The sequence below is a fragment of the Myxocyprinus asiaticus genome, chromosome 3, assembly GCF_019703515.2.
Source record: "Myxocyprinus asiaticus isolate MX2 ecotype Aquarium Trade chromosome 3, UBuf_Myxa_2, whole genome shotgun sequence".
Lineage (NCBI taxonomy): Eukaryota > Metazoa > Chordata > Actinopteri > Cypriniformes > Catostomidae > Myxocyprinus > Myxocyprinus asiaticus.
Genome location: NC_059346.1, coordinates 56286842 through 56431020, shown reverse-complemented (window position 1 = coordinate 56431020; position 144179 = coordinate 56286842). Strand labels below are relative to the sequence as shown.

The 144179-nt window shown below is 37.6% G+C and overlaps 2 protein-coding genes across 2 annotated transcripts; both read right to left on the bottom strand.

Annotated features, from left to right (window-relative positions):
* Positions 1 to 82894: 82894 nt before the first annotated feature.
* LOC127421049 (ribosomal protein S6 kinase alpha-4-like) lies at positions 82895 to 123432 on the bottom strand. Its single transcript, XM_051663768.1, has 18 exons — positions 122529 to 123432; positions 119091 to 119162; positions 116984 to 117051; positions 116411 to 116561; positions 116180 to 116295; positions 115313 to 115420; positions 115131 to 115211; positions 111935 to 112038; positions 111591 to 111741; positions 111241 to 111402; positions 106711 to 106836; positions 106477 to 106610; positions 105620 to 105713; positions 100681 to 100851; positions 91686 to 91883; positions 91002 to 91161; positions 89910 to 90073; positions 82895 to 87158 (listed from the first exon to the last, which is right to left on the bottom strand). The coding sequence occupies exons 1-18, from the start codon at positions 122614 to 122616 to the stop codon at positions 86946 to 86948; spliced, it is 2361 nt and encodes a 786-aa protein (XP_051519728.1). The 5' UTR covers positions 122617 to 123432; the 3' UTR covers positions 82895 to 86945.
* A 2938-nt stretch (positions 123433 to 126370) lies between these two features.
* On the bottom strand, positions 126371 to 134164 carry rom1a (retinal outer segment membrane protein 1a). The gene is made up of 4 exons (XM_051663782.1): positions 133655 to 134164; positions 131539 to 131969; positions 130141 to 130387; positions 126371 to 127745 (listed from the first exon to the last, which is right to left on the bottom strand). Exons 1-4 carry the CDS (start codon positions 133802 to 133804, stop codon positions 127518 to 127520), a joined length of 1056 nt encoding a protein of 351 aa, XP_051519742.1. The 5' UTR covers positions 133805 to 134164; the 3' UTR covers positions 126371 to 127517.
* Between the last annotated feature and the right edge of the window lie 10015 nt (positions 134165 to 144179).

Sequence of the window (144179 nt, the reverse complement as noted above, 5' to 3'; positions counted from 1 at the left end):
GAGCAATATATTGGTTTTACCGATTAACTGCACGGATAGCAGTTTTTTGGAACTATTGGTTATTAGTAAAAATTAATGCCGACAACATACGGAGACCCTAGAGAAAAGGACTATTTTTATATAATACAGGATTACTGAAATACTGGACAATTGACAAGCGATTGCTGATTATCTACTACTGATGAATTACTGCTCATACAGTATTTATTAGCCAATATGACAATGTTTACTTCATAGTGTTTATCTTAATACATTTTAGATGATTGTCAGAGTGTATGTTTTGTTTCCCTAATGTGTTTGTGTGAGCACAGATATTTAAAAATAAGATTTTCTGGTGTACTTCGGGCTTGTTCATAGTTAAATGTCCCGTGGTATAGTTTCTGGTTATTATTGGGATTTTGGATGCACAAACTGAATCTGGGATTTTATTCATTTTGGAGTCTTCTCTGTTTCTGTCCATCACAGTAAGCAAAAAAAATGTAACATTTAATTTATCGATTTTAAAAACTATCGACCGATTAATCAGTTATCAGTCTTTTCCACCAGCTTAGTTATAGGTATCGGCACTTAGTTATCCACTATCGGTCGACCTCTACTCTTTTTTCTTTTTTTTTTGGTGGCCTGACACAACATTGGCTCAGCCAATGATGTGAGTTTGGGGCGGGACTATGTGTTTGTACAACCAATGGTAGACAGGGAGAGTTTCAACAGATTTAAAAAAATAATAATAATTATGCTAGTGGTGCAAAAATTACCGACTTCAGCCCACCAGTTCACTAAAAATACATTTTGAACACCCTAGTAACCACATAACAACTCTCCACAACAACCTAGTATTGAGTTTTGCATAGGCAAGCACCACACATATTCTTCAGAAAATGTAAAAGTTGATTTCAAATTCAACCACACACCCTCTTTTCAATTATCTGCCATCAAATGAAAAGTCAGCTGACCCGATTTCAGAAAACCCAAACGAGCCAAATGATTCGCAGACAGAGACCATTTCTATTTCTAGTTAAAGATTTATAGGCTAGTTTTCTGATTGGCTAAATGAGGGTGGGCTACCAATTTTGTTAGGTTTAGGGTTTGGGTAGAGTTAATAAAATATGCATTCCTTTTCACTGTATTACATCCTTTACAGCTAAAAACAACTCGCTTCAAATTTCGGTAAGCACAGGCCAAGTTTAGCTAAAATAAAGTCAACTTAATGTTTCCAAATTCACTGTGAGAAGTCTGGTCACTTTTTTAAGTGATATCTTCAGTATCTTGTAGTAGGGACAGTTTATGCATGGTAGGCATTAAACCACCTACAGCACATTTAAATAAAAAGTTTACAGACAGATCTGGGATGCAAACATAGCTACACACCAAAACAGCTGACATGACAGTTGGAAAAGCTTTTCCTAAAAGGCCAAGATTAGCTGGAAGAGGCACATAGGTATTTGGCGAAGTCCCATTGCCAACCTGTGCACCAGAACAATTCTAATGACTCAAAGACTCTTCCTAATTCAATACATAGGTGAAGCAGAACTGTTTAACCTCTAAAGACAGACAGGCTTTCCTTGAAAACACAGAGACAGTCAGTAAACAGGAACAGTAGGAGAGATTAGTGGAGCACCCTCTCCGCCAGTCGCTATCGCACATACACGCTGCCCTGAGAGGCTAATTAAGATGAGTTTAGTTTGCATAAGCAAACCCAACACAACAGCCCCCTACAGCGATCTCTCTCATCTATCTCTGTCTGGTTCCCCCATTGATCTCTCTCAATTCTCTATCTTCTCTCTGTTTGTCTCACTCAATGCATGTTACTTGCTATTTTCTCGACTCTCTCTATCTTGTCCAAAACTCTATCAATGTTATTGTTGTGTAAATTGCCTACTTTAAAAATGCATACCAATAACACTGAAAATGCAGCAAGCCAAAATTGCAGCAGTTAGCATAACTACTAGAATATAAACGTTAGCTTAACTGGAAGAGCATAGTGCTACCAATGGCAATGTTGTGCGTTCAAATCTAGTAACACACACTCAAGCAAATGTACACCGATGAGCCAAAATATTATGACCACATGCTTAATATGCTGTTGGTCCTCCGCGTGCCACCAAAACAGCACCGAACCACCAAGGCATGGACTCTACAAGACCACTGAATATGTTCTGCAGTATCTGGCACCAAGTTTGTGGTTTGTCCCTCCTCGCACTACTGTCGGTAGGTACTCTCCTGTTGACCGGGAGCACCACACAAGCCTTGCCGTTTCAGAGATGCGCTGACCCAGTCGCTCAGATCTTCACTCCTGCCCATTTCTCCTGCATTCAATATGTTGACTACGAGAACTGATTGTTCACTTACCATCTAATCTACCCAGACCTTGACATGTGGCATGGCATTGTTAGGAGATGATCAACGTTATTCGCTTCACCTGTGAGTGGTCATAATGTTTTGGCTCATCGATGGTCTATAATGTAGGCCTATATATTGAATGCACAGCTTTGGATAAAAGTGAACAAATATATGAATAAATATAATATACACCATGTTGTAAAGCACTGAATTTTAAGGGAGCAAACAGATGCAGAACCAACAAGGTTACGACATGACCTCATTACGTTTGGTCACAAGACGTGCAAGAACAAATGAGGTTTGATGTTATTGACATAGCTGCAATATTGGATTTCAGTGCTGTTTATGTCTTTTATTAATTATTTAATTTGATTTGATTTGAGGGTTATAATTACTTAAATTACGGTCTGTTCATCATTTAAAGTGATCGTATGTCTTCAGAAGACTTGGAGGTATTTAATGCATTATATTAATATATTTAATATATTACATTTATAGTAACGTATATATTTTAAAAATGTATATTTTATACATTTGAAATCTGTAAATCTTAAAAAAAAAAAAAAAAAAAAATACAAATCTGATCTGATCTGTGTTTTGTTTTTGTAATATCTGACTTTTTTAGCACTGAAGTACCAGCTTTACAGGTCAAGTACAGAGGTTGCACTACAAATATCAGAGGAAGGGGTTGTAAAATTTTAGTCATGGTCTATTTTATCCATCCTATTAGTTTACATTTCCCTGATAAGTAGTATATTTCAAAGTCAACATTTTTTTTGTTTTATTTATTTTTTTGCAACTTACGTTATAGATGTTTCTGGTTCAGAGCACGTCTGGTGACATTTTGCCTACACACAAACAGTGCGTGGCTGCGCGTGCAGAAAGTAAGAAGGCAGGCAAGAGAGAGAGAGAGATTTTTTTAAAGACTGCACACTTAGTCTGATGCTCTCTGTCAGAATAATCTCGTAAGGATACGTAAACACGAAAACGTGTGCAGAGTATCAAATACTGAGAATGTATGAGAATCCTAACTGCACATCAGTATGAAGAAAGCCAAATCCTGGACATTTATAGCCAATTTTTAAATCCCGGCTGGATGCTTTTTTCAGGTCCAAAAAAGAGGACATGTCTGGGAAAAAGAGGACGTATGGTCACCCTACTGAACCAATACAATTATTTAGTAATTATTATTTAATTCAAATTCCAATTGATAAATTGAAAGGGATTTTTCCCAGCTCAGATATACTCTGGTATCTATTACACTTAATGAAGTTTAGATCAACAGTTTAGATCCACTTTATATATATATATATATATATATATATTATTGAAGGCAAACATTCGACAACTAGTCTTAACCTTAGATGGAACACAAACAGACTGTTTACTCCCCATTCCGTCTGATGCAGATTGCACACAAAAATGGAAAGTGCTTGACAAAATCGTAAGGTGCAATTAGATTGCCTGACTGCTATGCAACTTCCGGTGGTCATTTGCACAGGTTTTTATCAGTCCACTGGGGAAAAAAAGTCATATTTACAAGGTGTCAGGTAGTATTGGGTAAGCAACTCAACAAATGTAGCTAGCTAAAAACTACTCTACAAAAAAAAAAAAAAAATGTCGCTTAGCTAAACTGAAAGCTATCCTTTGGGGATTGTAGCCAGTTGCGATACAAGGCAAAATTGGCCTTTTTATATATATAAAAAAAAAATATGACATTAAATATAGTTATTTTTTTATTATTATATTATATTAAATGACATTAAATATAATATATTTATTTGTAAACAAAGTACATTTCTAAAATAGCTACAAAAGAGGTATATTGTCAAATGCTGTGATGTATATTTGTGTTATTAAAAAATCTTGAAACCAAGAGACAAGATAATGTAAGATCATCTACTTCCAACCTACAAACATTACATAGGCCTACTGTCAAAAACAGCATCACCAAACAGAGTAAATTAAAGTATTGTAGGCTAATAAAATATATTACATGTAGCCTACTCTAGATTTGTACTTTTCCTGAATGAAATACTAAAACTTACAAGAAAAAAAAAATGCTTTTAAAATTTTCGATAAACTTAGATTTAGGATTTGTTCTTGTGTAAATAAAATGCTGCATCAGAATAGCCTTAAACTTTGCCTTTGTCATGATACTCATCATGAGTCTACACTCAAAATAGCTCTTTTGCTGAACTTGGTTCAATCGTGGACAGTGTTTCCACAAGTTTGAAATTAGTTTTCTTTACTTAGAATTACTGTGTATTCACAACCTAGTTGAATTGTTTAAACCCAACAAGATTAGGTGTGTCAATGTAACTCAAATAAATCTCTTTCATTTCTTGATGTATTAACTAGTGAAATTGAATGTTAGCATGCTAAATACATGTTGTTTTGAAACACTAGATAGTGTAGTTTAATAACTATATAATGGTTAGCACAGTATTTGCTCAATGAAGCGAGCAATCAATATCATGTGTGACATATACCTGCCCTCATCGTTAGCTCAAGCTTCACTCTTCACCATAATGGTAACCCCCAAAACTCAAACATAACATAAAACTCTTCTAAAGCTCAACATGATAAAACATTAAACACTAACAAGTATCCCACTTTATATTTATCATGCACAAAAACACATAAAATGACACATTTACTCTCCCCATCGAGTCCCATGCAAAGCATACTGTGAAATGGAAACACCATGCCCAGTTTCATCATGGCTACATAAATACCAGAAAAAAATATTCATGTTGGCCCAACTCAAATGGATTAAGTAAACTTCCATTTTACAAATTTAAATGGATATAACACAATAAAATCAAGTTGTGACAAAATGTTCAAGAATTGTGTTGCTTTAATTTTAATAAGCTGCAAAAATCTTTTTTTTAGTGTATAGAACTCTTTGGGATGGTAATTGTTTCTCAGGATGACATCTGTAAAATACATTTTGCATAGGTCTTCTGTAGGGCTGTCAAATTAAAATTAGAAATTAGAATATTCTTCGAATTGAAGAAAAAAATTCACATTCGAATGCTAAAACTGTGCATTCGAATTTTGAATGTGTGCCAAGCACTGACGATGACTTCAGATCGATTGCATTCTTGTGCTAAAAAAGGCAAGGCACAGTGCAACAAATACAGTTTAACAGAAAGCAGGTGTGTCAAAATGCTTTTTAAAGTTCTTTTTAAATAGACAGCATCTAAAAAACAGCGCTTCTGCACGAGACGCTGAATAAACAAAAACAAAGCGAAACTAAGACGTTCATCTAGCACAGTTTACATAGAAAAACAAATGGATGGTTGTAAAAGCGTTCGGTGTGAACAGCCCCTTACAGTGGGTGGAGGTACTTGGCCATTGAGGCTTGCTCTCTTGTAAGTGTTTCTAAGATTAAGTAATGAGTTTTTTAAATGCTTTGTCAGGAAAGATGTTCAACTTGGAATTGAGTGTCTCGAGATCCGCGTGTTCAGTTCCAGTCTGTTGTGTTCTGTCTGATTGAACAGCCCCTGGCCTGGGCTCATAGTCTGAGCCGCTTCACCACTTCGAGTCCAAAACAACTTTAAGATTATTTCCTGCTTTTAAACTCAGAGATGTAGATTTGGATGGGATAATCTCACAATCTTGGTGTTTGTCAAAAACAGTAGGGCTTTAGTTGCTTTACAAGCTGGTCAGATGGGCTATGTTCGGAGTAGCATACTACCATAATACTCTTAGTATTTCTGCTGATACAGTAGTATGCATACTATGCACAGTATTTATTTGATCTGCTTGATCCATTATTTTATATAATAATAATCCATTTTTACATATAATGCAATTAAAATGCCAAATAATTTTTTTTTTCAAGATGATAAAACTGATGAGGTCATATGATAACAGTGTAGCATACTACTGTTTGAAACAATGATTTTTGAAAAATGTGTTCTGTTTTACACTTAATATAGTAGACAGTATACACTATATACTGTGCAGTATTTAGTTATTATTAAGCTAGTATTCCTTTCTGAAAATGGCCAGAATCTTGACCAGTATAAGCTGGAAAGTGGACCAGACATTATGCCAATGGTCAAATGTCTAGGTCTGCAAAACTACCAGATAAAAAAACACATACTGTAGGTCTGTGAGACATAAAGCTTTTAGGGGCTTCGCAGTCATTATAATTCAGGAGGAGGGGGGGCATACCGACATCATGAGTGTGTTTGTATGCTGAAGAAATGGGCAACTGAGCCTATTGGAGTCATCGCCTCTGGCAGTGTTGGGGCTTCAGTCATGGTGATTTGTTTTTGCAGTCTTTAAACTAATGTCATCTTCAAGGATGCTCTCTGCCGGCCAAGTCTGCACATTCATCTGACTTTGCCTATTGAATATATGACAAATGGTGAAGGCAGGCAAATACTGATACTTTTATCTCACTCTTAGAATGTTAGCAAGGTGAAATATTGCCTCTTTTACACAACATGCATTGCGATATTGAATGTTGTAAATTGTAATGGAGTCTTTGTTAGCCCTGATGCCTCTGAGCTAAGACCCAAATGCAAGTGCATTCTCCCACAAAAGCATCTGGTTATCTATTCATTCAAACAAAGAAATAAAAATAAAAGACGGTCGGGTATTTGTGTTGTAGACAAACAAGGAAAAGGCTAGCAGAGCCTTCCTTTTATTTCATAGTCCTTGTCCTCCTTTTGTCCCCGGTGCATTTAGTCTTCCTTTTTTTTTTTTTTACAGCTGATAGATAGATAGATAGATAGATAGATAGATAGATAGATAGATAGATAGATAGATAGATAGATAGATAGATTGATAGATAGATAGATAGATAGATAGATAGATAGATAGATAGATGAGAGGATAAGAGTGAGGATGAGCAGAGAGGAAAACAGAGATGGACTCTAGGCCTGATGAAGTCTTTTCCCCAGGGTTGGGGGGATGTGGAGAGAGTTTGCGTGCCTCAGTAAGCACGAATGGGAGTGAAGCTGGTAAGCGGGGCAGGATTCAGCTTATGCTGACAAAAGTAAATTCACGCTGTTCTGGTATGGTGAGAGGGACAAGATTTGTAAATATCACTAGTAGGCAGAGTTATGTCTTTGTGTGGTATGAGAGTATGTTACACACAAATGCACATTTACACATATTCAAACATTAGCACATTAAAAAATATAGATTTACAAATGTTGCACATTAAAGACGCTATGTCATTTCTGTGCCACTAGCAGCAACAAATTGCATTGCAAAGATAAGTAGATGGGTAACACTTTACAATAATGTTCTCTTTTACATTTTTCAGTGCAACTGCTTAATGGGGACTTTAAGATATTAAAGACATTACAGACACTACAGTATAATTTTCTGTAAAGCTACTTTGAAATTATGTATATTGTGAAAAGGGCTATACAAATAAAAATGACTTGACTTGAGTGTAAGGGTTTATAAAGGGGTTCATTAATGACTAACAAGTAATTTACAAATGCATTATAAATAATTGATATGCAGTTATTACAACATGAAAAAGGGCAACTTTCATGCAATACTTTACAAATAGTGAGCATTTTAGCTTACATAATATAAATGCTTAATAAATACACTTATTCATACTTATATTAATTAAAAACATAAAAGCCCTAATATATTTTTGGTTACAAAATAGAGCATTTTAACTTACATTTTTATAAATGCTTAATAAATAGCCTACACTTATTCATACTTATATTAATCAAAAACATAAAATGCCCTTATTCATGATTTATTTCACTAAAATAAATTAGTAAGCATTTTAACTTACATGTTATAAAATAAATTAGTAAGCATTTTAACTTACATGTTATAAATGCTTAATAAATACACTTATTCATACTGTAGAAATAAGGTACTATAAATGTACATGGTATGGATTAAAGTGCCTGTGTACCTTCAATAATATGTAGGACATTTATGTGTGTTAGGAATTAAATTAAACTGTCCGCATGTCTACGCCATTATATGTAAGGGAAATTTTGGTTAATGATTTAGCCACGTTCAACCACCATTATAAGAAATGTAGGGCTTTACTGGTTGTTTAGATCAGTGTTACTGTCAGAAATAATTAATAATTATTTCTGTAGTTATTAATTAATATTTAAATTAATTAATTGGATCTAACTCATTAAAACCTCATATGGGGCTCCAGTAAATGTAGTGTGCTATGTTTAGGAGCAAGTTTGGTTATTAGCAATAATTAATCATTATCAAAGATAATTACTAATTATTAAAATCAATAGAACATTGATGAGAATCAATGTTAGCTTTTTTAATCCTTTAAAATCAACAATTATCAAAGATAATTGTTAATTGTTAACACTGATGAAACATTAATTAAAATTAACACTAGCTTATTGATCATTCAAATTCAATCATCAAAGATAATTATCAATTATCAAAAATCAATAGAATATTAATAAGGATTAACATTGATGGGGCACCACCCTGGAATTAGGGACTAATAACCAAATAATAAAACAGTCTCAATATTAGATTGTTTTCTTAGGAAAATCGACATCTGAAGAATATCGATTTTCGGGAAAAAAACAATGAATGAAGGTTTGAATCCAAGCACTGACATCCCGTCAGCATGACACAGGCATATGCAAAACAAACCAGAACACTTCTCTTTGTAATATAAACAAAGTTTATTTATGCAGCAATATCAATTAATAATTAATACAATGCAGTCAATAAACTTCCGACTTACAACTACAAACTAAACAGTGATATGATTAGATATGGAAATAAAATAATCCTATAACACATAAGGTGTGTGTGTGTGTGTGTGTGTGTGTGTGTGTGTGTGTGTGTGATTAGTAAGAGAGAGAGAGAGAAGTGACAGCCCTAAAGCTGATTTCGCGATCGTGGGAGAGAAAGCAGCTGTTTAGTTCATCGCTCAGAGACGCGGTGGACGGCTCGTAAACAGTCCCGTGTTATTTGACTCTTTAATGGATGAACTCAGTTGCGGTCTCACCCGCGATGGCGAAATTGCACAACAATCCAATTTGGTTGGACCACAATACAGCAAAACAAAATAGTGATAATTAATACCCTGAGTATTAATAATGAGCGGTCTTGGCGACCCGTAAACTGTACAAGCAAAAACCTTGAAACACAAGAATAACACACTATAATATTCTATCTCTGCCCAGACGTAAACCTCTTACTTGAATCGCATGAGGACACAGGTAGAATGGGTTTTCCTCCGTCCTCTAACTCTGACCCGGTTCCTTGAGGCTCGGGTGATGACGGGAGGCCGTTTCCTCGCTCTGTCGGCGGGCGGTATGGCTGTTGATTGTCGGCGGACGGTACGGCTGTTGATTCTCGGCGGGCTGGCGGAGAACTCAGAAATGTCGACTTGATTGAAGATGGAAGAGAAATCTTTAATCTCTTCACTTCTGTAGGCAAACGGATGAAGATGCGAATTGCTCGGCGGTCTCCTTCGGATCCGTTAGAGTGTTCGGTTGAACACAGAGTAATCTCAACTCGTCCAGCGAGATGGAGATTGTATGGCTACAGTTTCAAGTCGGACGTTACTTCCTTGTGCCACGAGGTTGCACCTGAGAGCAGCAAAAAAGCTACGTCTATATTCGGTGAACAAAGTCGCTGGAAGGGAATTCTGGAAGCATTTCAGAGGTATTTCAACTCCTGATGATGTCATGTTTGAGGGACATTCTGTTGTGTGCCTCATCCAATAGGAGTTGAGAGTTTGATCCTTTAGTGAGCAAGACTTCATGGATTTGTAGTCTGTTTTGGACTCCCTTTGTTTGATTTTGGTGCGATTTTTATCAGTAAAATTTACGACATGGAATGTGTGGGGGCTGAGTTAGGTTTTACGACTTGTGTTAGGCCTGCCTTTGTCTTCTATCTGAATACATGAGGCCCAACAGAAAGATAAATGACAAATGATCAGATCATAAATCTGAATAAAATTCTCCACCATTAATATGTAATACAACGGGCTCGTTGTATCCGCTCACAATTTATATATAAGGAATTAGCTTACAGTAATACTATTCTCATGGCTATTGAAAATAATATCACAAATATGTTTAAATATGGTTCGAGCTTTGGAGCGCAGATCTTTTTAAAAAATCAAGTGACGAGATTATCAAAATATACCACAGTCAAATTTTCTTTGAATACAAACAAGACTTTATTGCTAATCTAAACACATAGACAAACATGACAAACAGGTTGGTGAGTAAATTGTAACAGAAGGTGAATAAAATGATATGTGCAGAGAAATTTATCTTTATGGAGTTCACTGACAATGCCTTGAGAACCAGCGATACTTCAGAATAAATATCTCGTTTTTCAATTGGGTTACTCAAATTATATTAAAGAGACACCAGCACTTTCAGTGAAAGTTGGAGATTTACTTGCATTTCTTTGCATTGCTCTGGCTCTTTGGCTCTTTTTAAGAAGTACTGGTTGTTCCATCAATGTTTTGGACCTCTGTTAAGATCATGGACGTCGGATAGTTCTTTGCCTGTTGCATCAATGGATGGGTGATGGAATGACCGGGCGGGGCTTTGAAGCAAGGCCTCCAGCAATGAAGACTCACTACTCCCCGTCACATGTGTGAGTCATAGCGCAGAGAAGAGAAAAGCTTCCTTGGAACTTTGCATTCCAAGCCTTCCTGGACTCTACATTGTGCGGATCCTGGGAATATGGGCTAAGAGCCCAGAGGGAAGAGTGTGAAGAGAGGAGAAGAGAGCAAGTGAGTAAGAAGTAAGAGATAAAAGAGTGGCGCTTCCTTGGTGGGGAGGCTTTATACTGTTGAGGTTGGCCACATCCCAGAGGTGTCTTGAGCCAATCAGAAATGTCTTCTGCGGGTCACATGGTAATTTATGTCCCTCCTTATGAAGGTGATGAATGAGCCTTTGTCTGTGAAGACTCCTGTTTCCTGGTTTAATCATACATTTTATATATCTCGGATACAACTGAATATATCAAAAAGTAATTAACATAAACATTCCTGAAAAGCAGAAAGAATCTCAATGATAGTAAACATGATGTGCTTTATCATGAATGGTTACCATGCTAGAAATATGACATGAATAAAACAAGATTAAAGATTATAATCATCAATTCGTCAGTTAGCAAAGTGATTACAGGTCATAACATCATTTTCAGAATTATCTAGCAAGGCTAAGTATTGTGTACATTGTGGTACAAAAAGGTAGATTCTGTGCATTTTAGATGGTTAAGTCAGCAAAGTACTGTGTCTTTGTGTGAAATGTTCATGGATTAAGATGAGATGTCTTAGAATTAGAATTGTGTTGTCCATTGCAAACATGAGGGTCTCATAAGGGAGTCTGCTTTAGCTATGTGTCTTAGTAATTAGTTTTTAGCATGTGACACAGGAAATGTCTAATTTTTAAGTGTTTGTGTGTTACTAAATGAATGAAACAAAGGGACTTCTTTTAGATTTCTGGCATGGGGGTCTCTTCAGAAGAGTAGTCTTTAAGTCATGTGATAACCATTAACGTTCAGGGGATTCCTGATTTACAACCTGGACGAGGAGGAATTTTGGTGTGTCCACAGAACTCTCTTTGTTCTCAAGACGGTTGACACTCAACAGAGCAGCTTTTAATGGACTCTTTTCAGGCCTTTGTGTCTTAGTTGATAACTTGGAAGGAAAATATCAGTTTACATCCTGGATTCGAATCATTTTGCGTAGAAATTGTTAATTCTTCTGCCCATAAGATACTACAATAGATATATTAATTAAAAACATAAAAGCCCTAATGTATTTTTGGTTACAAAATAGTGAGCATGGTACCTTATGTGTTAGAAATGGTTAATAAATACAACTAATCATACTTATATTGGTCATAAACATAAAATGCCCTAATTCGTGATTTATTTCACAAAATAGTGAGCATTTTACCTTACATATTATAAATGCTTAATAGCCTATACTTATTCATACTTATATTAATCAAAAACATAAAATGCCCTAATTCATGACTTTTGTCACAATACAGCAATAATAAACTATGATAGTGAGATTAAAAGGAGTGAGATTTTTTTTTTTTTTATTTTTATTTTTTTGCTACTGTCCATTTGTGTTTATATTGATTATTATAATGTCTTCACTCACTTGTGTTGTCATGTTCATGTCACGCTGATATGAAAGGAATGGTGCTACTACAAGTGGTGTCTCAACTTATTTAGTTTTAGTTATCTAAAGCCCTCTGTAAAAACACTTTTCAGGTCTTCATGCTCATTCACAGCATATATCAAATACTGTAATCACTGAACCAAACTTAACTTTATGTACAGGTTTCTAATGTTGGCAACTACTTAATGCATGCGTGTGTTTACTTTACATTAAGGTATATTTTCAATTACTAATGCTGAATAAGTGTTATAAATCATTTATAATGTGAGGTAAAATGGCTCATTATTTGGCAACTATTGATTACTCACAGAGTAATCTCTGCATATCAATTATTTATCATGCATTTGTAAATGAGTTATTGGTCATTAATGAACCCCTTACAAACCCTTAAAGGAGCAATATGACATCAAGCGTTTAAAATGGGTACAGCAGTCCAAATTCAAAATATTGAAGAGAGTTGTCTCCCTCGCCCTCTCCTCCCCAGACTCAAAGCTCACATGGATTGCCAGGTTGAGGACACGCAACAGGAACGAGCAAACTGACAATGGCAAGTGACGAGCCGTACACTGTAAGTTGATCAGCTAATGTGTATGTATGCAATGTTTTTATTGTTTGCATATTATAAACCAGCTCATGTGGATTTTTTATAACTCTAAATGGTAACTAGATATATTCTATTGCTGGCTTCCATTGCTGCAGCACGCTGTGTTTGCCCGCTAACTTGTTTCAAATCTGGCAACCCGAAGTGTCGAAATACTATTGGGAAATTGGCAGTGGGTGGGATCACACAGGCCAAAACACAAACAGAAATTCTGGCCCGGAACAGACATTTCAAAGTAGAGTATGGCTGTAGCATTGTTTTCGGAGAAGCCAGTATTTCAACTTAGCATGTTTCCTAAATCTCTGATAACATATTTATGATCATTTTATGCTTTAGAACAGTAAATTTATTACATATTGCACCTTTAACAAAGGAAATATTAATGTAAACTAGTAAATGTTTACATTTTCAGAAGAAAGTGAGAACTTGCCTGTTCAATACTCACTACGACATGTCCAAGTAACATCATATCTCTCCTAAACAAGACACACAATTTTAGGTATCATTAATTTACATGGCACAGATGGAACAAGTTTCACATCAAAGTTTGGTACTTAATATTAGGGGTTTGTTAAACACTTTTTTGAAAGGGTCACTGAAGCTACAATGTTTTCACTGTTTATGAAGTCAGCTGATGAATTGCTTACATATCGTCTCTGCAAATTACACTAGGATAGTAGAAAGTATTTTAATATTCAATATTAAAGTAATTTTGAAAAAATTACACACATCAGCTTTCATCACACACATAGACACCCACTCGTGTACGATTTAAAGTTTAATTTTATGCAAACTTATTACAATGCAGTGCAGTAAATTACACTCACACATACACAAGTATGCAAGCGTGTGCGCACACACACACACACACACACACACACACACACACACAGCAGAATCTTAATTGCTGTGATCCTTTGATTAAAATTAGTGCAGGTAAATGCCCCGGGGACCCGACTGGCTTTCTGAACAAAGAATTAAATTAATCAACCAGCTGACTATATTACATTATTTTCTTATTTCACACAAAGGTATCCTCAAAGAGCCTTTCAATTTCTCCTGACATTATTTAGCCTCTCTCACTTGATCATTTCCCTATACATTTTGCTCTTAAGTTTTATTTTTGGCCTTTTTGCCATTGTGGAGAGAGGACAGGAAATGAACTTGCCTCACATGCATGAACACCATAACTCAAAGACATGTTTAAGTACACAGATTTTAATCAATTTGAATAAATTCAATCTGATTACAGATTCCTGATCTATCCCAAACTCTGAAATTCAGTGAAAATATCTGTTCTTTTTGCACATTATTACTTTTATACACCAAGAACACCCATATCCTTATAAATGCTCATTGCTTTTGCTTTATATATGTTCATCAGTTTCTGTGTCATGTCTTCTGCATCATTTTGGTATTCATAAAAGCACTGCACTGTTTAAAGTTACAGTGACACATTACAATAAGAATCTATACATTAGTAAATGTATTAGGTATTATGAACTAACAAAGATCAGTAATTATTTTAACCATTTATATCTTCGTTAATGTTGATATATAAATATACAGTACTATTGTACATTGTTAGTTCATAAAGCATTACCTAATCCAAATGTACAGTGCATCCGGAAAGTATTCACAGCACTTCACTTTTTCCACATTTTGTTATGTTACAGCCTTATTCCAAAATGGATTAAATTCATTATTTTCCTCAAAATTCTACAAACAATACCCCATAATGACAATGTGAAAGTAGTTTGTTTGAAATCTTTGCAAATTTATTACAAATAAAAAATGAAAAAATCACATGTACATAAGTATTCACAGCCTTTGCCATAACACACAAAATTGAGCTCAGGTGCATCCTGTTTCCACTGATCATCCTTGAGATGTTTCAACAACTTGATTGGAGTCCATCTGTGGTAAATTCAGTTGATTGGACACGATTTGGAAAGGCACACACCTGTCTATATAAGGTCCCACAGTTAACAGTGCATGTCAGAGCACAAACCAAGCCATGAAGTCCAAGGAATTGTCTGTAGACCTCCGAGACAGGATTGTACCGAGGCACAGATATGGGGAAGGGTACAGAAAAATTTCTGCAGCATTGAAGGTCCCAATGAGCACAGTGGCCTCCATCATCCGTAAATGGAAGAAGTTTGGAACCACCAGGACTCTTCCTAGAGCTGGCCGCCTGGCCAAACTGAGCAATTGGGGGAGAAGGGCCTTAGTCAGGGAGGTGACCAAGAACCCGATGGTCACTCTGACAGAGCTCCAGCATTTCTCTGTGGAGAGAGGAGAACCTTCCAGAAGAACAACCATCTTTGCAGCACTCCACCAATCAGGTCTGTATGGTAGAGTGGCCAGACGGAAGCCACTCCTCAGCAAAAGGCACATGACAGCCCACCTGGAGTTTACCAAAAGGCGCCTGAAGGACTCTCAGACCAAGAGAAACAAAGATTGAACTCTTTGGCCTGAATGGCAAGCATCCTGTCTGGAGGAAACCAGGCACCGCTCATCGCCTGGCCAATACCATCCCTACAGTGAAGGATGGTGGTGGCAGCATCATGCTGTGGGGATGTTTTTCAGCGGCAGGAACTGGGAGACTAGTCAGGATTGAGGGAAAGATGAATGCAGCAATGTACAGAGACATCCTTGATGAAAACCTGCTCCAGAGCGCTCTGGACCTCAGACTGGGGCGAAGGTTCATCTTCCAACAGGACAACGACCCTAAGCACACAGCCAAGATAACAAAGGAGTGGCTCCGGGACAACTCTGTGAATGTCCTTGAGTGGCCCAGCCAGAGCCCAGCCTTGAACCCGATTGAACATCTCTGGAGAGATCTGAAAATGGCTGTGCACCGACGCTCCCCATCCAACCTGATGGAGCTTGAGAGGTCCTGCAAAGAAGAATGGGAGAAACTGCCCAAAAATAGGTGTGCCGAGCTTGTAGCATCATACACAGAAAGAATTGAGGCTGTAATTGGTGCCAAAGGTGCTTCAACAAAGTATTGAGCAAAGGCTGTGAATACTTATGTACATGTGATTTTTTTTGTTTTTTATTTTTAATACATTTGCAAAGACTTCAAACAAACTTCTTTCACGTTGTCATTATGAGGTATTGTTTGTAGAATTTTGAGGAAAATAATGAATTTAATCCATTTTGGAATAAGGCTGTAACATAACAAAATGTGGAAAAAGTGAAGCGCTGTGAATACTTTCCGGATGCACTGTATTCTCTAATGTAAAAAATGTATTAGTATATATAACAACATTAACCAAAATGTGCTGTAAAAGTATTGTTCACTGTAAATTTATGTTAACTATTGCATTAACTAATGTTAAAAAAAACTTATTGTAAAGTGTTATCAAAGGTGCTTATTTTTTTCTGCAAAGTAATACACTGCACTTTGCACGTACACAAGATGTATTTAAATCTGATTGTGAAAGTAGTAACATACAAAGATTTACATGGAACTTATTCTTCTATTCAAAGGATTATTGAATATCTAAACTATATATTTTAATTGGATTGAAATTTCATTGGATCAGTATCAATCAGATCTCTCTTTTTTCCTCAGTTGAGGTGTTTATATGAAGTATTTTCATGAGCACAAACATGAAAATACATGGAGCATGGATCCCCATATTAAGCATTATATTATCAACACAGTGTGGTGTTTGCAGAATTAAATAATTGTATTTTATATTTTCATTGTTCTTAAGACAAATCAAATAATTAAAATAGTGTCTGGAAAAACAAACATGATATTATTTCTGAGTAGTCTTTCATTAGAAAGCAGAATGGAACATTAATAATATCAAATTTGGTAGATGTGTTTAAAAAATTGCAACGATATACTGTACACTGATGAGCCAAAACATTATGACCACCTACCTAATATGCTGTTGGTCCTCCGCATGCTGCCAAAACAGCACCAACCTACCAAGGCATGGACTCTACAAGACCCCTGAATGTGTCCTGCGGTATCTGGCACTAAGACATTAGCAGCAGATCCTTCAAGTCCTATAAGTTGCGAGGTGGAGCTGCTGTGGATAGGACTTGTTGGTCCAGCACATCTCACAGATGCTCAATCGGATTGAGATCTGGGGAATTTGGAGGCCAGGGCAACACCTTGAACTCTTCATCATGTTCCACAAACCATTCCTGAACAATTTTTGGAGTATGGCAGGGCATATTATCCTGCTGAAAGAGGCCACTGCCATCAGGGAATACCATTGTCATGAAGGGGTGTACCAGGTTTGCAACGATGTTTAGGTAGGTGGCATGTGTCAAACTGACATCAACATGAATAGCCGGACCCAGGGTTTCCCAGCAAAACAGAGCACACTCCATCCACCGTCTTGTTGTATTCCCACCTTCCTTTCTTCCCCCTTGCCATCACTTCCCGAGGTAAACTGCGCACACATACATGGCCGTCCATGTTATGTAAAATAAAACGAGACTCATCGGACCAGGTGACCTTGTTCCACTGCTCCAAGGTCCAGTTCTGACGCTCGACTTTCTGTCGTTTTGGACCAGACGGGATGGCCTTCGTTGCCCTCTCGCATCGATGGGCCTTGGGCGCCCAACACCCTGTCGCCGGTTTGTGGTTTGTCCCTCTTCAGGCCACTGTCAGTAGGTACTCACCACTGCTGTTCGGGAGCACCCCACAAGCCTTGCCGTTTCAGAGATGCTCTGACCCAGTCGTTTGGCCATAACAATTTGGCCCTTGTCAAAGTCACTCAGGTCTTTACTCCTGCCTATTTCTCCTGCATTCAACTCGTTGACTACAAGAACTGATGGTTTGCTTACCATCTAATCTACCCAGACCTTGACATGTGGCCTTGTTAGAAAATGATCAACATTACTTGCTTCACCTGTGAGTGGTCATAATGTTTTGGCTCATCAGTGAATGTATTAATTACTATTACTATTTAATTATCTACTTTTTTTATTATCTTAAGTTTACACTTTAATTTTCACAGCCTTTAAAATACATATATATTTTTTCTCTTCAATTTTCCCTGGACCCCCTAGCACCGAGTCCCCTGGGGGTCCCTGGACCCCAATTTGAACACCCCTACACTAGGACACAGCACCAAACCCTTTATGCATTATTTTCCTTTTATCCACCTCATCTTTTTCTTTGTTTGATTCTTAATTTCTAAATCTCTCTCTCTCTCTCTCGCTCTCTCTCTCTCTCTCTCTCTCTCTCTCTCTGTCTCTCTCTTCCCCACCAAAGTGCTGATGTATGGTTTGGGCGACAGGTAAAACAAACACAGGCCCAATCAATGCTGCAAACAGGCAGTAAATAAGCATGAATGTCGGCACCATTGGAAAGAGAGATGAAGGACAGAGGAGGGAAGGGAGAGGAGGAGTTCATTGCTTCATTTCCCGCCCTAATATCCCATTTACCTGTCAGTGCAGCCCATAAAATGGCCCGACTTGGTGTGGTGTGGCTCTGTTGCAATGAACCGAAACCAGTTTAATGTGTTCCTTACAAAGGCGTATGGTCAAAAAGACTTGGAACATTACTTGATATTGAAATTATTTAGATTACTCTGATTTCTCTGGAGTTAATGTTGTGTTCCAGTATGGCTGATCACCACCAGCATATGTTGAGTTAAGGATGCTAGTCCCTGCATGGTATGAAAGTGTGCCAGTGTTCCCACCATATCACTTAAGACTTCCCTGGTCAACCAGCTACATTTTGAAGGTGTACAGCACGGCTATACTGTTTATCATCTGTGGACCACCCATGTATATTGTTCACAAAAATGACAAGTAGTAACTGGAAATGTACTTTTCTGAATCTGATCATCTGACTTCTATGCAATTTCAAAGAGTCAGGGTGCACAGGTTTTTACCAAACTGTCTGGAAAGTCATGTTTACAGTCTGACCTCATTAAGTTTAGTGAGTGTAGCGACATTTTAGCTAAATTACATTTTAGCAAAATGTGGCAACATTTTAGCAAAAAGTGTTCCCTTAAACTTATTACACCAGTCCACTGTGTGGCGTTGAGAGCGAGTTAAAGGTGAAGTATGTAACTTTTTTTTATTTCAAAATACAAAATAGTTTCCCAGTTTATTGTTCATTGACAACTATAATTAAGCCATTTGTGGGTTTACCTTCCCCAAAAATATAAACTCTGAGCCTTCCAGGCACTATCAAAACATGGATGTTTATATTTTATATATCAGCTCCACCCATCTCTTTCTTGCTTAACCTATAGCGTGAGTTTGGGGTATTGCCACTTTTAGTAAGCTGTTCAGCTGGGAGAATATGAACAACCCTGGTAGACGTTTACAGGAGAAAAGAAATTTAGCTTCATCTTCAGATGCTAAAGTCAAAATTCAAAGACTTGCTAAAAGACACAGAGAACAGAGTAAAACCAGACTGAACATTGGTATAGCATTTACAAGGTGAAGGACACACACACACACAACACTAGCACCAATGATGAGATCACTCTGGCAAACGGGAGTAGCAATAATGAGATCACCGCACAAATGCTAATATAATTATACAGCGCAATCCGGTGATGTTATCGGATGACCCGATTCCTCTGCCATGCTTTCGGTCCGGTGTGTATATGTTATAGTGATCTTGTTCATTACAACGTTAAAAGTTTATCACCTTTTATTTAGTATGGCCTATTTGTTCACAGGGAATCAGAGAATGTGAAAGGGCGTGAAGGGATATTGTTGGCAAATGTTGTTTGACAATATAAGTTATTTTTGTAATTCCATTTGGTGCCACTAGTAGTGCAGAATTTACACACTTTACCTTTAAGTTCTCTTCCAAACAGTTTTGGAAGAGTTAGTTTTTTAAGGTTAATGCTTTATCAAGTGTTAAATCAGCAAAACAGATCTCCCTACCCTAAACCTTAAACCTAAACCTAACCGATAGTGTCATAAAAAGCAAATGTGACATGAAAAACGTAAATCAACCACATAATTTTGTCGTGTTTCTAGGTCTAGGGCCAGACAGGGGCAAAATTTTAGACCGGGAGTCTCTCACTCATCCAAGTACAACATAAATATAAACCCACAGCATAAACCCACAACAACAAATTTTAAAACCACAGACAACCTACTTTAATGTTTCTCAAAAAAGCCTAATTTACATTATTTTTAAGAATAATTAAACAAATGTTGGGTAAGTAATACCATTCTTCCTCTTGTATATATTTTATTGTTCCTAACTTTTGCATTTATCCCAGCTCCCTCCCATCTGACCATTACCATTAATTAATTATGGACTTAATTTAATTGATCAGCATAGAAAGCATAACAAACATATTATTCTGTATATAATGTATTTAATTTATCCTTTATATTTATAGCTGAAGTGTGTAATTTTTGTGCCATTACTGCCACCGAATGCCTAAATAAATAATAATAATAAATCTGCACAGATAATTTTAATTAGCCTACAGGTCTGCTTCTTATTCAGTCTCCAGCAGCATTAAATCTGTATTAAAGCATCATATAATAATAATTCAAGTAAGATTTGGAAACAACCGAGAAATTAACTTTTTACTTCTAATATATTTCCTTGTATCTGTCCATCATTCATGTTACCATTATAGCCGTGATTGAGGGAACAATGAAACTGTTAGTACAGTGGCCCAGAGGTGCACAACATAATGAAATTTACAAAGCAAACAAAAGTTCACAACACAAAGAAATCAAGCCACAGCACAAAGAAATCAAGCCACGGCACAAAGAAATCAAAATACAACACAAAGAAATCAAGCTATACAACACAAAGAAATCAAGCCAGAACACAAAGCAATCAAGCCATAACATAAAGAAATTCAGCCACAACACAACAGAAATGCTCCCGGCCAATAGTATGAAGGCAAATCAATAGCAAAACTCGAGAGCTTGCATTTTTGGATTTGAGAACTTGTACAATAAATATTTGTACACGTGAGTTGAAATTTACACACAGCACCGATGTGAAAACTTGTAAAATAAAAATGTGAAGTTGTATGTTGCAATCTGCACTCACAGACAATAATTCAAAGCTTGTGTTTTGAATTCACAATTGCAGACAAGTTAGGGTGCCCAGATTCCTGCTTGTGGGAAATGGGACAGCCCCCTACCAGCAAAAATGAAATTGATGTATCCTTACCTAGCCGCAGATCAATGCGAAGTAGAGGGTGCATCTGCATGTAACTGTTGTCACCTTGTACTTTTCACTGGCAGCAATTTTTCTCAGTGTGCGCTTGTCTTTCAAGAGTTTATCTTAAAATGCAGAGCAGTCCAGTCCAAAATTAAGACGTACGAAAAGCATTGCCTTCATGACTGTTACACTGTGTTGAGATTTTTCCAGTGTCCATGCTGCATTCATTAATGAGAACACACGCTCCACAGATGCAGATGTCCCAGGCAGGCATAAAACAAACTCCACGACCTTGGCTAAGACTCTGAAGTTGATGGTCATGCTCTCCAGCTCACGAAAAATGTCTATCCATCTCTCAGACATGGCCGTCTTGTTCATGTTGTACTCAGTGATGCGACGAGTGACAATGTTTTTCATGCAAGCCCACTCATCAAAGAGCATGGTTTCGTCAATCAAACTGAGAGCAGGGATTCTGGAATAGAAGTGTTCGAGGCTGCTCTGAATGTCTTTCCACTCTGGAATGTCTATCAGTAGGGCCCATTCAAGTTTGTCTGTGTTCTCCAATGAGCGGTTCCAATTTTGGAGGTAATCCACCGATGCTGAATAAACATTTCTCACTGCACAAAAGAAATCATCCGCTCATATGTCACCAGCTTCAACCAGGGCATCCAACTGCTTTTTAATGTCAGAAGGTATGAATGATTCCTCCAGCCTGGCCTGCAAGACTTTTCTCAGGTCATGAATGTGCAAAGCCACTTCTGTGGCTGATATGTGGTCTTGCTCTACTATCTCCAGTGCACGGTTAAAAGTGGCTTTTAACAAATGTAGTTTGCTTAAGTGTGAAGCCAATCCAAAGTTTAGTGTAAGGATCACTGAAAATGTCTCTTAGAAATTTTGGGCATTTTTCTTGAGAAAGAAAGTATGCATGCAAGCCATTGAAAATGTGTAGTATTCTTTCAAGACCTGGATCAGGAGGGAGAAAACATGTGTTGGCATGCTGCAGTAATTTCTGATAGTCCAGCTGCACAAAAGCGAGTATGTTGCATATGACAGCTTCAGATTTAGTGCAGGCAGAAGAAAATTTCGGATCATACAATTTCTTGATCAATTTCGCAGTGCAGTTAGCCAACCGAAAACTATGACCATGCGCAACAGAATGATAAGCAAAAAATCCTTCATTTGCGTGCATCTTGTCAGATTCGAAACTTTGCTTCACAAAAAAATCACTAATACTTGGTGTGGCACACTTGCTTTTAGCAGCATCCACATGCTTTTTTGTATGAACATGCTGCGCGATGTCGGTGTGGCCTCCATGGGCGATGGAAAAGCGAGCTCCACAAACCTCACATCTCACTATACTTTTTTAGAAATGTAAACTCTTTTTGAAGATTAACCCTCTGGGGTCGAAGTATGTGCCGGCGCGTCCTGCTGGATTTTTTCCTCATAACAGCGGAAACAACTTAAATACTCTGTCATTTTTGGGCATACAGATAAGTGTAAGACATCATTAGAGACTATAAAGTGTCTACTTTTATTTGTGTACACTCACAATAACAACAAAACCTTGTGCTTTTGTAAAATAAAGAAAATAAACAGGGTGCGCTTTCAGCCGTCTCTGTCTCCGCGAGCATCTTTCTGAAACCCGTCACAAAAATGGACTGAAACTCTGCAAATATTTATCAGACAAACATGAAACATATGTCTAAAGAAAGCTTAAAATGTCTGCTTTTAAATCAAATAAAATTTAAAACAAATATTCTCCTGCAATGTAATCTGTATGAAACAAAGCAATGTTCAGTTTCTCCTGGCTCAGCTAATTATCCCTAATGTGATCACACCCACCAGCAGAGTGCGCTATTCATACGGTAATGTGCTGAGACGATCAATGCAAATGGTAAACGCCCCCAACAGTGCCTTAAAAAGCATCAAGTTCATTCACCTTTCTGCACGTTTGGAAGATGGCATGCTACACAGGTGAGGAAGCACCTAGATAGTGATGAAGAGTTCACATTTTCCTTAGAATCAGAGTGGAAATCCGACGATGAACGTTTGAGGAGTGACTTGATCCAGCCGAGGATACAATTTTGGATGAGTAAGTCATTTAGTTTTACTTACATATTAGTTGACATGCTATTTTATATAAACATGTACATATTTTACTAATTGGACTATTTCCAGACTTGCCAGCCAGGATTCAGAGTATTGAAATTTTAAATATGTCCTAATAGGCAAGTTTTAGTTACATTTAAATGTTGTATCAGCTAAAGCAGCTATTTAAATTGCAAAAATCTTACCGATCTAAAAACTTTTAAATGGTAGTGTAGGTCTAAAGTTTTTAAGTAAAGTTTTTATTTAAAGAAAATGTATAGTCAGATTACTTCTTTTAACTTGATTTTGTGAATAAGCTACAAACAATACATTCAATCATTAAGTCTCCTCACATTCATTATCTCTCAGGGGAGGGGTCTTTGTCTCCTCAGGTGTGAATCACATCAATATTCATGATCATCCACGCCTCCTCGCATATGGCCTTTCTAACACTAAAAGTGTCTTACAAAAGTTAAATGACTATATTGTTTTGTATGAATGAGTGATCAGGATGGCTTTCACATCATTTTTGTATCAAAAACTCTAGGCTACAAGATCCAGTTCTCAAAAGTCTTGTGAACAAATGTTTAGTATGTGATATATAGCCTTATTTCAGTGACTTAAAAATTGTGTTTTTTCAAAAACCATGCATAAATGTTATTTTCTCAAAAAAACAAACATTTACATACATGTTGTTCACATATTATTGTAGCCCAGTTTATGCTGAATACAGTGTTATCAGACTTTAGCCATTAATATGTTTTAAGCAACTGAAAAAAGCACAAATGTCAAGGCATGTCAAAACCTCCAGGGCCCAAAACACCCTCAGACCCCAGAGGGTTAAATGTACATGCACGCTTCCTTTACATTTTTCCAGCCGCAATTTAATCTGTATGCTCTTTCAAACTGACTCTTCAATCATTTCACTAACTGGATGTCTATTGATAGGGGATTGTGATTGGATAGTTTAATCCAGTCATGTACTTCAAATAACATGGTGTGATTTTATTGGTTTTACAAGCCATATACTTGGCTACCTTTGATTAAAATACTCAAGTGACTGAGAAAGCCGCAGAGGCGATAGAGAAATTTTAGGAGAGGGGAAAAAACACGATTTTTTCAGAATAAGTCGGGACACTAGAAAAGTGCTTAAATACAGGACTGTCCCGTGAAAAATGGCCACCCTAAGACTAGTTAAAAATGTGAAAAATGACATTAACATAAATACAACTACAGACACAAACTTGTATTACATATTAACAGTGTTGGCTAAGTTACTCTAAAAAGTAATTAATTACTAAATACTAATTACATCTTCTACCATGTCATTGGATTACTATACTAATTACTCTGTCTGAAAAGTAATTGCATTACTTATTACTGATTACTTTCTAAATGTAACGTCGGCTGCCTACAGGTAGACAAAGAGACGATGACCATGAAGTAAAGAACCCAAGTGCAAATTTATTCCAACAGTGTAATCCATAAACCCTAACTACAAACGTAAATAAAACATAAACATGAACTTGGCTTGACATAAACTTGACTTGACATAAACTTGAACTAGCAACCAAAGTTACAACAACAATACCTGACAATGGACAATGGAAAACATGAGGGTTAAATACATGAACATGGGAGCACACATGACAAGGATAACAAATAAACACAAAGAACTCTAAACAATACAACAAGACAATCAACCAATGAAAACAAGGCACTTGAACAGGGAGGGAAACATGAAATCACATGACAAGGGAACCACATGACATGAAACAGGAACTAGATTTTCAAAATAAAAGACATGAAAAATATGAACCAACAGAATACACATGACATACCCCCCCCCCCAGGGAGCTGGGAGGGGGGTCTTGAAGCATGGCTAGGCAAGACATGGCATGGGGCGTGGCCTGGCAGAGTCAATGGAAAGTGGGGCCCTGAGAAGCTCGAGGGGCGGAGCCGTGGAAGGCAGGGCCATGAGAGACCTGAGGGGCAACACCAGGGAACTTGGTGCCTGGAGAGTAGCAGATGGCTTGTAGGACCATGGTGGAGCCAGAGGTTTGGAGAACCAAGGTAGCGCCCAAGGCTCGGAGGACCGAAGTGGAGCTGGGGGATCGGAGGACAGAGGCGGAGCCGGTGGGACTTAGGACCAAGGCGGAGCCATAGGGAAGGAGGTCCCTGGTGGAGCCACAGGCTCGGATTGACAAAGCGTAGCTGTGGGATAGGAGAGCTCAGGCGGAGCCAGGTGACTGACTGACCAAGGCAGAACTGGAGGGACGAGGGACCCCGGAGAAGCCAATTGGCCAAGGACCACGGTGGAGCCAAAGGGACATAGAGCCAAGGTGAAAGTGAGGAATCGGAGAACCAAGGTGGAGTCCAGGGCTCGGAAGGTCTAGGCGAATTCGGAGGGTTGGAAGTTCCCCTTGTCTGATCATGAGAAAGAGTCCATAGGGTGGGTACAAGGGCAGGAACCATCTCCAGGTCCAATACCTCAGCTGTGGCTATGATATGGTGTGGAGTAGACTCAGGCGTGGCATGGAGCAGACTCAGGCGTGGCTGTGAAATGGCATGGAGCAGGCTCAGGCATGGCTGTGACATGGCATGGAGCAGGCTCAGGCGTGGCTGTGACATGGCATGGAGCAGGCTGAGCATTGCTGTGACATGGCATGGAGCAGGCTGAGGCATTGCTGTGACATGGCATGAAGCAGGCTGAGGCGTTGCTGTGACATGGCATGGAGCAGGCTGAAGCATTGCTGTGATTAAACCCTGAGGATCTGGGGCAAAAGATGGTGCTAGCTCAGTGACCATGAAGAGGAACTCTGGCTCGGTGGCCATGACGTGGAACTCTGGCTTGGCATCCGCCTCCCCCACAGTGAACGTGGAACCAATAATCTGCAGGGTGAGGTCAATATATTGAGCCAGGCTGTGGATACTCTGAACACCTGGCATCAGCAAAGAGATAGACTCAGTCAGTCCAAAATGAAAAATGTCTTTGAGGGCAACCTCATTAAAGTCCACCTGGCATGCCAGAGCGCAAAAGTCCTCCACGTAATCCTCCAGGGGACGATTCCCCTGATGTAGGCATAGGAGTTGGATTGCTGGGTTCATTTTTGTCGGTCAGGTATTCTGTAATGTCAGCTGGCTACAGGTAGACAAAGAGACGATGACCATGAAGTAAAGAACCCAAGTGCAAATTTATTCCAACAGTGTAATCCATAAACCCTAACTACAAACATAAATAAAACATAAACATGAACTTGACTTGACTTGACTGGACATGAACTTGACTTGTAACCTCCATTCCCTGATGGAGGGAACGAGACGTTGGTGTCGATGTAGTGACACTAGGGGTCACCCTTGGGAGCCCGAGACACCTCTGGTCTTTGATAAAAGGCCAATGAAAATTGGCGAGTGGTATTTGCATGCCACTCCCCCGAACATACGGGTATAAAAGGAGCTGGTATGCAACCACTCATTCAGGTTTTACGCTGAGGAGCCGATATAAGGTCCGGCCATTTCAGCGGGTAGTTCAGCGTTGTGACAGGAGGGACCAACGTCTCGTTCCCTCCATCAGGGAACGGAGGTTACACCAGTAACCATGACGTTCCCTATCTGTCACTCACTCGACGTTGGTGTCGATGTAGTGACACTAGGGGTCCCTATACAAAACGCCACAAGGCTGAACTGTGTTACGTGAACTGGTGGTGTGTGGTGGGCAGACTTGCTGTGTGCCTCATAGCCAGCACACCAGGTCGACATGTAACCTCCCCCAACGCAGTTATGAGTGTCGAACGGCCCCTTTTGGGGACAAGTCGACTACCCAAAGATAGAGGCGGGCTTAACCCAGTTGTGGCCTCTTTTCCCCTTCTCTTTTTCCACTCCCTAAAAAAGAAGGGGGATTATACAACTGGGCCGCCAGGTCTAGTCGGGGGGCGTCCCTCCCAAGGGGAGGACACCGCTGAGACCACACCTCGCCCCAGAGAGGGGGGGATATTTAAGTGGAAAAATACGTCACATGGTCTTTCCAACCATGTGGAGAGCCTTCAAGGTAGATCCTGCCCAATGGGGGAGGAGGTACTACAACATGGAGACTGGGGCAGAGGGGCTCTGCCCAAGGAAGATGCAGTTTGCCAGCAGGGAAACGAATTAGCGGAAGATATAGATAGCATGGGGTTAGCCTTACAGGGAACCGCCACATGCAGAGCACCTACCCCAGAACCGGGCTCTTAGTCAGCGTGTGTATTGGGCCGGCAGTGAGTCTCTCCGAAGACTCGACTGCCACAGGGCTCGAAGGAAGTCAACCAGGAACAAGTTTTGTGAACACTACTGGGAATTAACAGCGCACGTCTTCAGCTCAAAAGGAGGTGGAAGGCGCTATGTGCAAGCGATACACCCGGCCAGCTATCCCGGGCTTATCCGCTTAAGTTGCGTGCCACTACCTGGGACGAAACCGGTTCAGAGCACCGAACCTTGGCGACGAGCAGACGGGGTGCGGGGTCTTGAGCCGCGCCGGGGTAGGATGTGCCGGATTGCTTCCATCTGCTGCTTTACCGTCGAGAACTGCTGGGCAAAGTCCTCAACGGTGTCACCGAATAGGCCCGCCTGGGAAATGGGGGCAGCAAGGAACCGTGTCTTGTCGGCCTCGCCCATCTCGACCAGGTTGAGCCACAGGTGGCGCTCCTGGACCACTAGTGTGGCCATCGTCCGCCCGAGAAACCGCGCCGTGACCTTCGTCGCCCGGAGGGGAATGGGAGGTCCGAGCGTGGTGGGGAATGGGAGGTCCGCGGGGGGATACCCGGCGGAGGCGATCCCATTGAGGTCCCCAAATCACCCCCAGTGCCAGCCGCGCTGACCTCATACCCGTAGGTAGGAGGACCAAGGCGGGGAGCCGCTGGGGTGGCTTGCTTCCTTACGAAAGCAAGCCGCGACCGCAACGTTGCCATGGTCATGTTCTCGCAGTGAGAACATGAACCATTCATAAACGCTGCCTCCGTGTGGGTCGCGCCCAGACACAAAAGACAGAGATCATGACCATCCGAAGTTGAGAGAAAACGACCGTAACCAGGAATAACACACGAACGGAAAGGCATCTTTAGAAAGACGCGTCTTTAAAAAGACGTTCCGTGTGTGCGCTGTTTTAGAGAAATATACTCTTTTAGAGGGGAAAAACGCTCTTTTAGAAAATATACTCTCTAGTTTTTCTGCCGAAGCGCCCAGGGGCGTTCTCTGCAGTGCACCAGTGCAGAGGAGGGAGAAGCCGCTGAAATGCGCCGTCATATCCAGCAGAGGTGAATGAACAGTGTTATTCAGCTCAATGAGCATGACCGTTCGGCTCCGAAGAGAAAATCTGAATGAGTGGTTGCATACCAGCTCCTTTTATACCTGTATGTTAGGGGGAGTGGCATGCAAATACCACTCGCCAATTTTCATTGGCCTTTTATCAAAGACCAGAGGTGTCTCGGGCTCCCAAGAGTGACCCCTAGTGTCACTACATCGACACCAACGTCGAGTGAGTGACAGATAGGGAACATGAGGGTTAAATACATGAACATGGGAGAACACATGACAAGGATAACCAATAAACACAAAGAACTCTAAACAAGATAACAAGACAATCAACCAATGAAAACAAGACACATGAACATGGAGGGAAACATGAAATCACATGACAAGGGAACCACATGACATGAAACAGGAACTAGATTTTCAAAATAAAAGACATGAAAAACATGAACCAACAGAATACACGACACTAAAATCCTTATCAACCTCGACCAGATGAAAAATACAAGGATAGACATGAAACTGTTCTTTTAATTCTTTCAAACACTAAAAAAATTAAAATAAAATAAATTATTTATGAACTGGCCAAAGGGGGCAGTGTTAAATTAAAAAACATATAGTTAAACAATTGACGTTAAATTTAGATTTTAAATTCAGTATAGTTTTATATAGAATTGTTCTATAGTCTCTAAAGTATTTAACACAATTACATCAGAAGTAACTGTAGTTAAATCAATGAAAAATTAAGAGTAATTCCTTACTTTACTTTTTTCAAAGAAAAAGTAATTTAATTACAGTAATAAATTACTTAGTAATGCATTACACCCAACACTGCATATTAACTTTTGAACTTTAATTCATTTTCACAGTATAACCACAAATCGGCACTTACAACCTCTCAAATCTGGCACTGCAACTTTAAATCTTTACGCCTTGACTTTTGCAACTACTTTTTCGAAAAACCTGTAGCAAAACTCACTTGTGCACTTGTAAAATACTGATGTGAGAGAGCAAGACCAGTGTTTGGCAGGGGAGGGGGCAATGAAGCCATTTTATTGGTTGATGCTTAGCCAATGAAATTAGATTTTGGAATGCGATAATCTCATGCCACCTTATTGTTAAGGCAAAGCAGAGACGGTCATCGCAATGGAGGGATATAATAATTTGAGAGTATGTTTTTTTAATAATTAATTAAATAGTATTAAAATAAGTTTTGTAAAACTCCCACGCTTATCAATACATTTTCCTTCACTGATATACTAATTTATATTATTGATGAAGTCAATTTCCACTCGAAAATATAAAGTTTTACCAGGTATCCAAGTATTGTGCAGTTAGTTGTCCATTAGTGTGATGTCTAAATAACTAACATTCATTATTCTTTTAGCTGAAGCAAGTTTGCTGATGATGATCAATATTTAAGGGAAAATGTACATTCATTATCTTAAAATAAACCTCATTCAGTGTGATAATAAAAGACCACTTCACACTGGGCTCTGATCACCCTGACATGGTTTATTTTTTAAGATAATGACCGGCTGACTGTACATTTTCCCTTAATTATTGATCATCATTAGCGGACTTGTTTCAGCTAAAAGAATAATTAATGTTGGTTATTTAGACATCGCACTAATGGACAACTACCTGTACAATACTTGGATACCTGGTAAAACTTTACATTGTCTAGTGGAAAGTGGATATCATCAATGATGTACATTACTATATAAGTGAAGGAAAACGTATTGATAAGTGTGGGAGTTTTACAAAACTTTTTTAATACTATTTAATTAATTATAAAAAAAAATTACCCTCGGATTGTTAGATCCCTCTATCGCTCTGCTTTGCCAATACAAAAAAATATTTTATTTCTTTCTTATAATGAAAGTGCAATAAAGGAGTATCAATGCAGACTTGCATATTTATAGCAAAATAATTTACATCACTTGTAAACTTGCATCACTTGTACACAAGATTTGTGCAAGATTTTAAAATGCACTTCTTTGATCTTATTAGTCATGCAATATTTATAAGGTAACAACCATGCTTCCCTCCAATTTATGTTATTAATGATAGAGTTCCAGAAGAATTTTCCTATTGGGGAAATAGAATTTTGTGAGTGTAGTAGTTGATGAATAAATTTTTTATTACAGGTTTTACTCAGTAAAGAATCTCCTTCACTTTACCATTACAAACATCTCATTTCATTGGCTAGGCATCAACCAATAAAATGACTTTATTGCCCCCTCATCCTCCCCCGCTAAACACTGTTCTTGCTCTCTTGCATCAGGATTTACAAGTGGACAGGTTTTTAAAATTTAGTTGCAAAAGTCAAGGCACGAAGATTTAAAGTTGCAGTGCCAGATTTGAGAGGTTGTAAGCGCCGATTTGTGGTTGTACTGCGTAAATGAATTAAAGTACAAAAGTTAGTGTGTAATACAAGATTGTGTCTGTAGTTGTATTTATGTGAATGTCATTTTACACATTTATGACTACTTGTCTGCAATTGTGAATTCAGAACACAAGCTTTGAATTATTGTCTGTGAGTGCAGACTGCAACATTCAACTTCAAATTTTTATTTTACAAGTTTTCACATCAGTGCTGTGAGAGTACATTTCAACTTATGAGTACAAAATATTTATTGTACAAGTTCTCAAATCCAATTACGCAATCTCTCGAGTTTTGCTATTGATTTACCTTCATACATAGGGAGCAACGACAGCCTGGTGAATAATGTTTAGATTTTTAAAACTTTATTGGCAGTATTACATGCTTAACTGAGAAGGATATGACACGATAAGACTTTCCCGGTAAAGCAGATTTCTGTTTTGATTATTTTATGATTTAAATTTTACTAAATAAATTTTTCCAAAGACATTCATGCATTGTGAAGCTGAGTACTGTAATTAATATGGTGTGGCCTCCAGGCAACATAACAAAATTTGGCTTGCTGTTCCAATATTAAACACCTGATTCATGAGTCCTTTCTTAATCTTTGTGTTGTGGCTAATTTGTGTTGTGGCTTAATTTATTTGTGTTGTAGCTTAATATCTTTGTGTTGGAAACTTTAGTTTGTTCCAGTTGTGCACCTCTGGTACAGTGTCTCTGAAATCCAGTTTTCACTGGGAATTCTCAGATCCTGTTTTCCCAATGACCAATCCGTGTCTGACGCAATCCTCTGCTTCGCAAGAACAATGCTTTATCAGTTGAGCTACCGCACAATTTGATTACATTTACAAGCTTTTTCAAGTGTAATGCAAACATTATCACCTTACAATTCATACTATAGTAAAAGTGTTTTGATGTCCTAAGATAGCATTGTGTGAGGCACAGAGTGAAAAGTAATAACTGATCATTTAACTGATAATCTGCTGTTTTATTCATGATCTGTGTGAAAGTGAATAAAAGTAATTGTTGTAGCACCTCTATTGTTCATTTACAACAAAACTGCTGCAATACGTACAACGAGCCTCGTAAAAATTATTTCGCAAAAATGTAGGTAGAGTAACATGATTCTATGAGACCAGGTTGCATGTTAACAAGGTACGGGTACTGACACCCTGATAGCACATGTACATCACCCAGACATCTATTTGATGTGTGTTTACTTCTGGAAGACGTATTGTTTGCTCATCTGCAATACGTCTATAAGATGTATGCCAATAAGTATGTCTCGGATGTCAATTACATATTCAGCAGATGTCTTTGGGGCATTTATGATTTAGAATGTTTGTAAATCTGATCTTTTTAAGATGTTTAGCATATGTTAATTAGATTGTGATGCTTTCCAGATGAAAATATCTTAAACAGACATCTCGGAGATGTACGTGTGCTATCTGGGCAGGCGCTTTTGAGGAAAAACGAATCACTGGATTTGCCAAAGTTTGCCAGGTAAGTAGCATTAAATCTCTGAAAGATAGCCAGAGTTTTGTTTGAAGCACTTGAAACTGTGGTTGGTCATTTTTCTGTCATGACGGTCTCTTTCTGTGGGCGGTTCTAGGCCAGAATGCAAAGTGGACTAGACTTTATGCTGAAAGTCAAAATTCTGTCTAGCTTTAACAGAACCAAGTCAGCACTAACCAGCATAAACCGGCATGGAAATACTGGTGCAATATGGTCTTCTTATCAGGGTTTATTGGATGAGATTTTCAAAATATGGCAGATTACTGATATTGGATATTGCTACATGTTATAGATCTGTATTCAAACAGCGTTCACTCAGAAACTTGTGTTGATTCCCTCAGGTATTTCAGTTGGCTGTGAGGATATTTTTTTTGCTAGATACCAGATCAGTGAGTGGGGATCGCTGACAGCACACTCTCATAATTCTGAAGCACTCTCTTTCATTTGTGCTTTCTCTCTCAGCAGGTCCCTTATGACAGCTGCCTTTGTTGCTGGGGGAGGAGAAACAGGCGTCACACAGGGACAGTGTTGTCAAGGAGGGGCTGATGTTGAGTCACAGCACACATCCCATGGGACTCACACACACACAAGAACACACTCAAAAAGGGTTTTACAGCCTTATGCCACAGAAGAGCGATATATGTTCCTATGATGCCACATGAGAACCTTATTAAGCTGCAAAAAATGTCCATGCTGGTCCAGGATGGTGTATGCTGGTTATTGCTGGTCTGGTCTGGTGCACATAACTATGCTGTTTACCAGCAAAACTGAGCTACTAAAGCGGTTAGCCAAGTAAGTTTCGCTGGATTTGCTTGTCCAGAAGGCTGTTGGGAACACCATCAATGATGGAGACCAGCATCCAAAACCCAACATTATGTTTGCTGGTCCTTTAGCAGGGCTATGGTTCTTTAAAAAATTATCTGGTGCTTCAAAGAACCCATGAGAACCTCACTTTTCCTCTGTTGATGGATTATGCCAATGATGAACCAATGCATTGATATGAAGAACCTATAATGTTACATTAAATGAATATTCTGGGTTCAATACAAGTTAATTTAATCAACAACATGAGTGGCATAATGTTGATTACTATGAAAATTAGGGATGTCCTGATAACATTATTTTGAGAATGAGTACAAGTACCGATACTTCAGTTTTGTTAGTCGCCGATACCAAGTCCGATATCTGTTTTTTTCTGAGCTCCATATCAACAGTTTTATTTCAATTTTACTATCAAAATGGTGTTTAAACAGTGGCAAATTCTCAGGGCCAGCAAAGCCTTCTCTGCTGGCCTAACATGCCAAATAAATAAATATTTTTTCATTCTCAATCACCTTTTTGCCTATGTATTTTTAATCGCTCTCCACTCTTAATTAATCTACAAACAAATAGAGAAAAACGAAAAGTTTATCCAGTCAGAATTTATTCCTTGATGCTTACAAGCAAAGTGTGACAGCTGTTTCACAAATCGCATGCCCGAAGCAGCACGTGAGTCTGAGCTCCACCCCATCAGGCCTTCAGAATTTTTTCAGAATCACCCAACAGTGCAAATGAATGGGCAACTAAAGTCAGATTGTCAGATTCATCAGCCAATCAGATTGATTTATTTGTTCTTGGTGGGTGTGATCTTTAGGATATGTTCCGGTCAAGGCCTTCTAGCTGACCTTGAGTGATGCAATCACGCTTTAAGTGATGTACGTAATTTGAAAGTGAAGAGCGTGAGATCTTGCTGACGAGTCGGCTGTCATCACTGCTGGTATTGCCATTGAGAAAGAGATCCTTATGGATTTAAAAACACAAGATGTTCTGCATGACCATGTGATTGTTTAATTTATTAAACAGGAAAGGAGGACTGATTTTCACTTCAAGTAAATTGGTAAGTGCTTTTTGCATTGTTATAGCAACATCAGGAGTTTTCTAAGTGTAAATTAGGCTTCTTGAGCATTCAGTGTCGGATCAAGTTTTGAGAAGTAGTGGTGCATTCCATTCAACTCGGAAAGTCGGATTTTACAACTTCCTACTAGGAAAAGTGCAATGTGCAAAGTGCATCTTGAAGTCAGAATTACAACTTGTAGGCTCGTACAGAAATTCTCAACTTCGATTTCGCCGAGATGCAGGGGCATGATGTCACACAAACATGTCGACACTCAGGGAGATACACAAAGTAAGTGATAAACCCTCTATATTACATTATTAAGTAATATCGATAAATTAGTTTGTTTTTACATTACATGATATTAAAGCTTGTTTAACAAACGCCTGCAGAAACAGGTGTATAAAACATAATAATCTCTTTTGATAATCGTACACCTGTAGCACAAATGCTAGCACTGCCGCATTGTTTATCAGTTGGGTTGCTAGGAGACATCTCTAATGAGAGTCAAACCCCTGCTAAGCTAACGGGAGTGTTGCAGTTTTGTTTCCTTAAACGTAATCTTCTGAATATCGGGGAATGGAATGCATTTATGGTCGGAGATATCAAGTAGGAATATCCCACATCCAACTTGAATGGAATGCAGCATAACCGTGTACCCTGACGAAACTAAATGTATTGCAAGCAACATTTAAATTGCAAATATTATTAGATAGATTTTTCCAGGTATTATAGACTTCCTTGGTAGATTCATATGAAAAATTATGATTCTTGAATGTCTGTTCGGGAGACGTTCATTTCACAAAACAGTCATGCTGCAGTTAAAATTAGGCTTGCTTGAGCATTAAGTGTCGTTTCAAGTTCTGGCTTTCGTGTGTGGATGTGTTTTTAAAATGTCAATTGGTATTACTAGTTAGATGTGACATAATGTATGATGCCCAAAGGCATAGGGTGTCTTATTCATTGTGAAACTGTGTTTTCTTAATGGCATGAATCACACTGAAGGCCTAGACTTAAAATGCACCACCTGCCACTGTGTTTAAATGAATAAAATTCATAAAAACTTCAATCAAATGAAAACATAACAATTACTTTTCAACATAATATTGTATTATGTTTATTAAATGAAGTGCTTTTATACAGAACCTCAAAGTACAGTCCAAAATACAGCATTGGAGTTATTTTTTTGTCAAATAAAGTGCTGCATAACTTTACAGCATTACATTACAGGATTACAGATGTGAGATTTTGCTTAAATATAATACAATTACTACAAATACAATTACTTATTATTATTATTATAAGTAGTAATACAGTGCATATTACATAACTTTACAGTACTGATATATTTCTGTCATACATTTTTCATTTAAATTGAGCTTTTATTTTGAAGTGTTTCTGTATGATGACGGTAGCTTTTCAGTCCAGAAAAGCCAGTCGCTACATGACTCAGTGATTATTAAAGGCTGCTATTTAATTAAAAAACTATGTACTCTGTAGTGCCTCACGCTACAAAGTGAATTTGCGCTCTGTTCAATGTCATCTGCTACAAACAGAGCCTACGATGCTCATGGTGGTGTTTTCCGTGTATGAGCCAAAGAGGAGCTTTAAAAGTATAAATGTAGCCGGTGTTGGTACAACACTGTCTCCACACATTCACAAGTGCTCACATTTGATGCATGCCGCACATGTCAACTATATATAGTATTTATCTCATTAAACTGTAGCTTTTGCGATTAAATAATCTCAGAAGCCTGGTGGGACACCAGCACACCAGAATCCCTGCAAATAATAATAATAATTTTCTTAATCAGTATTTTTATCTTATTTTTCTGTAAAAATATCTAACCACCCTAAATGGGATTTTCTTGCTTTGAGCATACACTTCACAAAGTTTTGTGAGATTTGTGCTTAAAACAAGTTTATTGCCACTGGGGTAAGAAAAAATAACTTAATTCAAGTCATATATTCTCTAAAAACCAAGTCTCAAAAGTCTTTAAAAAGTCTTCATATCTAATGGAATATTGCTTAGATGTTTAGATATTTTTACTGGAAAACAAGACACAAATACTGATTAAGAAAATTATTTTATGCAGTACATGGGCACCAGCAGGCAAAACACAACATATGCTGATGGCCAGTTACAGAATGCTGGTCTCTCAGTAGGATCCTGACTGAGATATGAAAGAGCAGCATTTCAGCAATGGCATTTATTCTTCTGGGGATGGATTTTAGAAAAGAGAAACAAGTATGGAGGGGGTGATTTAGATTCCTTGCATAGGCTGTCTAAAGCCAAGCCTTAATCAGAAACTGAAGCTCCAGAAGCTGGTGTGAATTTTATCTCCAACACTCCTCCAGAGACCTGTGAAATTACCAATCACACAAACCTTCTTTAAGAATCCCAATCAGAGTGCTCATTTTCCACTCTGCTGGCTCATACCGCTGTCCTCTTCTCTGTCTGCTGATCACAGAGCAGAGGTGGAGCCCCATGAAGGAGTTGCCATAGATACATATGGTTGCAGGTGGATGGGATATGTTAGCTTAAATACATATGCTTTTTCCTGTGTGTGTGAGGGAGAGATATAGAGCAGAGTGACTCACTACATATTTATGGTTCCCTGCTAAGAGTGTGGTGACTGCACAGTGTAAACACAAGAGCCCACCATTAATAGAGCGCCACCTTATTTCCACTGCCACATTGATTTGATTCCTCACAGTAGATATCTTCATATTACTTCAGAAATAGCTTGAAATCAGCTTGGTATATTGAAAAGTATCAACAAATGATTTATTGGTTTACATTACTTTAACCATCCCAGCATGTTTTAAAAAGAACATTTTACACAACAACATACAAACATAAATGAAAACAATATCTTGGTAACACGTTATGCTCCCTTTGTTAAGGGAGTATAAATGGGTTTATTAATGACTAATAATTATTTTACAAATGCCTTATAAATCATTGACATGCAGTTATAACAACATGCATAATAGGATGACTTTAATGCAATACCTGCCAAATGGTGAGCCATTTTATCTAATATGTTATAAATGCCTAATAACACTTATTCACCATTAGTAACCTATGAAAATGTGCCTTAATTTAAAGTGGACACATTTGAAGCATTTATTAAGGAGTTGCCGACATTAGAAAACTATACATAAACGTTCAGTATGGTTTAAAGGTAACAAGGCTTAATTATGTTATATATGCATATGAATAAGCATAAAGACCTGAAAAGTGTTTGTTTTTGTTTTTTTCTTCAGAGGACTAGGTTACTAGAACTTGGTAAAACTGTTCTTTTGACATCAACGTGAAAAAGAAAGTGACAACACAAGTGAGTTAAGACATAGACATTAGTATTAGTATTTTATGTTTATTTTTTATGAATAAGAGCATTTATTACACCTTTATAACATGTAAGTTAAAATGCTCACTATTTGGCAAGCATTAGATTATAGTTGCCATTTTAATGCATATTGCTACAGTATAACTGCATATAAATGATTTATAATACATTTGTAAATTATTTATTAGTAATTAATGAACCCCTATTATAAACCCTTATCAAAGGGAACATTAATAAAAAGTGTTACCAGTATCGTAAACCAAATGGTATTTATTTAAAAGAAAAATAGCACATTTTTCAATCAAAAGTGTGTGTGTGTGTGTGTGTGTGTGTGTGTGTGTGTGTGTGTGTGGAATTGTGAGACAAAATACTGTATTGTTCTGTAAAGACTTTGTATAGCATCATCATGGCTGATAAGCAGTCTTGAAAACTGTAATAAAGTACAGTAATTGTCATTTCTTTTTAATTGTAATTTTATGAGTAAATGTATTTTTTACTCATAACAGTTGTAATAACATGGTGTGTTTGTGAGAATGTGTGTGTGTGTGGTGGTGGTTGTGTGTATTTGAGCACATTTATGGAGACCGCATAAAAAAAATAAATAAAAAAAAAACACATCCAAACATTAATTTGTATCCTTTCATTATTATTTGAGTAGTTTTAATGAACAGAACCATCCAAATATCTAATATTTATATCAGATAATTATGTTGTTTTGCAAATTACAGATTTTTTTTTTTTTTATAAAGACCATCATGACTTAATAGGTGATATCTTACATTTAGATGTTCAATATGTGCTTGTGAATATTAAACGTTATAAGTTTAAAGATGCGGTTAGCTGCCAGGGCACTAATCTTATGTTTTTTTCCCATCCAGCCTCTGTAAAATGATTTCCCCTGCCTACTGGAACAAACTCAGACCAATGGAATCAGTTAAAACATGTCAAGTACCATTGTGGCAACTGTTTAAAATACACTCACTGAGCACTTTAATAGAAACACCTGTGCACCTATTTATTTATGAGATTATCAGCCAATCATGTGGCAGCAGTGCAATGCATAAAATCATTCAGATACGGGTCATGAGCTACAGTTAATGTCACATCAACCATCAGAATGGGAAAAAATGTGATCTCAGTGATTTCGACCGTGGCATGATTGTTGGAACAAGACGTGCTGGTTTGAGTATTTCTGTAACTGCTGATCTCCTAGGATTTTCACACACAACAGTCTCTAGAGTTTACTCAGAATGATGCCAAAAACAAAAAGCATCTAGTAAGCGGCAGTTCTGCAGACCGAAACGCCTTGTTGATGAGACAGGTCAACGGAGAATACTCAAACCAGCCCGTCTGGCACCTGCAATAATGCCACGATCGAAATTACTGAGATCACATTTTTTTTCCCCATTCTGATGGTTGATGTGAACATTAACTGAAGCTCCTGACCCATATCTGCATGATTTTATGCAATGCACTGCTGCCACACGATTGGATAATTAGATAATCGCGTGAATAATTAGGTGTACAGAAGTTCCTATTAAAGTGGTCGGTGAATGTATGTCACAATACAGCAAAAAACATCCAGTGAGCGGCAGTTCTGCGGACAGAAACACCTTACTGATGAGAGAGGTCAACGGAGAATGGCCAGACTGGTTTGAGCTGACAGAAAGGCTATGGTAACTCAGATAACCCCTCTGTACAATTGTAGTGAGCAGAATAGCATTTCAGAATGCACAACACGTCAAAGCTTGAGACAGTTGGGCTACAACAGCAGAAGACCACGTCAGGCACTTTATTAGGACCATAGTGTTCCAAATAAAGTGCTCAGTGAGTGTAGTTTGTAGTGATTGAATTTTGAATCTTAAAAAATTATGACACTCCAACCTTTTCTGGCCCACTTGACCTGATGGCCCACTTTAGCTGACATCACCCTATGTCTGTTTATCTCTTTACAATTCTGTTCTGTAATGCTATTAAAAGTGGGCTCAATGAGATACTCAATTTGGCTGATCTGTATTCTACACTGTTTCTGCTTGTAGAGAAGCATTCAGCTCAATTTGCCGCAATGCCAAACACTCAGAGAGCTGCTGCAAGCTTTCACTCAACTGACCCAAGTTAAATGATAGGCCTCCATTACAACTCACTCACTCTAACACTCTCTCTTTGGCTTCTCTCATGCTCTCTCTTTCTCTATTACACACTCATACCTACTTTATATTGCTTTCTAATTCTATGATTGGCCTGCACACAGCTTCACTGCTGTTTGATAGACGGTTGATATTTGAACATGCTGAAGTCCAGTTCATGTTTGTTCCTAACCACTGATAACCAAGTGTCTCTTTCTGTCTATTAACCTCTTAGACAAGCACTGCTCTCCGATCATAATGGCTGAAGCTGCCTGATGATGAGATTTTCTATTAATGTTATAGAATTCAAACATTAATCAATGAATGAAGCTTTTAGTCAGAATGATAGTCAGATTCGATTCTAATCCATTTAGGTTTTTATAGTCTGAACAGGACAAAAACGCATCACTCATGGGTGTTTTCAAATCCGATTAAAATCATATTTTTGTTAATAATACCCTACGTCTCGGTCTGAATGGTCAGACTGGATTTCATGTGATTTTTTTCCATAATTCGTTGTGCGCGATGGATTGTTACATCAGGTTTTGCGACACGACATGATATTGCGTTCCAAATGACATAAATGGTGTCTTCACAGGGCACTTCAAAGGGGAAACAATTTAAGATGAGTCAATAAAAAATTACTTAAAAAGTGAGTTCAAAATTAATCTTTTATTACACCTATCAGCCCTCCGAAACTGTTGCAGTGAAAGGTAAAGTCTTTGAGGGGAATAGGGCATAGGGACGATCACTTCTGTATGGAACACACCCATATGTCATATATCCTCGTGCGACCCCGCGTACACATGCGTGTACGTTTAATTTTGGCTTCGCTATATGCAACACATAATTTAAATACATTTAATTCAACTGAATACTGTTCACAACACTTAAGACTGTCATTTAAAGGTTAGCTTCTGCCGCACAGAGTCACTTGACACAAAAGCAGGTTGTCGATTTCTGTGAAGTGCTTATAGGGACTAAGTGCTAAGGTGGGGTTAACCACACCGATTGAGAGCCACCACAACCAGATAAGGTATTGAATGTCTCACGTGAACACGGGACACTTGAGAATTTTGAGCAGTTCAATACGAAACGGGGGTCCCCTTCATGCGTTTCGCCATCTAACCAAAATTCTGTTTTGATCACTTATTACTTGCATTAGAAAAGTCAGTCTTGAGATTTTTTAAAAATCTGATTTTCCCAACAGTGTGAACAAAGTCATAGTAATATGCCTACATAGACATACATAGAAAGACATATACACACATTCATATTTATACATACAAACATTTTCTAAATAGGCCAACTAAAGTAATGAAAGTAATAGTATCTACTGTGTCTATTCTCTAATCTATTTTTGTATAGCGGTTTTGGCTTTTAATATTTATCCATAAACATTGGTGGTATTTGTAGGGTTGCCAAGGCTACTTTGTGATTAAAATACATAGTAGATATACTGCAAGTGCAAATGCAAATTTCGCAAATTGGAAGCTTTAATTTGTGACAACTTCGCTGCCATGCAAGTGCCCATAGCACAGAATTATTATGGTTTATTTATGTACAATTTATCTCAAATACTTCATCTAAACAGACCTACTTCACCTTCCAATCATTACTCAGGGAATGTGTATGTGATTAGGCAGCACTTCACAGAGTATAAAAGAAAAATGAGAAAAGAATGCAAGAATATGGTAGTACATGTACATTAAAGAGCATCAGAACATGACAGAGATTTACACAAAAAAAGCTTACATAATGAGTAAGAATTATACAGATGGGCAATGATAATGATCACATTGTTTTCATGTACTAACTTTTTAATATGATCTCCAGGTATAAGATCTTTTTAAAAAATGTTCAAATATAGGAAAATGTCCACCCCAGTGTCTGATTACATAAAATAACTAGTTAAATCATTGTAAACGTGGATTTATATCCTTTGAGTGCGATGATAGAGGAAGCGTTCCCTGGTGACCAAATCCAATCATGAGATTTGAATGCAATGTAATTAAAAAACATGTTAAAAAAAAATTATAGAGAAATGTCACAGTGTCTACAACTACATTATATTTAAAATACAAATGGGAGATTAACATTCTGCAATAGTGAAACATTGACATTAAATGCAAGATTGGATTTAAAAGTCTTCAGACTTGAGTGGAGCACATTAATCCACATTAATGGGAGTAACCTACCTTCGTGCAGCTCCTAATGAACCTTGAACACTTCACCCTAATTTTCACCTTCCTCAGACACTGTTGTACATTAAAATGAAAGATAACACACATAGTGAAGTGCTGTGTTGAGCCAAAGAAACAATTTAAACTGTTTATGTTTATTGTCAAGTGCATCTAAAAAAAAGTCCATTGACAGAACTATAGGCGGAGGTTTGATTACACTACCATTCGGAGCCGGATATGACAACACGCGGACTGTGATAAAGGTCTGTTAAATTTAAATGGGTCACATATGTTTTGTGTTCTGCACCACTATTTTGAGGGAAGCCTGGCTGATGTGCGCAAATGATCCACTCTGCGCTATCCTATCTCTGGAGCACACATATCAATTGCGCAACTGGTTCTGTGATGGCTCGTGCCACACTCGAGAAAAACAGGGTTCAATCACATATAATGCACCTATAGTTCTAGCAGGAAGACTCCGGATCTTATGCTTTCATTCAATCAGGCAACTCTCCAGTCACATTCCAGCCTCTGCTTAATAAGCTCACACAGCTGCCTTTTATCGCTCGTAATGCTTCGTTGTTTTCACTCGCGCATGTGAGTGTTACAAACAATCATGTCACATGCTATACCTAGCTTTTTCAAGCAACAATCACTTCATGTTAGTTTATACATCATGGTCTACTCACCGTGATGCTAGCGCTCCTCAGCTCAGCTGGTCTCCATCAGGAAAATACACTAAGCTCTCAGTTTATTATTCTTTTGGGGGAACAATCGTCAATGCACATAGCTGATGGTGTTGGGGTTCTAGGCTTTCTGCTGTCCATGTTCTAAATTCTTCATTCATCATATCCCTTATACTGCATCAATACCGCTTTTCAAGCAGTAATATTTCATTTTAATAGAGTGTTCTGTTCTCACCGATCATGTTAGGTGATGCAACCTGTTCGGGTTCATATTTCTCATCTGTTACCAGTGTTTGCATGCCAAGCACACTTCCATTGGGGAATCAGGCTCCAATATTCATGCACATCATTATGCATAAGTATTTCAATGTAACACTGTCTGATTACATACGTTAAGCTGATGCTTCTCGTGTTCTGTTGGCTCTCTTATCACACGTTAAATCACAAAGTGTTTTCTTGACTTCATGTCCACATCCGCTGTTCTCTTAAAGGGTAAGTATCATCTGTTGCTGTGTGCCCTCTGACACTTTTGTATTTCATTACTTTACCTACAAGATTAAACTAACTGATCTTGTTTTAAGAATTAAAGAATTTAAAGAAAACAATACAAAAATTATTATCAAGAATACGATTTTTGCCCTAATATCAAAGGTCTTACTAGAAAAAAATAAATTATGATCCAAAGTGAATTTTCTTGATAAGAAAATATGATCGTGTCTGGTAAAATGTGCATGTAAAATGGCTAGAAATAGCATTTTAGCTTAGCGTAAAGCTGACAATTTACACAAGGTTTATTTCTATTTCTTCTGCTCCAAACTTACTTCAAACTTCTCTGTCTGCTCGTATGAATGTAACACATCATAAGAATGATGTGAAAATAAATGTTTACCATCTGAAAGGACTAAATATTAAATGAAACAAATGACAATAAAATGCAAAGTATTCTCTTCAGTAATCAAAATACTTTTTGAATGTAACTGTATTCTAATTACCAATGATTTAAATTGTAACTGTAGTGGAATACAGTTACTTATATTTTGTATTTTAAATATGTAATCCCATTACATGTATTCTGTTACTTCCCAACACTGATTATGGGACACAGTTTTCCAGCATCTGCAAAGAGCATCAAAAACTAGCACGGGTGCAATAACATGCAGAATTTTCACAAAGTTTAATTGCATAAGTTAAATTTAAATGTAAATATGTATATTTACGTTTAGCAGGGAAATATATTTACAGCGTAAATTATGGTTACTCCAGGGTTGCTTGTGCATTAGCATTAGATGCTGGAAATGTCCCACCTCTTACTGAAATGGAAAATATGATTGTTTAGCAAATTTCCAATTGCATCTGAAATGAATGTTCTGATTGGTGGATCAGCTTAATTGGACTGTCTGTCTGCGCCATCAGTTGCACTCCCGCTTCCCGCAGCTCCGTGCGCATGTAGAGAGAATTTCTGTACAATTTTAAAAATAATAATAATTTAAAAAAAAAAACACAATTCACTCAACGGTGCTGCGGCATCACTTTATTAGATTGAAAAGTTCCGGGTCAAAAGCCTACTCGTTGTACTGGCGGCCATATATATCATCACTTATTTTAGGTGGGCATATGCCTACATATGCCCTAGACTACATTACTGATCTGCTCCTATTAATGCTCTACTTTGTTAGCTTAACAATATTATATTTTATCTTAAAGGAATATTCCAGGTTCAAGTTAAACTCAATAAACAGCATTTGTGGCCTAATGTTGATTACAACAAACATTTATTTCAACTCTTCCCTGCTTTTCTTTAAAAAAAAACAAAAAAAAAAAAACAACTTAAAATAGAAGTGAATGGGGTCAATTTCTGGAGGGTTAAAAGACAGAAATGTGAAGCTTATAATTTTATAAAAGCACTTACATTAATTCTTCTGTTAAAACGCATGTATTATTTGAGCTGTAAAGTTGTTAATATCAGCATTTTTACAGTCAATTTAGGGCTTTAGGGTTTGTTGACATCACATCGTCATGGCAACAAAGTTGTAAAATTGGCTATAACTTTACACAGAAAAGGTTAGTAAGTAATTCTGTCCCACTAAAATCATGTTAACATGCATACTGTTTATGTCTTGTGGCTATAATTTTGAAAAAGTGAGTGTTTTAACATTCAAAATTTGGCCCCCATTTACTTCCATTGTAAATGCCTCACTGTCACCTTGATTTTGCTTTTTTAAAGAAAAGGAGGGGCAAGTATAAAATACATTTTTGTGGTAATCAATATTATGCCAGAAATGCTGTCGATTGAGCTTAACTTGAATTGAACCCGGAATATTCCTTTTAAGTTACCAATGCAATTTGGTCATTTTGCTCCGTTCACTATATATATATGCTTGTGGTCGGGGCAGTAATATTTAGTAGCAGGTAAGTATTTGCATTACTTTATTGGGATAAAATCTGTGCTGGATTAACACTTCTTTTGAAGTAGATACCGAATATTCAGTTGACTGAAGCTTCATGTCATGGATTATGAACTATGTATTGTTGGTATGACAAAGGCTTCAACAGAAGCCTCAATATTTGTCTTTTGATCTGCATCTTATGCCATTCGCCAGTCCCTTGACCTTTTTGCTATCTAAGATTCAAATAGTAAGAACATTTCAAATAGTAAGATAACCATTTGAAGGCATTTCCCATTCCTTAACTTTCATTAATAACTGATATGCTTGACCTTATTGTTTACTTTTCATAATATATGGCATTACAGTTTACATGTCATTTTCCGTTTAATTTTCTTGTGCATCTATGTTCACCCTTTTTGCAAGGGCCATACGCAATGCAAATCATGAAGCCTTTTGTCTATGCTTCGCTGCAACCATGGTGCTCCTGCTATTGGCTCAATCCATCTCCTAAGTAGCACATGAACGATGTCACCCTTATCATAGGGTTCAAAGCAAGTGATGTTTGTCCTTTTGCAGGGGTATTGCACAAACTTAGCCTGCCCTTTTCACAATGTCTCAATCACAAAGCAAGGGCTCAATCACATGCATTGTTTACCCATCAGAGCATTGAGAATTGGGCATTCCAAATCTCTATATTTGTATTCATTTCAATCATCCTGAGTTTTTTCTTAAATAAATTGAAGTGTAAGCATTAGTTCATGCAGGATAAACTCATTCGCAGTGAAGATATGGTATGAAGTGTGTATTAAAGCACTAAAGAACGTTCGACTTTCGCAAACTTGATGAGCAGATGCTTTTGCTGATAGGAAATAATGTCTCAATACTTCAGAAGTAACACGAAGGAAAAGTTCATGATTGTTTGTCTACTCACAAATAAATTAATTTTGCTTTAGTTAGTCCACCACAGTCAAGGTTCAGGTCTGCATGTTTGTTTATTTATTTATTAATTATTTTTTTTATTGGTATTTTTGCTTGAATCTTCAGTAAACTGTGAAAGAATGTGAATAATCGAAATTTAAAGTTAAATTAAACTCTATATCACAACTTTAATAAAGGAACAAGCAATTTTATGACCAACTTCCATTTGCAAACAGTGTAGATTTTTACTTTTGGCTAAAAGACGTTCAGGGAAGTCATGTTAACGTTTCTCTAATAAAAGCTTTGGGACAGTGACATGCTAAATCCTAGAAGACATTTTACCCTTTTAATTGCTCTGTCTATTTCTTTTTGCCCCTCTCTTACTTCATTCCCTCTCTCTCTCACCCCTCTCCATTCTCCTCTCTTGAACCTTTTCAGAAAGTTGCCCTCCTCAATCTATTCCCTTTTCTCCGGGTTGGGGGGCTGGTGCTGTATTATCAGCTCATTTAAAATTACCTTCATTTTTTAATAAACTGCACACTGCCCTGCAGATCAGATAAAGGGGAGGCCCTCTTAATGATGGCACAATGAGTGAAAGGGAAAAAGAGAAATAAAGCTAGAGAGAGAAGCTGTGAATGGGAGATAAGTCATTATTTCTTGATTTGAGATGAGTATTCCATCATCCTTTCATTCTCTGTTCTCACAGAAGTGTCACCCTTTCCCCTTTACCACCCTGACATGTTACGCACACAATGTGTTCTTTTCATTCAGCAGTCTTCTGGGATCAGCTATCTTTGTCTCTAAATAGTTCTCCTTAGAAAAAATTCGACGATTCAGAAATTTCCACTTCATTTTTCCACATAATGTGCTTGTGTTTTATAATAAAGCCATACACTTGATGACATGGTTTACTCAGTAAACTTATTACAAGGGTGTTTCAGTAAATACGGTTATATGAGTACATTCATTCATATAAAGTAAATAAAGTATTTGGAAGCGTAGGCCTCACTTTCATTTTATCATGTTTTAGATTATATCCAACCAGGTGGCGTATGCGAACAAATTGTGTTAAGTGCTTTTCTCAGAACTAGCTTCACTTTCTGAGCCATTTTTGCCCTGCTGTGCCTTTATCTTTCCTATGTTGACATATTTCCAATTGGATGGGATATATTGACAGGGATTTCCTTTTTTAATATATATATATATATATATATATATATACCGGTCAAAAGTTTTGAACACTTACTCATTCTTTATTTTATATATATATATATATATATATATATATATATTACATTTTAGAATAATAGTAGTCATTAAAACTATGGAATAACATAAATGGAACTATGGGAATTATGTTGTGACTATACAAAATCCAAAATAAATCAAAACTGTGTTATATTTTAGCATCTTCAAAGTAGTCACCCTTTGTCTAGAATTTTCAGAAATGTACTCTTGACATTTTCTCAACCAACTTCTTGAGGTATCACACTGGGATGCTTTTTAAACAGTATTGAAGGAGTTCCCATCCAAATGCTGGGCACTTATTGGCTGCTTTTCTTTATTATTTGGTCCAAGTCATCAATTTTAAAAACTTTGTTTTTTTTATTACATTTAAGATTTATAATGAAATAAATTAATATGGTGGCACAATTATATTTTTGTCTACAAAACTAATTTCAAACATTTAAGCATATGCCTTCAGATCAAAAGATTTTTAAGATCATGGGAAACATTTCCGTCAAGTGTTTCAAAACTTTTGACTGGTAGTGTGTGTGTGTGTATATATATATATATATATATATATATATATATATATATATATACACATATACACACACACACACACACTGATCGGCCACAACATTTAAACCACCTGCCTAATATTGTGTAGGTCCCCCTCGTGCCACCAAAACAGCACGGTCCAAATCACTGAGATCACATTTTTTCCCCATTCTGATGGTTGATGTGAACATGAATTGAAGCTCCTGACCTGTATCTGCATTATTTTATGCACTTCACTGCTGCCACACGATTGACTGATCAGAAAATAGCATGGATGATCATTGGTGCCAGATGGGCTTTGAGTATTTCTGTAACTGCTGATCTCCTGGGAGTCTCTAGAATTTACTAAAAATGGTGCCAATAGGCTTTAATCCATTTTCCCAGAAGAATGGATGTGTATATCTGCTATAGGTTCATTTTGTCATCTAATGCAATGACACTCATACTGTACATTTTTAAATGTAGCCAAAGTTTCCAAATACTTTCTGGGGCCACTGAATGACATAAGTGTGTGCTTCACAGGTTTTTTCTTTCTATCTCTAATGTTATGTTAGATAACTGCTAATTAATCAGGGGCTAATTAACCTCGCTCAGGTTATGAAAAATTACAGGGCTATTGTAAAGTTGTAGAGCGAAAGAAAAACTGAACCAGAGAGTTTTTGACCACAAATCTTATATCTAAGAGGTTGAGAGCAATGGGAATGTCCTAAAATGCAGAATAGTTTAGAATAAAAATAAATCCTTAAAGACGTTAAATGAAGTCAACATTAACAGGTATCTCAAAATTAACACATATATTGATTTAACTTGTAAATGCAATATCCATAATGCACATCCTAGAACACTTTATTTGAACCAAATAAGTATACTTACTTCCATTTGCATGCTTTTTTAAGTAAGGTCAGCTAATTAGATTTTACAGCATACCATTGTCATTTGTCCAACATAATCACACAGGAAATCAACATGCTGCTTCCGAATGTTTGTGTATCCTGAATCGACCGAATTCTGCCGAATTACTGACCAGTGCCATCTCCCATTAGACATTTTTGCACCAATTTGAATGTTATCATCTGTAGGTCTGATGTTACTTATAGTGCCTTGTGCAAACAACCTTCAAGATACAGGTTCTGATCCCGTGGGAACCAGGAAGAATTTGCATTCACATAAAAAATGGTAAACGCGATTCGGAGGTTGTATTTTCACTTCACAGAGGGTTAGGTTTAGGGTTGGGTTTTGGGTTAGGGGGTAGAACTAACAAAATATGCTGGTATTCCTGTTGACTGTATTACATCATTTACAACTAAAAATATAACTCACTTTTGCCATTTCTCTGTAGACAATTTACATGGAATCTGGAGCTCACACATGCCAATTCATTCAACAACACCCCTAACTTCGGTAACTGGGGAAAATGGTTCAAATTTCGGTGAACACAGACCGATTTCAGCAGCAGAACTTGCAACCTACTGTTGCCGAATTAACAGTGTGATCAGTCTGATTTGTCACTGTGGTTTCAGGCATTACTCATGAGAAAATACAGTCCATACAGATTATTATTAAATCCATTTCTGTGTGCTGTTGTGTTATAAAGACAATTTAAAAGTAACACCTGTTTAGAAATACTGTTGTCAATCCCAAACTCTGCTTGTGTGAACCTCTTTCTCTCACACTGCCCTTCCTCTCTGTCTCTTGTGCTCCCCGATGAAAGGACAGAAACAGGCTGGCACACTGACCCAAATGGAGGTGTTGTGATGTCAGGCATGGTAAATGGCACATCCAGGCACCAACTGTGAAGATGACAAATGGGAAAGCATCCAAAACAACAGTCCACTACATTAGCAGTCACCATTTAATGGGATCATGACATGAGGAATTAAATTTTCCTTGATCTTTTGACATATAGGGGTCATTGTATTATAAAAACATACCTCAAGTTTCAGAACTGAAAACTTCCTCCTTAATAGAAAAATAGTATTTATTTAAACCAAGCTACAAAGTTGGCTCATTTAGAATTTGTGGATTGTATTACATTTGCGTATTCAGAAAATTTCAGCATGGATTGTATGTTTTTTCGGCTCATATCAGCGTGGATTGCTTGTGAACCAGTCACAATATGATTCAACCTTTGCAAAGGAACTGTAATTGAAAGAAGTTAAAATTGGACTATTGGAACACAAAACCGTAAGTAAGCAATTCCATTCATGAAAGTTTGAAATGTCATGACTGTTTCATAGTTTATGCTGTGCTAGAGTGAACAGTTTGATACATTCATATTAAATGATTTGGGTGTACATTATGTGTTAACCCTGAAATGTAGTTTTATAATGTTGTGTGGAGTTTATTTTCTTTGTAATAAGTTTCAAATATGGCTGTATTGGAAGAGCTGCATGCTGTTAGCTAATCACAGCAGTGGGCGTTTAAATTGAAGTCTTAAAGGGCCAGACAGCTTAAAACTGAGCATTTCAGACAGAGGTCCAGAGACAAGGTGGAAAATTATTATATATTACTAAATTATGACTGTTTTGGTGCGAAATATCTTTACTAACATTATAAGTGGACCTCAGGGAAGAAAATAAAATTATAAAAATAATAACTTTAATACTACATGTCAGAAAAGTAAAAGATGGTGCAGAGGGAATGAAGATGAAATTCACCAATGTCCAAAGAGCTGAGTTCAACAGCATTACCTTTTTTTAGTTAAAATAAGTTGACCTTAACTACCAAATGTAGGCATTGTAAGGCATTCCTTGCATTTGTTTTTATCAAGCAATGGATAAATCATAATACATTTTTGAAATAGCTTTGTGCCATTTTAAAAGGGAGATTTTAATTTATTTTAGTTACATACCAGGATGTTTCAATAAATAAGGTAAAAACCTATCATAAACATATCTATTTAATTTAAAAGATGTGTCATCTTTCCGGGGAAATCAGTCTACAAATGACTTACTTACAGTTTGCATATTAAAGCGAGATAACAAAAATGGCCAATCATGCAATAATACGGTGAAAGAGGGAGGAGGCAAGAGAATTGAAAACAACAGGAGAAACAGATGAAGAATGGAAGGAGTGATAATTAGAATGTGGGATGAGAGCTCGGAAGGGTAGAGATGGGGAGAGAACAAAATAGCTTGACAGGGTCACATCTCTGAAATGAACCAGAAATGAAAGTGGGCGGGGGGGAAAGACAGAGATGTGAGATGAGAGGGGGGAACAGGGGATGGAACCAGTGAGGAGAGAGGTTAATGGAACTGAAGAATAGTGTGTGGGGTGGTGGGAGGAGGGGGCTTTTTTCTGCCATTACTGAATCTATGCACCCAATGCTTAAAGTGAAAGCCTATAACTGCAGAGTGTGTGTGTGTATATGTGTATTAGTCGAGAGGATTTGAAAAGTTGTGAGGCTTAGAACATCACAAAAAGTAGGCTATGTTCCCTAGTTTTTGTTTTCCCCCCCTCAGGACATCTGATTTTAGAAGAATTGTCATAGCATCTGTCATCACAGCATGACCGCCTCCAGCGAAATCAGAATACTCTCTCATGTTTACCTTAAAGTCAACATGTAATCAAAATTTACCCTATTTACTTTTAAAAGGGTCACACACTGGATGCGGCAGTAGGACGACATAGGCTATGTTCAGACTGCCACTAAAAATCCGATTTTTTTGCATATCCAGATTGTATCCAGATGAGTTTTGATAGTCTGGACAGCAAAAAAACCACATGAAATCAGATTTTTCAGAATCTGAATCAAACCACATCGGGAGGTGGTTTCAAACGCGATTTAAATCTGATTTTTTCAGATGCGTCTCAGTCTGGATGCTCTGGCTGGATTTCAAATGGTCTTTTGCATCACTCTTAACGCGACATACAACGATGACGTCAAAAATCGGTTACTGCAGCACGGAACATCACAATATTTATCAGTCTCCTCCATCGCTGAGTTTTTCTTGTGCGACGGAGGATTTCTACACCGCGACTGGACAGGGCGCTTATTTGGAGAGCGAGATGATGCACCTCCATTTTTCCCGCATCTGTTTTGAAAGCATCGTCACGTGGGTACGCCTATGTCGTTACCAAAGCAACCCATGCAGATAGGTTGGTTATGTCTGAATGCGCAAATCTGATTTGATCACTTGCAATTAATAGTGCGGACAGTCTGCCTGAAAAGATCTGATTTGAGAAAAAATACGATTTGCCTGCAGTCTGAACATAGCCATAGAGCATTCTAAAATTTGAAACCATTGTTTCCTATGAATGTGTGCACACTGCCACTTGACTTGGAGATAGGTTTGCCAACTTTTTGAGGTGATACTCATGATATGGCTGATACGAGTTCAATGGAAGACTTTATTGTTTTTTATTATATTGTACAATATCAGTTGATAATGCAAGTGAACCGTAACACCACAATAGTATTTCTATGAATGCACACAATAACACAGTAAACTAAAAACATAAAACAAGGATTCAATAATGATGGGAATAAAATATACTTTATTAAACATTCAAATAATATGCTTAAAAATTCAATATAACAGTTACAAGAAGTCAATTTCAGAAGTCATACATAGTAAACATGTCACAGTAACTTCACTGGACATGTGATCGGTTAACACATGAGTAATATTCAATTCATAAAAGCATGTTAAGCAATATAAGCTTAAACAACCCAACCAGACAACATATCCAAGCATTATAGCAGGTAAACAGCTTTGCCAAACAGATAACAGATAAACATCCATCCAGATTGTTGCGATGCTGTCCGGAACTGTGTGAGTGGCACTGACTGAACTGAACAGCGTAGTTTCTCCAGCTGGAACATGAGACAGCTGGTACTTCTTTACTGTGTTTACGGACATGACGTAATGATGCAAGGATGAATGTCATAAGCCAGGGATTTCATGCCAAATCCGACCTGACAGCTCAAAATACAAATAATTTTTATAGGCTTACCGTAGTGAATCTGGGTAAAGTACGGACATTGTTTTGATCTCTGACTGGTTATGCACTCAATAAGTAGTGGTAATTTGTTAATTTTTAACCCCAAAAAACCTTACATAGTGCAGCTTTAATACACCAACATGCAAACTCATCAACATCACTTTGTTCATTCCTGAAGAAGAGCAAAAACTTTCGTGTGTAATGTTTGTTTGTACAGTGATCAGATTTGCTGTTTTGGACTGCCACCTAGTCAAGTACCGTATTTTCCAGAAATAAAGTCGCACCTGACTATTAATCGCACAGAGTCAAAAGCGTGTTTTTGAGAGAGAAAGATAAGTTGCATATGTATATATGGCTGAGTTTACACCACAAGGCTTAATGCACAGATCCGATCTTTTGACCGTATCCCGCCTGTTTACATTCACTGAAGACATGACTTGTTTATGATATCTGTGTTTACATTAATCTCCCACCCAAACTCGAATGAGTCCATTGCTGATCGCTTTCACTTATGAGCACCATGGTTCACTCCCGGGTTTTAAATTGCCTTTTGCTATTTCATATTTTCATAAGTAGACAAAATTGCACACGACTGCAATTAATTCAGCAAAAAAGGCGAAAGCAACTTTTTACTGCTGCCATTGTAAGCACGGCTTTAATGATTTCAACATCGGTCAGACGAGAAGTGTGCTTAAAGCCCTATATGAATGGGATTACTTTTCCGGACATATGTCCGTAAAGTAATTATTACTGTGGATGTCTGTAATATTTATCGTCAATTCGCACAGGATAAGCGATGTCTGTGAAAATCACAGAGATTGCTGTGTCTACAGCATTTACACTGCTGTCACACGTAACTGATCTATTAGAAAATGTATACTGTGCTGATTAATTATGCAGGAAATATTACACATGAGCATATACTCTATCAGTGATTATAAGAAGAAATCGATTGGAATGTCTCTTGAATTAAAAATATGGACGATCCCTTCACATTATGTAATTTTATGTTCCGAAACGCGGGGCTCAACATAATTTCCCGCACTCACTCTGCTCAAATCATAATCAAAAACTGCTCGTTTCTCTTTTACATGAGTAAATATTTATTATTTAAAGGGCTCAAGTACTGGAAAGTGCAGATTTATGGGCTTTTTTTTTAACATGTGAATTCGCACTGGATTCATATTATCAGGGGTTATTTTTACAGGTCGTTTTATAGTAGGTAAACATGTCGCAATTTTTATCACCACAGGAATGTGTGGTCCGGAAAAAGTCCTGGAAAATTACTGACATGACCCGATTTGCACGGGATTAAAATGACTTAGATGCTCAGGTAATTATTTTACTACCCCATGTCCCTATTTAAAACTAATCCCGTACAAATAGGACTAGAAGTCAGGAGTAGTGGGACCAAGTCCACACCTTTGATGACAGGGAGTGGGTAAAAAAAATTCGCCTCAGCAAGAGAAGATTTGAGATTTTGTGCGAGTGCCTACAGGCATATCTGCTTTATAAGTACATGCATAAGGATGTTAAGAAAAGCCTATGGGAATCAGATATATGTGTTTAGGCGTAGGTCAGATGTCCAGATATCGGATATGTATCTGATTTAATACCACATTTGGAAGTGGCTCAAATCGGACGTGAAAAAATTTGATCTCGCACAGATTTTTCTGTTTACACTTGTGCAACAATATCTGATCTGTGTCAGATGTGAGTAAAAAATCTGATTTTTTTGTGACAGTGTAAACACAGCCCAAGTCGCAATATGGCAGGCATTATGACCCAGGAGCAGACGCCCAACTGTCCTTCAGCCATTAAGAAGCATGTCAGACTCGCTGACCTCAGAGAAATTACCTCAGCATCTACACATCGCATCATGCAATATCTGGCCTTGTTTTAAACAGGAGAATTTGCTTTAAATAATTGTGTGTAACTTTTCTTCATATTCTGTTTGTTTCATGAAAAAAATTGACAAATAAGCCACATCTGTTGAAACTATGCTGTGCACAAATAAACAGATTTTAGTTTGTGAGTAAAACAATATGCCTGTTGTATTCTATTTATTCATTAACATTAGTGACTCTCTGTCCAAATTTGTGGATATTTCTCATATTTGCAACCCTGTTTGTTATGCATTAATTATATAGTTCACTGACTATGTTTCTTCGAGGAATGTGATGAAACGTCACTTTATGGACATGTGAGGAGCTGCATTTGACAACGGTCTAGAGTTTGTTAGAACAGTAATGTTATGGTGACAGAATATTTAAACTGGTTGCATAAAGTACCTTTTAATGGCAAAATACTCTGAATAGGCAACTTTTAAATGCCATCTCCGTCTCAGTGACTGATGTTTGATCTGTTTTGGTGTGCGTGTGTTTGACCGGCCGATGTCAGTTACGTATAAATTATTCTTTTATCAAAATGCAATAACTCGCTCCACCTCTGAAACAACTTTCCTTTTCAGTTGACGTCACCAAGGCTTGAATTCTTATCTATTTATGCATTGTTTTAGGCTACGATTGGTAATGCAGCATCTAAAACCTTGCCAAGAGTTGATGCGGTAATTTAATGCCGGTTCAGGGTAACATCATAATGATTAAGGTAAAACGGTGGATTTGAAATAGAACCGTTACCATTGGGATACATCGAGATGCTATTGAGGGTGAACCTGACCTTCAGCTTTCAAGGTGGTGTTTTCAGGAGGTGTTTTGATTGTCGTCCACAATCCATTGTGGTATGAAACAATGGACAAATTTTAACGACCCAATCAATTCCTGATAGATAAAATCAAGTCCCACTCAATATTTTTTCTCGCTAAATATTATTTTTTACTTGGAAATATTTACTTGTTTCATCCTGGCAAAATAATAAATGCATTTTAGAGAGCATTCTCTCTTTCTTAGCGGTGCATAGTAAACAGACACGCAGATCTCGCATTCAGCACGGCTTATGAAACATCGCCTTTGGAAATAAATAAAGGCATCATCGGAGGTTACACTGAGGTGGGTAGTAACGCGCAACATTTACTCCGTTACATTTACTTGAGTAACTTTTTGAAAAGAAATATACTTTTAGAGTAGGTTTAAAAGTGGGTACTTTTTACTGTCACTCAAGTAAATTTCTAATGAAATTTTTTCACTTTTACTTCTTTACAATGGGCGGCGTTCCTGTCGTTACATTACTGGATTTAATTTGAATTCATGTGTAATATATTGAGAGATTACTGAATAGGACTTTTACGACAGTGGATGTTCACCCAGTTGCGCGCGCTGCCGCTGAAACAGACTGTCACACAAGTTATCAATGCTGCAGCATCAAACTCTTCAAAGTGAAACACTTTCTTTGCTCCGTACAGTGAAAAGAAAGAATAGTTTTGTCATGCAATGCCTTTATTTAACACCAAGACAAGCTTATTTTTCAAGATTAAATCTCAGCTTCAACTTAAGGCAGCATGCTGAGGTAAGTTTTGGCTCTAATGATAACGCGGGCTTTTCTGTGTAATGTGATGGTCATTTTCAGGGTAATAATGTAACTGGGCTCTTATGACAGTTTTTAAGTGTACATTTTTTAAATCAGTGCAGCAATATATTAGTGGGCTTTGTCCCACGTCCCGCATGTCATGAGCAGTATTTACGCATTTACTGGAAACTATTACAGCTACTTCGGGCGGATTAACTGTATAAATCCATGTAAACATCCAAGTTAAGTGTAAATGCCTTTTGCTCTGCTGTTCACGTGATTGACAACTGGAGCGCGAACAGACAGCACTTCTGTGCGTGCACAGCGTGCGTGAGAGATGTACGGGTGCGAGGCGATTGTATGGCGAAGAGAGTGGCTGTGTCTGAATCATTCACTCATTCACTCATTCACTATTTCCAATATAGTGAATGGCAGTTAGTGCACTATATCTCAGCAGTGAGTGAATGAAATGAGTGAGTGAATTTGGATGCTGTCGTATAAACCGAGCAATGGGGCTGTCACAGAAACAACGTCACATATGAACTTTTAAAATACTTTGGCCTTACTTGTTATTCTTATTAAATAATATATTAATACAATAAATCTTCATTCTGTTTGTCATTTTTAATATATACTGTGTGTTAATATAAAGAGTAAACACATTTTATCAAATAAAGAGTACATTTTAAAATGTATCTGTATGTTTTGTCTCTCTATATGTTATTATGTTATTTTAATCAAGTAATGATTTGTCAAAAAGTAATTTAATACATTCAGCATAAAATAAAACATTGCAGGAGTGAAGGAAACCATAAACTCCCAGCTCGTATGTCTTCCCCATGGTGGATTGTGGGTAATTAACTGTTGCTGGGGTCGGTGCCCTACGCACTAGGCTGCGTATTCTGCATTTAGAGAGTGGCGGTACTGCTGTACAGAACTAATGATCTAAATTCAGAATCAGAATCAGCTTAATTGGCAAGTATGCTTACGCATACAAGGAATTTGTCTTGGTGACAGGAGCTTCCAGTGTACAACAATACAAAAACAATACAAAAAAAGCAGCAAGACATAGATAATAATAAAAAAATAAAAGAATAGTTATACACATACGTACATACACACACACACAGACACACACACATACATACATACACACATACACATACGTAGTGCAATCTAATGCAAATCTGTTATCTGTTATGTACAGTGCAAATACAAATATGTTATGTACAGTGCAAATGTTTTTTTTTTTTTTTCCAGAGGAATTAAAGGTTGGATGTGTTGGATAAATATAAAAAAGACTAAGCTGTGTATTGCACATAGTTATTGCTCAATGGGGCAGTTTAACTGTTCATGAGATGGATAGCCTGAGGGAAAAAACTGTTCCTGTGCCTGACGGTTCTGGTCCTCAGAGCTCTGAAATGTCGGCCAGAAGGCAACAGTTCAAAAAGGTAATGGGCAGGGTGAGTGGGGTCCAGAGTGATTTTTCCAGCCTTTTTCTTCACTCTGGAAGTGTATAGTTCTTGAAGGGGGGCAGGGGGCAACCAATAATCCTCTCAGCAGTCCGAACTGTCCATTGTAGTCTTCTGATATCTGATTTCGTAGCTGAACCAAACCAGACAGTTATTTAAGTGCAGAGGACAGACTCAATGACTGCTGAGTAGAACTGTATCAGCAGCACCTGTGGCAGGTTGAACTTCCTCAACTGGCGAAGGAAGTACAACCTCTGCTGGGCCTTTTTCACAATGGAGTCGATGTGTGTCTCCCACTTCAGGTCCTGTGAGATGGTAGTGCCCAGGAACCTGAATGACTCCACTGCTGCCACAGTGCTGTTTAGAATGGTGAGGGGGGTCAGTGTTGGGGTGTTCCTCCTAAAGTCCACAATCATCTCCACCGTTTTGAGCGTGTTCAGCTCAAGGTTGTTTTGACTGCACCAGACAGCCAGCTGTTCTACCTCCCTTCTGTAAGCAGACTCATCGTCATCTCGGATGAGGCAGATGACAGTGGTGTCATCTGCAAACTTCAGAAGCTTGACAGAGGGGTCCTTGGCGATGCAGTCATTGGTGTAGAGGGAGAAGAGTAGTGGGGAGAGCACACAACCCTGGGGGGCACCAGTGCTGATTGTACAGGTGCTGGAAGTGAGTTTCCCCTGTCTCACAAGCTGCTGCCTGTCCGTCAGAAAGCTGGTAATCCACTGACAGATAGACATGGAACAGAGAGTTGGTGTAATTTATTCTGGAGTATAGCTGGGATGATGGTGTTGAAAGCCAAACTGAAGTCCTCAAAAAGGATCCTTGCATATGTCCCTGGTCTGTCCAGATGTTGCAGGATATGACGCAATCCCATGTTGACTGCATCATCCACAGACCTGTTTGCTCGATAAGCAAATTGAAGGGGATCTAGAAAGAGTCCAGTGATGTTCTTCAGGTGGGCCAACACCAGTCTCTCAAATGATTTCATGACCACAGACGTCAGGGCGACAGGTCTGTAGTCATTAAGTCCTGTGATTTTTGGTTTCTTTGGGACAGGAATAATGATTGAGTGTTTGAAGCAGCTGCTTCACACTGCTCCAGTGATCTATTAAAGATCTGTGTGAAGATGAGGGCCAGCTGGTTAGCACAGGATTGACGACACGCTGGTGAGACGCCATCTGGACCTGAAGCTTTCCTCGTCTTTTGTTTCCAAAAGACGCAGCTCACATCATCTTCACAGATCTTAAGTGCAGGTTGAGTAGCAGGAGGGGGTTGGAGGGGGGTTACAGGAGGTGTTGGTGTTTGTGTAAAGTGAAGGTCAAAGTGGGTGTGGGGTGTGAGATTGGGCCTTTCAAATCTGCAGTAGAACACATTCAGTTCATCAGCCAGTTGTTGGTCCACCACAGGGTTGGGGGTAGGAGTTGTTTCATGCCACTCCACACTGATGCAGGGTCGTTAGCTGAAAACTTGTTTTTCAGCTTCTCAGAGTATCTTCTTTTAGCCACTCTGATTTCCTTGTTCAGTGTGTTCCTGGCCTGATTGTACAAGACTTTATCCCCACCCCTGTAAGCATCCTCTTTGGCCTGACGAAGCTGCCTGAGCTCTGCTGTAAACCACGGTTTGTCGTTGTTGAACTTTAAATAAATCCTAGTAGGAAAGCACATATCCTCACAGAAACTGATATATGATGTAACAGTATCTGTGAGCTCGTCCAGGTCTGTGGCTGCAGCCTCAAAAACACTCCAATCTGTGCAATCGAAGCAGGCTTGTAGTCCCCACTCTGCTTCATTGGTCCATCTCTTTACAGTCCTCACTACTGGCTTGGTTGATTATAATTTCTGCCTGTAGGTTGGAAGAAGATGAACCAGACAGTGATCAGAGAGTCCCAAAGCTGCTCTAGGGACAGAGCAATATACATCCTTTATTGTTGTGTAGCAATGATCCTGTATGATTTCTGTCTTTGGTGGGGCATGTAATGTGCTGTTTGTATTTGGGCAGTTCACATGTGATATTTTCTTTGTTATAATCCCCAAGAATAATAATAACTTAGTCCGGGTATTGTTGTTCCGTGTCTGTGATTTGATCAGCCAGCTGTTGCAGCGCTGCATTCAAACGCGTTTGGCGCGATATACACACTCACCAGAATAACGAGGAAAACTCCCGCGTCAAGTAGAAAGGCTCACAGTTAATAAAGAGCGCTTCCAAATTAGGACAGCACATCCTCTTTAACATTCTTACATCTGTACACCAACATTCATTGATGTAAAAGCATGTTCCACTGTCTCTGGTTTCCCCGTTAACTCCACGATGCGATCCGCTCTGAACAGCTGAAACCTGGCAGATGTAATGCGCTGTCCGGAATGGCTTCACTCAGCCAGGTTTCTGTGAAGCACAAGGCAGCAGACTTTGAAAAGTCCTTGTTTGTACGGGTGAGGAGTAGTTCATCCGTTTTGTTAGGGAGTGGAGATTCCTTAGATGAATGCTTGGCAGGGCTGTTCGAAAGCCGCGCCGATGGAGTTTGACCAGCGCACTGGCTTGTCTCCCTCGCCTGTGACTCCTAGCGTGTTTAAACAACACAGCCGCGCCTCTGACTAAAATGTCCAGAAAAACATCTGAATATTCAAAAACCGGGAAAAGACTGTCTGGTATAAGCTGTCAAATGTTCAGCAGTTCATCTCTGGTAAAACTGACTGGAAAAAGATTACTAAACACAGGACAAACAAACAAAAGCAACAAAACAATAGGAGTGCTCCACACCGAGGCGGCCATCCGCAGCGCCATCATGATGTGTATTCTTTCGACACTGAAAAGAATCCATGCAGGACTTTAAAAGCTATGAAATAACGAAAGTAGGCATTAATAAAGCATGATCTTGCTTTGGTTTATATTTCAGCATTATATATAATGTCCTAGTGGAACATTTTCACGTTTTCACCGTAATAATTACTAGAAAGGTTTCCAAACCTCTCTTCTTACTGACAAATTCATCCAGATCTGACAAGAGCCCTTAAAGGGATAGTTCACCCCAAAATTAAAATTCTCATTATTTACTCACCCTCATGCCACCCCAGATGTGTATGACTTTCTTTCATCTGCTGAACTAATATGAAGATTTCTTTGAAGAATTTCTCAGCTCTGTAGGTCCACACAATGCAAGTGAATGGGTGACAACATTTTAAAGCTAAACAAAATCACATAAGGCAGCATAAAAGTAATCCATAAGACTCCAGTGGTTAAATCAGTATCTTCAGAAGTGATGTGATAGGTGTGGATGAGAAACAGAGAAACAGATTATTTGGTGATTCACCAAAATGACAAATATTGATCTGTTTCTCACCCACACCTATTATATTACTTCTGAAGATATGGATTTAACTACTGGAGTCTTATGGATTACTTTTATGCTGCCTTTATGTGCTTTTTGGAGCATCAAAATTTTGGCCTACAGAGCTAAAATATTCTTCTAAAAATCTTAATTTGTGTTCTGCAGAAGAAAGGAAGTCATACACATCTGGGATGGCATGAGGGTGAGTAAATGATGAACGCAAAAAAAAAACATTCACTGAAAGTAAACAGTGACTCAGGCTAACATTCTGTCTAATATCTCCGTATTGTGTGCATGGAAGAAAGAAAGTCATACGGATTTGGAACAACATGATGGCGAATGATGACAGAATTCCATTAATAATATTAACAATTCTTTAATACATGTTAAATGTGTATTATGTAATGGAATATAGGGGAGTTAACATCTATTATGTCATTTGTGAAAGTAACAAGTTACTCATTACTTGAGTATTCTTTTAATTGTATACTTTCTTACTCTTACTCAAGTAATTATTTATGTTAGTACTTTTACTTCTACTTGAGTAATTTTTTTTTAAAGTAGTTTCTGTCTACTCTACCCACCTCTGCAGGTACATATGAATGGAGGTTTATATGGAGACAAGAAAAGACTGCATCGTCACGATCTCAATAAAGAAAGAAGATATTATTACCGTCTCTTTAATACAACACACAGCAACAAGTAAATGATTTACTTACTCTTTTACTATAAATACTGATGTTAGAAAGTTATCCGACATTGGCACATAAGTCTGCTGTACATCCTGTGGTTGTGTGATAGTTTATAAGCCCATATCACAAAATTCTGGTATTATAACCTTCTAGTTATTTACACTGCAGTCAGTGCCAGCGGAATTTTGTCACATTTGCCGGAAATGCAGCCGCTGCTTACTTCCACATTGCAAAATAAGGTGGATAGAGGATGGAGGCTGAGTAGACAGGGTTAATGATCACTGGCTACAGGCATTCATTGCTTACTCTCTGTTGATTGGATTGACACTTCGTTTAATTTGGTTCACCAATCACTAATGTGTTTCAAGCACAATTTTCTATTCATTCTCTTTTAATTAGTTTTAATTACAACAGAACAGACATCTATCTCTGTTTGTCTTGTGGAGGACATCTACATACACCATGAGTCAACTTAAAATAAACAGGATGAAATTGTTGCTCATACATGCTGATCTCACTGAATAATGAGCATTAGAAAGTCTAATGTTTTGACTTTATAATCAGTTTATGCTTTCCGAATGTTGAAACTGCCCGCCCCCCCCACCCCCCCAGTGGCCGAAGCTGGAACTACAGTTGCAAAGTCTGCGCAAACACAAGAATTTTAAAGGTATGAGACGTGAAAGCCACAGTGTGTCCGAATTTTTTTTAGCAACATTTGAATAGAAATTACATTAATAGATTCCTCATTTGATCATGTTTGACCACTCGGTTATACTTTTGCAAGGGTAACCGAATTCTCTTCAAAAAACATAAAAATCTATTACCCACAGCCACAGGCCCGTTTTTTTGTGTTACAATTTTAATGAGAAATAAAAAATTAGAAGGCAAGGCAAAGAAAATCAATTGCACAGTTGAGACTGGGCTTAAATAAATGAACACAATGTTTCGTTCCCTCCATCAGGGAAAGGAGGTTACGAAAGTAACCAAGAGCTTGTAGAGGTGAAATGGATCGGCGGAGGAATTCAGTTCAGTGAACACAACCGCTCGGCTCCAAAGAGAAAATCTGAATGAGTGGTTGCATGCTGACAGATGAGGTAGCATAATTAAAATTACACAGTTCTGATTGTTTTACTACAAACTTTGAGACTAAACTAAAACTACTTATCAGCTAACTTAGCATACTGATACACACATACAGCTAAATACTACCGAACTATACCAGACAGTTTACTGTTGCACTGCACTGTTATGTTGCACTATTGTATGTTTTGTATGTCATATGTTGTACTACAATCAAGAAACCAGCGTATTTGCTTAAATTTATCCTGTATACCTGACTTTTACTATAAAGAGAAGATCGTTGAAATTATTTGAAAGTTACAAAGCAAGGTAGCTTGCAATTCGTCATCGTTAGCAGGCAAGATCAAGTTAGCTAAAATTACACAGCTCAATCCTTATGGCACTGTATTTCACATGCTTTGCAGTTATGTAAGCTTACCTGTCCAATAAGAAGTACGCCAATTCAGGGTCGGTTTTGATCCCCAATACTGAACGAAGGTCCCTCCAGGAATCAGATGCCCTGCCGATGTTCACTCTAGTTTTCGCTCGACTACGATCATGTTCCCGCTTAGCCAGATGGGATTCAGTAGAAGGCTCTCAGGAGCGCGCGTAAACGTCACATCCTTTGGATTTTTCCGGCAAAACCGACCCGCTCCCTTCGCATGAAAATCAGTCTACAGGCTTTAATAGTCAACCTAGGAAGTCCGGGAAGGGCTCATTTTTTAAGTTGCGTTACAAGCCGTTCACACATTGGCCAAAAAAAAAGGCGAATTTTACATGAAAATTGACACATATTGCACCTTTAATAATTAAATAATAATTGTATTTAGAACCCTTGTGAGAAGCTGAAGGTGACTGTGGCAAGTAACACAAAACTCCATAAGATGTTGGTTAATGGACAAAAATAACCTTGGGAGAAACCAGGCTCACTGTGGGGGCCAGTTCCCCTCTGGCTAAACAACATGAATATAATGCCAATATTAGTTGTTTGTGTGCAGTGCAAGTCATGGTTTAAAATTAGTAAACTAAGTAAGTGTTAAGGACTAGTGTTTAAAAAAAAAGATTTTTTATGAACTGTAAGATTAATGACTAATGTCTTTGAAGTCCATCCTGGATTAACTGCAAAAGTTCACATAGATGCATTGTCCTTTGTTAGTTGGCTGATGAAGGCTTTTGTTGCCAATTAAATGATAGTCTATGTATTCCATTTCAAGAGTGTAGTCCATCATTAGACCAAGGTGATGCAGGCAGAGATCAATGAGGTGCATCGCAGTTCAACCGGCAGGTCATTTTGGTGAGGTTCAGGCAGTGGTATATGAAGTATCCGGAGTTGGCATCAGTTCATCCTCTGAAGTCCATTGTAAAAAACTGAAGTGATGTCTGGCTAGCACCAGCTGTAGTTTGTCGTCATCACTCAGAGACACATATCAGTGGAGTCCGACACCAAGCAGGAATGGAGCTGGATCTGGCCGGCTCTGGTAACCTTGGGATATAAATCCTGATGTTGAGACATGGAAACAAATTGAAAAATATTATCATAGATGCCATTCAATTTTATGCAGAGTTATAGATCATGAAAGATGTTTCTGGTTCCGCCAGACCCAACTAAAGCAGCCTAATTGTGATTTGATGGATAAATTAGATGTATGCCTATCTAAATAGATGAGTCTTTAGTCTAGACTTAAACTGAGTGAGTGTGTCCCGAACAGTGTTAGGGTGACTATTTAGTTTAGGAGCCAAATAGGAAAATGATCTAACTCCTTTTGTGGATTTTGATATTCTAGGAACTAATAACAAGCAAGAATTTCGTGATCGTAATGAAAGTGATAGAATATATCAAGTTCACTTAAGGCCTGTGGAGCTAGACCATTCAAAGCTTTGTATGTAGTTAACAGAATTTTAAAATTAATATGAAATTTAACAGGTAGCCAATGTAACGATGATAACATGGGGCTAATATGATCATATTTCTTGGTTCTAGTCAGCACTCTGGCAGCTGCATTTTGAACCAATTGAAGTTTATTTATTGAACTTGCTGGACATCCTCCCAGTAATGCATTACAATAATCTAGTCTTTAGTTCATGAACACATGAATTAGTTTTTTGGCATCAGCAACAGAGAGCATGTGTCATAATTTAGCAATATTTCTGAGGTGGAAAAATGCTGTTCTACAAACATTGGAAATGTGATTTTCAAAGGACAAATTGATATCAAATATAACACCTAAGTTTCGCTGTAGAAGACGACGTAACAGTACATCCATCGAGAGTCAAATTATATTTTAGCAGCTTATTTTTTAGAGGTTTTTCGTCCAATAATTAGTACCTCTGTTTTGTTGGAATTGAGTAGAAGGAAATTTCTGGCCATGCAATCTTTGATTTCATTGATACACTGCTAATTTGAAGAATTGTGAATTTTTGTTGGGTTTATAAAGTTTATAAAGTTAGGTATTATCAGCATAACAGTGGAAACTTATTCCATGATTCCTGATAATATCTCCCAGGGGAAGCATACAGTTGAAGTCATAAGTTTACATACACCTTAGCCAAATACATTTAAACTCAGTTTTTCACAGTTCTCGACATTTACTCGTAGAAAACATTCCCTGTCTTAGGTCAGTTAGGATCACTACTTTATTTTAAGAATGTGAAATATCAGAACAGTAGTAGAGAGAAAGATTTCTTTCAGCTTTAATTTCTTTCATCACATTCCCAGTGGGTCAGAAGTTTACATACAATTTGTTAGTATTTGGTAGCATTGCCTTTAAATTGTTTAACTTGGGTCAAACATTTTGGATAGCCTTCCACAAGCTTCTCACAATAAGTTGCTGGAATTCTGGCCCATTCCTCCAGACAGAATTGGTGTAACTGAGTCAGGTTTGTAGGCCTCCTTGCTCGCACACGCTTTTTCAGTTCTGCCCACAAATGTTCTATCAGACTGAGGTCAGGGCTTTGTGATGGCCACTCCAGTACCTTGACTTTCTTGTCCTTCAGCCATTTTACCACAACTTTGGAGGCATGCTTGTGGTCATTGCCCATTTGGAAGACCCATTTGCGACTGAGCTTTAACTTCATGGCTGATGTCTTGAGATGTTGCTTCAATATATCCACATAAATTTCCTTCCTCATGATGCCATCTATTTTGTGAAGTGCACCATCCCTCCTGCAGCAAAACACCCCCACAACATGATGCTGCCACCCCCATGCTTCACGGTTGGGATGGTGTTCTTCGGTTTGCAAGCCTCACCCTTTTTCCTCCAAACATGACGATGGTCATTATGGCCAAACAGTTAAATTTTTGCTTCATCAGACCAGAGGATATTTCTCCATAAAGAAAGATCTTTGTCCCCATGTGCACTTGCAAACTGTAGTCTGGCTTTTTTATGGCGGTTTTGGAGCAGTGGCTTCTTCCTTGCTGAGCAGCCTTTCAGGTTATGTTGATATAGGATTAGTTTTACTGTGGATATAGATACTTGTCTACCTGTTTTCTCCAGCATCTTCACAAGGTCCTTTGCTCTTGTTCTGGGATAGATTTTCACTTTTCGCACCAAAACGAAAAGGTTGATTTCTTTTGATTTTCCCATGATGTCAAGCAAAGAGGCACTGAGTTTGAAAGTAGGCCTTAAAATACATCCACAGGTACACCTCCAATTCAGAACACCACCTATCAGAAGCTAATTGGCTAATTGTCTAAAGGCTTGAATTTTCCAAGCTGCATAAAGGCACAGTTAACTTAGTGTATGTAAACTTCTGACCCACTGGAATTGTGATATAGTCAATTAAATGTGAAACAATCTCTCTGTAAACAATTGTTGGAAAAATTACTTATGTCATGCACAAAGTAGATGTCCTAAACGACTTGCCAAAACTATAGTTTGCTAATATGAAATTTGTGGAGTGGTTAAAGAATTTGTTTTAATAACAAATGTTATTAAGTGTATGTAAACTTCTGACTTCAACTGTGTATAACGAGAAAAGAAGAGGCCCTAAAACTGATACCTGTGGCACTCCATACTTAAATAAAACAAGAGAATGTTGTGATGTACCAATGTCGTTGGCAGCACTAAGATCTAAAAGCACTAGAAGAGAAATGCAGCCGCGATCAGATGATAACAGCAAGTCATTTGTATCTCTGATAAGTGCAGTCTCTGTACTGTGATGGGACCTAAATCCTATTGAAATTGTTCATATATACCATTTCTCTGTAGAAATAAACATAGTTGGGAGGACACTACCTTATCTAGTATTTTCACAATTAAAAGGTTGATTTGAAATCGGTCTGTAATTAGCCAATTCTCCAGGATCAAGCTGTGGCTTCTTAATCAGCGGTTTGATAACTGCCATTTTAAAGTTTCTTGGGACATGCCCTAAGGATAGCGAGGAGTTAATAATATTAAGAAGAAGTTCTGAGATTACAGAGAATACCTCTTTTAAGAGCTTAGTTGGTATTGGATCTAACATACATGTTGTGGCTTTTGATTTTTTTATACGTTTTTTTAGCTCTTTATGACCTATGACAGCGAAGGATTGAAGTTGCTCGTGAGGAAAATTATGAGACTGTTTTCTGATGTGCTGTGACAGTTGACTGCATAATTTCAATTTTATTTCTAATTATTTCAATTTTATCAGTTAAGAAATTACTATTGTGCTGCGACGGAATATCTGGTTCAGTTGATGCTTTATTCCTAACCAATTTAGCCATATTACTGGATAAACACCTAGGATTGTTGTGGTTATTTTCTATGATTTTGCTATAATATGCTGACCTGGCAGCTTTTAGTGCCTGTCTGTAGCTACAGACACTATCCCTCCATACACAGTGAAATACCTCTAATTTTGTATTCTTCCACTTGCACTCCATTTTCCGAGCTGCTCTCTTGAGAACATGAGTGTGATCATTGTACCATGTTGAGGGGCTTTTTACTTAAATTTTCTTTAATTGAAGGGGGTGACATTATCAAGAGTGCTAGAGATGACTGTATTTATATTTTCTGTTATTACATCAAGTTCTTCTAGACTTTTTGGCTTATTGAGTGTGAGACAATTCTGGAAGATTATTAGTGAAGCTATCTTTAGTGGTCCAAAGAATAGTTCTACCTGAATGACAGCGTGGTGTAGACTGAGTGACATTTGCTGATCGCAGCAAACAAGAGACAAGGTAATGTCTCCATAAGACAGAATAAAATCTAGTGTATGATTATGGAGATGAGTAGGTCCTGTCACATATTGTCTGACTCCAAGAGAGTTGAGAAAATCAATAAATGCTAATCCCAATGTGTCATTTTCATTATCTATGTGAATGTTGAAGTCACTCACAGTTAAAGCTCTATCTACAGTAACTACTAGGTCTGATAAAAAATTAGCAAATTCACCAAGGAAATCTAAGTTTGGCCTGGGTGATCTATATACTGTAGCAAGGGCAAAAGATGACAGAGATTTTTTATATATATTTGACGGTGTCACATTAAGCATTATTAGTTCAAAAGACTATCCTCTGAGTAACACCAAAAACTTCACTGTAAATTGTAGCAACACCTCCTCCTCGACCCTTCAGATGAGGCTCATGTTTATAACAATAACCTGGGGGAGTAGATTCATTTAAACTAACACATTAATCCGGTTTAAGTCAGGTTTCAGTCAAACAGAGCACATCCAAACTATGATCTGTAATAATTTAATTTACAATTAGTTCTTTTGTTGAAAGAGATCTAACGTTTAGTAGCCCTACATTTATATGATGTTTATCTTCATTATTTTTTTTTTTTATTATTTTTTTTCAAGTTTGTTCTTAATAAAAAAAAAAAATTCTAAATGATTTAGTGAGAGTTTTGTCTTTGGTAGTTCGGGCAACAGACACACCGAGACATCTAACAGGTCACCCACCTGTTGCGGGTAGATGAGCAAAATTACTTGCACATGAAATACCTACATTTGAACGAGGAGCTCACGAACTGGATTGAGCCTCATCGCATTTGGAGTGTGGCAGGTGCTATTTCACATCCTGGGCACACATAAAAAATAATGAACGTTCATAAAATCACTCATAGAAAATACTCTTAACAGCTAAGATCAATAGTTATTGGGAAACGAGGCCCAGAACTCTATGAATGTGCGTGTCTTGGAGAAGCGCTTTCATTGCACTCGTGAATCGCAGAGCTAATTGTGCACACATATCAAATCAGATGTGCATCGGCGGCTTTTCTTTCATCTGTTCTTCAAATTATAATCACATTTCGTCAAATGCGCATCTTTGTGTCTAATGTCTTGTAATATATCACTCGCAGGCCGACTGTGGCTGGTACATCAGCAAAATACTCTGCATGAAAAATCCACATTTGTCGGATGTTTATTTCAAACCTTGTCACCAGGAGTAGGCTGTACAACAAATTCAGGAAAAAGGAAATCAAAACAGTGTCATTGACTTCAAGCTTTGCAATTGCACCCATACTTTCTGCAGGAAAATTATCTCTAGAATGTTTTAAACGATCATGTGTTGGTGAATGGTGAGACACCCAGATGAGCCACTTTTGGCTCGTGAGCCATAGGTTCCTGACTCCTACTCTGACTCATTAAACTTCTTGGTCAGCCTGACTAATTCCTTACATTTATCACATATGAATCCCTCACTGCTGCTGGAAGAAGCTATAGTAAACATGTGGCATGCAATGCAGGAAGCAATAATATGAGCAGATGCCATGACTTACCGCAATTGTTTGTTGTTGTTGTTATGGTTGTTCTTGAGCGGCGAGGATTTGAGATCGATGTGGTTCGATGTGAATCCTGATCAGCAGATGTTTCAGATTGGTGCAATAATCCATGTAAAACACAGTGGAGAAAACGAATCCACGCAGTAGAGATGCGAGATGTAGACAAGCGGAGAAAAAAGAAAAGAAAACGGGTGCAAGTGGTAAAATATACGCAGTTAAATCAGTAGAAAAGCAGAAAAACACGAAATGCATGGTAAAATGGCAGAGGATAAAATGATGAACGTATAAGAATAATAATAAGCAATGCTAAGCAGGCTAGCAAGCTACAAACACTCCGGCAGCGTGCCAGCAGCAACCGGAACAGGAACAGGAAGCGTGCCAGTCAAGGGCAGGAACAGGAAGTGTGTGTGTGTGTGTGTGTGTTATCTGAGTTAGATGTCTCAGATGCACTCCCAGATGTTGCCTATTGCAATATTAAGTATCTTGTGTAAATGTCAGTGAGTCCAGTAAGTGAGCCAGAGAAGAGAAACGTAGGGGGAGTGTGTGAGTGAGTGAGTGGGAGATAGAGGCAGGTAAAACAAATGTTCGAGAATGGAATTCTAATATACTGCTGACTGCATACTGTGCAGTACATACTTTATATTGTCATCTATTTTTAAAAGTAGTAGTATATTGCATGTGAAATAGTATACAATATGCAATAACAACTCATTTTCAAACAGTGCCCAATTATCACTGCATTTTTTTCTTCTTAATTGTTTTGCATTTTAACAACATTTTGTGTATGTTCAAGTAATGAGAAAGAGATTTAAAATGATCACGAAACAGCATTCACAACCAATTCTTTGGATAAGAATTGAAAAATATAGGGCTTGGTGATGTCCAGTATTTGGGAAGCTACTTTGAAACTGTTGCTTCCCAAGCAACAAGCTACTAACTTTAAGCAGTTAAACTACAATCAAGCTACTCTTTTTAAAAAGTAGTTAGCTACACTACATGCTACTTACAAAAAGTAGCTAACTACACTAAAGCTATTTAAAGTAGAAAGTATTTTATATGTATTCAAATTAGATGATATGAGAGATGACCTCAAAGTAGTATCAAACGAGCAAGAGTGCTGTATGGCCCTATATCAGAACAGCTGAGATTCGGCCACAGGTAATCGCAAAAGGGAGCGAGAGAGAGAGAGAGAGAGAGAGAGATTGAGCGTGTGCGATAAACCTGTGTCTGTCGTGACTCCCAAGTAGAGATGAACAGTAAATCTACTGCTGTGCTGTGAAAAAGAAGCTGGGGATTAAGAAGCTAGTAGTAGTAGTAATCTGAGTGATCATGGAGTGATAGACAATGCTGAGGACTTCAAAGAAACCACTCGCTGACTGGCAGCACTGACTCAAATGAACGTCATCAACTCAGCTGGTTCACAGCACATAAAAATGGTCTTTGTGCTGTTGTATATGCCCATTTGTGTTTCTAATCCCGACATTTAAGGTACTACACTATAATTATTCAGTTCAGTTTTCTTTGGAGTTCCCTCAGGGGATGCAGTCAAGAGTTAACATGCATGCAGCTCATTTCAGTGGTTGATTTCATCGTCTAAGCCTTGAATATATATATGTCAATAAGTGCTGTACTTGTGTTAAATAGTGATTCTATATGCATATAAGAGGTTGTTAGATTATTATTGTATCTTTGTTGTAAGTACACTCGATTTGTGTTTTGCTAATGTGCTATGTGCCAGCGCTATATCGAACATGTTAATTTCACTTCTATTTGATACCAATGTATATCTCATGTAACTTCTTGATACATATATTGCTTGAAACAATGTTAAAAAAGAACATGTTTGAACTATGTTCAAAGCAAACTGTACTATTCAAATGAATATGTTGTAAAAGTGAATGTAATATTCATTCATATTTTCTTGTCTTGTTTGTAGTTTTACAAAATTCAAGAAAGAATTCAGAACTGAAAACTGAGAAGAACAATTACCAGTAAAGTTACTAAACTTTCTCAGACGGCTTTCTGGAGTTCTTTTCTGAAGTTGTACGCTATCTATTAAGCTTTTGCTCAAGCTACGCAATTGGTTAGAACAGAATAGTCGTTGTCGCCACCTTCTGGCTAAAATCTTTAATGTTACTGTCAAAAATGAAAAGACACTGGGCGTTTTCCAAACAGCATTTTTGCACCCTTGAAGGGCACTTCGGGAAGGGGATGTCACTCGAAGAGTCGTTACAAACAAAAGTAAGAAAGTTAATTTTTTCACAAAGGGCCCTGTTACAAGACTTTTAGTGAAGGGTACATTCAAACTGCAATGCTATGCTCTCTTTAGAGAGCCCACATCAAGAGCTTTGTCCTTTGTAGTGAGTAGGACATAGGGATGATCACTTTCAATTGGAATTCGCCCACTCAACTATAGCTGCTTTTAACACACCTGGGCTATACTTACACTTAATTTAGAATGCCACAAACACAAATGGAGTGATACAAACAGTAAAGCATCTGAGTGCTGCTGTTCTGAGAAACAGAAGCTGTTCTTGGAACGCCTCTCGTCCAATCAGATTTGGGACTGGAATTAACTGTTGTATAGTACCTTATATATTTAATTATGGTGGCAATAAAAAAATTAGGCTGACAACATTGAACATTTAAATGTATACTAATACACTTAATAAGGAATTATAAACTTAAAAAGGAATGAAATATTGATCTATTTCTGACCGACACTTTCCATATCACTTCAGAAGACATGGATTAAACCACTGGAGTCTTATGGATTACTTTTATGCTGCCTTTATGTGCTTTTGAAGCTTCAAAGTTTTGGTACCCATTCACTTGCATTGTATGGACCTACAGAGCTAAAATATTCTACAAAACATCTTTGTTTGTGTTCAGCAGAAGAAAGAAATTCATACACATCTGGGATGGCAAAAGGGTGAGTAAATGATGAGAGAAGTTTTATATTTGGGTGAACTATCCCAAAGGCTGTGCAGTGGCTCAAGTGCATCAGCTAAAATAGGTGTGTGAACTAGTTCATTTACACTTACTCACTTAAATTAACAGAACAAACGTTTATTAAGAAAAGTAATTAAACAGGGTCAAAAAGGGCTACTGTGCATTGTATACATACTGTGTACTGAAAAAATAGTGTAGTATGGTGGTATGCCGTTTTAACATACCCCATGTGAGACAGAAACTAAAGGGAAAGGAGAAGGGTAGAAATTTCTAAATACCACCCTGTTCAACATGTCCCTGAGCATGGTAGCTGGTTAATGCAGTATTCAACAAGCCTTCTTTCTCAGTATATAGACATTGGCGCTGTCTATTAGCCTATCTATTCACATTTTTTTTGGAGGTTGTTTGGTGAAGTAAAACCTCACTTACCTGTTGCATCGTTTAAGATGCTCAGTTTATGTTCTTTCCATGATGACTACAGCACACACGAGAACTTTCATCTGTATGTTGGTTTCTAATCCATATCTCCATATCTCTCGCTAACAGACTGAGGCTAAGCGTGTATGTAACAGGGTAGTCCGGGGCTAGTTGTCACAAATAGATATTGTCACCAATGCTATATTTCATAACTACTATATAAGGTTTTGGGTCAGAAATCCAATTACACAACTGTGTGTTTTCTCTAGACATGATTTTGTATGTCAGTTTCAAACACCTTGTTAAAACCATCTATACCTAGAAATATATATGAATTCTGTTTTTCCAGCATGCTGTGGACACATTTAAACACTTCTATCTTGAAGATATTCAAGACAAACAATTGCAGATCTTGTGAATCTCTTACCACATCCTTTTTTCAACAATTTTAGTGGTGCTTGCTATAGAGAACAGCAGTCTGGTTCCAGAAGAATAAATCCCATTATTTTTTTCCATAGGCCAGTTGATTTTTAACAATAACTTATAAGCCTTTTAAGATAGACCTACTATGAGCTCTGAGATTGTTAATCAATAGTATATGCTTTTGTTGAAGCCATCAATCTGTTATTTCAACTTTAAATTAATAGTTTTATATTTCTCAATTTGTTTCTTTTTTATTTGATTGCGTCATTTGCAATGTTTCATGGGACTGAAGTTCATTCCGTCATGAAAGACATTAGGTACACAACACATAAGTTGTCTTTTTGTCTGATTTTCAAATACTACTTTTAGCTTCAAATCAAAGTTTGTACTGGCATGATTCACCCAAGAGCTGGTTGGGCAGGTACCTGTTGCTGTCTACACTCGGCAAAAAATAGCTCTTTGGCTGAACTTGATTCAATCGTGGACAGTAATTAACTTAAAATTACTATGTAATCTCAACACAAACACTTTGTGTAGAATGAAACTAGTTGAATTGGGTAAACCCAACAAAATTAGATGTGTCAATATAACTCAAATAAATCTATTTTATTAATTTATGTACTAACTGGTGAAATTGAATGTTAGCATGCTAAATGCATGCTGGTTGGAAGCACTACAGAGTGTAGTTTAGTAACTATTCTATGGTTAACACAGTATTTGCTCAACAAAACAAGCAATTTCATATGTGACATCTACCTGTCCTCATCGTAAACTCAAGCTCTTCACTCTTCACCAAAATAGTAACCCCTAAAACTCAAACATAAGAGAAACTCATCTAAATCCCAACATAACATATTCATCTTGCACAAAAACACATTAAAAAAAATACTTAATTTTAACATTTAATCTCCCTATCAAGTCACATGAAAAAGCATGCTGGGAAAGGGAAATCCCCTGGCCAGTTTCATCACTGCTACATTAACACCCCAAAAAGTATTCATGTTGTCCCAATTTAAATGGATTAAGTAAACTTCCGTTTTACAAATTTAAATGGATAGAACGCAATGAAATCAAGTTGTGACAAAATGTTCTAGAAGTGTGTTGCTTTAGTTAATTTTAATGAAGTAAATTGAACAAGCAACAAAATCCTTTTTTGAGTGTATTATTACTGTTGTTGAAACATAGAACAAATCCCTAATCTTAAGTAAAAAACTTCAGTGTGAAACTTGCTCTTTATCGTGTGTTAAAGACATGAACGGTACCTCAAATCATGTGGCTTGTTGAGGACAGGTGTGCTAGCACTTTTCTAAGTGACCTGACTTATGATTTTCTCCTAGATGATCAAATGTGCAAAGATTTCTATAGATTTACTTTGGAGGCACCTAGAGTATTTTAAGGGACCAAAATATCAGAGACTTGGGCCAGTAAGCAACCACCTAGTAAACAACCAGAACACCCTAGCAACTGCATAAATACACTAAAAACCACTCAGAACACCTCACCAACCACTTAGCAATGAACTGGAAACCAGCAACAACACCCTAGCATTGTGGTGTCAAGTTTTGCACAGGCAAGCACAGCTCACAATTGTTTTAGAAAATGTAAAAATCTTGTTCTACTATCATTTTAATGTAGATTATACCTTATGTTGGAGTAAGAGGTAAAGGCTTTGGTGAAAACATTTTATAGGTAGACAATCGATCAGGTCTTCAGTCGGTATTCATCCATGTTGCCTCAGTGTTTTACCTGAAAACATCTACCTGTAAGCATTAGACAGCCTTATACCTCCCTCAGGGCTTTAGCTTGAGAAAGAGATTGCTAAAATTGTGATGCGTTACTGTAAGCGACAATCATGCACTCAAACTCTGCGTGCTGGGTAGTCCATATAGTGCTGTCCTCATATTTGGCTTTTTAATAATGGAACGCTTTTTTGGAAAGGCGAGATGAAAAATTCATGCAGAAATCTGAAGATATGGCATGAAATTAAGCTCAACGCTCTTACTGACACCGGTGAGGTCACACTCACTCTCCTAAAGCTCAATAATTCAGCAGCACCGGTGAGGGAATATACTACTAGACCTAAAAGTGTAAGACACTTTAACTTACTACGGGTCAAACTACAGAAACATAGCAAGCTGGCTCATTCATTCTGTTTTGGCACTGATGTGAAGATATTTGTGTTTGTGTGGCAGGGAGTGGGGACAGTTTGCCTGCAATCACAGTTGGACAGTTTATTTGTAGTGTAAACTCTGCAATCCAATGAAAATATAAGGCTAGTTGTCACACTTTTTACACACAGTGAATATTTATTTTAATTTTTTTGTATAGGCATCTACCTTTGAAATGAAACGTGTCCTCGATTGTTGCCCAGCAAAGAAAATAGGGTTCATTTAACACGCATTGACCTTTGGTGACAACATGTCCTGTAACAGCAGGGCATACATGCCATCACACTTTAGGGTAATTTGTTATTAAACAGCCTATCATAATCTTTTCAGCAAAATATAATCAGTAAAACAAATATGAAATGCAAAACAATTCATGAAACATAAAACATTTTAAAGGTAACATACAAAAACATCAAACCATTATTCTGGCCAACAAATATTGCAATTAATCAATTGAATTTTGTATTTTATTTCTAACATTTAAAACGCATGCGACAACTTGCCTCGACCTGAAATCTATAAAAAAAAAATGCTTGTCCTGAGAACACAGTTCAACCGTTCTGTGACTTGACCCTGTCCTGAATGTATGCTAGCATGGTTTTATTGTGCTAATTTGTTTACCATACAGATTAAGCATATGATGATATTGGAATTTTAGTTTGAAGGAAAGAATAAAAAAAGGTTTTGGCTCAAAACCTTACAGTTACTGAGATTTAGCAAAGCCTCCCTGTTTGACAATGCAAAGATCCTTAGAATCAGCTCTTTTCATTAGTGGCCCATTTTTGTCCAATTGAGATGTTTACATACTTTTCATTAATAACAGATTATCAGGGGCGGATTAACCACCAGGCCGATTGGGCCGTTGCCCAGGGGCCTGTAAACCCAAAGGGCCCCAAGCTCTAAATCAATTATTTATTTAATTATTTTGAGATATCTATTATAAATCCACGTAAATGTCAGCCTTATGTGAAATCCCATTTGTTTGGCCGAATGTCTGCTGGACTACATCAGGGCGAGCACAGACACTCGAATGCGCGTAAAGGAATCTGCGTCTCACAGGTGCAGCGCGTTTATTTGAAGGACTACAGAGAAATGCGTCTTATTTACAAAACGCTTCCAAACCACTGATATATAATATAGTATATATCAGTGTTCCAAACACAAAGATAAGGTGCAGTTTACCCTGAATGTGTACAAAGCTGATGGTTTCAATTCATATAAGCGACAGAATTCGTGCAACAGTATAGAAGACTTTAAAATGTTAAAGTCCTGCATGCATTTAATGTGAACCGCGAGAGTTCACGATTGGTTTTCTGTTATTTGTCACGAGTCGGGACTCGGGAATAATGAACGTTTATTGCCATGGATGCGTCAAACACAATCTCAGATTAGCAGGGAATAATGTGCACAGTGAGCTATGAGCCTAAATAGCACAATACATAGATTTTCAAATGATAAAATCACATTAAAGTCGAACAAAAATAATCTCTGTCACTGCCTGCATCATAGGCCTATTCTTAATTAATGGAAGACGATTAATTCTGCCCGGGCAGGTTCACTTTCCAAGAGGCAGCGAATGCTACGGTTTATAAACCTCTTCGGGATGCTTTGATTTGAAATGATTTAGCAAAACTTGTGCATTATTGTTTGCACACCAGAGCCATTGGCTTACCATTTATTAAGCGCTGAAACTCTGCCAGGTGAAAAACAATCTGGAATCATGCGTAACATTCACATTAGGTCCTCTTTGCAACCTGAACATCATCAGAATGTCAATTTGTGACACCAGCACTGAAAAAGCTTGATGCAGCGTAACAAATGGTGAACAGAACACAAGTGTCTCGAGATGCATTAATAAATACTGAAGTTCTTTTAAACTTTTAAACTGACCCAAAACTTGTAGGTTTATCGGGTACCATTGGACTCAGATCGGGCTGAAAACCTCAAAACAAGTGCAGAATAACCGAATATTGATTTTGGTATTTGAATACCGTGCACACATCCCTATTAATAACGCATGATTTTGTATCGGTTCATAATTAAAAAGTACATATAATTGCCCGTGTTAGACATTACTCCAAACGTTTCTTCCATCAATTCAACAAAAAAAAAAAAAAAAAAAAATCCAACCAAATCTGGCAAGCGTCCTGTAGCGCATAAAGGTGAACGTAGTCACGTGACACGTCATGAGGGGGCCTCCATGGTGGACCGGCCCATGGGCCTCTCAATTCTTAATCCGTCATTGCAGATTATGAACAGATTATTAGGCTGCATGTAAATTTAGCTAATGTGGTTGTATGCCTGTCTCGATGTACTGTAAGACTCCTCTCTGAAACAATAAGTGGTTGTGTTCGAAGTCGACAATAGGACCTTGGGTCACAGCCAGAAGAGGACAATTATAATTGATGGAATCTGTTTGATTTACTATTTCATTCATATCCATTTGTGTCATGCTCGATATATCACAATTTCCTATGCAAATGATCCGCTTACACATCGCTTTGATTAATGGCACGTTGACAGCCGCATTAGGGCCGTTTTCTTCCACTGCTCTCAGTGTACAGAAGCCCAGTGAGAGGCAGCAATAGTTGCAATGACATCTGCTGCGCTGTCTGGGTACTGCAGGAGCGAAATAAGGTGTTGCCTCTGGAGCATTTTGTCATGTCACAGCTGAAAATGTGAGAATTATCTTAAGAAGACCTTTTATGAAAACCTAAGTAAATGAAATAAATAATCGATAATAAATTCCACCCTTTGACCATCAACATTGGCGGTGTGCTCTCTCCCCTTCTATTTTGTCTGTGTTTACTGTATGTTAGTGTTTGACAGCTTCACATACAAATATAAAAACAGTAAAAAAAAATGACAAATTGATATTAAAATATAGTTTATTTTATTATCATGTTGATTATTATAATTAAATATAAATATAGTACATTGTGCCAATGAACACGCTTACCCACCTTAAAATCATTGTAATGCATGGGATTGAGTGGCTTGTTGCTTTTCTAAACTATGCCTAACATTTCAAACAACTGAAAATACTTTATTGGAAAAAGATCAAAGAAGCATATAAAACATTGTGACAGGACAGATTTGAAATAATCGTCAAATAGAAACTTTCATTTGTCTCGTTTCTGACAACAATGTAGCATATTACGGGATTGAAATGTATGGAGCAAATACGTGCTGCAGTGTTGTGTACATTACTTCTGAAATGTAATCCGGTAATGATTACAAATTGCACGACTAAAATTGTAATCGGTAATGTAATATTTTCAATGACACGTTTTAGGTAATCTAATCAGATTACTGTGGGATTACTTATTGCATGTTTTGATAAATCGAATCATTAATTTTAAATGTATTATGTACTACCAAATATATTAAGTCAACAATCCTTTCATTAAACATTAGTACGCAGGAACATAAACAGCAATATGCTCTTTGTCAATCACTGAGTAAAACAAAAGGTACTTTAAAGAGTCATAAAAAACTAACACTTATGTTTACCAGTATGGAAGATAATAAAAACATTCATGCTTTTAATTTTAAGAAATTTATTTTTAAGACATTAGGATAGGGATTATATATATATATATATATATATATATATTTATTTATAATTTTTTTTTATTTATTTTTTTTTAAGAAATTATGATAGGGATGGGATTAGATGTTTTTATCCGACTTTGAAGTCAATAATGAGTGAACGTATCTGTACAAGAAAACGAGGCTGTGAGGATAGACTTACAGTTTCAAAAGCATATTTCCCAACAAAATTCATCAGAAAAACAGGAGTTGTGAAAATTAGATTTGATCTAGGACTTTTATACAGCTTTATACCGTTCATTCCATTGAAGAGTTACACTAGTTATTGCCCTTGGTTGATTTGTAATGTAATCAAAAATGGAATTATGTTGTATGATGATACACATTTTAAAATGTAATCTTATTACAATTACTCAATTTTTGGAATCTGATTACATAATCCAGACTACATGTAATCCATTAATATCCACTAGTGTGCTACTTAAAAGTAAATTTTCAATTTACTTAATTCAAATGAACTAAAGCAACACAATTCTAGAACATTTTGTAGCAACTTAATTTCTTTACATTCTATCCCTTTAAATTTGTGAAATGGAAGTTTACTTTATCCATTTGAGTTGGGACTACATGAATACTTTTTGTGGTGTTAATGGAGCATTGATGAAACTGGGCAGGGGATTTCCCTTTCCCAGCATGCTTTCCATGGGACACGATAGGGAGAGTACATGTTAAAATTAAGTTTGTTTTTTATGTGTTTTTGTGCAAGATGAATATAAACGGGGATAATTGTTAGTTTTTAATGTTGTGTTATGTTGAGATTTATAAGAGTTTCGGTTATGTTGGAGTTTTGGGGGTTACCACTATGGTGAAGAGTGGAGCTTGAGCTAACAATGGCAGATAAATGTTGCACATGACACTGATTGCGTGCTTCAGTGAGCAATTGCTGTGAAAACTATAGCACAGTTGCTAAACTACACTCTGTTGTGCTTCCAACCAACATGTATTTAACATTCTAACATTAACTTTCACTAGCTAGTACATAAAGAAATAAAAGAGATTTATTTGAGTTATATTGACACATCTAAGATTTTTTGGGGGTTACCCAATTCAACTAGGTTATTTTTACACAAAGTGTTTGTGTTGAGATTACATAGTAATTTTAATTTGGAAAAAAAAAAAAAAACTTGTTGAACCACTGTCCACAATTGAATCAAGTTCAGCCAAAGAGCTATTTTATATAGCAATGACCTACACATCTCAAAGCTTTGAGTTATTTTAAAATTCATCCAGTCATAACAGCTGGCCTCCGATTTCCCATTATCATCAACAACCTCTAAAATTCTATAACAGATTCATTTAAGTCCTTTGGCACCAATAACTGTAGCTCTCTAAATGGTCCATCACCACAGATTTATCCAGCCTGGTCTCATGAAATTTACATGAGCATTGCAAAGTTTTTGCAAAACTGAAATTATGTGCTTCAAAACACATTTGGCTGCACTTTTCAAGTGAAATGTCCAGCAGGGGCCGCCAAGACCGAGTGAAATGAGGTTGTAATCAGACGAGGTTTTTAAGTAATATAGTGAAAAATAAGTGTTTATAAATTCATAATTAGCCAATGAAGTCATGATTTGAGTGAAATTAATAAAACACACAGTGGTTGTAGCGCCTCTAGTGTTAATTTCACCTGGAAACTGCAGGGAATTGTACCTGGAGACACGTACATTTACATTTATGCATTTGGCAGACGCTTTTATCCAAAGTGACTTACAGTGCCCTTATTACAGGGGCAATCCCCCTGGAGCAACCTGGAGTTAAGTGCCTTGCTCAAGGACACAATGGTGGTGGCTGTGGGGATTGAACCAACCTTTTGCTTACCAGTTCAGTGCTTTAGTCCACTATGCCACCACCACTCCGTATAACAAGTTTTGCCAAAATGTATATAAAGTCATGTTTACACTATGAGACCAGGTTGGATTTATCAGGTGTTAAGGACCAAGGGGTCAAAGTTTGGCTTGTTAGCATGATCCTGCTGTCATTTTTCCAGCAGTCCGTGCAGACTAATGATGAAATTTGCATCACACATACGGTGTGCGTTCTGATCAGCAACACGGACGACCGAAGTATACTTTGGCCTTTACACTGACACCTACTTGTGTGGATGCAGCATCATGCAAATGCAATAGTTTTCAGTTGTCATGTGTCAGCAAAGCAACTGACATTTAGATGAATGGGAATGCCATCCTATAGCTCTCTCCAGGTATTATAAATCTCCTTGGTTAGGATGGCATTGAGGCACAAGCCTCTTTGGAGCCCTCAAAGCTGTGATAAAGCATTCAGAATGCTGTATTAGTGCTGAAAAGGTGACTGGAACAAATAACATCTCTCATTTCTTCATTTATTTCACATTGTGCCAACAGTCATTGGCATACATTCCAGCACTGTCCATCTATCTCCATCTATTTTACATTTAAAGTGCCTTGCTTCAGGAAGTTATGCCACTGCGGTTCTGAAGGCCCCTGGCAATTAGATAGTGGATTTCTCAAGGCCCCTGGCAATTAAAGGCCCCTGGAAACTGGCCCCATTGGCCTGGGCTATAATCCATCCTTGGTCAGTACACTGGACACTGGTACAGTTGTCCCCTCAGTCAAGCCCATGTATTTCCAAAGTACCGATAATAAGACTACAGCGTATAATGCTTAATATAATACAGCTGCTCACCTCAGGTAGATGTTTAAGATTATTGATGTCCAAAACCTCATATTAAAAAAACAGCCTTTTTGCTTTTAGCCTCCTCAACCGTCTTGGTGTAACATGAATTATGTTTATATGCCTTTTAAAAAAAGTATAGTGGCAGTACCATTATACTGAATGATTACCATATTCATGAAACATATTATTTACAGTACCTCAACACTTTTCACAATCTGGATCATCAGGTTTTACACAAACGTGTGGAGAATTGAGCCAGCTCGATACTAAATACCAAATGCTTTATATTGTTTTTTTTGTTTTTTTACTATTTTTCTCACACATTGTTATGCTATTAAAGCAATAGTTCACCCAAAAATGCTCATTCTCTCATCATTTACATGCCCTTATGCCGTCTCAAACTCATGACTTTCTTTCTTCTGCGGAACACAATGATTTTTTTCTCCATACAATGTGAGTCTATAAGGTCCAACATCTTTTAAGCTCCAAAAAGGACATAAATATTGTCACTCTGCACATGCGAATCATGAATGCCCCAAGGAAACTGCACTTGTCAAGATTTATAGAGAAAAATGAGTTACATTTTGGACTGTTCACCCAAAACAAATCCTCTCTTCAGAAAACATGGATTAAACCACTTGAGCCGTATGGATTACCTACTGCCTTTATGTCCTATTTGGAGCTTGAAAGTTTTGGACCCTACTGACTTGCATTGTATAGATAAAAACACATCATACATCCTTAAAAAAAATCATTATGTACCACTGAAAAAAAAAAGTAATACAAGTTTGAGACGGCATAAGAGAAAATGTTGAAAAAAAAATTATCATTTTGGGGTGAACTATTCCTTTAACGTACTTAAAAATTATATACTTTTATATATATATATATATATATATATATATATATTAAATAATAAAACTGAATAAATTAAATTAGAAAAATTCTAAATACCGAGGACGCATTTTTTCTAGTGGCCTTTAGGATCCCACTGCATATTTTAATTGATTTGAATAAATTAAGCCCCTCTGTGCACAATTAAATGCATCATAACACACACAAAAAATTTGAAATGTGGTTTAAAAAAATTCACATAATTTTCTATGTGAATGCATATTATAAAAATTGTAGTATATTGCTATATTTTATATGCTTTGGATTTAACAATGTTCTTAATGCAAAACAATGCACACCATGCCTTCTTATAACCGTGTATTTTATTTTGCTCCAAGATTCTTTTTTATCTTACAAAACTTTTTTTGGCAGAGACAACACTCAAGTTATCAAGAAAAGTTTTTAAAAAATAAAAACATCAAAACATGCAAATCAGAACCCTAACAATAACATAACATACACAGAAAGTCCAAACTGAAACTAAAACCATTAAAAAGAGACAGTGAGCTCACCCTTAGACTTAAAATCATATCTATTAAAACATTCCGAAATCAAAAATGTACATTTCTATAACTTCCACACAACATAATTTGTGATGCAGTGCACATGATCTTAATAAAGACAACTTGTTCCTACTGACAAATTCATTTGCCACATAAAAAAAAAAAAAAAAAAAGAAGTCAAACACTAAACTAAAAGAAGCAAAAATCCATAACACTGTGGAATAATCACTATTCCAAACATAAAGATATAAAGAGTAAGAAAAAGTAATAAATAAAAAGTTATTACAGTTGTTAAAGCCAAGAACACACTGACGTGACAAAACTTGTGCGACAGATGTAATTAAAAAGGATTTTACATTCACATAAACATAAAATAATAGTGTAAAATCAGTGTGTTCATTAGGTCATCCCTTAATAGCCCTAAACTCCAATTAATTTTAATCGCATGGCATAATTGTGCTGATCACATCTGAAAGATACTTTGATTACAAATGCTGAGCAAAATTACACCTCAGAGCCCCTTGGAGTAAATCATACTAAATCAAAAGACATGGACCCGAATGTGCAGAATTTGTTTCAGTCTTTCCACAAACTGTTTCCATCAATGAAAATCTGATAGAAGCATCACTTGTGCACAACAAAGTCATGTAAAGACTAGTGTCGTGTGCAAGGACTGCTAAAAACATATATTTAATCAGACAGACTATATTATCCCCCATTTAACTGATTATTTTGGCACAGAAAACTGATGAATATATTAGTTTAATAAAAACAGCGCCAAACAATCGGTTTGACCATTAAATTGTTCATACCTGCCAGCCTCACACCTCTTAAAAGGAAAGTGCAGTTTATTAAACAATGTTGAAGGTGTTTAACTGCGACCCGACACCTGCTCGCTTCTTCATAAAACCGCTCGCGTGCTCTGAATCCCAGGTGTTCATTGGTTGATTTACAAAGCGCATACAGCATAAAGACTCAATGCAAAAACGTCTGAATGCTTGTACAGTACATTAAACAACAAGTTATAAAATTCTGCAAAACTAAAGATGTGTTTCTTCTCTCACTCTTGTCACAGTGCAAGAGGGTCGCTCGCTTACAGCATGGACTGATTGTGAAAGCCCTTGAGAATCGGAGGGATTGATTGCTGTATTGTGAACCTCAGCCCTTACAGTGGGTAGTAGAGTTAAACAGGCAGTGGATGTTTGGATCGCTCAGATAAGTAGAAGAGACAAGAGTGTACAGGCGAATAAATGAATAGTAAAAAAAAAAAAAAAAAAGTTCATTCTGTCATCGGTTACACACCCTCATGTGTTCCAAACCCATATGACCTCTTTTCATTTGTAGAACAGAAACAAAGATATTCAGCGGAATACAGAGTGCACAGAGGCTGTCGAGCTCCAAAAAAGACAAACACCACACAAGTAGTTCACACAACTTGTGCTATATAGCATACACACAAAAAAATATCCATCAAATTGAATTGAGTAATCTTGAACAAAATTAAAGTAATACAACTTTTATATATTAAAGTCTATTAATTTAATTTAGTTAAATATTGCATAATTCAATATGATGGAAATTTATTGAATTTCTATGTATAAATATAAAAATTGGCTTAAATATATACATATATTTTTTAAATATAGTACAGTATAGTACAGCAGTGGACGACTAATACATCACGAGGCCAATATATATGGGCCAATATTTGGTATTTTTAAATTATCTGCATTGGCCGCTAAATTTTCCGCATTTGTCTGATAAGTTTTGGAAGCCGTGATGGCAGAGAATTGCCAGCTTGCATGTATAGGAGCCATCTTCAACATGTAACTGCAAAAAATATATTTTGTTACATGTTTTTTATTTCTATTTTTACAAAGTTAACGTTTTTGTGTGAAATTGAGTAAATATAATGCTAAACAAAAGTAAACAAAATTTTTGTTAGCAATTTTATGTATTATTTACTATTATATCATATTGTGTGATATCAGATATATCAGAACTACTTTCTAGATATCGGCATCGGCCATTAAAAAACCCCTTATCGGTCGATCAGTATAGTGTTGTATAGTAAAGTAGGGGTTGGCAATATAAGCAAAAACTAATACTGCAATTTTGTTGAATTTTTTTATCAACAACGATATATATCATTTTTATGGAAAGTGAATAAAAAACTTTAACTTAAAAATAACGCAAGTTTCCTTTTCCATTTTAAGCGATGTTAAAAATAATGGATGACCTGTCATGTCCATTACAATGAAAACTTTATTGAGAAATAAAATTATTTTAAATGATTAATTATCTATTTATCTACTCAACCAAGGAAAAAATGAGGCTTCTCTTTTTTTAGTTGAACATGCTTAGATTCTAATTGACTCTATCACACATTTTTTTTTATTTTATTTAGCCTTTCACTGGATACTGGAAACCTTTTTTACATACTATAGTTATAAATGCAGGTGATTTTGAATAATTATTGTGCTAATTTACACAGTATGATCACTATTCTCTCCATGTCTGCAGCAGAACAGATTCTGTGCGTTAACACATTTTTTAAACATTGACAGATAAACTGCTGTTGGTCATTTTGACAGATTAAAAAAAAGAAAGAAAAAAAGCCATTTAGGAGGCATGAAATAGAACTAGCACATTACTTTTCAGTGAATAACATCTTAAATTATGTCTGTTCCTCACAAAGTCATACTACTTTTATGGTGCCTTCTTGAGCTTAACAGCCAGTGGTCACTGTCTGCTTTCATTGTATGGAAAAGAGCAGCTTCAACATACTTCAAAATATCTAATTTTGTGTTTCACAGAAGAAAGTAAGTCACACAGGTTTGGAACAACATGAAGGTGAGTAGAAGATGACAGAACTTTCATGTTAGGGCAAACTATGCCTTTAAGAAGCATACGCAGCATTTCAAGTACACAGATACAAGTCTGATAAAGGTGGCGGCAAACTCGGCCGGTTCACAAGGTTCTATACCTTTTGAAATCAGTCAAGTAAGTGACAGCATATAAAGTCATCTCTATGTACTTCACACGACAACTAAAGATAAAAATACAGGGCATAAAGATCGAGACCAAAACTGTGGATAGGAGGCAGTATCCTTGTCCAAAGCCCCACATTGTAATTGGCGGATTAGTGAAGGCAAACATGTGTGGTCTGACTTCATAGGCCAGTTTTTTAAAATGCTAAATATTTAAAATACTACAACCATGCACACATTGAGAAAACTTCTGAAAGTAGTAACATGACTGTAAATAGCCTATACATGATTCACATAAAGCTTTGCTCAGTGGATCGATAAAACTTTAAGATACATTTAAATAGAAGTTCACTCTAATTCTCGCATATGGCTTTGCTCTCTTACGACTTTCTTTACCACTAATTTTTTCCTTAATATTACACCCTTCCCCGATCCCAGTTCCATGTGTTTCAATCTTAAACTCGGTTTAAATATCTTTTCAAATCCATGTGGATACCCACCATAGTTACATTCATTAAAATGTCTCAAAATGTGAGTAAACCAAAACAGCGTCCCAAAATATTGTACAAGGAATGCCATCCGAGTCTCTTTTCTAAAGTGGATCATGTCCTTGGCATCGTGTTTTTTAGAAAGCCACCATCTTTAAAAAAAACACCATTTCTCTTCTTTGATTAAATATCCAATGACAAACTGTTGATCTTGCCAGCTGCACACTTCGAGATGAAAGTTCAATCTCTTTTGTAATGTTGAATTTGTTGCCTTAATCTGCTATTTCAAGGTGAAAGTCTTTTCATGCTGCAAAATGCTTTTGCGTTACATTTTCTCACCACATCAACGCATCTTATCATTTAGAGGTGAAATGTCACAATTTGGGTTCTTCGTGGGGAGCCATAGATTGGCAATTCTGCATCTTGGAATGGGAAGCAGATGAGGAAGAGGAGGAAGATGAAGAGGAGGAGGAGCTGCGGCGGGTTTCCACGCCAGTGCTGGTCATTTTCAATTTCCGCCGTTTTGCTAGCGGAGCATTGTCGACGCTTTTAAGGAAAAAACCCTCACGCTTTCCCCTGTTAAATGCCTGTGTGTATATGTAAGATTGGAAGAAAATTGTTCAAAAACAGTAAATATCGTGACGCAAAGCATTAATATAAGTAGGGATGTCCTCATACCACACGGATGTACTCGTACTCAAAAAATGATACCATCTGACATACGAATGTCATTCCGTAAACATTCAGCGCACAAAAGAAAATCACGTTGTGTCCTAGTGTGATTATTAAACCGTAAAGGCTGTGATTTACTGATATAAATATTTAGTTCGCATGTGCTGTGCGCTTCAAATGTGAGCGCTTGTGAATGTGCCGACGCCGGCTGCTCATACCTTTTAGAGATCCATGACTCATACACAGAAAACACCATCATTAACATTGTGCACCTTGTTTGTAGCAGATGACAGAGAGCAAAGTGCTAATTCACTTTGTAGCATGAGGCACATACAGACTACATATTTATGTAATTCAATAGCAGCCTTTTGCGGTTTAATAATTACATTGGTTCACTTAAATCCTGCTTTTCTGGAGGTGAGAAGCTACCGTCAAAAACACACAGAAATGGGAAGGACTTCAAAATAAAAGCTTCCACCAAAATCAGGGTTCCCACTCTTTTCATGGCACAATTTTCCAATACATTTCCAGGACATTTTATGTACCCATCGAGTGTAATATTTAAGCAAAAAACACACGAGAAGTCATGATGTATATTTTGGTAATTGGATGGTTATTTTTTTCCGAATTCCTTAATCAACAGTTTAATTACATTTTATTATCAAAACGGTGAAAACAGAATTATTTTTATTAATTAAAACACAAAGCGCAAAGGGAACATTACCTTGATCCTGAAAATGCGTCCATGGCCATGTGCTGAAGTTCAAGCTTTTGAGATTTCGCAATAGCAAAGTAGATATTAGACATATTATACATGTTCTTTGTTGCAATGCTGTTAATAGGCATCATTTGTGGACTTTCCATTAATTATGCATTCGAACATTATTTTTCATCCCATTTACGCCAAATTCCGTGAGATGCGGTATAAGAGGGTGAATTGTTGACAATTAATTCACATGTGTAAAGGCTGCATCACCATGCTACCACCTCGGAATGTTAATTATTTTTTTAATCTGTTTTGACCATCGTCATTGTCAAAATTGTACAACTCAAATGTTTTTGTTGTTAACACAACAGCACTTTATCAATAGTTATTTAAACTATTTGATATAAAAAATGGAAGAGCAAAGCAGAGATGTCAGCAGATGTGCAGAGAATGTACCTGATAGGGCTTCGTTTATGACAATCAACCGTTGACATGCTTCACAATGCACAGCCACCAGCAGTGACAAAGCTATACAAATTTGTGTATTTGACACCTATCCCGAATCCCGATCATAACCATGTTTTTGTACATGAAACAAAAACATTGTTAGCGACAAAGTCAAACAGTTTTATTATTCTAATATATTTTCCAGGACAAACAATTATTTTCCAAGACATTTAGGATTTTTGTTTTATCATTTTCCATGACTTTTCCATGATTGGAAAACTGCATAGCAAAATTCCAGGTTTTCCAGGATGTGTGGGAACCCTGAAAATCTCAGCACAGTACAGTGCTTATAGTAAAAGCGTACGACAGAAATATCATTACTTTATAGTCATGTAATATTCACTGTAATACTACTACTAATAATAAATCACTAGTAATTGTATTATATTTAAACTATATCACACATCTGTGATGCTCTGTTATGCAACACTTTTTTTTTTTTGTTGACCAAAATAACTCCAATGTTGTATTTTGGATAGTGCTGTGAGGTTCTGTGTGAAAGCACTTCATTTGATAAAAATAATACAATATTATGGGAAAATTAATTGTTCTATTTTTCATTTGATTAAAGTTTTAATGAATTTATTTCTTTAAACACTATTTCAATGATAATATTAAATAAACTTTTGATGTGGAATTCAGAAAACAAAAAAACAGATATCGGTATTGGCGAGTACCAAAAAGGAAGTATCGGTGCTCGTACTCGTTCTCAAAAAAATGGTATCGGGACATCCCTAAATAAAATTTCCACTGATTTCTTTATTGTATTTCGTAAAACAATTTCCAGTGACTGCTGTGCCATTCTGCCATACTGCAGTATTAAGGATTTCAGATTTATTTGCCCCTAAATGTCACAGAAAAACAAAAATGAACTTGGGTTGGTCACTGAACATTTTGGTCAGGTGGTCCCTTCCAGTTTAAGTGAGCATAAACTCCAAAGTGGGGCAACATTTTCTAGGACTCATACTAAAATGTAGGAAGGCACTGCAATTTTGGTCCCTGAAATTTTTAGCCGAAAATGCCATTTTCGGTTTTCGATGCGGAGAACAGGCATTTGAAATATTTCTGGTTCAATTTGATTTATTTGAAATGCTGCCTGAAATCTTGATGATAAATGATGTGTTTTCAGGAAAGCAATTACATTTACAACTGATGAGGCTTGAACGCTCTCACTGTTTGGTATGGAAGCCGGATCCTACATTGTGATAAAAATCAATTAAATAAAAAGTAATTCTTACTTTTTATCTCACAATTGTGATTTCATACCTCACAATTGCTTAGGGTTAGGGGTTTGTTCAAATCCCCAAGCAAGAGCAAAAGCACCACAAATAATGTACTACTTAATCATAAAATATGCCATTTTTCAATTACAGCCCAGTACATGCAGTTCGGTTTGGCTAGGAATTTCACTTCTGCAGACTGCAAACAAAGAGTGTAAATGCAGATACTTGACCTTGTAGGTGGCATTGACATAGGTTCGGACGGTCGGGCCACAGGACTCCAGAACATCAGGTGTGCAGAGGGGCGTGGAGGACATGACACCCCCTCCTTGAAGCCAGGCATTCTCTTTCAGAGCAGAGAGCTTCAGCCTTCGCTCAGGGTTTACAGTTAACAAGCCTGTGGAGAGAGAGAAAAAACTTGAGATAGGAAGCTAATTTGGGGCTTCAGCCACTAAAACAGCATCTCCAGGGACCATCACATGGCTCTTTCCCTCCACCAGGCCACCGCACCCCATCCATCTCAATACAGATGATCAGATGACAGCTATAATAACAAGCACTTGTGCTGAAATTGGACTGAAATGCACTCGATAGCCCGAAGGTCCCAGATGGCTGGGTCAGGAATCACTCATCATGAGCTTTGAAGTGGTGCAAAGAAAGTATTAAAAAGTATTTCAGAGCTATTTCAGGTTGTAGTCAATACTGGAGAGACTGAGCATTCAAGGAAAGCAAATAGATTTTCCAGGTCTTGGTGCTCTAAACCCATCTGGATTTGAATTCTGTTATTATAGGCTGATAATTTCACAGAACATTACATTATCTTGTAGCAAGTGCTTTTTCTAAAGTAAATCCACTATTGAACCCTGAGCCTACATTATATCTCATTTCTATTACACACTTTTACGATGAAATCCCCCAAATGATTTTCTGAATATAGTTGGATAATATGTGGTCATAGAAACCACCATTAGAATAGGGCTGTACTCCTACTATCGCATATAGACATAATATAAAATAGTTAATTCCGGCCCTCTAATTTGATTGGACAAGCAGCATTCCAAGAATGCTGATATTTCATATAACAGAACTCTAACAATTCATTGTTTGTCTGTCAGTCTGAGCGTCGCTCAGCAACACGCAAAACTTGATGCTTCGACTTCTTTGGAAGTATTTTCAATGGCAGAGAAAAAATATACAAACTATCTAACCAAATTTTGAGCAATATCACACTTGCAATTGTGCTACTGTACTGAATATCAGTATGGCTGTGATTTATTACATTTTTCATCAGCGAAGCCAATTCTGATTTTATTCAGTTTTTATACCTCTCACTAGATCTTTGGCCTCTTCAGACACACCCCTCCAGCCTTCTCCTTCCAATGAGAAGTCTCCCTCTTTGATTTTATGCATGATGTCAGCAGCGTGTGATGATGTCATTCCTTTTTTATCACTCTGGAATGGAACTTGTCCAGAGAGCATGGTGTACTGACACAGAAAATGACATTGACACAATATCAGCATATTACATGTGGTATTCTGAACAAGTGGTCAAATAATGATAGGAATTTAATGTTTGTGATCGGGAATTAGGAAGTCTTTCAACAGTATCGGCAGTAGCAAATATCAAGAATTATGTTCTTTAAAAGTTGAAATTCCATTTTTGATATCAAGAATGTGTATTTCTGCAAGTGATGACTTTTTTATATAGTTAACATTTTTACGAGTGCAAATGTAATTACTGATATAAAAAATGAGCACTTTCACTAGTAGTAATTGCATTCCTGTCATCAATAATTAGCATTGTAACTAGTGAAAACTGAATTGTTGATATCTATAAATATTATCCTGCACGTGATTAAATGTCAAAATGGACTGCCATAATAGCAGTCCTGTCTAAAGTAGTAGTCTGACATGTGCTGCATTTCATTCATAGAAATACATATACTTATGTACACACACTTGCATTTACATATATTCATACACAGTCAGCCTCACACTCACACACTTACCAAGATGACCCCCAGGCTCCAAAGGTCACACGCCTGGTCGTATCCAGAGCTGTGGAAGAGCTCGGGCGCAGCGTACTGCAGGGTGAAACAGGGAGTCTGCAGAGGAGCACTGCCGCTACCCGCTGGAAACAACCGCGCAAAACCAAAATCAATCACCTTCAACACTGAGTCATCTGATTCATCGGCAAACAGCACATTCTGCCAGACAGGAAAAAAAAGAGAGAAAGAAAACAGATTTGTAGCATACTGCTTTGCATATTGAAGTATATCACAATGATGACTGAGCCTGTTTTTAGACTTCTGAACCAAAGAATGATATACTGTGTGTGTGTGTATATATTAATGCGCTCTTTATTTGGTCATTAACTTACCTGACAGACTCTGTCATTAGACTAGTTTTGCTATCCTCCCTGTCACCAGTCTTGCGTGTATGAGAGTGAATATAAGAATATATATATATATATATATGTGTGTGTGTGTGTGTGTGTGTGTGTGTGTGTGTGTGTGTGTGTGCGCATGTATTAATGCTGTCAATCAATTAAAATGTTTAATCACGATTAATCAAATGATTTTTTCGTAGTTAATCGCGATTGATCGCAGATTTTGAAAGTGCTGAAATTTGACTATATATATATTTCTTTTCCTGTCAAAATGCATTTATTTCCATTTTTAGGAAAGAAAAAACAATATGTAACAATAATTAACATTTTCCATACAAAGCCTTCCACAGTATAAAGACAGAAATGCATTAAAATAACATCAATTAAAGTAACATTAATCGTTTCTCAAAGTGTAACTGGGAGGTTGACTAAATGAAAGAACTAGTTCCCATATGTTGTGTATTCATTGCAATGGGCATTAAATCTCTTAAACCATCATCACCCATAATATTAATTGTGGCTATCCACTTTGCTAAAGCAATTGTGAAGCTGCATTAACATGATTCGTGCTGCTTTGAACACCATATAAAAAGCTTTTAGCGCTGACACTGTCCACTAGGGATGGGACGGTATGGTTATCTCACGATTCGATATAATCTCGATTCGATATAATAACACTTAAATGACAAACTATTAGAGCAAAATACACATTCAAATTTCTCATTAAAACAAAGTTCTTTAATACACAATATAAATGCTAAAAGTTGAAATAATAAGAGTTGCTCAAACACCCTTCTCTATAAGAAAAGATCACAAACAAATAAGACAAAAATAGTGGGGTACATTCAGGCTGATCAGATGAAGAACAAGCAATAGAACTGAACAGAAACTGTCCTGAAAAACATATATGAAAGTAAATATTACATTTTTAAATCATTTGTTTGTCATCACTATTCTAATCACACTTTAACTTTGTAAAAATAAAAAAAATGCGACATTCTATTAATTAATATTATATCATGAAATTGTATATTTAATGATGCTATGAGCTATCACTGTTTGAAACAATGTGTACAATTTACAAGTAAACAACAAGTCACTTTAAGAGTTTCAACATGCATTTCACACAGTGTTCTGGTTCAGCGAAAAATCAACAAAAATGTAGTGCATCCTAGTGCCATTGAAAAAGAGAGTTGCGACACTGCCGTAAGGCAAATTCCAATCGAAAGTGATCATCCTTATGCCCTACTCACTACGAATGACAGAGCTCTTGATGTGGGCACTCTGAAGGGAAATCTGACATTATAGTTTAAATGTAGCCTTCACTAAAAATCTTCTGAAGGGGCACTTTAAGAAAAAATTTATTTTCCTACTTTTGCTTGGAACGACCATTTAAGTGGCATCCCCTTCGCGAAGTGCCCATCGAGGGTGCAAAAATGCCGTTTGGTTAACGGCCATAGACTTCTGTTGTTATCGGAGAATGCGGAAGTGACGCGTGTTGTGGGGCAACCGACAGTTCTAAATGCTGAATAGTTCCAGCGCTGAAGCACATTCATTTCAGTGTTTCTCAAGCACACTCACTGGTAAGTTGATGAAATGACTGCATTTGTTGACATTTTAATGCATTAGCTGACCTCTCATGAATCTAGTCAATAGTGGCATTTCTAGTTAATGTTTATCGCTAGATAATAGCTAGTTAGATTCTAATTCCACATGAGCAACACTTCACTAGCTACCATAACCAGATGTCAGTTGGCCTACATTTACCTCAAATTAATTGCAGTTATTGCCGTTCATTAACATACAATGTTTATCTTCGGTGATTAGATTTATTGTTAAGGTTAGCAACACTTAGTACAAGACCGTACCGTATTAGTACACCTACTTTCAATGAATGGTAGCTAGCTCAACTAGATAAAATGGCTAGCTTGTATCTATCAAGGTTGTTCCTTGGTTAATTCAGTCATTACATACATTGTTTGTTAAACAGTGCATCAGTGATGGGTGATAAGTTCAGCTGCATAAATGTGGATGATCATAGTAAAAAGAAAGTATAAATGCTGATAGCTAATTACTTTACATATTTTTCAGTTGAAGAGCTGACATGTGAAACCATGGGAGACTGACATTGATGACCTTGCAAGCCAGTTATCTACAAATGATCCAAAAAGCAATAAGGTATGTAATTGTCAGAAACAGCTCTCTGTATCCTCCAAAATAATCATAGAGTTGAATCAAGGTAAATTATTTTTTATAGGCACTGTCATTTTATTGATCAATTTCACTCATTAATTTCAGCCTAATCACTTTCCAAGAATTGCATAAAATTGTCCCATATTTGACTGAATTTATTTAATTTCCCTCTGACCACATAGGTTAATTTCTCCAAAACAAGGCAGATTGATCTATAAAAGTTAGATGTTATGAATACTACTTCAGTTTCCAGAGAAGGGGAGCCAATTAACCCCTCCCTGCCTTTCACTAATGCTAGGGCGAGTTTTTCCCTATATTCTCATGCTAAAATCGACTGTAAATCCACATTTTAAAGCTGATATTTAACAATGGTCCCCTGGACACCTGATGAGTTTGCACCCCTGATAATGAATTGTTTCTGTGTTGTTACTTTTGTTATTATGGAGATTTCTTGCCACCAGGCACATCCGCATGGTGTTGCCTAGCAGTGGTCAAGAGTAGAGGGAACTGCTGAAATGTTGCCAGGGATTAACCCCAGATTCCTGATGGTGAGGAGCACATCCCATGTCCACAATGTCCGAACCCTTGTAATTGCAGTAAGGAGAAGTTTAGGTATTGGGCTAGCCTACAGGTGTAAGGTTGGTTTGGGATTTATACAGATTAGTCAATGTATTTGGGCAATGACACAATTTTTGGTTATTTTGGCTCTGTCCTTCAGCACATTGGATTTGAAATGAAACAATGATTAGGAGTTTAAAATGCAGACTTTCAGCTTTAGTATGAGGGTATTATTTGGTCATCAAATTCAAAGAATCTGCAACCAAGTACTAAATATGATCATTTTATTTAGGTTTATAGGAACTTGTGCAATAACCTTTGGTCCTCTGAAATGGTCAGTCTGTCAAATGGCTATAATTACTACATGGGTTCACTTGATACATATGAAAATATCCATAAATTTAAGGTGAGAGTTTGCACTTGAAGTCCATAGTTGTTATTTAATTTCAGATTCAATGTACTGGACAGAAATCATGCCAGTGTCCAAATACGTATGGACCTACACTGGCGGCCAAAAGTTTGGAATAATGTACAGATTTTGCTGTTTCGGAAGGAAATTGGTACTTTAATTCACCAAAGGAGAAGCGATCTATCTACAGAAGTCTGCAGTTGTGTGTAAGTGTGTTTATTTCATTGTTTTACTTTGTTGTGAGTGGTATTCATTGCTAGACTTTTGCTGTTTGTTTACTGTCTTGTCCAGTGTGTGTAAAAATATTGTTGTTTTTAGTGTCTATAAACAGTGCTCCACTTGTTTTAGAGTATTATTTATTGCTAAAGTGCAGCATAATTAATTTATTTGCGGTGTACAGAAGTCGCGTTTGTACACGCGCTTGTCACCTCGCGCAACCCTTAGTTTCAGTTGACCACGTGACTAGCTTTGTTGTGCTAAGTAGCATTAAGGCGTGTCCTGCTTTTTTCACTGATTGGCTTGTTAACATCGTGTATATATTTTACTTGAATGCTGATGCGGAAGCGACAGCGGAAGCGGTAGCCCTCGTTGAAAGCCATCCTTGTGTGTAGACCTACTTGTGTAAAGACCAGCGAGTCTACCTGTGCGAGTCCACCAAGCAAGGACACTGACAAGGTGCCACTCACCATAGCACTTAAGTATCGTTTAATTTTATCTTGTCTTATTTTCCTTCTATATACCAACATGTCTACATCACGAATAACACATGCCTTCAAGCACATCCCTGTTATCTGTTACAGACCGTTTACACGATATCGATGCAAGACCAAATACAACCCACACAACCTACGGCCACTTTGCACTTCAGCACCTGCTCTGTTCTAGGTGGGACTCTGGAACTGCCAGTCAGCTGTGAACAAAGCTGACTTCATTCCAGCCTTTGCCACACAGTCCACCCTCAGCATCCTGGCACTGACAGAAACATGGATACGTCCAGAGGATACAGCAACACCTGCTGCTCTCTCCAACAACTTTTCCTTCTCTCACAGCCGTCAACACACAGGGGTGGGGGAACAGGTTTGCTCATTCATAACAATTGGACTTTTTCACCACACTCTTCACTATGTAACAATACTAGTTTTGAATTCCATGCTATTACTACAATGCAACCCTCAAAATTACATGTTGTTGTCATCTATCGCCCTCCAGGTCAGCTGACAAACTTTCTTGAGGAGTTGGATGTCCTGCTGTCATCCTTGCCGGAGGATGGTAGGTCACTTGTGGTTCTTGGTGATTTCATCATACACCAAGACAAGCCCCAGGTCACAGAACTGAATACTCTTCTGGCCTCATTTGACTTGGAAAGACTACACACCACAGAAACTCACAGATCGGGCAACAAGCTGGACCTTATTTTTACACATAACTGTACCAACTCAAATATTCTTGTTACTCCTCTACATGTCTCTGATCACCACTTTGTTCAATTCAACATGACTCTCCCATCTACATTAAAACAGACTCCACCTTTGCTTTCCTTTCACCGTAACCCCCATTCTCTTTCACCCTCACGCCTTTCCACTGCTGTCTCTACCTCTCTTCCCACACTAAATGTATTTTCCACGCTTGATGTAAACACTGCCACAGACACACTAAGCTCTACTACAACCTGTCTAAACAACATCTGTCCTACCTCCTCAAGGCCAGCATGTACTACACCACCCAGCCCCTGGCTATCTGATGTCCTTCGTGAACATCGGACTGACCTCAGGGCAGCTGAGAGGAGATGGTAGAAATCTAAAGATCCAGCAGATCTAGGTAAATATCAGTCTCTGCTTGCAACGTTTTCAGATAACGTTAAATCTGCAAAAACATCCTATTACCAGAACAAGATCAACAGCATCACAGACACTCGCAACATATTTAGAACATTCAACACACTTCTCTGCCCTCCCCCTCCACCACCTGACACATCACTGACAGCAGATGTCTTCGCCATATTTTTTACTAATAAGGTTACAACCATCAGCAATACATTCTCAGCACCACCCCCTGTCAAACACCTGTCCCCTGTATGCAACTCTTCTGTCTCTATGTTCTCTCCTCTGACTGACACTGAGGTCTTTAAACGCCTCTTCTCCAACCACCCCACCACCTGTTCCCTTGACCCCATTCCTTCTCACCTTCTCCAGGCCATCTATACGTCCATCCTATCTGCACTCACATACATAATTAACACATCTCTACTTACAGGCACTTTTCCCACTACATTTAAGCAGGCTCGAGTAACCCCACTGCTGAAGAAACCCGCACTTAACCCCACACAAATAGAACACTACAGACCAGTCTCTCTCATCCCATTCATGGCAAAAACACTTGAAAGGGCAAATCTCTGCCTATCTCTCACAGAACAAGCTGCTGGATGACAATCAGTCAGGCTTCAAAAGTGGACACCGAGACTGCCCTGCTGTCTGTCGCTGAGACAGGTGAAAGCTGAATCAAGATCATCCGTCCTGATTCTGCTGAACCTTTCTGCAGCCTTTGACACAGTCAACCATCAGATCTTACTCTCTACCCTCTCCTTGCTGGGCATCACAGGAACTGTGCTTGACTGGTTTAATTCCTATATCTCAGGTAGGTCCTTCAAGGTAGCCTGGAGAGGTGAGGTATCCAAGCCACATCAGCTACTAACTGGGGTACCTCAGGGATCAGTGCTTGGGCCACTTCTCTTCTCTATATACACAACATCACTGGGACCCATCATTCAGGCACACGGTTTCTCTTACCACTGCTACACTGATGACACGCAACTCTACTTGTCTTTCCAGCCCAACGACACCACAGTGACTGATCGAATTTCAGCCTGCCTGGCAGACATCTCGGCCTGGATGAAGGAACACCACCTGCAACTCAACCCAGCCAAGACTGAACTCCTTGTCTTTCCAGCCAACCCTGCTGTTGAACACAACATCACTGTTCAGCTGGGTGCAACTACAGTAACGCCTTCCAAAACGGTCAGAAGTCTAGGGGTAACCATCAACAGCAGACTAAATTTCACAGACCACATCTCAAAGACCGCAAGATCATGTAGATTTACACTCTACAATATCAAGAAGATAAGACCCTTCCTCTCTGAATATGCCACACAACTGCTTGTCCAGTCACTTGTCATAACTAGACCGGACTACTGTAACGCTCCCATTGCAGGCCTCTATGCATGTGCAATTAGACCCCTGCAAATGATCCAGAATGCAGCAGCATGTCTGGTCTTTAATGAACCAAAAAGAGCGCATATTACACCACTCCTTGTCTCTCTCCACTGGCTGCCGGTTGATGCACGAATCAAATTCAAGGCTCTAATGCTGGCATACAGAACAGTCACTGGGTCTGCTCCAGCATACCTAAAATCATTTATGCAGAGCTACGCACCCACTAGAAACCTGCGGTCGGCTAAGGAACATCGCCTTGTTGTACCAACACAAAGAGGCACCAAAACACTTTCCCGGACTTTCAGCTTCATCATACCACAATGGTGGAATGACCTTCTCAACTCCATCTGTGAAGCTGACTCAATCTCTGTCTTCAAAAAAATGACTAAAAACACATCTTTTCCACGAGCACTTAACCAGTCTTTAATAAAAAATAAATAAATAAATGAATTCTTGTTGCACATTTCATCTGTTTTGAATACTATTGTGATGCTAGTGAAACTTTGTAGTATGGCACTTTTCATACCACTGTCTCCTTAAGATAATTCACTTTTGTTTTCCTCTTTCCAAATGAATAAATGTAAATGTAAAATGTAAATGTAAATGTAAAGTGGCATTCAACTGATCACAAAGTATAGTCAGGACATTACTGATGTAAAAAAAACAGCACTATCACTAATTGAAAAATGTCATTTTTGATCAAATCTAGACAGGCCCCATTTCCAGCAGCCATCACTCCAACACCTTATCCTTGAGTAATCATGCTAAATTGCTAATTTGGTACTAGAAAATCACTTGCCATTATATCAAACACAGTTGAAAGCTATTTGGTTCATTAAATGAAGCTAAACGTTGTCTTTGTTTTTGTTTTTGAGTTGCCACAGTATGCAATAGACTGGCATGTCTTAAGATCAATATTAGGACACAAATGGAAAAAAAGAAACAGCTTTCTCTAGAAACTCGTCAGTCAATAATTGTTTTTTGAGGAATGAAGGCTATACAATGCTTGAAATTGCCAAAAAACTGAAGATTTCATACAAATGTGTACACTACAGTCTTCAAAGACAAAGAACAACTGGCTCTAACAAGGACAGAAAGAGATGTGGTACAACTAAACAAGTGGATAAGTACATCAGAGTCTCTAGTTTGAGAAATAGATGCCTCACATGTCCTCAGCTGACAGCTTCATTGAATTCTACCCGCTCAACACCAGTTTCATGTACAATAGTAAAGAGAAGACTCAGTGGTGCAGGCCTTATGGGAAGAATTGCAAAGAAAAAGCCACTTTTGAAACAAAAAGTAAAGGTTAGAGTGGGCAAAGAAACACAGACATTGGACGACAGATAATTGGAAAAGAGTGTTATGGATCTTAACCCCATTGAGCTTTTGTGGGATCAGCTAGACTATAAGGTGCGTGAGAAGTGCCCGACAAGACAGCCACATCTATAGCAAGTGCTACAGGAAGCGTGGGGTGAAATGTCGCCTGAGTATCCGGACAAACTGACAGCTAGAATGCCAAGAATCTGAAAAGCTGTCATTGCTGCACGTGGAGGATTTTTTGATGAGAACTCTCTGAAGTAGTTCAGTAGTTCACCAAAACTCTGGTGTGAAAGCGGTCAGAGAAACTGCCATTGAAGAAGATGATGTCAACTGTAGTGTACTTGTCTACAGTCCTCCCTGCATGTGGACAGCACATTAAGATTCCACAGCACAGACACAAAATCAGCCCATGGACAGCTGAGCACAAGTGAGTGCTGAATGCATAATATCACAATATCTGCTGCATCTGAACCAGAAGTGAAACCAGGCAAACTATGAGTGATGATCGCACAGTTGACAGGAGATCTGAATGAGAGAACAAGAGACTGAGTGAGCTGAAAGGGAGCTGGCATGACCAGTTAGTGGTGCAGCAGATGTGTATATAATGCATTTGTCAGCGCATGACAGCACCCTTTTATGAGTTCATAGAGAACTGAGAATTTATTATATTCTCCATCCTTTGCATTTGCGTAGCCACATGCTATTTGATCAATTGACCATTTGAATTAAAATATGTTCATTTATCTGTTTGCTGTTCACACATCAATAAATCGTCATTTTAGGTCCTTTCTTTGTCCTTCTCTTTTTGGCAATGTGCCATGAAAAATTAGAATTTCCTCTTTATGCCAGTCTTGCCCATCTATTCATCTATCCGTTGTAATCTCAATAAATGTTTTTGACCACTGTTATTTTGTGTATCTCTGTACCTCTGGTTTGAGGTCTCGGTGTACTACTCCAGCCTCATGCATGTAGCTGACCGCAGACACCAGACTCTTCATTAGCTGACTGGCCTCCCATTCAGCAAACATCTTCTTCTTCCTGATCCGCTCCAACAGCTCACCGCCACGCAACAGCTCCATGACCAGATATGTGTGATACTGGGAGAGGGATGGAAAGGAGTAAGAATGGAAAGGAGAGGAGGAGAATTTTAAGGTTGGGAATCGAGAACTGGTTCTTGTTCAGAACAGGCTCCATTTAAAAAAAGAATAATAGCAGAACCGTGTGATTTTTGTTTCCGTTAACGTGACTTCAATCAGGCAGTGCGGTTACTGACTGGTGGTTCATATTAGAGGTAGATGGTTTTTCAAATGAATATATTGAATGTTAAAAAGAATTCTTAGTCTTTCCTTACAGAGATGGCCACAGACATAGAGGCTACAAGAGTCCAAAATTAGTCAAATCCAAGATGTGTGTGTGTTGTGCAACCAGAATCCCAATAATAACCACAAAAAAAAAAAAAAAGAAGATTTAGTTAACACAAAACTTTCAATTATAAACAAGCCTGAAATACACCAGGGACTCTTATTTTGAAATGTATGTGCTTCTAGAGTTCTGACAAACTTGCCGCAAATTTTCCACTCATTATTTTCACATGCAAATGAGCTTGCGATTCGCCATAAATGTTTGCCAGAAGTTTGCAGCTCTTAACCGGCAGTGGTGAACCAGCAGAAAACCTTTGGAGACAATGAAGAGTTTGCCGCAAAGCTCATTTGCATGTGAAAATAATTAGGGTGGTTTGCCAGAACTCTACTTTTGTAAGGGAACACACGGTAAACAAAACATGCACTCTTACAATCATCTACAATGTATTGCAATAGAAACACTATAAAGTAAACATTGCCATATGGGCTAATAAATACTGTAGCGATCTTTAGCAATTGCTTTTCAATTAACATACAGTTGTGCTCAAAAGTTTGCATACCCTTGAAGAATTGGTAATATATGTACCACTTTTAAAGAAACCATGAGTGGGCAGGCAAAACACATTTCTTTTATTTCTTATGGGATTCATATTCAACTGTAGGTTATAACAGAATGGCACAATCATAAAACAATCATGGCAACGAAGAAAAAAAAAAATGAAATGACCCCTGTTCAAAAGTCTGCATACCCTTAGTTCTTACTACTGTGTATTGCCCCCTTTAGCATCAATGACAGCGTGCAGTCTTTTGTAATAGTTGTCTATGAGGCTCCAAATTCTTGCAGGTGGTATAGCTGCCCATTCATCTTGGTAAAATGCCTCCAGGTCATGCAAAGTCTTCGGTCATCTTGCATTAACCACATGTTTGAGATCTCCCCAGAGCGGCTCGATGATATTAAGGTCAGGAGACTGTGATGGCCACACCAGAACCTTCACCTTTTTCTGCTGTAACCACTGGAGGGTCAACCTGGCCTTGTGCTTAGGGTCATTGTGGTGCTGGAAAGTCCAAGAGAGACCCATGCGCACCTTTCGTGCAGAAGAATGCAAATTGTCTGCCAGTATTTTCTGATAACATGCTGCATTCATCTTGCCATCAATTTTCACAAGATTCCCCGTGCCTTTAGAGCTCACACACCCACAAAACATCAGTGAGCCACCACCATGCTTCACAGTGGGGATGGTATTCTTTTCACTATAGGCCTTGTTGACCCCTCTCCAAACATAGCGCTTATGGTTGTGACCATAAAGCTCTATTTGGTCTCGTCACTCCAAATTACAGTGGGCCAGAAGCTGTGAGGCTTGTCAAGGTGTTGTCGGGCATATTGTATCCATGCTTTTTTGTGGCATTGGTGCATTAAAGGCTTCTTTCTGGCAACTCGACCATGCAGCTCATTTTTGTTCAAGTATTGTCGTATTGTGCTCCTTGAAACAACCACACCATCTTTTTCCAGAGCAGCCTGTATTTCTCCTGAGGTTACCTGTGGGTTTTCTTTGTAACCCGAACAATTCTTCTGGCAGTTGTGGCTGAAATCTTTCTTGGTCTACCTGACCTTGGCTTGGTATCAAGAGATCCCCGAATCTTCCACTTCTTAAAACGTGATTGAACAGTACTGACTGGCATTTTCAAAGCTTTGGATATCTTTTTATATCCTTTTCCATCTTTATAAAGTTCCATTACCTTGTTACGCAGGTCTTTTGACAGTTCTTTTCTGCTCCCCATGGCTCAGTATTGACTATTTATACACCGACACTAATTGCAATTTAAAAAGCCACAGGTGTGGGAAATTAAACTTTAATTGCCATTTAAACCTGTGTGTGTCTCCTTGTGTGTCTGTAACAAGGCCAAACATTCAAGGGTATGTAAACTTTTGATCAGGGACATTTGGGTGATTTCTGTTATCATTATGATTTAAAAAGGAGCCAAACAACTATGTGAAAATAAATGGCTTCATATGATCACTATCCTTAAATAAAAGACAGTATGATCAGTCATATTTTCAAAATCAATGCCAAAATTAAACAATTTCTGCCAGGGTATGCAAACTTTTGAGCACAACTGTATGTGTCTTTTATTTAACATTCATTAAAGAATAACTTCATGAATAAAATGTGTTATCACATTTTTGGATTGTTTAGAATTTGATTTAGTCTATACTTGTAGTCAGGATAATTTATTGGATTGAATTTATGCATCTAAAAAGTCTGTTAAAAACAAAAACACATTTGCAAATAATTGGTAAAAGTACTAACATTTTCACTAACTTGGGAGCTGAGAAAATATGTCATTCTCTGTGTAAAGTGTGTAAATGCTCAGTTAAAATATATCTGAAAATATATGGTCCCTATTTTAAATTATCTCTATACCATCAGAGTAAATGTAATCACTTTTTCAAGTTTGAGTTATTGGTTGAGTTTTCTTCACTTATTTTATTTTTTTTTATTTTTTTTTATATTAGCTACACATTCAATAATGCTTATCTCTTAAACCATACTTAACCCATTATTTCAATAGAATATCATGAAATATACAAAATAATAATGGATGAAAACAAAAATGTGCCATGTTTGGGGCCTTTTTGGGGCATACTATAGGGTATTTTTGCCCTCAAATTTTAAATATCCACTGCATTTTTGTCCTGACACTGGATAATACACAACCTGCCCACAAACAAACATGACTTATCATAGTTATTGTTTACAAGTCTTATGTGTTTTGAGAACATATTTCAACATCCAAAATAATTTAATGAACTGCTTTTGATGCAATAGTTAGAAGGTTAACAAATTCAAACATATGACATTCGTAATTTTTATCTCAGATTCTTTAGTTGATTTTAATGACTGATCTAGTTTTGTAGTCATGAGTTGTTCTGTAAACTTTCCTTGTTGTATACATTATGCTGCCCAAAAATGATAATTCTCTCATCATTTACTCACCCTTATGCCATTTAAAACTTGTATGACATTTATTTTGGGAAACACAAACATCGATATTTTTATGGAAATATGATGTGAATATTAGGGATGCACCGATACCACTTTTTCTCTTCCGATCCGATTCCGATATCAGAATACTTTTCATTCACAAAGTTATTTTTTGGAACCCATTCAACTTAAATATTATTATTATTTGTAAACAAATGATAATAATAATATATTATAATAGTGATATATAGTAATATATCTCAATCGCGCACCTTTTGTCACGGATCCACCGGTCTCTCTCTCTCTCACTTCCTCACTGCAGTCAGTGCTCACTCTCCCTTGAGTTCTGATTACACGCACCTGCATATCATTAGTGGCTAATCAAGGACTGCATATATACCATCACAATCATCTGTTCAATAAACCCTTCTACTGAGTTCATATCTCTGCCTCCGTGAGTCTCTCCATGACACCTTTAACTTTTAAACCCTCATGCTTTTATTTTGACATTCTAAACTCTCCAGGAAGTCCTGTATGTGTCTGTCTGTTGGCAAGTTCACAGTAGTTTAATTCGCTTCTTATTCAAATTCTGGTAAAAAAAAAAAAAAGTACCTCCAGTGCCATTCTAAATGCATATTATAAGTGAAACGAACTAATGAGCATCTACATCTGAGATGTTGTTTGTGAGTAGCGCTCAAATATTGCGTGTAAACAGCAGCGCCATTCAATAACGTGCTGGAGCTGTGCGTGCATTTTATATATTTACTTAAAAACACAGCCTTTTGTGATTCACAGAGCTATCGCACGTCTTCAAATGGCTTTGAACAAAATGCATGAGTCATATGAACTGCTTTAATGGTGTTTTAATGGTTCTTTTGTCATTTTTTGAGCTTGACAGTAATGAACATGACTAACACACAGTATCGGATTTGGATCGGGCTCGTCAGACGGATACCCGATTTGTTTAAAAACGTCAGTAACGAGCAGATATCGATCCAGGTATCGGATCGGTGCATCCCTAGTGAATATATCCATACAACTTTCAAGCTCCAAAAAGGACATATATGCAGCATAAAGGTAATCCATACGACTGTCAGTTCTGCACATGTGCACAAGCTTTACACATGCTCTAAGCATGCATCAAGCGCAAGGAAGTGTAATCGAGCTTTAAATCATGATCGCACCAAGAACAATGCAGATATCAAGACCCCACTGACTTGCATTGTAAGGAAAAAAACACCTCATATCTCCGTGAAAATATGTTCATTTGTGTTCCACAATGAGAATTATCATTTTTGGGTGAACTATTCATTTAATGGTTCCTGGTTCAAGACCAGTAGGTTTATGGGGCCAGTAAGGAGCCAGTTTGAAAACACATGGAACGGTTTCAGATTGGGCACCAGCTCTGAAACCATGTCCATGGAAAAGGAGTAATAAAAGAATGGAGTAAACAAGCAACAAAATATTATATTATTGCTTAAATCTGAAGTATTATAAGTGTGTTGTGTGCAAAGGCATACCTGATCAGTATAGACCTCATGGAGTGTGACAATGTTCGGGTGAGATTCACACTGTCTTAATGCTGCCACCTCTTTCTGAGTCATGGCCTCCATCCTACAACAGCAGACAGAATCATGTTAAGACTCGAGCATCGCTGGGAATCTAAACATATCTCTACAGACGTTCAACACCACAATGGCTGAAAAAGTGTGCACGGCCCATAGATGATTCATGACTATGATTATGAGTCAGACATGGTCTTGAATTCCTGTAAGTCTTGAATTTCTGTTCAGTAGTGATTTGTTAACTCAGTAATCGCTCTGAGTGTATGACTGATAACTCTTAAATTCAATTTGTGAAACCAAATTCATAAAAAAAAAAACTGGATAATAAAATGTCTTTGTTTACAAAACAGATATCTCTAGTTGAATTATTGAACTGTACTTTATGTTCATAGTAGACAACCACAACATGAAAAAAGTTGTTTATTTATTGTCTATTTATCATTTTATGGTGTCCATTCTTTCTCATCATATTCAGACTGTAGATAAAGTATGAAATTGTGTTTGCTGTGGGGCTGTACATGTCAGAGGAATATTTGTTTCACAGCCATTGAAATGCCCCAAAAAACAGTTTAAACAATATAAATTGAACAATTAAATTCTTCTTTAAGGGATGAACAAATGCAATTAAGTAAACCAAAATATTCTTACGGTTTAGTGTCATACGGCTTAGTGTCAACAAAAATCAGTGTTTGACAGCTAAAATCATTTACTAGTAGAGCAACATTTGATGTTCATTGAAGACCCCAAATTTTGAACTGCTTTGATTTTGAATGAGGCTTTTGCGGTGAACAAGTGTGACAAAGTGTTTCTACCTTCGGCTGACAATTTTTACAGCATATTCCTGCCCACTCTGCCTGTGTCTGCACTTCCTACAGACAGAGAAACTGCCCTCACCAAGTGGTGCCCCCAGCAGGCACAGCTCATAGTGCAGGAAAAACTGAGACTCCTGGAAAACACAAAAAAGGAGGACGTTTTACTCTTTTCAACGCAAATCTTCAAAGTTATTTTATTTTTTAAAGCTTCATTTTGGAGGGGCAGCGGTGTACCTTTAGCATAGCACTACGATGGACTGTAGCAGAACCGGGCCTGTCAACATTCGCGTGAGCATCCAGGACATCCCCCATTACCACGTTCTTGTTGAACAAGATAGAAGGAGCCACGAAAGAGTAGCCCTGAGAGCAAAAGAAGACACAATTAACATAGAGTAGGGTTGATACCAAATATCAACACCAATGCCAGTGAAATTTCAAGATTCTTCATGCCAGTGTCGACACCACAGCACAAACTATGCTATTGGACACACTCCATTAAAAGTTAAATATTCCTAGAAACATTAACAAATTTAAAAAAATGGCATGTAGCCTTCAAGTATTTCTCAATTAAATATTGCTTCATGTTTTTGCAAGTAATTATTCAAGTAAACAGTTATAAAATTAACAAAAGCAGTATTTAGTATTCTAGTAAACATTCAGAAATGTTAAAAAAAGGTAATCAAATGTAAAATCAAACTATGTGAATTACTGGAATAGTCTTCACGGCATGATTATTTAATAATAATAATAATAATAATAATAATAATGATAATTAACCCTTAAATGCATGGGTGTTTCGCCAAACATTATTACATACTCGAGTCTTTAGAGACCCGGCATGTATATATCTATCACAAATGGATCTACAAAATGCCCAGATAGTGCCAAATTTTTTGAAACATTTTGAAGACAATTAGAAAATAATAGAATATATTCTGATATATTTTGATGAATTATTTTTCATATATCAAAGAGATGATGTGAAATATAAAAGAATAGGATTTAATACTTCCACACTGACAATTCATGAGATGCAACTGGCTGTCAAAAACATATTGAGTACACATAATACATATGCTACCCACAAGCTACAAATATTTATTTTCTCAGGCACTTATTGAGTCTAAAGCTGCGTTCACACTGCCAGTGACATCGCGCGAGACAGCAACACGATCCTATTCATTTTCAATGAGAGCAGAGCGACTTCTGGTGACACGAGCTGCCACGGCCGTGGAGAGCGACAAGACAAGTTGAGAAAATGTAAACTTTATGCAAATGACGAGTGACATTCACGAGTGACTGCTAATGAGAGTGAAGACATCAGAGCTCACGTCATCTGTCTCCTGGCAGACTGGGGACAAGTGCATGCAAGACAGAGAAGTTTCAGCGTCGTGAAGGATTTTTACTGTTCTGTATAATTTGTCTGTAACCACATGCATGGTATAATAAAACAATAATGCGTAGAAAAGCGTGTCAGAAACGGTCTGCATTCCGAGTGAGTTTGATTCATTAATTCATGATAGACTGATTGTCTTATTAATGATTTAATACACTGAACACTGCTGCACATTTTATAAAACACTCTACACTGCAGAATGTAAAATTTAAGAGACAAGAGAACTGATTCCTTGTCAAACTGTGATGATATCTTAATTTAACCAGTATTAGGTCTCATCCGTGATCAAATTTTTAAACGTTATTGCCAGACGTGCAGTCCTCCAATAACGTTACAGCGACAAACAGTAGCCCACTAGCGACACAGATCAGAGTCTAGCGACACTAAGCCACAAAGTCTCTGGCAGTGTGAATGCAGCTTAAATTACGGAGCCCTGAAAAGGACAGGGCGGGATTTTTTTTTCTGCAATTGTTTTGCGTTCCCTCACAATAGTTTGCGTTCCCTTGCAATAGTTTTGCATCCCCTCGCAAGAGTTTGCTTTCCCTCGTAATAGTTTCGCATTCACTCGCAATAGTTTTGCTTTCCCTCGCAATAGTTCTGAGTTCCCTCCCAATAGTTTGCCGTTGGCGTTCCCTCGCAATAGTTTGTGTTCCCTCGCAATAGTTTGCCGTTCCCTAGTTTGGCGTTCCCTCGCAATAGTTTGGCGTTGGCGTTCCCTCGCAATTGTTTGCTTTCCCTCGCAATAGTTTGCATTCCCTCGCAATAGTTTTGCGTTCCCTCGCAATAGTTTGCGCTCCTCACAATAGTTTTGTGTTCCCTCGCAATAGTTTGCCGTTCCCTCGCAATAGTTTGGCGTTGCCGTTCCCTCACAATAGTTTGGCATTCCCTCGCAATAGTTTGCGCTCCTCCCAATAGTTTTGTGTTCCCTCGCAATAGTTTGTGTTCCCTCGCGATAGTTTGGCGTTGCCGTTCCCTCACAATAGTTTGGCATTCCCTCGCAATAGTTTGGCGTTGGCGTTCCCTCGCAATAGTTTTGCGTTCCCTCGCAATAGTTTGCGCTCCTCCCAATAGTTTTGCTTTCCCTCGCAATAGTTTGTGTTCCCTCGCAATAGTTTGGCGTTCCCTCGCAATAGTTTGGCGTTGGCATTCCCTCGCAATAGTTTGCGTTCCCTCGCAATAATTTGGCGTTCCCTCGCAATAGTTTTGCGTTCCCTCACAATAGTTTGCGTTCCCTCACAATAGTTTTGCGTGGCCTGATTTTTATTACCATAGTTTTCATTTTCTTGTAGTATCATTATGGTTTCATTACAGATATCATGGTTAAAATATGGTTACTGTAGTAAAACCATGGTATATTAAATGCGAGTGAAGAAAACTATTGCGAGGGCATGCAAAACTATTACGAGGGAATGCAAAACTATTTCAGAAAATAATTCCCGCCCTGTCCTCTAAGGGGCTCCATACTAAAAAGATGCACAATCTACATAATTTCAGTAGTACACTCAAATGACAAGAGTCATATCATACTGTTCATGTGTTGTACTTGCTATAGTTTAATTCCATGTTGTTTCTTCATCAAATAGCAATGTCAAATGTAAATGAAGTCAATAACTAAAACAACAGCGCCACCTTGAGTAAGAAATAGCATGTATCCTATGTTTGTGTGTACGCTTATGGAATACTGATAATTCCCCATTTTCACACAGAAAATCAATGTGATATTGTAGTCATTTATATGATTATACTGTACACGTAGTACTCATTTGACTTGTAATAAACAAATAAATATATATCCTGTGATAGTAAACTTGTATAGATATTAAAAATATGATTTATGGAAGCAAGAAAAAACATATTAAATCTCGGGTCTTTAATGACTCTATACACTTTGGTAATTAAGCAGTAATAAATATTTTTTTGTAATTTCGCTTTTTTTTTTTTTTACTATTCAGAAGAGAAAGGTTCAGGAATACTAAAAATGAGCATAACTCAAAAAACAAAGAGAAAGCCCCTCAAGTAACAATAATTTAATATATAATGATTAAATAATTATAAATAGTTATATTTAAATAATAATAAATAGGGGGGCCTGGGTAGCTCAGCGAGTAAAGACGCTGACTACCACCCCTGGGGTCATGAGTTCGAATCCAGGGTGTGCTGTGTGACTCCAGCCAGGTCTCCTAAGCAACCAAAGTTGTCGGGCACTTCTCACGCACCTTACAGTCTAGCTGATCCCACAAAAGCTCAATTGGGTTAAGATCCATAACACTCTTTTCTAATTATCTGTTGTCCAATGTCTGTGTTTCTTTGCCCACTCTAACCTTTTCTTTTTGTTTTTCTGTTTCAAAATTGGCTTTTTCTTTGTAATTCTTCCCATAAGGTCTGCACCCCTGAGTCTTCTCTTTACTGTTGTACATGAAACTAGTGTTGTTGGCTGAGGACATGTGAGGCATCTATTTCTCAAACTAGAGACTCTGATGCACTTATCCTCTTGTTTAGTTGTACCACATCTCTTTCTGTCCTTGTTAGAGCCAGTTGTCCTTTGTCTTTGAAGTCTGTAGTGTACACCTTTGTATGAAATCTTCAGGTTTTTGGCAATTTCAAGCATTGTATAGCCTTCATTCCTCAAAACAACGATTGACTGACAAGTTTCTAGAGAAAGCTGTTTCTTTTTTGTCATTTTTGACCTAATATTGACCTTAAGACATTCCAGGCTATTGCATACTGTGGCAACTCAAAAACAAAGACAATATTAAGCTTAATTTAATGAACCAAATAGCTTTCAACTGTGTTTGATATAATGGCAAGTGATTTTCTAGTACCAAATTAGCAATTTATCATGATTACTCAAGGATAAGGTGTTGGAATGATGGCTAAAAAAATGGTTATGGTGCTGTTTTTTTACATCAGTAATGTCCTGAATATACTTTGTGATCAGCTGAATGCCACTTTGGTGAATTAAAGTACCAATTTCCTTCCGAAACAGCAAAATCTGTACATTATTCCAAACTTTTGGCCGCCAGTGTATATGCGATTTTTTTCCCCGCATGTTTACATTTACTTAAGACTAAATGACTGTTGTAGATAGTAACAACTTGGTACCGAAGTAGCAGTACTTTACAGCAGAGTTTATTTTGGTAGATGATGTAATTGCATTGCCAACGGCATGAGGTGTGAAGGCTGAACGAGAACACCATAGAACAGGATAGACATGACAGAGAAGGTGTTAAAATAATAAGTGTGTGTATTTGATGTGTGTGTGATGTTACATTAGCTGATCATAATGGAGGGCAGTGGCAGGAAATGGAGTGTATTGTGTACATGTATTTGTCTCTCTAAAAGTGGCCCAGGAACAGGTGTGTGTGTACCTGAAATAGACGGTCTGTACTAGGTGGTGTGCTGGCAGGGGAATAGACTGGCTCCATCCCTGTAAACTCTTCTGCAAAGTTTCCCACATCCAATTCATTTCGGAGTTCTGGACGGAATGGACTCGCAACTTTTTTCTCAGCCAAATCAGACCAGTTTAAACCCTAAAACACGGAGAACAAGTGGTATTAAATGAGCAGTAGCAAAAAAAAAAAAAAAACATTTTTTACTTTTGAGTCAGAGAAAGGATGATTAAGAGACTACTACTACATGGAGCACTGAGAGAAAGAAAATGTGTAGAACAAAAAAAAGCTGAAATAGGTAAAGAAAAAAGCAGAGTGATTGAGAGAACCTTGAAGAATGGATGACTCTTGATGTCCTCTGCCCCTCGAGGGCCAGACCCCAGTCTCTTATGAGGGTCCTTCACCAGTAATTTTCTCAAGAGGTCCTGCGCCAAAGGTCCAATTATAGAGGGGAATGGAGGCTCACAGCGCAGGATACGTCTGAAACAGAGAGAGAACTAATTTAATTCCGGGAAATTATTTCTCTGATGCAATCATCAATATGATGCAATCACAATGACAGTTGTCATCACTGGGAGTTTAAACAGTTTGTGGGAGCAAACACACAGATGTGTATTTGTGCGAGTAGGTCATTAGAGTTATAGAGGTTTGTCTGTGTTCTGGCAAAACTCACTTGGACACTTCGCTCTGGGAATTCCTCTCTCCCTCTAAAGTAAACGGAGACGCTCCCGTCAACAGCTCAAACATCAGAATCCCCAAACTCCACCAATCCACCGTCTACAGGAAGAAAAGGAAGGAAAGAAGTTAGGAGGGGGGGGGAGGGTAGTTTTCAGCTCAGATTAATGCCTGTCTGCCATTATTCGTCACTACCGGCGAGAGGGCAAGGGTCACTAATGATTATAATATAGGGTATAAATCTGAGACCAAAGTGAACAGAGTGAAAACTGTTCCTGGCCTTAAAAATGAACTTGTTCTGGACCACTATAGGGTCTCAGTCCACTTTCCATTCACACTTTTGTTTTCTGGACCAAGTGCCGGCCCTACCTTTTAAGTGACATATGCGGTTGCGTAGGGTCCCCACGGCCACCAGGCCCCCCCCATACTATGGGTTCAGTATAGCCAAATAACTATTTGCAATAAGTGTAAATATCACTGGGTACACAGCCCGGCTATATGCACACCAATAGTTCGATGGAACCTATCAAAGCTATTAAAATTACTGCATACGTTTAGAAGACATGGAGAGATAAGTATGTGCATTTGACCTTCCTCAGCTTAAGATTTGATGTGGCGACATTAGTTAGGCAGTTGGTTAGTTGCGTGTGTGATCCGGGTTCAAGTCCACCCGTTTGCCAATTTCACAATTATCTCCTTATCAATCCATGTAAGTGAAGACAGACTGTGGCTGTACATGCCATCGGAAAGTCATTTATTTTAAATAAAAATGAACTCCTTTCACAGGCCGGCTGAAAGCGAGGGTCATGGCTGTGACTCGGTTACCCGTTTACTGGACCTGAAAAGACCGCTGTAAAGCCGCGCTTTGCATTTAAAGACAGCAGTGACGAGGTACCATTAAGTGACACATCAGGTGCATTTCTTCCCACTGTCAGCGATGTGGTTAAGTTCAGTCACAACACTTATACTACATACACTGATGTTGTTAGATTATATATGGTTTTATTATACACCAGGGTGCAAATAGCCTGTACCACTATTTCCAGCAAGTGTAAATATCATCTTCTGTAGCATACCATACATTAATTTGGTAATTTAATTATTTCTTATTCATTTGCACATAACTTCATTAAATATATTTATTAATTTGTGCATGTGATATGTTTTTGTTTGTTTAAAAAAATGATGTTCTTTCTTTTTTGTACTTCTGAAGTAGATATACCTATGCTAATAAACTACAGTTGATAGTTTTACATTTTTAAGATTTATGCTTTTAACTGATTTTACATGCACAATTTGTACTATTTACAAGTACTCACATTGAGTTAAGAAAATGTAGCTCAAATGGTATTGTAGAGCATGGCGCTACCAATACCAAGATCATGGGTTTAATTCTCAGGGAACACACTAACTACAATGTATACCTTGAATGCACTAAGTCACTTTGGATAAAAGGGTCCGGCAAATGCATAAATGTAAGTGTAAATGTGTATTTTCAATTGCTTTCCACTCCTAATTCATCTACAAACGAATCGCAAAAAACAAAAAGTTTATCTCACTTGCCTCCGCGTCTGAGACCATCAATCCGCGCTTGTTGAGCGCGTTACCACGAAGACGTAGCGCGTGTGGAGGCTCTGCGGCATCCACGCATAACTCACCACGCGCCCCGCCAAGAGCGAGAATCAAACATTATAGTGACCACAAGGAGGTTACCCCATGTGACTCTACCCTCCCTAGCAACCGGGCCAATTTGGTGGCTTAGGAGACCTGGCTGGAGTCACTCAGCACGCCCTGGATTCGAACTCGTGACTCCAGGGGTGGTATTCAGCGTCAATACTCGCTAATTTTCACTTCAAGCAAATTGGTAAGTGCTTTTTGCATTGTTATAGCAACATCAGGAGTTTTCTAAGTGTAAATTAGGCTGCTTGAGCATTCAGTGTCGGATCAAGTTTTGAAAAATACCCGTGTACCCTGATGAAACAAAATTTATTGTAAGCTAAATTTAAATTGCAAATATTATTAGAGAACTTTTTCTTGGTATTAGACCTCCTTTGTTCTGGCTTTCGTGGACGTGTTTTAAAAATGTCAATTGGTATTATTAGTTGACTGCCACGTAATGCATGATTTTCATTGTGAAACTGTTTTCTTAATGGCATGAATCGTACTGAAGGTCCAGACTTATAATGCATGGGCCACGGCTGCTCTCTACTGACTGTAAAGAACAGAAAGGATATTAAAAGAGACATTATTCAATGACCAATCGGTTGAATAGATCTCGTCTTTGGCCACTATACTACTCAATCACTGGTGAGTGAAATTTTTCATCATTGCACCCTTGGCCCCGCCCTCTGGTGCTCAGTCTGTCACAGAGGTGAAGAGAAGAGAGATGGGCCTGTCATGGGAGATTCATCTACAAGGGGACTTACACAGGACACCTTCATATGCCTATCTGGATTTAAATGTTTTTCACATAAACTTGCATGGCTTTGACCGTCATCATGCATTGTGCATCTTTTAAAATACGCAATTTCAATTTAGAACTCCAGGAGACCGCTGTTCTATTTCATTCACTTGTGCTGTGTCTTGCTGTTTTGAAGGCATCCTGGACCATTTTTGCACCCATCTGTGCTACATTTAATTGTAGGTAAACATGCACTTAATGGACGTCTTTGATCGTTTTGATGCGATTCCGGCGATGTGCGCCGCGTTTTAAGAGCGATACGAGTGCTACTTTTAAAAACCGCTTCTCATTCCGCTGCTGCCACTGACTGGGAGAAACACATGCCGTTCTGTGTGTAAACAAACATGGAAGATGTGAGATGTGAAGACCAGCGTCTCTGCTTTGGCCTGTTGAAGCAGCCAACATCATGGATTGTATTATATTTGCATATTCAGAACATTTCAGCATGGATTGTATGTGTTTTTGGGCTCATATCAGCGTGGATTGCTTGTGAACCAGCCACAATATGATTCAAGCTTTGCAAAGGAACTGTAATTGAAAGATGAGGCAGTTAAACACTACCAGACCCGTGAATAATTCACAAATGTTTCAAATGTCATGACTGTTTGATAGTTGCTGTGCTTGAGTTTACATTTTGATACATTCAGATGAAATTTTAATTTTGAGGTGAAATATGATCTGGACATGTTTTTGTGAGGTTCACCCAATAAATGCTTTTTCTCTCTGCTCTTACCTTGCCATGGCCAGCTTTCCCTCTGATAATCTCTGGTGCCATGTACTCTATAGTGCCACAGAATGAGTATGTTCTCTCCTTCTGCAGGTGAACAGAGAAACAGAGCAACATAAGGACTAAGAACTGCACACTTTACAACAAAACAAATCCAAACAACTGTTATTATAGTTTTATTTTCTCACCTCTTCCTCCAGAAACTCCTTACTCAGCCCAAAGTCTGTCAGGACCACATGACCATCACTGTCCAATAAGATATTCTCCAGTTTAATGTCCCGGTACACAATGCCTAGCTAAAAAACACAAGACCAAACCAAGGTGCTTATAAAACACTTGTTAAATTTTAATCTATTGGCATCCCTTAAATAAACAAAATAATCACAATTAATCACATGATTCTTTTAGAATTAATGCGGTTAAAATAATGTTTGAATATAATAATATTAAATATTAAATAATACATAATTAAATTCCTTTCTATCAAAGATTGTAAATAATTTTGTTCCCATCTGAATACATATTTTTTTAAAACATTATGTAATTAATTTAATAATTAAAAAAAATAAAATTAAAAATTACACAGTTAAGCATATGTAAAGGTGTGTGATTTAGGTTTCCCCAACAGCTACCCTTCGGCCACTGGTCGAACAAACAGAAAGCCACACCCCAAACTCACGCCATTGGTTAAGCCAACATTGCTATATCAGTCCACTCAAACAAAAAGAGCCCTTATTCAAAATTGTCTCTGCTTATTAAACTGTGATAAGAGAAAGTATTTTAATATATATATATATATATATATATATATATATATATAAAAAACTATACACTTCACCTTGAATGCAATTCATTTCAAAGTGTGAAAAAAAAAAAAAACAATCCTGCATGTCTTGTTTCCTTTTCTCAACTAAATTGAATTTATAAATGCATTTAAAACAATGTTAACAATAGTTAATTAATCTGTTAAATAAATCTCACATTTAATTTGTCATCCTCAATACAAGTGTGTCTATGTTCTCACTCATCAGTGAAAAGGTATTCAGCAGATCTACCTTGTGCAGGTGCTCCAGGGCCAGTATGATCTCTCCCACGTAGATCCTCACCTCATCTTCTGAGAAATGATCTCTCTGGTACAGGTGAGTGAACATCTCTCCTCCACTCACATAGTCTTCCAAAACAAACACACACTCGTAAGTGTCCAAAAACCATTTCAGGAGAAATAGCTAGAAACACATACCCCATCTATAAATCTGTGCAGAACGGAGTCTGTCTTCTGTGCTTACCCAGTATAAGGTGCAGTTTGGTTTGGGTCTGGAAGGCATAATGGAGGGTGACGAGAAAGGGTGACTGGCGGATGTGTTCCAGTACCTGCCGCTCTGTCCGAGTGTGTTCGGCCGTCTTTGCTTTCTGAACTATGGCTGCTTTCTTCAGAACCTAAAGGAGGAAAGGTCAGAGAGTTATTTTCAAAATGATCAATTAGATAAATAACAATTTAAGGAATAAAATAAATAATAATTTTCTAAGATTTCTCAAAGAAATTGTGTTTCAAGAAGAAAGACGAGTAACACTTGAATATAATTATATTTGTCACTTCTCACTTGTAAAGTCTGTAATCATTTTTTATATTTTATCAACACCAACAACAACAACGTCAATGTGCTAAATTTCTACATTTGTCCTTTATAGGCATACTATACTGCTTTCTCACCAACTGTATTGTTTATGTACCAAAACACTATCAAATCAATAACCAAAACAAAAGACATCTAGATTTACACTTTACGAATGCTAATTTAGCATTACATGACATTAGTTTTTTGCCAAATATCACAAATTAAAAAAAAAAAAGTACAAACCTTCATGGCATACAGTTTGCCTTTATCATGACCACTGATTTTCCGGACCAGGAAAACTTTCCCGTAAGCTAATGAAGAGGAAAGCAGAGTTAGTTTTCAGTTATTTGTACAAATATTCTTTAAATGCTTCCTGTAATTCATACACCGATCAGCCACAACATTAAAACCACCTGCCTAATATTGTGGAGGTCCCCCTCGTGCCGCCAAATCAGCATAACATTCTGAGATGATATTCTTCTCACTACAATTGTACAGAGCTGTTATCTGAGTTATCGTAGACTGTGTCAGTTCGAAACAGTCTGGCCATTCTCTGTTGACCTCTCTCATCAACAAGTGTTTCCATCCACAGAACTGCTGCTCACTGGATGTTTTCTGTTTTTGGAACCATTCGGAGTAAACTCTAGAGGCTGTTGTGTGAAAATCCCAGGAGATCAGCAGTTACAGAAATACTCAAACCAGCCCGTCTGAAACCAACAATCACGCCACGGTCAAAATCACTGAGATCACATTTTTTCCCCATTCTGATGGTTGATGTGAACATTAACTGAAGCTCCTGACCCGTATCTGCCTGATTTTATGCTCTGCACTGCTGCCACACGATTGGCTGATTAGATAATCACATGGATGATTGCTGGTGCCAGATGGGCTGGTTTGAGTATTTCTGTAACTGCTGATCTCCTGGGATTTTCATTAACAGGCACAATATTTGTCAGGTGGTTTTACACAAGTAAAATATTTTCATATTAATTCCAAACTGTAAAGTTGGATATATTATCATAATCATATTAATAAAAGCATATTAATGACATCATCATTACTCATATTTATGATAGAAGACAAACATATGGTTTAAAATAAACTGTTGTTTGTTTGTTTGTGTTTGTGTGTTGCTTTTCACTTAAAATTATAGTGTTTTAACACTGTGCCAACCAACTCCACAACCTGTGCCCAAAATGGGGTTGGTTGGCAAAATTGCACAACGTAACGTTGACCGTAATTAACAAAAGTCAATTTATATTTGGTGACATTGAATGAAATTTATATTTGGTGACATTGAAAAATCACAACAACCCTTTACAGAGTAAACAAACTGTAGTAAATGTAGGGCTGTCACAATTATGAAATTTGGCTGACGATTAATTGTCAAAACAAATAATTGCGATTATGACGATTAATTGCCTCTTTAACGGCTTTCACGATTATTTGTCATATACAGTAATTGTCATATTTCGTAATGTGTGCTTTTTCTGCATGTGTAATACATACACCTTAAGAAGTCATTTTTACACATTTAACTTGAAACATAAAAACCAAATAATAAAATATGGATATGTGATTTCCTTTTAAGGCTTTAAAAACGTATGAATGACATGAAAAATAATGTTTTATATATCAAAATATTTCTAAATACTTAAATATGTCTCTAGTTTTGGTCAATTTTACATTTACACTGTTATTTTTTGAACTCATACATTTTACATTACACACACACACACACACACACACACACACACATATATATATATATATATTTTATTATATTAAAAAATAATAAATTATTTCTGTCCTAATTTCGTCACTTCATGTTATTTTAATGCTCTTTGATTAAACCCACGAGACCTTGTTTCTCATTATGCAAAACATTGGAGATTTTGTTTAATCATTTTATGACTACACAGAAATAGAGTAAACGTGCGTCTCCTCCTCTGTGTCACTGCGTGTCATTAAGTGTATATGAACCAGGAAAATTTGCCATTACACGATCGTTTAAACTGGAGCACTTTGCGTTCACTTTCATAGTTTATACTTGTTCATGTATATTTTCGTGGGATTTTGGGACATGAGTTGGTTGACGTCCGCAGTGCGGCTCGGTGACGCTTGGAGTTCAACTGAACGACACCCAAACGTGCCTTTCATTGGCATTTATACACCATACTCACTTAAAATTCCCTTATTTGGGCAATATAATATGATTGGAATTAGAATGCCGAATAATCGCAGTTGTCTCAAATAACCGCGATAAGACGGTTATTTAATAATCGCAACAGGCCTAAGCATATGGCACAGAAACAGACTCGGGTATCACAGTGAAGTGGTGTGCTCTCACCTCCAGTGCCAAGCACTTTGAGAAGTTCAAAGTTCTCCATGCCAACTTTCTCAGTGTGTCCTGTGAGGTTTGCTGAAGGGGATGAGCAGTAAAATGTAGACAACTAATCAACCCACGTATAAAGTACATTTGAAGAAATAAACTTTATGTGTACATAGGGATCCACTCTGGCATGAAAAGTTTGGCCGGAACCAATATATTTTCTATGGTGTATAACCGATATTGCCAACATTATAAATCAATACTGTTTTGCCTGTTTATCAAACAACTTAAGCAAAATAATACATTTCAAATAACACATTTAGGCCCCAATTTACTAAAAGTTTGCATGTATAAAAAACGTGCAAACTTGATAGCATGCTAAAAAAAAAAAGGTCCGAGCTGAACTACTAACGTAGATTTTTAAAGATTGCGTCTTTAAGATGCGCAAAATGGCACGTCTTTGGCAATTTTTGTGTGTTTCCCCAAAATGTATACGCAATTAAGAGGCGTGCCTCCAAATGTGCATAATAAAAGTCTAGAGGCGGTCTAGATTCAAATGAATCAAATTGCACCCGCAAAGTGATTTATCAAGCCTGAAAGTTATTTCAGAATCAGAAACAACGAGAGCAAATTAATACAAATGAAAAAGAGGTATTCATCTGATTTGCACTGTGCATCATGCTGTCACTGTGACAAAAAGGAGACTTTGAGAACAGATCATACGTAGAACACCCTTTATTGACACACACATAAATGTGAAATTAAATTTATAGTCATGAAAAAACTGTTTTATTTGATTATTTAAAAAATGTATATCATAACTGATAACATAATAAGCCTACTACCAATTTATGCCCAGATTATGTCATAATTTAATGTTTAAACGTTGTTTTTAACTGCCGAAATATTGCGAAATATTTTACGTGGTGGTTTTTTCCAGTAGGCTGGCACAACCGGTTTCGTCTTGATCCCGTGAAACGAACAGGGAGTGCAAGTTCTGTACCGTGCAGCTTCCCGTGTCTCTCTTGAGTGCAGCTAACTTTGCCATGTTCAAGATAATAGCGGTTTGAATTTCAGATTTTATTTAAGTATACATTAGTGGTGCGATGGCTTAACGTGTACATTATATTGTAATTTCTTTATCATTTATAAACATTTTAAGTGAAGAGTGTCATGTGTATTCTCATCAACTACTTTTACACTTGTTAAATAGCAGGGATTTTACGATGATATCATACAATCCTATAAATAAACATAATGCCATATATTTGCCAAATAAAATGGTATTTAGTGAGAGCTGGACTGTAATTGCATTTGGTGCAAGTACCACATGCAAAAGCCTGCTTTTGGAGGGTGTGTCCAACATATTTGCACGTGTAGTTATTTGTGCGATTTTTCTTAGTAAATCACCCACAAAACGGCCACTACGCGCACATGCAATTTTATAGATTGCACAAGAAAAATTAGCACCCGTTATTTGAGATCTTAGTAAATCGGGGCCTTAATGTACAAAAGGAAAGATGGATAACTGTTTAGTACTTCTGAAACATGGCAAAGAAAAGAGTATAGGCTACTGTTTACATTTTTAACTAGGCCTTATATTATCTGCATCTAAAATCAGCCTAATCGGACCAATACTGATCATGAATATACTGTATCTCTACACACTTAAAATTCAATGGTAGGTGAACACACCAAGATCAGGGTCACAGTTATAAACCACTTGTCAACTAAATACAGATTTCCTGATTTGATTTGATTCCAATTCACAAAGTCTCGGTCGATTTGATTTTGAAACAATTCGATTCTGATTCATTTTGGTAGCCTATGTTTCAGTTAGAATGTATATTTTGCTCTCAGCTAATACTGTAAATTAAACAGGGAACTTTCTGACTTAGTACAAAAATATTAATTTTTGCCCAAACTATACAGGGCTGCATTTCCCAAAAGCATTGCAACGTTAAATTGGTCATGGAGACCGTTGGCGCCAATGGTTCCTACAATCTACTTAGGCATACGATGCTTTTGGGGAAATGCAGCCCAGTTCGATTGCTATTTATTTAGCAGATATAATAATCAACACAATCAAAACGAAAGTAAACTTTGAAGTAAATATAAAAGATCGATTTTGGCCTTCTAAAGGAATGTTCTGGGTTCAATACAAGTTAAGCTCAATGGACAGCATTTGTGGCATAATGTTGATTACCACAAAAAATTATTTCGACTCGTCCCTCATTTAAAAAAAAAATTAAAAAAATACAATCTGGGTTACAGTGAGGCACTTGCAATGGAAGTGAATGGGGCCAATCCGTAAAAGTTAAAATAATCAGTTTCAAAAGTATAGTCACAAGATGTAAACAATATGCGTGCTAACATGATTTTAGTGTGATAAAACTGCTTGCTAACATTTTCTGTGTAAAGTTATAGCCAATTATACAACTTCGTTGCCATTATGACATGATGGCATAAACACTAAAACCCCAAAACGACTGTAAAAACGACAATTTAAACTTTACAAAACTTTGTAAAAACTTACAGCTCAAATAATACACACGTTTTAACAGATGAGTTCCTCTGTGAGTGCTTTTATTAAATTATAAGCTTCACATTTCTGTGTTTAAACCCTCCAAAAATCGGCCCCATTCACTTTCATTGTAAGTGCATCACTGTAACCCCGATTTTTGCTTTTTTTTTTTTTTTTTAAAGAAAACGAGAAACGAGTCCAAATTAATTTTTGAGGTAGTCAACATTATGCCACAAATGATGTCGACTGAGCTTAACTTGAATTAAACCCGGAATATTCCTTTAAAAATCGATAGATATCGGAACTGTTCAAATAAGGACTACGATTAAATGGAAAATCGATCATTTTATCCAACCTCACAACTAAACAGATCATCATATTCTACATCTATAACGATTTATAGAGTTGCTGCTCTCTTATTTGCAGCATTTAAATTGGATGACGCTAACAAAAAAAGTACCAAGGTAATATCGTGTTTTTTGGACATGGTACCATTGTGCTACCATAATATTATTGAAATTATCATGGAGTATCATGTAATTACCATGGAACATGAATACAGTAGTCACATATATATATATATATATATATATGCACATACATATCAAAGTACCATCTGGTACCACAACAATACTTTTTTGTAAGGGGAATAAGGGACATTTGAGGAATAAAGTACTAACAGAATTATTACAGCTAACATTAAAAAAGATATTTCAGAAAGTACCATGATTCTATCTAGCTTTGTATATGAATGTATGGTATATCATTCAAGTATAAAAATTCTGTACCATGGTATTACAGTCAGATACCACTGTACTATGTATTGTAATGAAAGAAAAAAAAATATTATTATTATTATTTTATATATATATATATATATATATATATATATATATATAAAAAGTTTTGTAAGTGAGAATGAAGTCACCTACCATTAGTGATCTCATGTTTAACAGTGCACACTTTACGGTGGGTTTCCCGGTCCGAGTCCTCACCACTACCACTACTGTCCCCTGACATGATGATGTGACTGATTTATAGTGTATTTGATCAGTAAAGTGACTTTGACAGATTGCTTTGCCAATGCACAACCATTTAGACTAATAAAACCAAACGACGTAATATTAAGCGCTGTAAATGTCTGTACAATTCTATAGCGAACTTTCAAAATGGGTTATTATGACAGGGAGGATGACATGTTTTTGTTTTTGTTTTTGTTATGCATCTCAGCTCACAAATCCCTGTGACATCCTGCTGTGGTCACTAATCTTCATGCACGACCTAAATTTCAATCTTCACTTTTTATATAGTGGCGCGCGCGCACAGCGATATACTTTTATATATCTTTCCGAAACAATGCGCGTTATTTTCAACACTTAAACTGCAATTAATGATTATGATGTCGGCCACAAATGGCTGTTATTTCCGCATTTACAACTTCGACACAACTGTCGTGAGCTCGTATGCAACTGCAATGAAGATCGCAGACATGCGCGCGCTTGCGGTCACATTTGCGTTAATCGCATTAGAGCAGCTGCCGCCGCTGCATTACCAGAAACACACTTTCAATAAAGCGATATATCGATCCGCCAGCGAGCTATACCCCCGTAGCTTACGTGCTAACTATCAACCATGACAGATCCCGTTAAAAATCTCCCTGGCAGCTGGTTGGCAAAAGCTGAACGAGCGAAATTTAAGCGCTGTCCTTTTCTCCTTCTTTCCGGATGTAGTTGAATGAGTCGCGTGAAGAAACAAAATGCGTTTGTTATGGAAAGGAAATGAATTGAACGATAAATGTCTTGGAAGAAAGTGTAGCAAGGACTGTGGTTCACTTCAGCTACGGAAGCCGAAGTACTAGTGATGTTCGATTCGCAAATGACTCGTTGTTTTGAACAGGTTCTTTTTCAAGGATTCGGTTGAACCGAGTCGCAAGCGGTTTTTTTTTTTTTTTTTTTTTTTTTTATCACTTGCGTGTAAGCGCAGTTTGAAAGTAAAACTGTGGTTGGTGATCATGTTGGAAACATAAACACTGGCTATTTCAAATGAATACTGCGCAGAATACATTGTTTAACTCTTATCTTTAAAAAAAAGTAGCCTGTGTAAATTTTGCAACAGTACATTTTTCAGTGTACTCGCTTCACATCGTCACGTGTTTAATTAAGCGAGTGGAATCCAGTTATCATCTCGGAATTAGATGCGGTTATTTTGCATTTTTGATCAATATTTTGTGTAAAAAATGTCTAAATTATTGGCATTAGTTCACATACTACGCACAAAAATATATCACTGTAGATATTGTAAAAGCAGGCCCGACTCCACAGAGGCCTGGCTCACCCAATCATGAGCCTGGCCCTCGCCAAATGACAACCAATCACAAAAATGCTGTCATGTTTGTTTTTACGAGCAGCTTTCCAGACTGGGTAAAAGTATGTTATTCCAAACAAGTATTTTTGTAAAGGTAAAGACGTAAAATGCTGCTCAGGGACTCATTTCTTTTGAACCGGTTCATTGAAATGAACTGTCTAAACGAACCGATTCGATAAATGATTCAGGCTTGGCAATGCTTATTAGTACCGCTATTGGTTTCAGAGTACAGCAGCTGTGTGGTTGGGTGGGTTGGTTCACTGTGTAGGTAGCGAAAGAGGAAAGCTGGTGCAATACAACTTGCCAACTCCCTTTCTAAAGTACTGCCTCTCCCAATAACGACGACAGCAGTGCTTTTATCTTGCACACCCTTTTTATATCTCTAGTTGTAATCCAAAGTATGCAAAGGGTGATGTTTAGAATCTTTTGGATCATTAAAGATGAGCTTGTTTTTGGGGGGCCTGGGCTAGTTATCATACCTTTTTACTACATTGAATATTCCTCAGGTGGGATTATTTTTAAATCAGTCTGTATAGACAAAAACCTTTAAGTCTTGACTACAAAAAGCTTTCACATTACTATAGTGTCTAGGAAATAAGATCCAGTTAAATGAATACACGTTAAATAGCCCCCATAGCAAGGCTTTATCACATATGGGTAATGTTCCCACACAATAGAAACATTATTGACACTGATTTGAAAAGAATACTTTTGTTAGAAATCTGAATACTATCTAAAGATAATGAAAAAATAAAAAAGCCATCTTCCACAACATATCTGAATTTAAGTGTGTATTACAGCCTATTTAATACATTTTCAATTATTTAACCCTTGGATGGGATCACAGGTCAATCTGACCCGTTTGAACTTTTAACACTGATTTACATCAACTTAACTGTACGTTTTCGGCCTGAAACTTCTTAACATTCTCAAGAGAGGTGATCTGAACCTGGCAATGTAATTTCTTTTTTTTTTTTTTTTTTTTTAATTACATGTATTTATAAACAAAGCTGTAAAGTACCTACTTTAACCTCTTACTCAATTTGACCGGTTCATATAAAATCTTACAAGAAAGCTGAAAAATGGTAGAAAATTTCAAAATGTTATTTATAAGTACACTCATGCTCATAATTGCACACATGCACGCACGCACGCACGCACACAAACACACACACACACACACATGCACACACATACACAAATTGAAAACAGACACAAATGCAAACACAAGATTTTTTTATTGATGTGAATTTGTTCAAAAGTTATTGTACTGTTAATTCAGTGTTCAATAAAATGTCTGACATGTTCTAATGAGATATAATAAAGAAATAAACACCACTTTGGAAAAGAAATAGAATAAATGCAAATTAAAGTTAGTTATTCGATTATTTTGTTCGAATAATTAATCAAAAGAATTTCAAAGGGAAATATATATTATTATTTTTTTAAACAAAAGTCTCATGTCTGCTCCGATCCCTGCTTCTGTAAGCCCCAAGCAGCCACAAACTTTATATCAGCTCGTACTTTAGGTTGTTTTCTATAAAATTAGTCTATTTCTACATGTCTTTCAGCTTGCCTGGGTAATAAAATCCACTGTTATGTCTCAAATGTCCAGAAAAAAAAAAAAAAAATGCAATTCAGCAACAACAAAAAAAGTATTATAATATAATATAATATAATATAATATAATGTAATGTAATATACAGGCGCCCCCTGCCTTTCAGTATACTGTAATAGAATGTGATAGCGAAAACAATTTATTTTCTAGCGTTTGGAGCTAACTAGTGGAATGATTTAAGACTAAAAGTAGGAAGATAGAGCAAACAGAACCTTTATTACATGCTTTTAAAATTAAAGGTAAAAAATGGGTCAGTTTGACCCAGCAGGTTCAAAGAAGGGACTTGATCACTTAGACCATCTGAGGGTTCAACTGTAAAACAATTCACACACACGCACACACACACACACACACACACACACACACACACACACACACACACACACACACACACACACACATATATATACTTAAATGATATGAATTTGAATATTCACCTTCCCTCCTGTGTTAGTGTGCTCTATTAAGTTTAATCGGATGCAGTGAGTGTTAGTGCTAGTGCAGCAGTTTGTGTATTAACAGATTAGGGGAGGTTTGAGAGGTGTCAGAATAGAGGACACAGACAGACAAGGCTTTCACTGTATATGCTGCCATCATCCTTCATTATCCTGTACCTGGCTCTGATCTGTGTACATGTGAATGTGTGTGCATATCTACCTAAGGTTACACGATTGTGTGAATATGTGCAGAGCTTGCTCTTTTTTTGAGTACACAAATGTATGTACCTGTATATTTGTGTGTACATGTGAAAGTTTGAAAGAAAGAGGCAATAAAAAGACACAAACGTAGAGGGGAATACAGTATACGTCTATTTCCATAAAATGGCTATACACAACAAAGCAGTTCAATAGGTCAGATTTTATTAGACCTGATAATTATAGTTTTCTGTAGAGTTCCACGAGTGCAGTATTGAGTTTTATAGCATTTCCAGAGCATTGAGCATTGTCTACACCAGTGGTTCTCAGCCTTTTTGACTCCAAGGTCCCCCACTGTCCAAGACAATATTTGAAGGCCCCCTCGCCCAAAACTAGACGTGTCTGATTAAAATAATTAATCATGGATAATATTTTATTCTAGAAGTTTCAGAAAGAGTCTGTTTATAATTTGTAGGCATACATCTTAAAGTATTTTTTTTAGCATTTTAATTAAGTTGAATTATTTTAATATTTCTACATGAGGCCCCCTTGGAAGTGTGCTGAAGTCCCCTGGTTCAGAACCACTGGTCTACACCATCTTATAACATTTAAAATCCATTTAATTCCATGCTGAATGAATGCAAAAAAAAAAAAAAAAAAAAAAAAAAAAAAATTATTTCAGTTTTAAAGGTGCACTAAGTAATTTTTTCTTCATTAAAAAAGTTTAACTCATAAAGACATGAATTGTAATTTTGCAATATATGTAGTAAATCATGACCACTCACATTAAAATGAAGACTGTCATATCAGTAACCTTATAAAAGCTGTTTTATATGTAGAATAAGACAGCTTTTATAAGGTTACTGATATGACTAGTCAACTAGTTGGAAGGTAAATATGTACCTTGTAAATAACTCACCATGCAGTGTGCAGCTTAATTCAGTAACAATGCTTGGCCACAGAACAGACCCAATACTAGTGGCAAAAATAACTGACTAGTCAAGTAGACGGTGCAACAGGATTGACAGTATTGACAGTGGAGACTTCTCATTACCCTGGTGGAAATGTTACATGTTGATACTGTTGATCAGGATTTGTTAATTTTAGGGTTAAAGATTTTAGTGTATTAATAAAAAAAAATAAAAAAAATTTTAGATGTACAATTGGGTAATTGAAACAGACTTATATTTATATAAAAAAAAAAAAAAAAAATTCCAAAACATTGATATATTATTCGACAGAACTGAGAGGCCTTCTCAGCCTCCAACTGAAATAACTTCATTGGTCTGATAAAATCTGATTCTTTAGCTGGTGGTAGTTGTTGTCCCAGCGGCCCCAGCTTCAGCTTTGCCTTCAGGAGGAGATACCTGGTTCAGTAACAGCAGTTTCAGCACAGGATCCACATACTCCATGAAGGTCTCCTTTACACCCTTCTCCAGCAAATAGCCTTCTGTTTCAATCTCTACGTTCTCCTGTCCCGCAATGGCCTCCATAGAAGTCTGGAGGAGGCGCACACTGGCGAGCACTGAGCACTGTGGAGGAGAGGTCATTGAAGAAATGGTTTATTAACTGTGGGAATCTGTATGAATTACGAAATGTTAAAGAGTATATATGTAACTACTGTATAATGTATTATGGCTTCATAAAAGTTGATGTGTAGAGAACGGGTGGACTTTATTTCCCATATAGCTTTATATATTCAGATTAAGGGGCGAATTCAATAAACAGTTGTGCTACTTTTTCAGCGCAAAAAGATGCGTCTTATTCATTAACCACCCAAAATCTAGTTTAAGTAGGCGCAATCAGCACTGAAATTACGTGTTTAAATTAAAAGCCGAAACATACTCTCCACTAGTATGTAAACACAGATGCGATCGCTTGGCCATGCCTTGAACATGCTTAACGTTCTTGTGTAACCATGGTGGGTACAAACCTCAGTACTCAAGGAGGCAATAGAGTTACCTTCAAACTTCTGTGCCATTAAACTGGAAGTCTCATTATTCAGGTAAGTTGCTATACAGTAAACATATTGACTTTAACTTTCTTGCTCAGCAATATTCTCTTCAAACTGTTGCTATGCCATGACAGTAGTTGACTTGAAAGAGAAAACTCACCATAGTGAGTTCACAATAATATCGCTATAGCGCCCCTTATGACAACACTGAGAATGCAATGCACACTTGCATTGGGTTATGAATTGCACTCTGACACTTTTCAGAATGCAAGGATGCATGAAATCGAGGTTGCGTTGCAAGATGCATCTGCATTCACGTACTTGCGTAGAGTTTGTTTCGGGCCTTAAGGCCTAACATTCTCTATGTAATTACATGAACGCAGACACATCTTGTTACGGATGTTCGTTTTCATGTGTTGTTGCGTTGTGAAAGTGTCGGAGTGCAATTCATAACACAACACAAGTACACAGTGTATTCTTAGTGTTGCCGCAAGGGGCGCTACAGCGAATTTTCTTTTTTCAATTAACAACTGTCATGGCGAAGGATCAATTTGAGGAGAAACTCGCTGAACAAGTTAGCAGTACTGCCACTCCATATACGCATATTAAGCAGTCTGCGTAGGGCACCAACTACCTACAGGGCACCATCTTTCTCTAGGGTGGCACCAGAAACTCCACCGGCTGCCCTTACTTATTCAAGGATCCGATAACAATCGCAAAACACAGACGATCGCCTCACGCTCACACTTTCGCACCATGCCTCGCACCCAGGTCTACATTTAGCAGATGCTTTTATTGAAAGAGATGTAGTAACATATTAGTGACAAACCCATTGGAGCAACCTGAGGTTAGGTAAACGTACTGTACACACACACACACACACACACAAACACTTATCACTATCATGAAAATGTATTTTCATTGACTGCAGTGTTAAAGAACAATAAGTGTTATAAAGAATAATTATCTAATGATGAAAGATATGTATTTTTTTGTAGAAAGATGAAAATGTTAAAGTTGTCACAGTGCCTTTATCACTAATCCACCTCAAATCTGACAAGTTCATCTTTGTGGCTCTAGCAGTTGGAGACAGGTCAGAAAAATGGTCAGGGAAGTTATACACAATCTAGTACCCCTGCCCACATCCCCCCTCCCTCAATGACTCAGCCACAGACTCCTCTATAGCCAGAGCCCTGACAAAAGTCTGATGCCTAGAAGCAAACACCACCACAGCCACAACCTCCCCCCTCTTCCTCCCCTCATCCGTCAACATCACACACTTCAGGGAAGAGAATCCCACTGAAACAGCCCTTCTGGATGGGCTTAGAGAGATCAGAGAGGGAAGAGTTGCAAAGAGCAACATCTTCTATGCGTTCACTGAATATCTGAACCACTTTCTGCAGAAGCTCCCAGAGTCAGATTGAAAGCAGTTGATGAGAGTTATTTCCCAGTTAATGTTGTCTTACGGAGATATTTATTAATACGGAAGTTATAGATTCCAGTTTTTTGATCAGTTGAACAGTTTTATGTTCAGTTTAACCTGTTATTTAAATTTATGACAGCAGTTGTAGTGGGCAAACAGCGAACGTGTCTGTATGGACTCAACTCAGAGGTGCACAACCCTGCTGAGAAGAATAGCATGAATTTCAATGTTGGCCTAGTCTGGTTTTTGCTGGTTAATGCTAGTGTAGATGGTGGCTCAGAAAAACTTGAAGTTTTCCTCTTGATCATGGTTGACCAAGGAAGTCTTGCTGGTCAACCTAGTTAAGAAGCCTGCTGGGAACACCAGCTCACTAGAATCCAAAACACATCATATGTTGGTGATCAGCAATGCTGTTTTTTTCAGCAGGGAATCCATTGAACTGTGAACTTGACTGTGCTTCCATCCCTCACAGCCTCAAGCATCAAAGTAAATATAGTATCTACCCTGTCTTAGGTCCATTGCATACATGCAACTACATTTGACAACATACCTGAATCAGAAAGACGGACAGTACTACAGCTCCTATGGTGTTCATCAGCCCCATGTAATAGTTGACCAGGGCTTCTCTGCAACCGTGAGTGAAGATGTTGAGTTCTTCGGTCTTGTGCTCATAGTTGTAGTGGGCAGTGTCGTTGGTGATTTTGTATTGGATACAGGGTCTGGGGGAACTAGGGTTGCAGCAACTGAAGGGCACACCGTCAACCAGGTAACGGCCATCCACATTGCTTTTAATGCGACTGGAGTATTGAGGATTGAGAAAGGGAGGGAGAGTGAAAAAAACTTGAATCAGTGCAAAGTCTGGCTAGTTGCATTATTCACCAGTGGAACCCCAAAAAACACTTGACTTGACTTGGTCTTTAGGGTCTTGACTTCACTCAAACACAATAGTGTTGTATTTACAATGACTTAAGGCTGGATTATACTACACAACTTTTAAAATCTGAACAGATTCTAAAAATACTAGTTACCGATTTTGTAAATGACTACATATAAAAACTGGCCATCACATACCAAACGACTGAGGATGATACACAACCCAACTGTCAAGTGGATACAATCCGAACACAAATTCATGTGGAAACAAGCCCAACATGCATCGACTAGTGCCCATGAGCACCAACTTGGCCTGTCTGCAAATCGGGGCTAACATTGTTGTTTAAGTCATGTAGTGTAATCGAGCCTTTACTGACTTACTGTATTTTCAACAGGCCCTATTTGCATCTGGTATTAACATTTGTCTCTAAAAATCCAATCAAAATCTTCAGCCTGAACATTGGCGCTTACACCTAATAATGTCATGCATCTCAAATGTGTCTCCTGTGACCACTTGAGATTGGATTTCTTTGAAGGGAGGGTCTCTGATTTCATGACAAACATCACTACGTTAATGTGTTTGTACATGTTGATAAAGCGCACAAAAGTCGGCATTCTGTTCCTCCTAAAAATACTTGAACTTAAAGGTGATGTAAGTATTTAAATGTTGAAATACTTTCTCCTATCCCATTTAAATATGCAGAGACATCTATAGGACATTTGTAGGTTGTCCCTGAGAGGTATATGGCATTTGTTTAGGCATCCCAAACAGCCAGACACAGCATCAATGGCTCAACCAAAAGCGTGACCATTATTTTTTTATTTTTTTTGACCAGTGACATTGGGATTGTTGAGAAAACCTGTCTGAAAACAATCATTATCTTTGCAATTCTATTTGATGCTACTAGAGTCCCAGAAATTACACTACAATTTGACCACAAATGTGACGTTTTGAGCGGAATGCTTATTGTTGTTTTAGTTGATTACTTGTATTTACTGAAATTTTGATGTTAAGACGGATGTTAATACCAGGTGTTCAATATACCAGGGACTTATAATTTACTCATTGACTCACTCCTTAACTTCCTTAGTGCTGAAATCCAGGTAACGGTTGCTGATCCACTGCACCTCAAACCAATCTTTGTAGTCATTGTTACCACAGCACTGGAACTCCATCTGAAGGTGGTCCATGGTCTGCTTCTGGAAGCAACGGCCAGGGGTGTCAGTGTCCTTGTAGAAGCGGATGCCATTTTTTAGCCCAATCTTCAAGGAGGTCTCCAGACTGCCTTTCATGACGTAACTCAAGATGACTGAGATCAGCATGAGGGTGGTGAAGAATACTGAGCATCCAAAATAGGGCTTTAAGAAGGTCTTCCATCGTGGGAAACGCCCAGCATCTAGGGCGTCCTGGCAAATTCGACCAGCAAAGTAATTGATGACCATCGAAGCCAGACCCACAATCATCAAGGTGTTGGGCACACAGTGGATGTCTGTGTTATCCATTACCTAAAAGACAAGCATATGTTGGTTTGATTGCAATGTGCTTATTGTGTCCATTGTGATATCTGGTTTGTTGAGTTTACAGTTTTTGGAAGATGAGCAATTTGATGAACAACTCTCAAATGGAATACTGTAAGTCGAATACCATTGATATTGGCCAAGTGTTGTCAATAAATTGTGAGTGAACCACTGGCTGGTACATTAACAAGTTCTGATTTTGATTTCATTATGTTTATAGAGAGATTCAAGGTAGTCTGTTACTTATGGGGTATGTTAACAGGTTACTGTGATGTACTGTATTTGTTCATTGTTAGTTCATGATATTTAAAGGGATAGTTCACCCAAAAATGAAAATTCTCTCATCATTTGCTCACACTCATACCATTCCAGATATGTATGACTTTCTTTCACCTGCTGAACACAAACAAAGATTTTAAGATGAATATCTTAGCTCTGTTGGTCCATACAACTTTTCTTTCTCATCCTTTCCCAGTAGGTGGCGATATGCATAACGAATGTGAATCGGCAAAAATAAAAGAAGAAGAATGTGGAAGTTAAAGTAAAAATGGAGATTTAAAGTAAAAAAGGACTTAAATATCGATCTGTTTCTCACCTACTATCTATGATATCACTTCTGAAGACATGGATTTAACCACTGGAGTCGTATGTATTACTTTTTATTCTGCCTTTAAAATCTTTTTTGAACCTTCAAAGTTCTGGCCACCATTCACTTGCATTGTATGAACCTACAGAGCTGAGATATTAAAAATTGCAGAGCTGATAATCTCGCCACAATGTTTGGATATATAACAATTCAATTTCTATTATAATATCATAATTCTCTTTTCTTTTTTTTTTTTTTTTTTTTTTTGTGGTGGTCATTTACAATTTGTCTTTCCATGGAACTTTGAACTATAATGGAGAACATCTACACGGATGTTACAAGGACATTCAGTAGATGTCATTGAGACATTTAAGATTTAGAATTTATGTAAATCTGCTTTTTTAGATTTAATCAGATGTTAATTAGAATGTGATTCTTTCCAGATGAAACACTCTCAGAGATCTATATATGCTATATATAATATATATATATATATATATATATATATATATATATATATATATATATATATATATATATGCTGGGTTATCAACATGCATTAAATGAACATATATATGTGAATATAATCACCCAGCTGGGTAGTCTGGTTTGAAAATCTAGGTAATCATGTATGCCCTGGTTAAGACGGATACCCATCTTCTTCAGTAGGTTGATAATTTCACATCTAGACTGTTGAAGAGCGTATTTGTAAAGGATGGCTCCTTAAGCCTATTAAGGCCAGCTTAGATAATATTTATATTCACATAGGTTAATCCATGCCAGATATTTCAAGACATGTTTATTAGAGCCCTTGTACTATATTTATATATTCAAACATTAGTCAAAATGTACAATTTTAAATCCATAAACTTTTATCAAAAAAAGGTCTAAAAAGTACTTTTTGCACAAAAGGAAAGCTGTTACAGAAAAAGTGTACCGTTATTAGAAGTTCATTGTTAGCAAACCTAACATTACTTAATCTTATCATTGAATTTATTCATAGCAATTTCAAGTTCAAAACTGATCACTATTTACCTGTATACAAAAATTTATTTATTTAGGTAAATAACAAGATGCCTATGGATACCTCTCCCCTCCTTCGAAGTTCAGTCTTTAGGAAGCATCCTAAAGTGAAGGTAACCGCTCCACCCAGAGTTGCCATCCATGAGAGCAGCCATAAACCCTGGGCCAACTTGACCCTTTTCTGAAAAGTTAACTTCATCTTACCCACAACCATGATGAAAGAGTTTAATGATGGAGACTTGAGAAAAAAGGAAGAAATTGAGAGGTGTGTTCAAACTTGGATGCACTGTGAATTCTTTGAAAGAGTTCCTGAAATTAAGTCTCCTCCACAGACACTGAAACTGTTGGAGAGTCAATGTTCTGTGCAAAGGTGAATAATTTGGGTAATCCGTAATATTTCCTTGTGTGCTAGAATATAAGATCAGATCAATTCAGTCCAAGCAACACAGCTTCTATTCTTGTTTATATTGTAGTCCAAAGGTCAGTCCAAATTTCTGAGTGGTGTTCCCCTGTTGTGTCTGTAAAATTAGCCAGATTCCCACTCACTGGTGAGAGTGGTGCCTTTGCACCTCTATGCCCATGGTTGGGTGAGACACACTGGATTTGGCCAAAGTTAGAGGACTTGGGCATCTTACCTGTAATCCCTCACCTATCCTATTACAATGGCCCTCTCCAATGGGAAACAAGGCCACTGTCTGCTCAGCAAAGCAAGCAGTGCATCACGTCACAGAAGTGGAGGATAAAGATGATGAATAACGACAAGAAGAGATTGGAAGAGTTATGACAGCCAGACTCTGAGATAGATGGCCGCCATAGTTCTTAATGGGTGCTGCATTTACACTACAACACTGCATTATGTACAGGGTTGGCAGGGTTACTTTTAAAAAGTATTCCACTACAAATTACATGCTGTAAAATGTAACTTGTAATGTATTCCGTTAGATTACTCATCGTCAGTAATGTAATCTAAATACTTTGGATAACTTCTTTAGCACTGGCAGATTTTTTCACTTGTTTTTGACTATAAACAAGTTAAAAACGTGAAGAAAATTCTTCCAGTACAGTAAAATAAAAAATAAAAAATGTGCTCTGAAAAAGCCTAAATATCTTATGCAGTGTAGCTTCTCAAATAAATGTATTTTAAGGATTTATAAGATTTTATTTCTTACAGAAAAAAAAAAGTAAAAAATTCTTATTAAGAGTAATATTTTTGCGGTACATCTTTGCACTAATATCAAAGGTCTTACTCGAGGAAAAAAGATCTAATGTGGATTTTCTTGATAGAATTCATTATAAAATATAACTGCAATTGGTAACAAGTGCATCTAATGGCTTGAAATACCATTTTACCTTGACATAATGCTAAATGTTGTCACGGAAAGACAACGAACACAGTGAGATGTGGTTGAATCCAGTTGCAGGGACTTTATTGACAGCAACACAGAAATCAGCAAACACAAACAGGAAACGAAGAAATGATAATCCACACAACGAAGAAAACAGTTCACACGTCAGATGATGAAGGCAATGATCCACAAAGTTGACAAATAATAATAAATCCACAAAGATGATGAATATAATAATCCACAATGAGAATACTGAAGCTGAATAGCAAACAGTATGGTCTGATGAGACTAGACAAAGTCCAAGTGAATAGTGGAGCTAACAAATAGAGTCCAGGTTGACTGTAAACAGGTGTGAGTGATAATGAGTTCAGTGAAACCATTAGAACGAGGGAGAGTTAGAACAGGTGATGGCAGATGATGGGGAGACCGATAGAGGTGTGACAAATGTACATAAGGAACTATTTCTGATGCTCCAAACTTACTTCAAAACCCCACAGAATTTACTCAAAAACATCTTCCTCCGATTGTTTGTGGATTCTGGTGCATTCATTTTCTCCACTGTGCTTTACAGGGATTATTGCATAAATCTCAAACATCTGCTGATCAGGAACCACATCGAACCACATAGATCTCAAACCTTCACCACTCAAGAACAACCATAACAATAGCAACAAACAATTGTGGTAAGTCATGGCATTCACTCATGTTATTTCTTCCCGCATTGCATGCCACATGTTTACAATAGCTTCTTCCGTCAGCAGTGAGGGATTCACATGTGATAAATGTAAGGAATTAGTCAGGCTGACGGAGAAGGTTAATGAGTTAGAGACATGAATCTAGTGGAGGTCAGTGAGAAAGAGAAGCCGGTAGATACTGTTTCGGATGCAGGTAATACAGCGAGCAACACACACACTTTGGTTCCGGCTCTAGAGCCCCCGCAGCAGGGTGTTTGGGTGACGTTTTAGCGGCATACTCCCTCAGCAAAGCGACACCACTCTCCCATTCCTGTTAGGGTTTCCAATTGATTCTCCCTACGCAGTGAGGCACCCACTGAGAATCATGTTGAAAGAGCCTTAATAATTGGTGATTCTATTGTAAGGAACGTGGAAATAGAGACTCCAGCCACCATTGTTAAATGCATTTCCGGGGCTCGAGCGTCAGACATCAGATCAAATTTACAATTGCTGGCTAATGCTAAATGTAGATTTTTCTTTTCCTTGGTGAATTTGCAAATTTTCTATCAGATCTAGTAGTTAATGTAGATAGAGCTTTAATTGTTGGTGACTTCAACATTCACATAGATAATGAAAATGACACATTGGGATTAGCATGTATTGATATTCTCAACTCTCTTGGAGTCAGACAAAATGTGACAGGACCAACTCATCACCATAATAATACGTTAGATTTAATTCTGTCATATGGAGTTGATGTTGAGACTAAAGAAATTGTACCGCAAAGCAATGACATATCAGATCATTATCTCATTGTGGCAGACAGATCTCTTGCTCATCGTAAAGGAGGAAGCAGGAACCGGGTTTGCAACCAAAATACTTTTAATTCAACACAACATAAAACTGCTTTTCAGCATAACAAAACCATAATGCAAACACAGCTCCATGTGCTCTCTCATTCAGATGACTTTTCAGTCCAACAGGCGGAATGAACACGTTTAGCGGCTGTATGCACCTCCCTCTCTCTCCCGAACTGGCGTCTCCAGCTCTTCTTTATCCCTCTCCTGGCTGATTGCGGTAACTCAGTGCCAGGTGTCCATCCTAATGGCCCGGCCCCGCCCTCTCCTCATCACATACCCCCAATGCCCGATTCATGCCGGGGAACCAACTGGCCTGACTTACTCCCTCCCTTCCTACCTGGAGTGGAGGTGTTGCTTTTTCGGCCATCCTTCCACCAGCTGGTCTTCCCCGCCTCCTGGGAACATGAGTAGGATGAGGGGAGGGAGAGGGAAAGAGAGCTGGAGAGCCCGAGAGAGAGAGAGAGAGAGAGAGAGAGGTAAGAAAAAGAGAAGTGAAAAAGAAAGGAAAAACTCCGGTTCCCAACCACGCCACTATTCGGCCCTCAGCCAGCTGCACAGCGGTCCTCAGCGGTACTGGGCAATGGCACTGGAACCCTCAGCCGTCCCTTCCTGTAGCCTGCTGATGAACCTGTCCAGTTCCACCGGATCGATCATCTCCTCAGCATTGCGAAACTCCGTCAGCGCCAAGGGCTCTCTGATGGCGAGTCTTCCTCCAATCCCGGGTTTCAGCACCACTGTGGTAGACAGGTCTCTTGTTCATCGTAAAGGAGGAAGAAGGAACCGGGTTTACAACCGAAAGACTTTTAATTCAACACAACATAAAACTGCTTTTCAGCATAACAAAACCACAGCACACACACAGCTCCGTATGCTCTCTCATTCTGATGAATTTTTAGTCCAACAGGCGGAATGCACACGTTTAGCGGCTGTGTGCACCTCCCTCTCTCTTCCAAACTGGCGTCTCCGGCTCCTCTTTAACCCTTTCCTGGCTGATTGCGGTAACTCAGACCCAGGCGTCCATCCTAACGGCCCGGCGCTGCCCTCCTCCTTGTCACACTCGTCTCTTGTTTGCTGCGATCAGCTAATTTCACTCAATCTACACCACATTATTGTTCAGGTAGAACTATTCTTTCGGCCACTAAAGATAGCTTCAATAATAATCTTCCAGAACTGTCTCACATACTCAGTAAGCCAATAAGTCTAGAAGAACTTGATGTAATAACAGAAAATATAAATGCAGTCTTCTCTAGCATTCTTGATAGTGTCACACCCCTTCGATTAAAGACAATTCAAGAAAAAAGCCCCACACCATGGTACAATGATCACACTCATGCTCTCAACAGAGCAGCTTGGAAAATGGAGCGCAAGTGGAAGAATACAAAATTAGAGGTATTTTGCGGTGCATGGGATAGTGTTTGTAGCTACAGACAGGCCCTAAAGCTGCCAGGTCATCATATTTTAGCAAACTCATAGAAAATAACAATCCTAGGTGTTTATTCAGTACTGTGGCTAAATTGGTTAGGAATAAAGCATCGACTGAACCAGATATTCCGTCGCAGCACAATAGTATTGACTTCATGAATTTCTTTACTGATAAAATTTAAATAATCAGAAATAAAATTGGAACTATGTAACCAACTGTCACAGCACCTCAGAAAACAGTGTCTCATAATTTTCCTCATGAGCAACTTCAATCCTTCCTGTCATAGGTCATGAAGAGCTAACAAAACTTATCAAAAAATCAAAAGCCACAACATGCATGTTAGATCCAATACCAACTAAGCTCTTAAAAGAGGTATTCCCTGTAATCTCAGAACCTCTTCTTAATATTATTAACTCCTCGCTCTGTTCAGGACGCAGACACACTCACTCAGTTAAATCTAGACTAAAGACTCATCTATTTAACCAGGCATACACCTAATTTATCCATCAACTCACAATTAGGCTGCTTTAGTTTGGTGTGCCGGAACCAGAATCATCTATCATGATCTATAAATCTGCATAAAATGTAATGACATCTATGCTAATATTATTATATTTGTTTCCATGTCTCAACCAGTTACCAGAGCTGGCCAGATCCAGCTCTGTTCCTGCTTGGTGTCAGACTCCACTGCTATGTGTCTCTGAGTGATGATGGCTAAATGCAGTTAATCCAGGATGGACTTCAAAGACATTAGTCATTAATCTTACAGTTCATAAAAAATATTTTTTTCTAAACACTGGACCTTAACACTTAGTTTACTAATCTTAAACCATGACCTGCACTGCACATAAATAACTAATATTGGCATTATATTCATGCTGGTTAGCCAGAGGGGAACTGGTCCCCACAGTGAGTGTGGTTTCTCCCAAAGGTTGTTTTTCTCCATTAACCAACATTTTATGGAGTTTTGTGTTCCTCACCACAGTCGCCTTCAGCTTGCTCACAGGAGTTCTAAATACAATTATCATTTAATTAAATTACACAATGATCACTCTAAGACTTTACAGATATTACAGTTTCAGTTTTTATTAATGCATGATTTTCTGTAAAGCTGCTTTGAAATGATGTGTGTTGTGAAAAGCGCTATACAAATAAAAATGACTTGACTTAAAAATACCCAAACCACATAAAAATGCCTTGTAATCGTGTATTTATTGGATTTATATTTCATCTGTTAGAGCGATTTTTAACACTTTCAGTGGTGTCAGATCCACCTTTTCACTCACAACAGCGTGAGAGCACCTTATGTCTGCTCGTATGATTGCAACACATCAGTTAACACATTCCACTTTACCCACTGTTTAAACCCTCTTCAGATCGCTTCATTCAAAAGTTTTCCAACTGAATAGACAACATATAAAATGAAACAAATGACAATAAAATGCAAAGTAATCTCTTCAGTAATCAAAATACTTTTTGAAAGTAACTGTATTCTGATTACCAGTTATTTCAATTGTAACTGTAGTGGAATTCAGTAACTCATATTTTGTATTTTAAATATGTAACACTGGTACATGTATTCCGTTACTCCCCGAATACCCTGATTATGTATAAAATCTTTAAATTTGCATCAAAAATGCATGAAATAAGTAAATGGACAATATGAGAGTTTTTTGAATATATGTGCTCCTATAAAGCTCAGTTTAGTTCTAGTGTGTCAGTCAGTAAATTCTAAAGTGAAGGCAATTGCTCAACTCTGTATAGCCAGCCATTAGAGCAGCCATAATCCTTGAGCCATTTTGATCCGCCTTTCCATCAAGGAAGCACTGATTCAGTTTTACAAATTTTCATGCTAATGTAAATGCAAACTGTTTATCTTGTGCTTAAATTTATAGAAAGATGAGATTGTGTGTTATATATTAGACAACCTGTAAATCACTAATCATAGATTTACATTGTGTTCCGCTCACAAAAGGAAATTTGTAGAAAGAATGGCAGGAAGACTGGATGTTTTAAAGAATGGGGTTGAAAAATGGATGATAATCCCTTATAATGACTATAGAACAGATAGATGACTTTGAAGATTTGTACTTATGGTAGAACTTATTGGCAGCTTTCTTACACACTGAGCATTGTTCCGAGCTAAATAGGCTTTACTTGCAGTCTGCCGATGGTATTTCAACCAAATTGTTTCTAACATCAATTCTTCATATGTGACTTTCGAAATATGTATTATACAAAGATAACTGTTTTTTAACTCGAAAGTTGTCATTGACTGTGGATCTAATTGTACTTCCTTATTCTTATATAAATGAATAATTCTCAATTGTAAATACAATGTATTTTAATTTCAAAATTGCTGCTATTTGTTATTGTCCTTCAGTGTATTGTTCTTTATGGTATTATTTCTGATGAAACTGTAATGTAAATAATTTGATAAAAATACATTCAGTGGGCCTATACATTAAGATGCTAATTCTCTCCTTTTGAGAGAAAAGACATCAAACGGTAATGCTTGTTCTGCTTATTTATTTAGATATACAGACATTATTACAAACTTTCATATTACAAGGTACTATGTAATACATTTAGGAAGATGCATTGTACAGTTTATGACCCAAAAAAGTAAAATCATCATGACATTGCTCTAAAACATTCTACAACACCAGGAGTTTGTAACATAACTTTGCACTGTTAAATACACACTGTTTAATCTTGCATTTTAGAATGGAAAAACATCAGGGGTGAATAGGAGATTTCCTCCATTAAATTTCGCTTCTTTAAATTCTGAATGTAAAGTGGGTATACTGAGTCAATCTTAACAGCACTTCCCTTTCTCATTATTTCCACTCTCCTTGTATATCTGATCTGTATTGTTTTATGCATTTATTAGTGCTGTCAGTTTCCCAAAGTCTAATTGGCAGGTTGACTAATTGGAAGAACTAGTCTCTCCATAGGTTGCATTTTCATTGCAATGGGCATTCAATCTCTTAAACTCATGATTCGCGTCAGGGCGTCAGCACCAGCATCAAGCACTGCTTTGAACTCCACATGAAAAGTGCCTGCAGAACACAATATCTCACTCTGCGTTTTGGTGATAGTTAAGACTTGACGTGCTTCTGTGGTAATTAAAATGTGCCTTGCATATGCTGAAAAACACTTGTTTTCTATCACAAGTCCCATCTGGGCTTGTTTTGTTCATCAAATAGCGCTCAGAGGTCCTTTCTCCATCATTTTATCACTGACATGGAAGCACTGTTGTGTGTGTGTTGTAAAGTGTGCGTCAGTGTAATGACTCCAGGCGGAAACATCGCAAAGGTTCTGCCCTTCCAACAAGTGTTTATGCTGGTTTATGCTGTAATAACAGTAAATGTGTTAATTGCGATTAATACTTAAACTTTTGAAATTAATTGCATGCGTTAGCGCTTTAATTTTGACAGCTCTAGTATTTATACCTCTTCATTTGTTCTGTTATACCATCATGCATGCTGAATAAAGCTTTAAAAGAGATTATAATACAATTTATTAAAACATTAGCACATGCACTCAAATAGATAAGCAAACAATTAAATACTGATCATTTACTTAAAACAAATATGAAATAAATAATAATAAGTATATAATGAGCAAAGTTCAGTCATTTCTAGCTTTAATTATTTAATGAATCTAGCAGTGTCTTGTCATTCTGTACCAAACCTATCTCCACAGGACTGTGGCAGAAGAGACTAGGATTTCATAGGGATGAATTTGTCAAAAACCCCCATGGTCATGTTTGCAGTTGATCTACAGTACATCAATTGCTAGAAATAATATAATGGCTCTGAACTGGTTGCAACAAAAATAGGTTGCATAACTGGGTCCAGACAGCAGGGGAAAACAAGACTTAATGTAAATACTGTTGCGAAAATAGTTGAGAACCACCGCGTTAATATGTTGCCAATTAAATGGCATTAAATTATGTCTAAAAGTAGTTGGTAATTTAAGACTTCACAAATTTCAACCTCAATACCAACTTTACCATTTAATTTTAAAGAAAAGGATTGAGTTTTTTTTTTTCATCTTGTAAATCATAGATAAAATACTCACTCACTGAGTACTTTATTAGCAACACTATGGTCCTAATAAAGTGCCCAACGTGGTCTTCTGCTGATGTAGTCTAACTGCCTCAAGGTTCGACGTATTGTGCATTCTGAAATGCAATTCTGCTCAATACAATTGTACAGAGGGGCTATCTGAGTTACTATAGCCTTTCTGTCAGCTCGAACCAGTCTGGCCATTCTCCGTTGTTCTCTCTCATCAACAAGGCGTTTCCATCCACAGAACTGCCACTCACAGGATGTTTTTTGTTTCTGGCACCATTCTGAGTAAACTCTAGAGACTGTTGTGCATGAAAATCCCAGCAGATCAGCAGTTACAGCAATACTCAAACCAGTCAATCTGGCACCAACAATCATGCCACTGTCTAAATCACATTTGTCCCCATTCTGATGGTTGATGTGAACATTAACTAAAGCTCCTGACCCGTGTTTGCAGGATTCTATGCATTGCACTGCTGCCACACGATTGACTGTTTAGATAATCGCATGAATAAGTAGGTGTACAGGAGTTCCTAATAAAGTGCTCAGTGAGTGTAGGTTGCCAATGTATCTGACCTACTGTAATTGTATTACTATTACTTGCCATCATAAATACTATGACAGATTCACCATCCACAAAAGTACTACACCATACACCCTTGTGTCACAAGTGTGTACTGTCTCCATCATGAACGAAGTGGTTGAGCATTTTTTGAGCAGACTCCAGACCAACCATCCCATTAACTTCCTTTCCAGAGCCCTGGCTGTTTGCTTCTCGCCAATTACAAACAATCTCATCCACATACGCGACCTGTGTGGTGACAACCTGTGTATGGTGGAGGTCCATCATGGATTTATTGGACCTCAGCTGGCCAGGATTATCCTGCTTCTTCAGAAGCCCAATGGAGTTAATCTCTTCCAGACTAGCAGAGAGGACACGGATGGGGGAACCCAGATTGCGTACCTCTGTGATCTGGTTGCTCTCGGGTGCTGGACCATCTGGACTCTGCTTGAAATGGGCTAGGCTGGCATCTGCGATGGGGACTGGTAATGTTTCAGGGTGGACAGTGAACATGAGATGAGGTATCTGTAGGGCGTAAGGATGGTGAGTTTTGTTCTCTTCACCGCCAGAATCACTTTCTGTGTCAGCATTTCCCCTCCCATACTGATTTGCCCCCTCCCAACAGCCTTGTCTCTGCTGCCATTGCATATAAGTGTTTTCATGAGTTCCTTGTGAACCCCTTAAAACACAGTTCTGTGCCTCCTCCCCCAATTCTGACCAATCAGATTCTTCCTCCTCTGGGAGCGTGCCCAATGATTGGTCATCTCCTTTGTCATAACGGCCACTATCTATGAACTGAGCTGGAGGTGGGGCCACTGGTAGTGAAGTAATGGGATCGTCAGATTTCAAGTGTTTCACCAGGGCATCCTGTAGCATCGATGTCACCTGTGATGAAGGGATGGAGAAATGACATTGAATTAAACTAACAGAGGATGTTCTGAATCAGAAATCGCCTTGTAAGCAGGAGTTTCTGAATGGTGCATCTGTCTAAGGGCATATTTTGAATAAGCATGAATTATTTAATTATAGACACTATCAAAATGATAATACAACCCACATGCTTTGATGATAGTTTAACTTCCAAAAATCAAACAGTTGCAAGCTTAAACACAAAAATGACAGACACCAGGAAACATAGGGCCATATTTTATTTGAGGCTGAAACTGTAATGATGCTCATAATTTTGACTGAGTTTAAGATCGTGAGATATTTGGGAGGGGATACTGGAAGAACACGAGGCTGTAGTATTACAAAATGGAGGCATCTTCATTAATTGGGATATGCCTTGCAGCATATAAATATGAATATTGCATTGTTTTTACTTTACATAACAAGAAAAATCTCATCAAAACAATTGCAAATTTGATGACTGCTAAAAGAACACTATAACCTAAAAGATGGTGTGTGTAATTATTTTAATGTCAAAATATTTTTTCTCATATCCCAGCTTAATATGCAAGGACAGCTATAAGTGAGACATTTGTAGGTTAATTCCCCCAAAAGTGTCAATACTGTGACTCTGTTGTGCTTTCAAAACATTGGGCCTTATTCATAAAAAATGAGCAGAACAAATTTGTGTGTAAATGCACTCTTACGTAAACTGTCCCATTGAAATGAATGGGGCAATTTACGTAAGAATCGTTTTACT

What these genes read in the sequence shown, in the direction of transcription:
- LOC127421049 (XM_051663768.1), bottom strand. Translation starts at nt 122,616, where the DNA reads ATGTCAGGGGACAGTAGTGGTAGTGGTGAGGACTCGGACCGGGAAACC. An exon ending in ATCGTAGTGCTATGCTAAAG is followed by an intron (nt 106,611 to 106,710) that starts GTACACCGCTGC and finishes TGTGTTTTCCAG; the next exon opens with GAGTCTCAGTTTTTCCTGCA. An exon ending in ACCGAGACCTCAAACCAGAG is followed by an intron (nt 91,884 to 100,680) that starts GTACAGAGATAC and finishes CCTGTCTGGCAG; the next exon opens with AATGTGCTGTTTGCCGATGA.
- rom1a (XM_051663782.1), bottom strand. Translation starts at nt 133,804, where the DNA reads ATGGTTGTGGGTAAGATGAAGTTAACTTTTCAGAAAAGGGTCAAGTTG. An exon ending in AGCACTAAGGAAGTTAAGGA is followed by an intron (nt 130,388 to 131,538) that starts GTGAGTCAATGA and finishes TCAATACTCCAG; the next exon opens with TCGCATTAAAAGCAATGTGG. An exon ending in TGTCCGTCTTTCTGATTCAG is followed by an intron (nt 127,746 to 130,140) that starts GTATGTTGTCAA and finishes TCTCCTCCACAG; the next exon opens with TGCTCAGTGCTCGCCAGTGT.